This window comes from Salmo salar, chromosome ssa19 (genome assembly GCF_905237065.1).
Source record: "Salmo salar chromosome ssa19, Ssal_v3.1, whole genome shotgun sequence".
In the NCBI taxonomy this organism is placed as follows: Eukaryota; Metazoa; Chordata; class Actinopteri; order Salmoniformes; family Salmonidae; genus Salmo; species Salmo salar.
The window spans coordinates 42,753,298-42,897,476 of record NC_059460.1 but is presented as its reverse complement, the minus strand read 5'-3'; the positions used below and the strand labels follow the sequence as shown (position 1 = coordinate 42,897,476).

Sequence of the window (144,179 nt, the reverse complement as noted above, 5' to 3'; positions counted from 1 at the left end):
TGGAGGTGTTGCTAACATTTACGATAGCAAATTTCAATTTACAAAAAAAGAAACAACGTTTTCGTCTTTTGAGCTTCTCGTCATGAAATCTATGCAGCCTACTCAATCACTTTTTATAGCTACTGTTTACAGGCCTCCTGGGCCATATACAGCGTTCCTCTCTGAGTTCCCTGAATTCCTATCGGACCTTGTATTCATGGCAGATAATATTCAAATTTTTGGTGACTTTAATATTCACATGGAAAAGTCCACAGACTCAATCCAAAAGGCTTTCGGAGCCATCATCGACTCAATGGGTTTTGTCCAACATGTCTCCACCCCTACTCACTGCCACAGTCATACTCTGGACCTAGTTTTGTCCCATGGAATAAATGTTGTGGATCTTAATGTTTTTCCTCATAATCCTCATCTATCGGACCACCATTTTATTACGTTTGCAATCGCAACAAATAATCTGCTCAGACCCCAACTAAGGATCATCAAAACCCGTGCTATAAATTCTCGGACAACCCAAAGATTCCTAGATGCCCTTCTAGACTCCCTCCACCTACCCAAGGACGTCAGAGTACAAAAATCAGTTAACCACCTAACTGAGGAACTCAATTTAACCTTGCATAATACCCTAGATGCAGTCGCACCCCTAAAAACAAAAAATATTTGACATAAGAAACTAGCTCCCTGGTATACAGAAAATACTTGAGCTCTGAAGCTTCCAGAAAATTGGAACGGAAATGATGCTACACCAAACTGGAAGTCTTCTGACTAGCTTGGAAAGACAGTACCGTGCAGTATCGAAGAGCCCTCAATGCTGCTCCATCGTCTTCTTTTTCCAACTTAATTGAGGAAAATAAGAACAATCCAAAATGTATTTTTGATACTGTCGCAAAGCTAACTAAAAAGCAGCATTCCCCAAGAGATTATGGCTTTCACTTCAGCAGTGATACATTTATTAACTTCTTTGATGAAAAGATCATGATCATTAGAAAGCAAATTATGGACTCCTCTTTAAATCTGCGTATTTCTCCAAAGATCAGTTGTCCTGAGTCTGCACAACATTGCCAGGACCTAGGATCAAGGGAGACACTCAAGTTTTTTAATACTATATCTCTTGACACATTGATGAAAATAATCATGGCCTCTAAACCTTCAAGCTGCATACTGAACCCTACTCCAACTAAACTACTGAAAAAGCTGCTTCCTGTGCTTGGCCCTCCTATGTTGAACATAATAAACGGCTCTCTATCCACTGGATGTGTACCAAACTCACTAAAAGTGGCTGTAATAAAGCCTCTCTTGAAAAAGCCAAACCTTGACCCAGAAAATATAAACAATTATCGGCCTATATCGAATCTCCCATTCCTCTCAAAACAAATGTAAAAGCTGTTGCGCAGCAACTCACTGCCAGTTGATACACAGTCAACAGAACAAACAAACGCTATAACACACAGTCAGTAGAACACACAGTCAATAGAACACACAGTCAATAGATAGCACAGTCAATGAAACACACAGTCAATTGGAAACTAGATGGAGCTGGCTACCCTGGTTACCCTCTCATCTCAGTCAGATTTAAACCTAGGTAGGGCTGGTTATCCTCTCGTCTCAGTCAGATTTAAACCTAGGTAGAGCTGGCTATCCTCTTGTCTCAGTCAGATTTAAATCTAGGTTGAGCTGGTTACCCTGGTTGTTCTCTCATCTCAGTCAGATTTAAACCTAGGTGGACCTGGTTACCCTGGTTACACACCTGTCTCAGTCAGATTTAAACCTAGGTTGAGCTGGTTACCCTGGTTACCCTCTCATCTCAGTCAGATTTAAACCTAGGTGGCGCTGGTTACTCTCTCATCTCAGTCAGATTTCAACCTAGTTGGACCTGGTTACCGTGGTTACCCTCTCATCTCAGTCAGATTTAAACCTAGTTGGACCTGGTTACCGTGGTTACCCTCTCATCTCAGTCAGATTTAAACCTAGGTGGCGCTGGTTATCCTCTCTTCCCAGTCATATTTAAAACTAGGTAGACCTGGTTACCCTGGTTACACTCCTGTCTCAGTCTCAGATCAGCAGCCAGCCAGATGTAGCACCATTTCTACAGTGATGTGATTATCATTCACATATCAGACAGGATTCGCTTTGGGTCCAGCCACCTAGCTATCTTTTATCTACAGAGACTTCAGCTGTCCTGAGCTATATTTCATCAGACACTCCATCACACTCTACCCCTCTGTCCCCATCTTTCCATGTCTTTCTCCATGTCTTTCTCAATCCCCATCTTTTTCTCTCCCTATATCTGTCTGTCTGTCTCTCATTCTCTCTCTCTCGCTCTCTCTCTCTCTCTCTCTCTCTCTCTTTCACACTCCATCTCAACTTCTCACTCCTGATTGGGAAAAACAGCCACCACCCATTTTGAAATATTTAGTTATTTTTCTAATCACATCAAAACACGTAAATATACTTTTCTGATAACATAAAATCGGCACTGGCTCATAGATCATAATATCTACTAAGCTAACATATGGACTTCTTTTAAAATGGTCATAAAATGCATAATTTGGCCATCTGATTTTGAATTTTAGGACACCTGTAGGTATTAAAAGATATATAAAACAATTATTTGATGAAACGTTGAATTTGGCCATTACTGCTATAGCTCATAGAAACGCATTGAATAAAACATTTGTACGTGGCAAAACATAAAGTCAAAAAATAAATGATAAGGAATAAGGTTTTGAAGTTGCTGTCCTACAGTGAGGGAAAAAAGTATTTGAAAGTATTTGATCCCCTGACAAAGAAATGATCAGTCTATAATTTTAATGGTAGGTTTATTTGAACAGTGAGAGACAGAATAACAACAACAAAAATCCAGAAAAACGCTTGTCAAAAATGTTATAAAATGATCTGCATTTTAATGAGGGAAATAAGTATTTGACCCCTCTGCAAAACATGACTTAGTACTTGGTGGCAACACCCTTGTTGGCAATCACAGAGGTCCGACGTTTCTTGTAGTTGGCCACCAGGTCCCCCACATCTCAGGAGGGATTTTGTCCCACTCCTCTTTGGAGATCTTCTCCAAGTCATTAAGGTTTCGAGGCTGACGTTTGGCAACTCGAACCTTCAGCTCCCTCCACAGATTTTCTAGGGGATTAAGGTCTGGAGACTGGCTAGGCTACTCCAGGACCTTAATGTGCTTCTTCTTGAGCCACTCCTTTGTTGCCTTGGCCATGTGTTTTGAGTCATCGTCATGCTGGAATACCCATTCACGACCCATTTTCAATGCCCTGGCTGACGGAAGGAGGTTCTCACCCAAGATTTGACGGTACATGGCCCCGTCCATCGTCCCTTTGATGCGGGGAAGTTGTCCTGTCCCCTTAGCAGAAAAACACCCCCAAAGCATAATGTTTCCACCTCCATGTTTGACGGTGGGGATCGTGTCTTGGGGTCATAGGCAGCATTCCTCCACCTCCAAACACGGCGAGTTGAGTTGATGCCAAAGAGCTCCATTTTGGTCTCATCTGACCACAACACTTTCACCCAGTTGTCCTCTGAATCATTCAGATGTTCATTGGCAAACTTCAGACGGGCATGTATATGTGCTTTCTTGTGCAGGGGGACCTTGTGGGCGCTGCAGAATTTCAGTCCTTCACGGCGTAGTGTGTTACCAATTGTTTTCTTGGTGACTATGGTCCCAGCTGCCTTGAGATCATTGACAAGATCCTCCCGTGAATTTCCGGGCTGATTCCTCACCGTTCTCATGATCATTGCAACTCCATGAGGTGAAATCTTGCATGGAGCCCCAGGCCGAGGAAGATTGACAGTTCTTTTGTGTTTCTTCCATTTGCGAATAATCGCACCAACTGTTGTCACCTTCTCACCAAGCTGCTTGGCGATGGTCTTGTAGCCCATTCCAGCCTTGTGTAGGTCTACAATCTTGTCCCTGACATCCTTGGAGAGCTCTTTAGTCTTGGCCATGGTGGAGAGTTTGGAATCTGATTGATTGATTGCTTCTGTGGACAGGTGTCTTTTATACAGGTAACAAACTAAGATTAGGAGCACTCCCTTTAAGAGTGTGCTCCTAATCTCAGCTCGATACCTGTATAAAAGACACCTGGGAGCCAGAAATCTTTCTGATTAAGAGGGGGTCAAATACTTATTTCCATCATTAAAATGCAAATCAATTTATAACATTTTTGACATGAGTTTTTCTGGATTTATTTGTTGTTATTCTGTCTCTCACTGTTCAAATAAACCTACCATTAAAATTATAGACTGATCATTTCTTTGTCAGTGGGCAAACGTACAAAATCAGCAGGGGATCAAATACCTGTGCATTCGAAAAGTATTCAGGCCCTTTGACTTATTCCACATTTTGTTACATTGCAGCCTTATTCTGAAACGGATACAATTGATTTTTCCCTCATCAATCTACACACAAACCCCATAATGACAAAGCAAAACTTGTTTTTTTAACTGTACATTTATGCTAATTTATACGTTTTCAGACCCATTACTCAGTACTTTGTTGAAGGACCTTTGGGAGCGATTACATCCTCAAGTCTTCTTGAGGACACCTGTGTTTGGGGTGTTTCTCCCATTCTTCTCTGCAGATCTTCTCAAGGTTGTCAGGTTGGATGGGGAGCGTCGTTACACAGCTATTTTCAGGATTCTCCAGAGATGTTTGATCGGTTTTAAGTCTGGGCTCTGGCTGGGCCACTCAAGGACATTGAGACTTTTCCCGAAGCCACTACTGCGTTGTCTTGGCTGTATGCTTAGGGTCGTTGTCCTGCTGGAAGATGAACCTTTGCCCCAGTGTAAGGTCCTGAGAGCTCTGGAGCAGGTTTTCATCAAGAATCTCTCTGTACTTTGCTCCATTCATCTTTCCCTCGATCCTGACTAGTCTCCCAGTCTCTGCCGCTGAAAAACATCCCCACAGCATAATGCTGCCACAACCATGCTTCTCCATAGGGATGGTGCCAGGTTTCCTCCATACGTAAGGCTTGGCATTCAGGCCAAAGGGTTCAATCTTGGTTTCATCAGACCAGAGAAACTTGTTTCTCATGGTCAGAGTCCTTTTGGTGCTTTTTGGCAAACTCCAAGCAGGCTGTCATGTGCCTTTTACCGAGGAGTGGCTTCTGTCTGGCCACTCTACCATAAAGGCCTGATTGGTGGAGTGCTGCAGAGATGGTTGTCCTTTTGGATGGTTCTCCCATCTCCACAGAGGAACTCTGGAGCTCTGTCAGAGTGACCATCGGTTCTTGGTCATCTCCCTGATCAGGCCCTTCTCCCCAGATTGCTCAGTTTGGCTGGGCGGCCAGCTCTAGGAAAAGTCTTGGTGATTCCAGACTTCTTCCATTTATGAATGATGGAGGCTACTGTGTTCTTGGGGACCTTCAACGCTGCAGACATTTTTTGGTACCCTTCCCCAGATCTTTGTCTTGACACAATCCTGTAATTCCTGCGACCTCATGGCTTGGTTTTTGCTCTGACATGCACTGTCAACTGTGGGACCTTATATAGACAGGTATTAGCCTTTTCAAATCATCTCCAATCAATTGAATTTACCAGAGGTGGACTCCAATCAAGTTGCTCAATTGAAACAGGATGCACCTGAGCTCAATTTCTAGTCTCATAGCAAAGGTTTTGAATAGTTAGTCAGTTTAAAAAAAAAAAAAAATGTTCTACAATTTCTAAAAACCTGTTTTTCTTTGTCATTATGGGGTATTAAGTGTAGATTGATGAGATGTTTTATTTATTTAATCAATTTTAGAATAAGTGTCACAGTTGTCGTAGTGATGAGACCAAAACGCAGCAGGTATGTGTATGCTCATCTTGACGTTTAATAAATTCAAAATGAACACCAAAATAACAAAAGAACTAACGATCAACAAAACAGTCTGGCAAGGCACAAGGCTAAACACAGAACAATCTCCCACAAATGACAAACACAAACACACCCTAATATAACAGTCTGGCCACTCTGACATCTCCGGGCAGTCTGGCCACTCTGGCAGCTCCGGGCAGTCTGGCCACTCTGGCAGCTCCGGCCAGTCTGGCCACTCTGGCAGCTCCGGGCAGTCTGGCCACTCTGGCAGCTCCGGGCAGTCTGGCCACTCTGGCAGCTCCGGGCAGTCTGGCCACTCTGGCAGCTCCGGGCAGTCTGGCCACTCTGGCAGCTCCGGGCAGTCTGGCCACTCTGACATCTCCGGGCAGTCTGGCCACTCTGGCATCTCCGGGCAGTCTGGCCACTCTGGCGGCTCCTGACTAGTGGGTGGCTCTGGCGGCTCCTGACTGGCGGGCGGCTCTGGCGACTCCTGACTGGCGGGCGGCTCTGGCGACTCCTGACTGACGGGCAGCTCTGGCGACTCTTGACTGACGGGCAGCTCTGGCGACTCTTGACTGACGGGCAGCTCTGGCGACTCTTGACTGACGGGCAGCCCTGGAGACGTCGGACTGGGATGACGCACTTGAAGCCTGGTGCGTGGTGCTGGTACTGGACGTACCAGACTGGGAACACGTACCTCCAGGCTAGTGCGGGGAGCGGGAACAGGACGAGTCGGACTGGGCTGACGCACTTCCGGGTCCGCACGAGAGACAGGAACTGGAAACACCGGGCTATGGAGGCGCACAGGCGGTCTTGATCTTACCTCCTGCACAACCCGTCCTGGCTGGATGGAACTAGTAGCCCTGTACGAGCGGGGTGCTTGTACAGGGCGGACTGGGCTGTGCAGGGGCCTGATGGTAGCCGTGCGTAGAGCGGGAGTTGGGTAGCCTGGTCCTCGGAGGCGTACCGGCGACCAGATGTGCTGCGCAGGCATCCTCCTACCAGGCTGGATGCCCACTCTAGCACGGCACCTGCGAGGGGCTGGAATAACGCGCACCGGACTGTGCGTGCGTATGGGTGAGATAATGCGCTCTTCAGCGAAACATGGCGCCCTCCACCTCATACGCTCCTCCATATAACCACGGGTAGCTGGCTTCTGGCTCTTCCTTGGCCTAGCCAAACTATCCGTGTGCCCCCCCAAAAAAATTATTGGGGGTGCCTCTCGTGCTTCAACGCCAGTCGTGTTCCTCGGTAACGTTCCCGGTCCTTACCAGCCTTTCGCCTTTCCTCCCTCTCTCTTACCACCTGTCCCCATGGAAGGCGATCCTTTCCTGCTTGGATCTCCTCCCAAGTGTAGGAGCCTTCTCCTCCCAAGATCTCCTCCCAAGTCCATCTCTCACCATAGTCCAACTCAAATTCCCTCTGCTCCTTCCTCTGCTGCTTGGTCCTGGTTTGGTGGGAGATTCTGTCACAGTTGTCGTAGTGATGAGACCAAAACGCAGCAGGTATGTGTATGCTCATCTTGACGTTTAATAAATTCAAAATGAACACCAAAATAACAAAAGAACTAACGATCAACAAAACAGTCTGGCAAGGCACAAGGCTAAACACAGGACAATCTCCCACAAATGACAAACACAAACACACCCTAATATATGGGACTCTCAATCAAAGGCAAATAGACAACACCTGCCTTCAACTGAGAGTCCCAACCCCAATTAACCAAACATAGAAACAGACACACTAGACTAAACATAGAATACATGAAAATCAAACAGTGCCCAAAAACCCCGGAATACTTAAATCAAATGCCCCTTCAACAAACACACCACCCCGAACCACATAAAACGAATACCCTCTGCCACGTCCTGACCAAACTACAATGACAATTAACCCTTATACTGGCCAGGACGTGACAATAAGGCTGTAACGTAACAAAATGTGGATAAAGGGAAGGGGTCTGAATACTTTCTGAATGCACTGTATAAGAAAGCTCAGGTGTAAAAAATATATAATTATTAGACCCATGTTTGGTGACGTTATTCGCGGCACATTTTACCCCATGCACTTTTTGCAATTTTTACAGCCAGGAACTGAGTTACCTTCAGACGACTCTGGAGCTTGTGTGTGTGTCGTAGAGCAGAACAACCAACACCTTTGTGTTCATGAGAGTATCCCGCTTCGATACTGGTGACATATGACTTTGTACCTCAAATGTTTCGGTCTGGACCAGTGGCGACCCATCCATAAGCTGTTTTGAGCCCCCTGTTTTGGTAAAAAAATATATATATTTTAAAAAAGCATTTTTTTGTTGTTGCCTGTTTTGCATGTTATTCTGGCATTAATACGTGTCACGTATCAGTTTGCAAACAATGTAAACAAAACGAATTGTTGCGTTAATAAATTCACATACAAACATGGTCTCTTTTTTGTTTTCTTGAGTGAGGCAGCTACAAAATGCAGGTGTTTCAGCCTAGCTTAGTGCTTTCTGTGGTGGTGGGACAGCCAGCGGAAAATACAGAGAGTAGGGGTTGGTAATGTTCTCTAGTTGTGCCGTGATTGGCTCAGTGTTCTGTCACTCATGGGGACAGTACATCACCTCAAAATCTATAGGTAGAGCTAAACAATTCAAGCCCCTTGGTTGCTGCCGTAGAGTTACATTAGAAGTGCCCATCCAAGAAGGCTCAAGGTCATTGGCCACAGATAAATTACGTCAAATCACGTTATATCTACCATAGCTTTGATTGGACTGATCATGTCAACATCATACTTTCAAAATCTTAGCTAGCAAACTAGCAGTCATCATCATGAATCAAGTCGACAATCTACTGGCAAATTCTTTTCAATCCTTGTCATATGAAGATAAATTATAAAGAGAAATGATAGATAAAATGTATTGGTGCTCATCAGCTATTAGACATAAACATTACACAACAAGTTGGAAATCGCAAATTCAACAATGAGTGGTTTGGAAGGAAACTCTGGCCTCTGTCTAGAGCTCTGACCTGAAGATCCCTGATGTCATGTTCAAGCTTGTTTTTTTCTCAGAATTCCCAGTTGTCGTGAAATCACCATAAATCCAGAGAATGCCAGACTTTGATGACAAAGTTTGATGACAAAAATTACCCACGAAGGACCACTGCGCCACCTTCCAGTCCAAGTGAGCACAGCACAACAAGGTGAGTCCAAAAATGTCTTGTATGCTGCTGCATAAATTATGTAATATGCCAGGGAGATATGTATACTAGCTTAGCTAAGAAAGTAATACTAAGTGTATGTTGTGTAGAAAGCAGTTACAGTAGTAGCCCATGTGCCTCACCCCAATAATTTGGTCCCTTTCCACCTCCTAATTCAGATTACTGTTCTGACTTGGTGGTGCACATGTAGCCTATAGCCTTAGAGAAATGTCATCATTGAATATTGTAAGAGATTTTATTGTCTTCTTATATACCCCTTTTATTTATCCTACGGTTCTGATTTGGTGTACAGGGAGAATACTGTACGAATGGCCCATGTTCTGAATTCTGTTGCTGTACATTTCAAAAGTGCTGAACAAATAGTTATATTGACTTCGTCCGTCCTAGCTCGTTCATTAATGTCTTAATCGAATTTATGGATCGCCTCTTATCAGCTCGTCGTCCCCTTATGCCATAGTTTGTACATCTCAATTGTCAGTAGAAACCACATTTGTTTAAGCAAGTCAGCCATTTCAGCTCTTTTTTTTTTTAAAGGCAGCAAATGAGACTGAATGAACTGTTTCACTGCCAGACAAGGCTCTGCTGATAGCCAGGTGAAGCAGTGGTAAGGATTCATCCATGGTGCTGAATAGAAAGCTCTCTTGGGACAGCTTTATGTAGTCCTTAACAGTTTGTGGGCACCTTTTGTCACCATTATCGTGCAATTAATGTATTCTTTAGTGTTGTGTTGTTTTGGGGTTTTGCTGACATGCATCTGACATTTTTGGGGGGAATTTGTCCCACCAAGATTTACATGCTAAAATCTTCACTGATCTGGACATTCACTTTTGTGAGAAGACCTCTACTAAATGAGGACGTCCATGACAGAGACTTCAGAGGACTGCCGTAAAGCTAGTGGATGTTGTAGAGTCAAACGAGTTCGTGAGAGTCTCATTTTTCGATGGTGGTGACTTATTAGTTTGTCGCTCAAACAGTTTGGGTTTTACAGACAATTTCATGATGATTTTCTTGTCCGGATCCTCTCATGTGTAGAGAGCCCCATGACGTCAGTGATCTTCAGGTTGGAAAGTCTGAGCTCTAGAGAGAGGCCAGAGTTCCCGACTAGGAATTCCGAGTCGGATGATCGTTCCAAAAAAAAAAATCCCAGTCAGAGCTCGTTTTTTCAGAGTTCCTAGTTGTCTTGAAAGCACTGAAGTCAGAAGTTGGAGATTTCCGAGTACGAAGTTCACAGTTCTTTTGTTTTGCTGGGGAAGAAAATCAATGTGACATCCAATGTGAAATATTCTAAGCGCTTAAATGGATTTAGTTTTGTTTACTTGCCCTGTCAGGACCCAAAAGCTGTCCATGTCCTATAGCCAGCCATCAAAGACTAAGTTTATCTTCTCTCCCCAGACCAACTTGTCCATCACCCCTCACTCAGATTTCCCCTTCATTCTAGAATTATAGTGAATAGAAGTGACAGTCCTATTCAAACCAATAGAGATAAAGGCTAATTGAGAATGCATTGTCTCAATGAGGTAGATGGATAGATGACGTTATTGACTTGTCTAATCCAGGGTGACTTGGCTCAGTCATTACCTGTCTAAGAGCTGTGTGATGTGATGTCGGTGTCAGGGAAGTGTCTTTCTGAAGGTTGAGACAGTAAGTGAGGAGACACACTCTGTGACCTTGCTGAGGGATGCGAAGACGATGCACTGTGATTGGTGGTAATTAGAATCCCTGCCAAGCGACGAAAGAGACACACACACACACACACACACACACACACACACACACACACACACACACACACACACACACACACACTGTCAGGAATTCAATTTGAGCAACACAATGTGTGCTACTCTTTACCATGGCTTTATCAAAGATAGTAAGCCACACAAAAAAAAATCATAACAAAGAAACCATTTTTATTGACCCTCAAGTTGCATTTTACATTTTAATAATTTTGCAGACACTCTTACCCAGAGCTACTTGCTACTTGTTTAAATGCTTTGCTCAAGGGTACATTGACAGATTTTTCCTTTCGGTTACTGGCTCAATGCTCTTAACCGCTTGCAGATCCCTGCAGCTCCAGTTGCCTTCCAAGATTGTCTGAATGTATTTTGCAGATCCAGTTTCCTTCCTTGTAATAGAAAACCTCTCTGTCATAATGTGCTGACTGGTGCATTTCAGCCCCATTCTGAGTTAGAAACAGCCGGTATAGAGCTGTAGTTGTGCTGACGGATACCAGTCCCAGACACTGGGAACACTCCAATACTGCTGACTGGTAGAGTATGAAAGTCTATAAGATTGGCAAGGCGATATGTCCGTCATCTCAGCTATACAAAGGCGTGAAAGCATTCTTGACTGTCCTGATAGCTCACATCACTCAGTCGACTCGACGGGAAAGTATTTTTGAAGGCCTGGTGATTTGGTTGTTGGATACATCTCAATCTATAATTAAGATTGTATCTTTTATTTTTACACCAAGTGTTTGTCAGCCCAGGACTAAAACTCCCAAAATCCCAAGCCAAGGCAACAGTGGAAAAAAGAAAAACACCAGGAAGGAAGAAACCAAACATAATCATCCACCTATAACATCCTCCCTATCTACCACAGAGGTAAATAGACTGTAGGAATGCCACCCTCCCCATCTACCACAGAGGTAAATAGACTGTAGGAATGCCACCCTCCCCATCTACCACGGAGGAAAATAGACTGTAGGAATGCCACCCTCCCCATCTACCACAGAGGTAAATAGACTGTAGGAATGCCACCCTCCCCATCGACCACAGAGGTAAATAGACTGTAGGAATGCCACCCTCCCCATCTACCACGGAGGAAAATAGACTGTAGGAATGCCACCCTCCCCATCTACCACAGAGGTAAATAGACTGTAGGAATGCCACCCTCCCCATCTACCACGGAGGAAAATAGACTGTAGGAATGCCACCCTCCCCATCTACCACAGAGGTAAATAGACTGTAGGAATGCCACCCTCCCCATCTACCACGGAGGAAAATAGACTGTAGGAATGCCACCCTCCCCATCTACCACAGAGGTAAATAGACTGTAGGAATGCCACCCTCCCCATCTACCACGGAGATAAATAGACTGTAGGAATTCCACCCTCCCCATCTACCACAGAGATAAATAGACTGTAGGAATGCCACCCTCCCCATCGACCACAGAGGTAAATAGACTGTAGGAATGCCACCCTCCCCATCGACCACAGAGGTAAATAGACTGTAGGAATGCCATCCTCCCCATCTACCACGGAGGTAAATAGACTGTAGGAATTCCACCCTCCCCATCTACCACAGAGATAAATAGACTGTAGGAATGCCACCCTCCCCATCTACCACGGAGGTAAATAGACTGTAGGAATGCCACCCTCCCCATCTACCACAGAGGTAAATAGACTGTAGGAATGCCACCCTCCCCATCTACCACGGAGGTAAATAGACTGTAGGAATGCCACCCTCCCCATCTACCACAGAGATAAATAGACTGTAGGAATGCCACCCTCCCCATCTACCACAGAGATAAATAGACTGTAGGAATGCCACCCTCCCCATCTACCACGGAGGTAAATAGACTGTAGGAATGCCACCCTCCCCATCTACCACGGAGGTAAATAGACTGTAGGAATGCCACCCTCCCCATCTACCACGGAGGTAAATAGACTGTAGGAATGCCACCCTCCCCATCTACCACGGAGGTAAATAGACTGTAGGAATGCCACCCTCCCCATCTACCACAGAGGTAAATAGACTGTAGGAATGCCACCCTCCCCATCTACTGGGCAACCAGTCAATATCCTTTGTAAATACTGTGACATTTTATTTTGTCTGTGTCATGGATCAGAGACTGAGGGTTGATTGATGGAGTGCGTCAGAGAGAGAGAGAGAGAGAGAGAGAGAGATGTGGGGGGAGAGAGAGAGAGAGAGAGAGAGAGAGAGAGAGAGAGAGAGAGAGAGAGAGATGCTTTTCAGAAAGAGGAAGAACAGCAGCATACTGTCTGCTCTGTACAGTGACACAGCAGCTTTCTAAATTACTGACTGAGCTCGTCTATTCAGCTGTGAGATAAAAACTTTAACTTTGACATTTATCACCTTCACTTTTACCAAAACTTCAACATCTTTGAGACTGTTTACAATAAATAATAAGCGCTAGATACCCATCAGTAATTCCAAACAAAACAGTCAATAACATATTAATTGTTTGTTTGTTTGTTTACTTTGCACTTTTACCAGCCCTGTCCTAATGGCCTTAACAGCTGATTAAAACCAAATGTTTTTGTGACAACACAAGCTATAAATTCAAGAGGTCCACTCTCAATACAACTATACCTTTAGTTGCAAATCCAATTAGGTTCAAGCCTGGGTTCTTTTCATCAACTCCCAAGATAGGGACCAGCAGGCTGTATTTAATTGAATTAGCTGAACATGGAGAAGTGGTATGGATTGATTCAGTGCTCCCCAGGCTGCTAGGCCATACATCTGCCCGTAGGCCAGGGCCCACAGTGGACCGAGAGTAAGAGCTTATTGATCAGACTCTCTCTGAATGGCACCATGTACGATAATACCTCTGCACCTCCATGATGACAACCAAACGGGACTGTTGTAGATCAAGTTAAATGAATCTATTCAAGTTAACAAGTCAGCCATTGGGTAAAAGACAAGAGTTGCTATCTCTATATTTCTCTGCATTCCTTTAGTAATAGACTGTTAGACAGTACTTGTCATTATATGTGCATAAGATTAACATTAACAAGGATATCTTCAGGCCAACAACAACGGCTTGGTCCAGCGTATGGCCTAGAAGATATTCTTATGTTGTTCCTAGTTAAATCTGATGCATTTACATTTATAGTCCTCATCACATTATCCTTATATACGTTATCCCTGTCACATTCAGCATTATCCACTCAACATTATCCCTGTGTGACATTCAGCAGCTGTAGCCCAGGTATTGACTGTGACACTGGCCCACGGCGGTGCAATCCTAGCATCCGGCACCATATGGCTTGGGCTGATCTTATTTCTACAACACCCAGCTGAGATTTTACCTTCAAACTCTGGGGTTGTCCTGGAATTGTGGTTACAGTCCTGTCTACTGTGTAATTGTGGAGTGTCCTGGCATTGTGGTTACAGTCCTGTCTACTGTGTAACTGTGGAGTGTCCTGGCATTATGGTTACAGTCCTGCCTACTGTGTAATTGTGGAGTGTCCTGGCCTTGTGTTACAGTCCTCTCTACTGTGTAATTGTGCAGTGTCCTGGCATTGTGGTTACAGTCCTCTCTACTGTGTAATTGTGTAGTGTCCTGGCCTTGTGGTTACAGTCCTCTCTACTGTGTAATTGTGTAGTGTCCTGGCCTTGTGGTTACAGTCCTCTCTACTGTGTATTTGTGGAGTGTCCTGGCCTTGTCCTGGCCTGTCTACTGTGTGACATTTCACATGTGAACACGTTATTGGAACACTTCATGTAACAGTTCACATGTGAAATCATGTTATCACATTATCACGTTAACTTCACATAAGCTCAAACCATCCTAAACCTTTATAAGTAATGTAAGGAAATAGTATGGGGCTTTTAAAGTGTCACGTCCTGACCATAGTAAGATATTATTTTCTATGGTAGAGTAGGTCAGGGCGTGACAGGGGGTGTTTTATGTTTTTCTATGTTTTCTATTTCTATGTTTAAGTTCTAAGTTTCTATTTCTATGTTGTTGTTTTTTGGGATGATCTCCAATTAGAGGCAGCTGGTCCTCGTTGTCTCTAATTGGAGATCATATTTAAGTTTTTTTTTTTTCCACCTGTGTTTGTGGGCAGTTGCATTCTGTTTCGTCTCTGTACCTGACAGAACAGTTCGCTGTCGTTTTTGCTCTTTGTTATTTTGCTTCAGTATTTTGAGTTATAATAAATTATCGTCATGAGCACTCAATACGCTGCGCTTTGGTCCCCTCTCTACGACAGCCGTTACAGAACTGCCCACCACAACTGGATCAAGCAGCGTGCTCGGGAGGAGATGGATACCTGGTCTCTGGAGGAGAGGCTAGAGAGGGTAAACTGGACTTGGGGCCAAGTAATAGACAGATATAGAAGCCTGCCGGGGACGCATGAGAGGCTACAGAAACCCCAATATTTTTTTTTGGGGGGGCACATGGAGCAGTCGGCGGAGCCGAGGAGCAAACCAGAGCCATTCCGGGAGAAGAGGGAAAAATTGGAGAAGGGAGAAATGGGAGAGTTATTGAGTTGGTGGAGGATGCACGAGTTTTTCCCAAAGGAACGTGTCGTCAGTTTGGTGCCACCTGAGTCAGCTCCCCGTACTCATCCTGAGAAGTGTGTGGAAGTTCTGGAACAAGTGATACCGGCTATACACACCAGGTCTCCAGTACGTCTCAACAGCCCGGTACGTCCTGTGCCTCCTCTCCGCACTCGCCCTGAGGTGCGTGTTATCAGCCCGGTGCCACCTGTACCGGTCCCACGCATCAGACTTCCAGTGCGCATCCCCAGTCCGGAGCCTCCAGTGCGCATCCCCAGTCCGGAGCCTCCTGAGACGGACTGCAGCCCGGAGCCTCCTGAAGCCCGGAGCCAAGTGAGACGGCCTGCAGCCCCGAACCTTCAGCGGCGGCCTGCAGCCCAGAGTCTTCAGCGATGATCTACAGTTCGGTTCCTCCTCCGACGGTCCGGTGGTACTAAAGCAGAGGGATCAGCAGGTGGAGCGGGGGTTATGCCCCGAACCGGAGCCGCCGCCTCTGCTGGAGGATGAGGTTATGTGGACTGCACTAGAGACACCCAACCCTCCCTTTTGTTTTTTGGTGTGTATGTTTAGTGGCATTCGGAGTCTGCACCTTTGGGGGGGGTACTGTCACGTCCTGACCATAGTAAGATATTATTTTCTATGGTAGAGTAGGTCAGGGCGGGACATGGAGTATTGTGTTTTTCAATTTTTTTTCTTTTCTATGTTTAAGTTCTAGGTTTCTATTTCTGTTTTTTGGGGGGGATGATCTCCAATTAGAGGCCTCGTTGTCTCTAATTGGAGATCATATTTAAGTAGGTTTTTTTTTCCACCTGTGTTTGTGGGCAGTTGCATTCTGTTTAGTCTCTGTACCTGACAGAACTGTTCCTGTCATTTTTTCTCTTTGTTATTTTGCTTCAGTATTTTGAGTTATAATAAATGATCATCATGCGCACTCAACACGCTGCGCTTTGGTCCCCCCTCTACGACAGCCGTTACATAAAGCAAGGAAATGATGTGGGGCTTTTAAAGTAAGGAAATAGTATGAGTTTTTTAAAGTAATTAAATGGTATGGAGCTTTTAATCCTCCTGTTGTATTCGTTTCATGTTAATTAATTCTGTGTTCCCGGTCCAAAATGACCGCCCCATTATAGCTGATTATAAATCCATAATGATACATATAGTATCACTTAATGTTGTGTTAGATCTTTTTATGAACTTAAGTTCTTGTGAACACTACATGTTTTGAAATTCTATTTGCTATTTATGGCCTGTAGGCCTCATTGACCTGAGCTCATACAACTCGTTTATGAGTTAAAAAAGCATAATGTATGGATTATTTTGACTATAACAAATACTCAGATGAAACATATTGTGCTATTTATCACAGACTACTTTGTGTCAAAGTTTAACCAGGACATTTGTTTTGAAACCATTTCTCATTTTTTAATAGTGGCACAAAATAACATCTGTTGTGTACCCTCCAAGTCGGTCATGTTTATCACTATAGTTTTGATTGACTCTGTCAGGAACAGTTCGAAACAGGATTTTATGTCATCAACCCGGGATATGGCCTGTCTCGTTGTTTATTGTTTGGTCATTGTACTGCCACAGAATGAATTGTGAGCAAGGCCTCAAAAAGCTTTGTATACCAGAGCTGTGAGAAAAGTTCTATATATTATTGAAACAATGTTGCGATTGTTTGTGAGAATGCCAGCAGGTGTGGTTCCCGTGGGGGAATGATTCTGTTGGAGAAAGGTCCCCGTGGGGGTTGCCATGGAAGCCAAGAAGGGGAGTGAGGTGTGTGTGTGTGTGTGCTCAAACACACATGCATGTGGGGGTCTGAGAGAGGAAGTGTGTCCATCTGATGAATGCCTGAACTCAATTTCATTCACTAATTGTAGTCTCACCCATTCATTTACCGGGAACACCACAGGTGTACAAAAGTTAAATAAAAATAAAACACTCAAAATGTAATGAAAATCATAAAAATGTATTTTGTGTGTTCAGATGCCCTGTGTGGACAAAGTCATGGAACCTTACGACAATCAGATTAAATGAACTACATTTTTCAGAGAGAAAACTTGTAAATCGGTCCAATTCGACCAGAACACAACAGGAGGGTTAAAGTTAATGGTACTCTGTTCAGCTAAAATAAAATCCCAACTGGGACTTGAATTCCCAACTTCCGAGTTTAAAGGTACACTTATCTTTCTGCTGCGCCACAAAGTCTCTAGCAGTCCTTTACACATTCAATACCTATAATACATCTCCGCACCTAGCAAAAAAACGTAATCTGTACTTCTATTTTAGCTATCAGTTATTCTAACTATTCTCTCATCATTGATTGAATTAACTTATTTCAGTCAATTGAGTGTTTTCTGTATAGTTCTTTAATGTTGGTGGGGCATATTATTCAGTTTTAATGTTATCCCTGAATCACTATGATAAATCAAATTGTTTTTTCTTGAGTGTATTTTTAACAAAGGTGAGATTTACTTTGAAGTCCAAAGTGTAGGAATACAGATGAAATCAGTAACTGACATTGTGGCGGAGCGGAAAGATCGGAACGCCGTGAACCCAGAGGTTGTTTAATTATTCACCTTTATTTTAACAGAGAAGTCATATTGAGACTAAAGTCTATTTTGAGCCCAGCACAACACATAAACAAACACATCAACAGGCAAGTATAGATAAACATGATTTTAGATTTCATTTTAGTCATTTAGCAGACGCTCTTATCCAGAGCGACTTACAGTAGTGAACGCATACATTTCATACATATTATTATTTATTATTTTTCATACTGGCCCCCCGTGGGAATCGAACCCACAACCCTGGCGTTGCAAACACCATGCCCTACCAACTGAGCCATAGGGAAGGCTAAAAAAACTGATCTTCTGAAATGTCATATACATTTACATTTCAGTCATTTAGCAGACGCTCTTATCCAGAGCGACTTACAGTAGTGAACGCATACATTTCATTTACATGCATTTTTTTTTGTACTGGCCCCCGTGGGAATCGAACCCACAACCCTGGCGTTGCACACACCATGCTGGCGTTGCAAACACCATGCTCTACCAACTGAGCCACATTTGTATACATAATATACAAATTAAAAACACATTAAGATACAAAACAAACACATTCTTCATTATAAATATCCTCTGTCAGCTGTCTGAATTGCCCTAGAGACACCAAAGCATCCAATTTAAAAGTATTTTGGTGATTACTCCTAAATCACTATGATAAATATAATCATTTTTTCTTGCGTTTAATTTTTTTAACAAAGCTGAGATTTACGTTAAAGTCCAAATTGTAGGAATACAGGTGAAATAAATTAATAAGAAAGATATAGTGGACTAGCAGTAAGCTCGGCATGTCGTGAAGCAAGAGGTTTTGAGTTGAAATTCCTGGTAAGGGCATGTTGACTAATCAGAATTGTGAAAACAACGTAGTCGAAGTGTGTTGATAAGCACTGTGTATCGTAATGACTCATGTTTGTTTTCACGATGTGAAAATGTTTATTCACATGTGATCATGTGAAAATCCACATGTGAAATATCATCACATATGAAGTGTTGCAAAAACAAAATGGGTTTCAAATGATTTCACCTGCAAAATGTGGAAATGTGAAATTGTGATTTTCCATAAGGGTTAGATTGCATATTGCCTATTTTTTTAATTTTCCAATTCTGATGTTTAATATCATGAACCTAATCTTATGCAGTAAAGACGTGTCTATGGGCTCATTATCTGACGACTGGGTAACCTGTAACTCGGCGGGAATTGCTCTTTGCCTCTTTTTACCCTCAATGTTAATTTATTTACATTTTCAAATTCTTCAACGGGGTGTGTCAGACATTTTGCATCTCTATGCAATTACCCACGGTGCCGTTCTCCCCTTCAGCTCACTATCCTCTGAGGCCGTGGTGGAGAGGTAACTACGGTGTGTTTAGAGGTTGATTAATGATGCAGTCTGGGTAATGGTGTCCTATGAGCTTGGGCTGCGGAGCGAAGCAGTAATGACTTCTCTCAGCTGTGTGTGTGTGTGTGTGTGTGTGTGTGTGTGTGTGTGTGTAATGAGTGTGGTTGGGAGGAAGAGAGCGTAGAACATCTCCATTAATGGTAGAGTTAACGAGTAAATGATACACTCTGTACTTTATTGTCTTTTCTAAATCACATCTCTGGGAGGGGAGGCTGTAACTCAGCACTGATTGTTTTATTAGAGGGAGACAGGAGAGTGGCTGTCTGACATTCAGCTGGGCTTGACGGACGGATGGACGAACGGACGGAATGAATGACTGACTGGCACATCCAAATGGATACTCATAGACAAAGACTGAGACACACACACACAGAAGCAGACACACACAGAAGCAGACAGACACACAGAAGCAGACGGACAGGCAGACAGACAGACATAAAGACACACACAGAGAAGCAGACAGACCGACAGACAGACACACGCACACACACAGAGAGAGAGAAGCAAACAAAGTCAGGCACACAGAGAGAGAGAGAGAAGCAGACAGACACACACACACACACACACAGAGAGAGAAGCAGACAAAGGCAGGCACACACACAGAGAGAGAGAGAAGCAGACAGACAGACAGACAGACAGACAGACAGACAGACAGACAGACAGACAGACAGACAGACAGACAGACAGACAGACAGACAGACAGACAGACAGACAGACAGACAGACAGACAGACAGACAATAAGAGAGAACAGTCCCCTGTAAATGCCCTTTACCAACCTTCTAAATGGCGTAATTTCACCAAACGAGGCGCAGCATGAGGGCTCCACGTCATTAGAGACTTGTGTAATCATCCACCGTGATGGCCATCACCACAGAATGGACAGATGATGAGGATATGAGAGAACGGAGGGAAGATGAGAGGATGGAGTGGAGGAGAGGAGAGAGGTCATTCACGATGTTTTGCTTAGGGGGAGAGCTTCACACTCATGAGGCATGCAGTACGCCCCGAGACAACACACTCAACATTCTAGACAGGGGGAGTGTGCGTGTGCGTGTGCGTGTGTCCAGGGGTCATTAGTGCATCCACAGAATGAAGCCGATGTGTTGATATCACTTACACGCCAACCGGACCAACACAAACAAATCTGACTAGGGTGATATATTGTATTTGAAGGTACAGTATATCAGTATGGTTATGTGTGGGTCATTTGGTAGAGCATGGGTTGTGGGGGACAAGCATGAATATTCTGTTTAAAAAAATTCAGGTGCTTAGTAAATATTAGCCCCCAAAAATAGATGATTTTCACATAAAAATTTAGTTTTCTGTTTTTTCTTCAATATTTGTGTTTTTTGTGTTCAAAAGGTACGACATTCAACAATGTTAGATTTCCATGCCCCTGCATGCATGAGCCGAGAGAGAGAGACAGAGGCAGAGACAGAGGCAGAGAGAGAGGCAGAGACAGGCAGAGAGAGCGAGAGAGCGAGAGAGGCAGAGAGAGGCAGAGAGAGAGAGAGAGGCAGGCAGAGAGAGGCAGAGAGAGTTAGAGAGAGGCAGAGAGAGGCAGAGGGAGACAGAGAGAGAGAGAGAAGCCGAGAGAGAGAGAGAGAGAGAGAGAGAGTGAGGCAGAGAGATGCAGAGAGAGTTGCAGAGAGGCAGAGAGAGGCAGAGAGAGGCAAAGAGGCAGAGAGCGTTAGAGGCAGTGAGAGACAGAGAGAGTTAGAGAGAGGCAGAGAAGCAGAAAATGGTCCTCATGAGAGACAGTTTCATCATAGCGCTTGATGGTTTTTGGGACTTCACTTGAAGAAACTTTCACAGTTCTTGAAATTTTCCAGATTGACTGACATTTATGTCTTAAAATAATGATGGACTGTCGTTTCTCTTTGCTTATTTGAGCTGTTCTTGCCATTATATGGACTTGGTCTTTCACCAAATAGGGCTATCTTCTGTATACCACCCCTACCTTATCACAACACAACTGATTGGCTCAAACGCATTAAGAAGTAGATAAAAGGCAAACCTGTTAATTGAAATGCATTCCCGGTTACTAACTCATAAAGCTGGTTGAGAGAATGCCAAGACTGTGCAAAGCTGTCATCAATGCAAAGGGTGGCTACTTTGAAGAATCTCAAATATAAAATATATTTTGATTTGTTTAACACTTTTTGGGTAACTACGTGATTTCATATGTGTTATATCATAGTTTTGATGTCTTCACTATTATTCTACAATGTAGAAAAGAGTAAAAATATATAAATTCCCTTGAATGAGTAGGTGTGTCCAAACTTTGACTGGTACTGTATATTTCAATCCACCGACAGGAGTTTTTAATCAACAAAAAACATCATGACATATCATTTTTATATATTAATGGTGAACATTTGCTTCACGAATCACAATCCCCCTTCTCAGATAAGTGAATATTGTGTGTACAAAGCAATTAACTTGATGACCATATTGACGTTTTAATACCTAAACATCTGGAAAATAAGCTGTGGGATGCATTTATTCAAATGAGCCTGATACTGTACATAAGCAAATTAAAGTCGACTAGATAATCAGTGTTGGGCTAAAAACACATGTCATTGTCACCTTCGTCCATCTATTTTCAACATCCACCTCATTGAATATAAAAGCATGCGGAGACACTCAATATCACTATTACTGCTGTAGTCTTGTTGCTATATGTTCAGTATAGTAACCAACGGTAATAACCTTTCATACACGCTACAGAATTTGACATTGTCAAATGTGTAGAACACTGCCGAAAGGCACTGAATTCGAAGAGATGACGTGACCAGCAGTTATACATCAAACATATAATAGCCGCCAGTCTATACCAACCACAGAATGTTGTCTTGAATCAGAATGTCCGTTTCTAATTCCAACAGAGTTAAACTCTCCCTAAGGAGGACTGTCCTTCACCATCAGTCACTTTTGTAGGCAAGCTACTAGAAGGACACATAGAACTGATTCATAGGATTTATGTGGACGAGCTCACCTCATACATTTATTCATACATAAATCCAGCCCATTAACAGGAGATCCTTACTCCTTTATCGAACTGCTCCAAGGCCATTGGGTGTTGGGTGGTGTGCTGCTGGGGTTGTACACAGTGTCCTTGTGTCACGGGTGTCGTAGGGTAGAGACCAAGACGCAGCGGGAAAATGTACACTCATCTTTTTTTATTGGTGAAGAAGGAAAACACATATAACGTATACAAAAACACAAACGAACTGGACAGTCTTGTCAGGCAAACAGCTAAACAAGAACAATCTCCCACAAAAACCCATGAAAAACAAACTCCTAATTATAGGACCCTCAATCAGAGGCAACAATAACCAGCTGCCTCCAATTGAAGGTCCAACCCCAATTAACTAAACATAGAAATACAAAAACTAGATAGAACATAGAAAATATACTAACATAGAACATTGACTAACAAACCCCGGACAAATAAATCAAATACCTCTCTACCTAAACACATACACAAAACACACCCTGAACCACATAAAACAAACACCCCCTGCCACGTCCTGACCAAACTACAATAACAAATAACCCCTATACTGGTCAGGACGTGACACCTTGGAAGATGTTTCACCTTGGACAGACAGTGATTCAAACAGCCATCCAGCTCTACCCATCCCTCTGCTGGATATTGAGAATGCCAGTCAAACGGAGCCGAGCGATGTGCTCTTTTTGTGCAATACACCAATGGTTCTATATAGTAACCATAGCGGAACCTTTTTTTGAAGGTTCTATAAAGTACCATGCTTATAAGGTTCTAAATGGAACCTGTATGCTGCTATAAAGGACCCTTTCCTAAGGTTCTATAAAAATCCATTAAAAAGGCTACATGTAGCACCAAAAAAAGGGTTCTGCTATGGTTACAAATCTTTGGGGCTACATAGAAATGTTTTTTTAGGGTTCTTTATAGAACCTCCAAGAAGAACTGTTCTATGAAGAACTGTTCTCAATATCAAAGGTTACTTACAGAACCATGAATAGTTTTTTTCATTCTGGTTTAATAAACATACTATATAATTTAAATTCCATAGTTTAAAAAAAAATCATTTATTAGCAAGTTGAATCAGGTATGCCAGCTCTGGAACATATAGGGATTATAACACAGCACGTTATGCCATAACAACAGATTAGAGAAACTGGAATGACACTCTCTCTCACCGTTGCACAAAAGAGCTATGTATAAACCACTCCCCAAAATATTCAAATGAGCCGTCGGCCCTACATTTTAATTATTACTAAAAGAGGAAATAAACCTTTTTTTGAACTGCAAAGTACCATTGAAGGGCTCTTTGAGTCAGTATGGTTCCACCCACATAGAACCATCACCCTTCCCAAAGAACCATTCAGGAAAAAAAAAAAGGGTTGTGTTATGTCGTTACATATTATATATGACCATGGCCAGTGACGGTGTCTTGTGAAAGACTCATGTATGGCTTTGTGTCAATTGAGAACTTTTCACTAAATCAGTCAGTGGTTTCCAATTTTCTTCTCAGGGTCCCCCAGCTGTTCCAGAGGTAGCTCACTTTTAACACAATAACATCTATGGAATTTTAACAATATGATATGGCTGACCATAATAAGAACCTTATATGGATCTTCGAAATGATCTACAAAGAACCTTTTGTCACACCCTGATCTGTTTCACCTGTCTTTGTGCTTGTCTCCACCCCCCTCCAGGTGTCGCCAATCTTTCCCATTATCCCCAGTGTATTTATACCTGTGTTCTCTGTTTGTCTGTTGCCAGCTCGTTTCGTTTCGTGAAACCTACCAGCGGTTTTTACAACTTAATACTGGCTTTTCTAGTTTTGACCTTTCTTCCTGCCATGACCCTGAGCCTGCCTGCCGTTCTGTAACTTGTCACACCACACTGAATTATTGACCACTGCCTGCTCTGACCCTGAGACTGCCTGCCATTCTGGACCACCACTGGTGTCCCCCAGGGCTCTGTTCTAGGCCTTCTCCTATTCTCGCTATACACCAAGTCACTTGGCTCTGTCATATCCTCACATGGTCTCTCCTACCATTGCTATGCAGACGACACACAATTCATCTTCTCCTTTCCCCCTTCTGATAACCAGGTGCGGAATCGCATCTCTGCATGTCTGGCAGACATATCAGTGTGGATGACGGATCACCACCTCAAGCTGAACCTCAGCAAGACGGAGCTGCTCTTCCTCCCGGGGAAGGACTGCCCATTCCATGATCTCGCCATCACGGTTGACAACTCCATTGTGTCCTCCTCCCAGAGTGCTAAGAACCTTGGAGTGACCCTGGACAACACCCTGTCGTTCTCTACTAACATCAAGGCGGTGACCCGATCCTGTAGGTTCATGCTCTACAACATTCGCAGAGTACGACCCTGCCTCACACAGGAAGCGGCGCAGGTCCTAATCCAGGCACTTGTCATCTCCCGTCTGGATTACTGCAACTCGCTGTTGGCTGGGCTCCCTGCCTGTGCCATTAAACCCCTACAACTCATCCAGAACGCCGCAGCCCGTCTGGTGTTCAACCTTCCCAAGTTCTCTCACGTCACCCCGCTCCTCCGCTCTCTCCACTGGCTTCCTGTTGAAGCTCGCATCCGCTACAAGACCATGGTGCTTGCCTATGGAGCTGTGAAGGGAACGGCACCTCCGTACCTTCAGGCTCTGATCAGGCCCTACACCCAAACAAGGGCACTGCGTTCATCCACCTCTGGCCTGCTCGCCTCCCTACCTCTGAGGAAGCACAGTTCCCGCTCAGCCCAGTCAAAACTGTTCGCTGCTCTGGCACCCCAATGGTGGAACAAGCTCCCTCACGACGCCAGGACAGCGGAGTCAATCACCACCTTCCGGAGACACCTGAAACCCCACCTCTTTAAGGAATACCTAGGATAGGATAAAGTAATCCTTCTAACCCCCCCCAAAGATTTAGATGCACTATTGTAAAGTGGTTGTTCCACTGGATATCATAAGGTGAATCCACCAATTTGTACGTCGCTCTGGATAAGAGCGTCTGCTAAATGACTGAAATGTAAATGGACCATTTTAACCCTATCTGGATTAATGACCTCTGCCTGCCGTTGACCTATTGTTTTTCCTGCCCCTGTAATAGTAATAAACTTTTGTTACTTCGACAGATACTTCTGCATCTGGGTCTTACCTGAAATGTGATACCTTTCAGATTGAAAGTAAAATCTTTATAGAACTATTTTCCATAAAGGTTCTTTCAAGAACCATAACGTTTTCTATAAAGCCCCAATAAGGGTTGTAACCATAGGGGAAAGCTTTTATTAGTTTTCAATTAATATATTCACTTCATATAAAATTTACCCATGTCCAGTCAAATGAAAAACAAAAGTAAGAAATGCATACAGAGTTTAAGTAATAATAAATTCAGTATAACCAGGAAAATAAAATAAAAAAGGCCTCTACCTTCATGGTTTGGATTATGAGATGCCAAAGTCATATTTTTCCATATTCTGTTCCAGTTAAAGAGTTGTTCAGATTGAATTAGATCTGTGGACCATACTTTTTTAATGGCTAGCTCAGAATATGAGCTTTCAAAATCTGTTTATAAACTCAGCAAAAAAAGAAACGTCCCTTTTTCAGGACCCTGTCTTTCAAAGATAATTCGTAAAAATCCAAATAACTTCACATATCTTCATTGTTTTCCATGCTTTTTCAATGAACCATAAACAATGAATGAACATGCACCTGTGGAACGGTCGTTAAGACACTAACAGCTTACAGACAGTTGGCAATTAATGTCTCAGTTATGAAACCTTAGGACACTAAAGAGGCCTTTCCACTGACTCTGAAAAACACCAAAAGATAGATGCCCAGAGTCCCTGCTCATCTGCGTGAACGTGCCTTAGGCATGCTGCAAGGAGGCATGAGGACTGCAGATGTGGCCAGGGCAATAAATTGCAATGCCCGTACTGTGAGACACCTAAGACAGCACTACAGGGAGACAAGATGGACAGCTGATCATCCTCACAGTGGCAGACCATGTGTAACAACACCTACACAGGATCGGTACATCTGAATATCACACCTGGGGGACAGGTACAGGATGGCAACAACAACTGCCCGAGTTACACCAGGAACGCACAATCCCTCCATTAGTGCTCAAACTGTCTGCAATAGTCTGAGAGAAGCTGGACTGAGGGCTTGTAGGCTTGTTGTAAGGCAGGTCCTCACCAGACATCACCGGCAACAACGTTGCCTATGGGCACAAACCCACCGTCGCTGGACCAGACAGGACTGGCAAAAAGTGCTCTTCACTGACAAGTCGCGATTTTGTCTCACCAGGGGTGATAGTTGGATTTGCGTTTATCATCCAAGGAATGAGCGTTACACCGAGCCCTGTACTCCGGAGCGGGATCGATTTGAAGGTGGAGGGTCCGTCATGGTCAGGGGCGGTGTGTCACAGTATCATCGGACTGAGCTTGTTGTCATTGCAGGCAATCTCAACGCTGTGCATTACAGGGAAGACATCCTCCTCCCTCATATGGTAACCTTCCTGCAGGCTCATCCTGACATGACCCTCCAGCTTGACAATGCCACCAGCCATACTGCTTGTTCTGTGCGTGATTTCCTGCAAGACAGGAATGTCAGTGTTCTGCCATGGCCAGCGAAGAGCCCGGATCTCAATCCCATTGAGCACGTCTGGGACCTGTTGGATCGGAGGGCGAGGGCTAGGGTCATTCCCCCCAGAAATGTCCAGGAACTTGCAGGTGCCTTGGTGGAAGAGTGGGGTAACATCTCACATAAAGAACTGGCAAATCTGGTGCAGTCCATGAGGAGGAGATGCACTGCAGTACTTAATGCAGCTGGTGGCCATGCCAGATACTGACTGTTACTTTTTTGACCCCCCTTTGTTCAGGGACATATTATTCAATTTCTGTTAGTCACATGTCTGTGGAACTTGTTCAGTTTATGTCTCAGTTGTTGAATCTTATGTTCATACAAACATTTACATATGTTAAGTTTGCTGAAAATAAATGCAGCTGACAGTGAGAGGACATTTCTTTTTTGCTGAGTTAATATTATAGAGATCATTCCTTTCAGGAGCCCAGCTAATTTATTCATAAATCCCATCTTTGGATGGTTCGGTAGTTGGGTTTCCCAAGCGACTCCATAGGCTAGCATAGCTGACCTAAAAAATTGTTGCCTGGTAATGTGTATGTATCTTGAAATGTTCTCAAACCATTACTGTCCATGATATCGGCAAGGGTATGGATTCCACATTTGGACCATTAGGGAGATGCATAAGGCCGCCCTTCAGAGTATGGGCCACTTTGATTTTCAGTTATTATTTTTTGGCCCCAATTCGAAATTGTGTGCGCAATAATAGGACCAAAGCTTACATTGTTTATGGGATATATCAGTGAACACCTCTTCCATGACAATAGGATACACCATATTTCTCTCTATACTCAGCCAGGCAGCGGAAGAATCATGTCTAAACCAATTAAGGATGGGGCAAAATGCTAGTGATAAGGAAACAAAGTTTCCTGAAGCATTCAGGATGTCCAGCCAATTGTCATGAACATAGGTTCATAGGGCACCTGCTGGTCAAAATAATTTAAAGCAGCCAAATTATTATAGATGACATCCCACACTGTCACGGTCATCGTACGAAGGAGACCAAGGCGCAGCATGTGTATCGTTCCACATTTTATTTAAACTGTGAAACTATGCAAGATATACAAATAAACTAATAAACAAAACAACAAACCATGACAAAGAGGTGCAACATACACTTACTCAAAACCTAGCGGGAAAAACAACAACTTAAATATGATCCCCAATTAGAGATCATCCCAAAAAATAACATAGAAATACAGAAACTAGAACCCCACATAGAAATACATAAACTAGACAAAAAACCCAACATAGAAAAAAGAAACTAGAACCAACATAGACATAAACTAGACAAAACCCCCTGTCACGTCCTGACCTACTCTACCATAGAAAATAAAAGCTCTATGGTCAGGATGTGACACACACGCTGTAGTGTGTCCACAGGGTAGCCTTTTTGTCTTCTACCAAACCATTCTGGTGGTTGTTCGACGAAACAAAGTTTTGGACGTCATTGATCACATGCTTCTGATGAAGTGATACAGGTATTGGCACACTGCTTCAAAGCTAACTGCTTAGCAATTTAGACATGGAGCTCCAGTATCAAACGTCACTACAAAATGCTAGTGCCGGGACATACAATTTAAAGTTTGGTACGGATAATCCTCCTATATCTTTCCCTCTTTCTAAGTTTGTTCATTTTATCCGGGATCGCTTACCTTGCCATATATATTTTGTTCCAATAGCCAGTAGTGTGAGCCATGGGAAGCATGTTTCCCTACAGAAATTCAGCCTTGGCAATATATTATTTTTGACAATAATTCTATTGCTTAAAGCAACTGTCTGCGTATAATGAGATGAAGTGATCAGTAGATTTTAGGGAAATTGGTGTTCTTTCCTTCGATTCACAAATTGCTTGGGCCAGGGGTTCCATGGAGAATAAAAATAGCAAAAGGGAAATTGGATCGCCTTGTCGGCTGCTTTAGTGATTCTGAACGGAGCAGGTTTTGCTTGTTATAACTATGGCTGAGGGATTGGCATGCAGCATTTCAGTCATATTAATGAAATTGGAGCCAATTCCCATATGTTCCAAGACAGACCAGAGATATGACCATTCTAGTCTATCAAAAGCTTTTTCTGCATCAAAAGATAATACAGCCCAAGGACCTGTTGTTTCTGATGAAGCATCTAAGATATGTAATAGTCCACGGAGGTTATCCGAGGATAAACATTGTACCCGCTTTGGTCCGTGTGGACCAATTTGGATAAGTAAGTCTCAAGAAGGGACGACAACATTTTGTTGGAAAAACAGTTCAATATCTGTGTTTATCAAAACTAGTAAGAACACTGGGTGGCATGCTTATGGAAATTAGTGCTGTATTCACATCTCTCCCAAATGAACCTTTGTGAATGGCTGTTTTATTAATTTTGAGCAATAGTGGAGCTAATTGATTCCAGATTTTTTAATAGACCTCTGGGGGAATACCCTCGCATTGAGGCGATTTGCCTTAATTAATGCTATCCAATGTGCTTTTAAGTTAATTGAGAGATATTGGAGCTTCCAGCGAGGTGGCTTCCTCTGTTGAGAGAAGAAGCATTCTTAATTATTTTAGAAAGGACTTAGTCTGGCTTGGTGTGGATTTACAATCAGCGATGTACAGTTCTTTATAGAGTGGGAGAATCTTTGATTGATTAATTTGGGTTCTTATAGTACAGTGCCTTCAGAAAGTATTTACACCCCACATTTTGTTGTGTTACAGCCTGAATAAAAATGTATTAAATTTAGATTTTTTTGAGGCCGAAAGTTTTACAAATTAATTGAAAATTAAAACGGAAATGTCTTGAGTCAATAAGTATTCCACCACTTTGTTATGGCAATTCAGGAATAAAAATGTGACCTAATAAGTCACCCAATAAGTTGCTTGGACTGCAATAATTGTGTTTAACCTGATTTTTGAATGACTACCTTATCTCTGTACCCCACACATTTTTCTTTATTTTTACTATTTTATACATTTGTAGAATAATATTTAAGACATCCAAACTATGGAATATCACATATGGAATCATGTAGAAAACCAATAGTGTCTGTTCGGTCCCTCAGTCAAGGAAGTGAATTTCAAACACAGATACAACACAAAGACCAGGGAGGTTTTCCAATGACTCGCCAAGAAGGGCACCTATTGGTAGAAAATGAATATTTTGAGCATGGTGAAGTTATTAATTATACTTCGGATGGTGTATCAATACACCCAGTCACTACAGACAATACAGGCGTCCTTCCTAACTCAGTTGCTGGAGAGGAAGGAAATCACTCTGGGATTTCACCATGAGGCCAATGGTGACTTTAAAACAGTTAGAGAGTGTATTGGCTATGATAGGAGAAATCGTGGATGGATCAACAATATTGTAGTTACTCCAGAATACTAACCTAATTGACATAGTGAAAATAAGGAAGCCTGTACAGAATATACTCCAAAATATGCATCCTGTTTGCAACAAGGCACTAGAATAATGTGGCAAAGCAACCAACTTTTGGTCGTAACTTAGTACCAGTGGTGGAAAAAGTTCCCCAATGTCATACTTGAGAAAAAGTAAAGATATCTTAGCATAAAATGACTCAAGTGGAAGTCACTGAGTAAAATCCTACTCCTAATTGCTAAAATATACTTAAGTATCATTTCAAATTCCTTATATTAAGCAAACCAGATGGCAACATTTTGACCAGGGATGTTCTCTTGATAAGTGTGTGAATTAGACAATTTTCCTGTCCTGCTAAGCATACAAAATGTAATTAGTACTTTTGGGAGTCAGTGAAAATGTATAGAATAAAATGTATATAATAAATAGTACATAAATAGTACATAATCTTCTTTAGGAATGTAGTGAAGTAAAAGTAAAAGTAAAAATATAAATAGTAAAGTAAAGTACAGATACCCCCAAAAAACAACTGAAGTAGTAATTTTAAGTATTTCTACTTATGTACTTTACACCACTGCTTAGTACCACTCAATATTTTAAAGCATAGTGGCGGCTGCATCATGTTATTGGTATGTTACTGTTAGAAGTACAGAACAGTCATTCTAAAAAGTACTTTTTCTCTCATGGCTAACTACCAGGACGTTTGAAAAGACAGGCTGAGTGTGTGGGGAGCTTATATTCATGAGTTCACGTTGACTGACAGCTCTTTCAAACGTTCAGTATATATTTACATATTAGTCTTATGTCAAGCAACTTGGATGCAGTGAGCAATGTTGCAGTAAAATCATCTCAAGCTAATTTGGTGATAAACAAAGCAACTCAGACAACATTGAAAATACATGAATATGATATATATACATTTTTATTATACATATCCCATTTGGTATGTCTCTTGTGATGCAGCTCACAGCAGCACTGACGGACGTGTTGGCTTGACAGTTTGAATGAACCTTCCCCCCTTTTGTTACATGGTGGCAGAAGACCTACCTAGACGGGTCATGACCTTTAAGGACTTGGGAGTTTTTTCAGAATAAAAAAGAAATGGAATGGAGCTAAGCACAGGCAAAATCCTAAAGGAAAACTTAGTTCAGTCTGTTTTTCACCAGACACTGGAAGATGAATTCACCATTCAGCAGGACAAAAACCTAAAATACAAGACCAAATCTACACTGGAGGTGTTTACCAAGAAGACAGTGATTGTTCCTGAGTGGCCGAGTTACAGTTTTTACATAAATCTGCTTGAAAATCTATGGCTGAAAACGGTTGTCTAGCAATGATCAACAACCAATTTGACAGAGCTTGAAGAATTTAAAAAAGAATAATGGTCAAACGTTGCACAATCCAGGTGTGGAAAGCTCTTAGAGATTTACACTGTACCCAAACTGGCTGCACGCGTGCACCAACGTGCACCATCGTGCGCAAATTCATTTTGTCCCCACACACCAAGCATGATCACGACACGCAGGTTAAAATGTCAAAACAAACTCTGAACCAATTGTATTAATTTGGGGACAGGTCGAAAAGCATTAAACAGTATGGCAATTTAGCTAGCTCATTTCTAGTCATCTAACCTCCTTCCAGGCTGTTTCTTCTTTGGACTTTATATGGCGATTGGCATCTAAACTTTCATAGTATTACCACGACGACCGACGAACTCAGTTGTCTTTCAATCGCCCATGTGGGTATAACCAATGAGGAGATGGCACGTGGGTATCTGCTTCTATAAACCAATGAGGAGATGGGAGAGGCAGGACTTGCACCGCGTTCTGCGTCACAAATAGAACTGACTTCTATTTTAGCGCTTGGCAACGCAGACACTCGTTCGTGCGCGCGAGCAGTGTGGGTGAAATAATTGAATAGCATGTATGTTTAAATTTATTTTGCAACGCGACGCACATGTGTCGCGAGCAATGTAGTCAGCATGTTAGAGCTGTAATCACTGGCAAAGGTGATTCTAACATGTATTGACTCAGGGGGATGAATACTTATCTAATATGTATCTAGTGTTTTATTTTGAATACATTTTATACAGATCTTAGAATTATTTTCCCACTTTGACATTACAGAGTATTTTGTGTAGGTAATTAAAAAAAATAAAAAATACAATTAAATCCATTTTAATCCTACTTTGTAACACAACAAAATGTGGAAAAAGTCAAGAAGTGTGAACACTTTCTAAAGGCACTGTAATTCCCCTGTTTCAGATTAAATAGCCACTCTATCAACTAATTGATCATTACTGCGTAGCTTGTTGGCCAGTAAACGACTGGGAGGATTAACATGGAAATAACTCGTGTGGAATGTAGTTGGTTATATTAGATTTGTCCCGCATGTCCAAAATGGCATTCATGTCTGTCCCAATAACCAGATGGAATTCAGTTAATTCTAACAATATGCTGTTCAGAGAATCAAAAAGAGTAGAATCCACATTACAATTTTTCTCAATTGCTAAAACACTAAAATCCATTGGCCGAACAAAGTTCTCAGTTGCCTGGACTCATTTAGCTAATTATGCAGTCTGTTGTCAATACCTTAAACCATTTCACATGGTAAAACACAATTTGCAGATCTCACTTAGACTTTTCAGCAAAACTCTCAAAACACATTCTGCACTCTAATACACGTCATCCATACTGGTAAACACAAGTGGCAACAATCGAATACAAATAGAGAACACATGTCATTGATAGAACACAACCACTCAAAATTGATTTAACCTGTTTCAAATGATGCGACACCAATATAACCAATATAAGCCACACCAATATAAGCCAGTTCAGAAAGCAAACAGGTTGTTGAAGGTGTGAAGGAGAAAGTCTGAGAATGGATAGAAGAAGCAATGTGAGAGGACGAGGACAAGTGTGTATGCGAGGTGGGCGACGAGGAGGAAGAGGAGGAGGAGGGCAAGAAAGTGGAAGAGGAGGACGAAGAGGAAAAGGAAGACAAAGAGTGGAAATATCTGATGAAAATCGAGCAACAGTTATAGACCATGTTCTTGTCCATGGACTGACAATGAGGGAAGCAGGACTTGGAGTGCAACCCAATTTGAGCCGATTTTCTGTGTCCACCATAGTAAGGACATTCAGAGAAGAGAACAGGTACAGTATACTACTGTATTTTTGTAATTGCAAATTTACTGTACTACACTATATGCAGCTGTTTCAATAGACATTTGTAAAGTTAATCACTGTATGTATTGTACTGCATGAATATGTTTTGTAACTGCACAACTACTTTTTGTAGAATTGCAAGGCTGCCACATGCAGGTGGAAGGACAGCTATATTCACTCGGGAGCAAGAGGCCGTTATAGTTGGCATGGTCCTTCAAGATAATGCAATACGACTCAGAGAAATCCAGGAACGAGTGATACAAGACAACACACACTTCCAGGGAATCGACAGTGTGAGCATTTCCACAATTGACCGTGTCCTCCATCGTAACAGGATGCGAATGAAACAAGTATACAGAGTACCTTTTGAGCGCAACTCACCAAGAGTGAAAGAACTGCGAGCTCAGTATGTGCAAGTAAGTGTACATTCAGAAACATTTACTGTAATCCAGATTGTCTACAGTACTAACACATACTATGTGAATGACATTACTCTTCAGTACATACAATGTATGTGAATCAGAAGTGCATACAGTATGCCTAATTGTACTCTACAGTATAGCACTGTCTCTGTACGACTTACAAAATCCTACATACAGTATATTGTATTTCTACACAGACAATATTTGACTTGGAATCCTTGGACAAACCCCATGAGTTCATCTTTGTTGATGAAGCAGGCTTCAATCTAACAAAGAGGAGAAGGAGAGGCCGAAACATGATTGGACAGCGGGCCATTGTTGAAGTCCCTGGTCAACGAGGTGGCAATGTCACAATCTGTGCTGCTATCAGCAACCATGGTGTTCTACATCACCATGTTACACTCGGGCCATATAACACCCAGCACCTTCTAAGATTTATTGCCAATCTAAGATATATTTTATTTGAGCAGCAGGTTCAGGAGCAGCAGGGTCAAGAGCTAAATGAGAATCCCATTCCCACCTATGTGATAGTGTGGGACAATGTCAGTTTCCACCGAGCTGCTCAGGTAAGGGAATGGTTTAACATCAATGGCCCTGAACATTGTGCTTTCCATTTATTAACAGTACTGACTGTTCAATAGATTTTGACTGGTTGCAGGTTCATATCAACAAAGAACAAGAATCAGAGTATCACAGAGACAAAGGACAAGTTTGTGAGATGCAGGGTACAGTACTGTATAAATAGGGGTACAAGGAGGAGGAAGAACAAAAACAAAATTGCAAAGAGCAAAGCTGAGTAGTAATTTCTGATCAATTTTGAGCTACTATGATAGAACATGTTTTCGTTCATCAAAAGACAATGACGGAAAAATATGAATCTTTTTTTAGATAAAAATGTACTTCTCCCTGAGAATTGTATGTTTTGAACAATGTGTTTTCTATTTTTCGGTGTATTGTTTACTGACTGCTTGAGAGTGTATATCATTTTGATCACTTTGTTTATGATTTGAGAGCAGTGTTGGATTTTGAACACAGGTAAAACTGTTTTGAGGCGAATGTTTCATTTTGCGAGAGGAGTCTGAGGTTATGTAAATAGTGCTTGAAGATGAGGTTTTGTGTTTAATGTTTTCAGGAAATGGAGCAAGGTTTCAGAAATTGTGTTTTAGCAATTGAGAAAAACTGTAATAATGGTTTGCGCTCAGCTCTTTTTGTGCAACCGTGAGTGAGAGTGTCATTCCAGTTTATCTAAAGTGTTGTGTTATATATAACTATCGCTGGTGATGATGTTGTGTGACCGACTCATGTATGACCTTGTGTCACTTGAGAACAGTTGACTTAATCGGTCAGTAGTTCTCAATTCTCTCCTCAGAGGTAGCTCACGTGATTCCTCTTGTTAATTAACACAATAATCACACCTATGGAATTTTAACTATATAATACGGCTGACCAGAATAAAGAACCCTGTATGGATCTTCAAAATGATCTACAATGAACCTTTCAGATTGCGAACCATTCTTCTTAAAGAACCATAAAAAAGGGTTCTATATAGCTCCAAAAAGGGTTGTAACCATAGCAGAACCCTTTTTTGGTACTACAATGTAGGCCGTCATTGTAATTAAGAATTTGTTCTTAACTGACTTGCCTAGTTAAATAAAAGTTCAATTTAAAATAAAAACATAAATGGGTGCATGAGGCAGAAATAACGCAGTGCGACTTAAGTTTCTCCATCAGCTGGAAGACTGTTTCCCTTTTGCTCAGTAGCGGGAGGGAGGGAGAGCAGAGGGACAGTGAGTCCGGTAAGTGGCAGCCTCACCGCTGCTCCCTCCCTGAGCATCAGATGCAGGCCATCAGTCCAATAAAGAAAAGCTAATGATTATGCTCACTCAGCTGTGCCTCACAAATAATACAAAACATGGACTATTACCAGTGTGAACATATACCATTTTTTTTTTATAAATATAATTTCAAAATGGACTGAGAACAACATTGGCATGGCAATTCAAGCATTTTGCACTATTGGTTAGAGCCTGTAAGTAAGCATTTCACTGTAAGGTCTACACCTGTTGTATTCAGCGCACATGACAAATAAACTTTGATTTGATTTGATTTAACGCAGTTATAACGTATTCACGGCCATCATTAGCATATTTCCCAGCATGCTCTATAGCAGGCATGTTTTAAGAATTGTTTATTTGAATATCTATGTTTTTGCATGTACATTGATTGATTAATTAATGTTATGCTTCTCAAATATAAATTACATACATTTTCTAAACTGATCCAATAAATTACTTGGATTTATTGCACCCGTTACTGAAATGGTTGTTCCAGTTTAGATGGTTTGAAGGTGTTAAAAAATACCTCTGTTAGGTCTTCTTTAGGTATTATGTAATGCTTTGAAAGTCAACACAATTCTAGCAGGTTGTGTTGTTCATATTACCTTAACATGGGTTAATTTAACCATCGACTGCATAATGTGACAGGTTGCGTTGTTCAGATTACACTAGTCTCGCATTGCCATATTTACAAAATCACGTTGTTGTCACGTCTCCCTTGGAGTTCTGGAGAATGTTGTATTGCAAAAATGGATTGAGTGGTCCGCAAGATTTTGGTTGGATGTTACATTTCAACAGCCCTCCCCCACACGCCCTCTAGAGGGGATAACTTTGAGGGCAGAGAAATAATAGCAACTTAATATTCAGTGCCGTCTAATTTAATAATGGAGCCTGTTGCTTTGTGTTGTTTTCTTTCCTCAGAAAGTGAAAAACTGTTTGCAGATGAAGAGAGGTCCCAATCAATGTCCCAAGAGACTAAGGGTATATCCTATATGCTATAGGTTATTTTTTGTTCACCTGAAAATGATGCTTTAATATCTAGCAATAATAGCCTACTTGTTACAACTCAATGATCTATTGTAGTTTAGACTAAGATGTTTAATCTTAGATTTTGTGTCGATTCTTTGAATTAAAGTGTTTAAACTTGTTTTAATTGTTAAACTATTATTAAAAATGTAATTCTAATGTCAACATATCACAATCCTGCAATAAAGAGGGGCAAGGGGATCTGTCTCTAATGTGTCTGTGTTTCTGTGTTGTATTCTAAAATGAACATTTGTAAGATCTCCAATCTGTTTTATTTGATTGTCACTCTCTCTCTCTCTCTCTCTCAGTATATCAGCTATGTGAATCCATTGTGCAGCTTATCATATGACATGTATCGCCAATGCAGCCATAGGCCTACAGTACGATGGCATTACTGGCTTTATGGGCATCTGTCATCTGAAGCAGAGAATAGCTCAACTCACACATTGTATACATGTTGAGCTCTGTGTTGTCAAAAACGATACCATGTGCACAATGTATATGAGGTGAACCATATATCAGATTCTGACATATACACTTGTTTAGTGCAAATCCAACCCTTGTAATTTAGGTACAGTATGGAAATAAGGAGATGACAGTTAGGCTACAGAAGATGAGTATTACAGCTAACAGTTAGGCTGAGGTACATTTTTATGTTATTTTGTTCGTTTTAACAATGTTGCTTGCAAAAAGGTTGCAGTTGTTTCCGTAGATAGTACATGGTTTCTTTATGTATCACTGACGCTGGATAAGCTAGCGACTGGGCTAACACAGCTAGTGATGAGGAAATGAAGCTTCCTGAAGCATTGAGCATTTCCAGCTAATTGTGTTGAAAATAGGTTCATAAGTCAAGGCTTGAATAGGATGTTGTACACTAGTGGCACCTGCTGGTCAAAATAATTTAGAACAGCCAAATTATTATAGATGATGTCCCACACCTCGTAGCACGTGCGCAGGGTAGCCTTTTTGTCTTCTACCAAACCAATCAGGTGGTTGTTCAACAGAACAAAGCTTCAGACATCATTGACCACGTGTTTAATGTCGGTCGGCATCTAATATATTGCATTACCGCCCCCAACTGAACTACAGTATGAATCCATTACACTTTGTGATAGAAAAGAGGAAACTGGAAAAATGTAATTAAATGTCTAATTACCTTACCAACTAACCCTATACTCAAGACTTGAGGTCTTCATGAGGTATTGTGTGTAGATTGATGAGGAAAATAAACAATTTAATCAATTCCAGAATAAGGCTGTAAACTAACAATATGTGGAAAAGGTCAAGAGGTCTGAATACTTTCCGAAGGCACTGTATATCACTCATTGGCCTATCCCTCTGTTCTGGCACAGATCTACTATTCACAGAGATCTTCTCAGAATTGCTCATCCTTGATCCAGCCTCCTCTACTTTATACTTGCCTCATCATACAACATCTTCTGCACTACTCTGACCCTGGCTACCTCAACCTGCCTCTCCCGCACCGGATGCTTCCCGATCCCCAGCAACATGGAAACCCCTACAGTTGACACACACAACTTTTCCACCGAAACTACATATTCCTCTGTCTCAAGTCCTCTTGGACACTTCCCACATCTTGGAATCTCCCTTCTACACACTGCTGCGACTTGCCCATAAACGTGACACCTAGAACACTGCAGTGTATTCGGCACAAAGGCTCTAACAGCATAACTAATAATATATCCTAACATTACTTTGTCGGGTAAAGACTATGAATCAAAGTTTAAAAGAACAGACTGTGTGTCACCTCTGTTTCACCACAATCCCACTGGATCTGCGTCGCACCAAATGGCAGGCTTCACAAACACCAGGAAGCTTCAACTTAAATTGTTCCACCTCCACACTTAACACTACCCCAGAAATCACTCCCTTAAATTGTGTCCTGTACCTAAGTGCAAAGCAAGATACAGGTCTTTCCCCAAGTTGCATCATACAGAGCCCCCACTCCCTCTGATCTGAAGACACACACACAAACATCACAAGTCCCCTTTGGGTTAACTTAACCAACTCAACAGCACCCACCATCTTTTCCAGCCAACCTCAAACCACCCATGGATCAGCTAAAAGGTCTGGATCCACCCTTTTCAAAAATCTCAATCCCACTGGACCAAACTCATCTTTATCATAACCATGTCCATCAATGCCATGCTCAGGCTCCGAGCTGCTCACCACACCTTCTACCCTTTCCATTTCACCTCCAGAACTTGAAAAGGTGTCCGGCTCACTCTGTTTGAACTTGACACCAATCTTCCTCGAAATACCCTCTCCCTTGTTATTGCTAGCTTCAACAGATTCAAACCCATCCTCTGCCTCCCTCAGTCTTTTCAACCTCTTCTCTCTTTCCCTCCAATCTTCCTCCCTTAACCAATTACCCGACTCCTTCTGAAAATATTCAACTTTTCCAAGCTCAAATCTCTTTTTAGCCTCCTTGAGAGACATGCTAAGCTCTGTACTCCCTCCACTTCAAAATCGAGCCATCAGCACTTCCCACCTCACCAGGCTAGGTTGACGACGAGGCTAGGTTTACCCAAACATGGGTTAATTTAACGAACAATTGGGTTTTTATTCTGGGTTGACCAAGCGGTGTGGTTTATTAGGGGCAAAGCCATTATATATTTATTTTTGGCCACCTCTTAGAGAATGTAAAGTTTGTAACATTTTCCTTTAATATTATTGCACGTTACATATTCCAATACAAATTAATTTACATACTGCAATAAAGTATTTACTAATTCATTGTAATATGGATAAGTTTCTAAGATTTTCATACACTTCTATTCACGTCATCAAAGTGATAAAGGTGTCAGCGTTTGACTGTGTCATGTGACAACAATTCAACAGAACAGATAAACCAGAATGACATTTACTCTCACAGGTAGCCAAAAATAACGTCCTGAAAGCCATGCCCCTACTAAACCAAGCCTCCAGTCTTCTGATCTGACCCACTGGATCATAGCTCAATAATCCAAATTCAACAAGCCAACCTTACTCTTTTTTTAGAAAACAACTCAAGTCAGTGACCAAATGCCTGCGACCCAGCAGTTGGGTCATCCAAGTATTTGTTTGTGTAAGCCCTTAAAACAAGGCCTTATGAAATACACTGAGTGTTGTGTTAAATAATGACATTTGAATAACCTATTCATGTATAACCTCACTTCACAAAGGAGAGCAATATATGTATATTTGAATGCAACAACTATGTCTCTGTCACTAACAACTTCAGTCATGGGTTGTAACTGTACAATTCACTTGAAGGCAAGGCACTCTGGGAAATATGCAAATAAAGCATTATGCTATGCCATGCTTTAATTCATCACTGTAAAATATCTATACGGGTCCACACTTTCAGTATTAATTTAACACTAGGGAATTTACTGTGTAGGCTACACACAAACACTTGGGTGCGCATGTGCACACACACAAACTCACACCACGCACGCACATACACTCACAGAAATCAGCACCATGGACAGCCACATCATATTTAGTTTACGTTGCTTGGACTAAATCGTTTTGGGTATATTCACACACCCCCGGTGGGGATGATTTAGTTGCATTGAGACTGTAAAGAGAGAAAGAAAGACAGAGAGAGAGAGGAGGAAAGACAGAGAGAGAGAGGAGGAAAGACAGACAGAGAGAGGAGGAAAGACAGAGAGAGAGAGGAGGAAAGACAGAGAGAGAGAGGAGGAAAGACAGAGAGAGAGGAGGAAAGACAGAGAGAGAGGAGGAAAGAGAGAGAGAAGGAAAGACAGAGAGAGAGCGAGAGGAGGAAAGACAGAGAGAGAGAGAAGGAAAGTCGTGAGAGAGAGAGAGAGGCCAGACATATACATTACTGTCATTAATGCTGTAATGAATCTGGTTTCATACATTGCTGTCATTAATGCTCTAATGAATCTGGTTTCATACATTGCTGTCATTAATGCTCTAATAAATCTGGTTTCATACATTGCTGTCATTAATGCTTGTAATGAATCCAGTGGTGTGTATTCGTGGATGCCTTGGGAAGCCAGGCTTACCCCAAAAATGTACCAAGAAAAAAAAATACACAATATTGTATCTTTCGTCTCTCTGTGTCTCGTAAATTTCCTTCAATTCACAAAAGGTTGAATGTATCTCACCGCAGAAAGCATCTGCGCAGACAAAACAGCACCCCTCCACAAGCATTTGGCCTCCCTTGATAAAAAAAATATTTACAGCAATAGCCAATCAGCATTGACCTTAACTGAGTGAGCGCAGCTGTGAAAGGTCCTGGGGCACCAAAAAATAAAGTTTCAAGAGAAGCCAGTTTGGATTTGGCTTCAGACCAATCACATCAAAAGCCAAATTTCAAGATTTTTTTTATTGTTACATCTTGTTGTCTTGTTGTGCTCCGGTGGCTAGCTAGCTAGCTAGCAAGCTAAAATAGTCTCTTTCATAAATTAGCCATGGATGGAGATAGGGATTTGGACTTGTGGTTCTACTTAATTCTCTGTACTGGCCAATGATTATAACTCCGATTCTGTGCCAACCATAAATTCATAGATTGTGGCCCTGGCCTGAGAGGATGGAAGTTCAATATGTAGGTAGATGTAGTAGGTTAATGTTAACCAGCTGGCATGACGTGTTGTTGCCCATGAAAGGAAGTTAGGCTAGAGAGCAAGCATTTTAGCCAGGTAGCCTAGGAAAACAACAACTAAAAGTGTGTACTGTATGACTGAGTCATAGATGTTTAGGCAACATGAAAGAGGAGGATGGCATTGGCGTTTCTCTACAGGTAGGGTGAGTCAACATGTTTTTTTTCTATTTACGCACACACACACACACACAAACACACACACACACACAGAGAGAGAGAGAGAGAAATCAGTACCATGGACAGCCACCTCATTACGTTGATTGGACTAAATAGTTTTTGCTATATTTTAGTTGTTACTGTATTAGACTAAGCATAGGTGATTAGATGATGTTGAAATGTTGAAGTTGAAATGGTGCTGGAATAGTGGAGGCAGCTCCTGTTTTCTTTGCGACTTGCGGTAACTCTCTGTGATTCTAAATCAATTGCTGTTTAGTAGTCTGAAAATGTCAGAAACATTACCTTGCTTGACCATGCTGTAGGTCATGCAACTGTTTGTTTGCTCTTCACTGTCTTTATGGTTGTGTCAGTGTCACTTGTTTGCTTTTGGACAACAATCTCCTTCTCCAGGTTAGATTGAGGTCATATTGTATTTGTGTCTCCCCTTTTCGTAGGCCGATTATATGGAACATACAACGTCGTTTTTATTGATCTGTTTGTCAGTGTGTCAGCAGAGTAGGCTGTCATTTGTGTAGTATAAAAAAAATGTGTGTGTGGACTTGGGTGTCCCATACCGGTAAGAAATGAATTCTACTTTCAACCTGGAGAGCAACATCTGCCCCGTGAAGTCCATAAAACATATTGCGTATAACAAACAGTTACATGACCTACAGCATGGTCAAGCAAGGTAATGTTTATGACATTTTCAGACTACTAAACAACTATTGATTTAGAACTACAGAGAGTTACCGCAAGTCACAAAGAACATTGCGACTGGCCGATGTTCTCCGCTGGTGTCAATAAGATAGGATACTGTTCGCTCAAGTAAGTTAAGAATTTTTATAACTAAAAGACAGATTGGAGTCTTTTCATTGTCAACAGTTTTTCCGCAATTGTATTTTTAAATATTGCGATATGCCTGGCTGGGTCTCTGCTTTTCACTGACAGTCGCAACTCAACAATCATCGATTTGATATTTGCAGCGCACGCTGCCCAAATTGCGGGCCCTCCCGACTGTAGGCTATGCGATTTTAAACAATCCACAGATAAAAAAAATTTAGAAGCTAAGGATCCCCTGTGGCCAAATCATGCTTTCTGTTGTAGTAGCCCGTATTGAATGATTTTATTTATTTATGTATAGACATTAGGCTATACTATCGTTTTGGCAATTTACTTTAGGGGAAGCTTTCCCTAGCTTTATGGACACACCGCCTATGCCTTTAAATGTGGAATAAACACAACCAGTCATGATGTTTTCATCTGATTGTCACACAATGGCCCTCCTGTAGGCTACCTGTCGCACATTCGTTCACTCACAAAATAATTTCAGCATCCAAACCACAACCGTGCACTGTGCACCCGCGATTTAATAAACGGAAAGAGACATCTGTTACAAAACACCTCCGTGTATTGTAGTGACATTCTGAGATTGTCATTAGACCTACACTTGTAGTCTGAATTGACGCATCCACTGTTGTCCACGCGTGCCTCGGTCTCAGCCACTCATCTCCACCTTGAGTGTTCTCCCCAAACCACAATGCAATTTGGAGCAAATACCGCCTGGTTTCCAGTCAATTAGAAACATGTTTATGCGGCTGACATGCAGTAGGGTTAAATACTGGTATAATAGCCTATAGTTTTTTTGGTATGTTGTATTAACTGTGATAAGCTCATGTTTTACCTGTACGGCGTACCCCCACTATTTATTTTTGCCAGGATGCGGTACCATACAGGACCGTACCACCTGACTTTCAACCCTGCTCTCCGGTTTTGTAATGAAACAAATGTGTGGTTGAATTTATTCTGCCCTGTGTCTTCTTATTGTCTCAGCCTTAGGCCTATATATCAGGGTGTCAAGGCATATGAACTAACAGGTTATAGAGCAAACAACCCAATTATCACAACACATAGGTTGTAATATGGATTTATTTCGTGGATTGGCTTCCCCAATGATTTTACCCATGCACCGCAAGTGAATGAATCTGGTTTCATACATTACTGTCATTAATGCTGTAATGAATCTGGTTTCATACATTACTGTCATTAATGCTGTAATGAAGAGACATGCTCTAATGAATCTGGTTTCATACATTACTGTCATTAATGCTGTAATGAAGAGACATGCTCTAATGAATCTGGTTTCATACATTACTGTCATTAATGCTGTAATGAAGAGACATGCTCTAATGAATCTGGTTTCATACATTACTGTCATTAATGCTGTAATGAAGAGACATGCTCTAATGAATCTGGTTTCATACATTACTGTCATTAATGCTTTAATGAATCTGGTTTCATACATTACTGTCATTAATGCTGTAATGAATCTGGTTTCATACATTACTGTCATTACTGCTGTAGTGAATCTTGTTTCATACATGACTGTCATTAATGCTCTAATGAATCTGGTTTCATACATTACTGTCATTAATGCTGTAATGAATCTGGTTTCATACATTGCTGTCATTAATGCTGTAATGAATCTGGTTTCATACATTACTGTCATTACTGCTGTAATGAATCTTGTTTTGATGTGAGCAAGTGTGTATGAGTGTGAGTGTGTGGAAACTAGTGTGTGTTGCCATGGGTGATGACACATCAGTACACTCATAGAATGTCCCCGTGTGTGTCGGTGTGTGGGGAGGTCATGATAGAGGGAGGAGGGTTAGGAAGAAGGACTGCTGACTTTGATGCCAAGGGACTCAACCAATTCCACAACACACACACACACACACGCCATAATTGATATGATGGAGGAGAGAGGGGGGAAAAATACAAAATAAATGGGAGAGGGAATGAGAGAATGAGAGAGGGGGGGAGAAGGGGGAATATGATGATGAGGAGGAGTGGTATCTACAAAGTCTCTGAGTATCAGGCTCAAAAGAGCATATCTGGGGATTAGCTCGACATGCAGGAGTCTCACGCAACTGTAATTACCAGCAGTATAGTAACGGAAAGACCGATTATGCTACAGTAGGAGGATCTAAGGAAAAATCGCCATATACTGTGTTAAACCTTGGGTTTAGCGCGTCTCCCTTTCCCCGTTGCTGTTATGGGGGGGATAGACCGGCGGCGGCGAGTATCTCTGGCTATTACGTTGAACTTCCTCGCGCTGATTCTAGCCGTGGTCGCGTTGACTACAAGCTACTGGTGCGAGGGGACACGGAAAGTGGCGAAACCTTTCTGTACGGGACCGGTCACCACCACGAGACAGTCGTTCTGTATCAGGTTCAACAGCTCGAACATTAATGACAGCAGACTGGTCCAGTACATCTGGGAGACCGGCGAGGACAAGTACCTCATGAGGAAATTCCACACCGGGATCTGGTTTTCGTGCGAGGAGAACGTCAATATGACAGGTAAGAGAGATAAACTCCGGGAACAAAACTTTTTCGCGCACTGCGATGTGACGCAGCTGTACGCATGGAACTAGCTTGTCATTTTAATGGAAAGTTAGAATTGGGTTCTCAGAATTATAGACTATGCTAATTTTTGTAATTGTTCTTGTCTTTTGAGTGAAATGTCCAATGATTTTCTGTGAGCTGCCAGCACATTCACACAATCATTAAAACGATCGTCTGTACTTAATTACGCACTTACGCAAAATTCATAAAAATGTGACTGTGGTTGTTTTTTCTCTGAGATTTTCACAACCATATAGGCGCATTTTACATACAAAAAAAATAAACAAAAACTTTTTTTTTTTTAAACATACGAGAAACTACAACAAGCATATTTCATTTAGCTGTTTACTTTAATGGGGAAATCTACAGTTCAAGCAATAACACATCTGAAACCCCGCCACTATTTTGTTAAACAACCGAGGGATGGGGCTGGAGAAATGTAACCGCTCTCAAAATCATAGACAGAGCTATGGATGCAAGGACTGACCATCCATATCAACATTCTAGGTCAATGTCCTGTAAATAGACTGTTCTCTCTGCTACCGCATGGCAAGCAGTACCAGAGCGCCGAGTCTAGGTTCAAAAGGCACATTAACAGCTTCTACCCCCAAGCTATAAGACTGCTGAACAATTAATCAAATAGCCACCCAGACTAATGACATTGACCATCCCTTTGTTTTTACACTGCTGCTACTCGCTGTTTGTTATTCCAACCTACAAGTACAAACTACCTTGACCAACCTGTACCCCGCACATTGACTCGGTAACGGTACCCCCTGTATATAGCCTCGTTATTGTTATGCCATTTTATTGTGTTACTTTTTATTTTTTACTTTAGTTGATTTATTAAATATTTTCTTAACTCTTTCTTGAACTGCATTGTTGGTTAAGGGCTTGTAGGTAAGCATTTCACGGTACACCTGTTGTATTCGCCGCATGTGACAAATAACATTCGATTTGACTTGATGAGAAGCTGACTAGTAGAATCAGGTGTTTCAACAGGGATGGAGCTAAAGACTGCACTGGCTTAGCCACCCCTTTACCCAGACATGCGCCTTAGAAATCTGATGATTGAGTGTTTGATTGTATTGTGTTTGATTGTGTGGCATATTCTATTTCAGGTGAAAACTGCAGAAGTTTCATTTATGTTGCGCCCTCACACGAAAGAGGTAGGTTTTGCATAATAACATGTTATTACACTTTTTCTATTAATCTGTGAATGGCTATGGGTGTTGTTTTATTATTTAAAGATTCCAGTCATCTCTCATATTAAGAATTGCAAGTGCAGCTCGAAGGGTGCAAATTGAACCCAGTCACTTAATAATCCTGGAGTATGGTCTCATGCTGGGCTCAACTGAGATTTAATTATCCTTAGATTTATTTGGAAGTGTCAATTAAAAAGTGCAAACCTACAGTAGCAGAATTTAAGAGGATTAGAAATGCTGCGTTTTCCTGGGGAGCTACTGCACTATAACAAATTGTTGTACATTCACAGCAGCACTTTTACAGTAACTCTATATTACAGTACAGTGCTGTAAAGGCCAATGCATTTTGGGGGCTCAATTACCATTCCTCTAAACTGCTGTAAAATTACAACAATTGCTGTACTTTTATAATACAATTTTAGAGTAAATTACTGTATGATCTGTTTTGCTGTTTTTACAGCAGCATACTGCGAATTATGGTGCATTGTAGGAAAATGTTGTGGGCGGCGAAATAATCTCTGTCTCATTAACATATTTTGAGGCGAGCCTTGTAAGCGGCTATATTTGTTGCAACCATTAGTGAAAATGCTGTACCCCACTGAATAAACTACAATTTCGTATTTATTTTTGAATTTATCTTGTAAATCTACAGTAATTTACTGTAATTCATTAACACCCCACATAATAGATTATCATACTGTATTTTTGCAGTCTAAAAACCTTCTTCTGTAAATCTAGAGTAATTTATTGTCTACTGTGCTGCCAGTAATTTACGGTAATTCAGTTCCACCCACAGGGCACAGTACCATACTGTACATTTGGAGTGGAAAAAAAACGTTTGTTGCTGCATGGTTTTGTTGTGGCTCATTAACACATTTTGATGTGTTCCTTGTAAGAGGCTATACTTGTTGCTCTGTTAGTAAGAGTGCTATACCAATTTAAGTGATATGTGGTAGTAGTGCCTTAATTAACAATAAACTGCATATCAGAATTAGATCAGAGTGGCAGCAAGTCTCAAACCTTAAATAATGGCTGAGCGTTTAGCCATGTGCTTTTGATCTGTTTTGCCTTGTAGTCACTGTCAGTTTAGAAGAGTTTCTTACATGTCATCAACAGCCAAAATCATGTTTTTCATGAAATTGCATGATATTTGAAGTAAACTTCATAAAATATGAAAAATGACTGTTGCTTCCACATTAATAAAGTTTGATCATAAAGTTACTGGTCCCCTCCCCCATGACAAACACTTGGATTAATTATTAATGGGACAAGGTGACTGTCATTTTAATACACCAATGGTAACATAATATATTCTCTTACCTAATTTAAATAAGTACTGCCTTGTAACCAACATCAGAGAAGGCGTGTTTGCAGAGGGGCATGGTTTATACAACTAGATCATTCAAATCTCTGACGCAGTTGTCAAGTAAGTACATCTGTCAGTGGTGCTGTAAAGCACATCACAAAATACATGCCAAATGGGAGATATCTAAAATATATATATATATATATATATATATATATATATATATATATATATATATATATACATACACACAGTGCTTTTGGAAAGTATTCCGACCCCTTGACTTTTTCCACATTTTGTTACATTACAGGCTTATTCTAAAATGGATTAAATTGTTTTTTTCCCTCTTCAATCTACACACGATACCCAATAATGACAAAGCAAAAACAGATTTCTAGAAATGTTTGCTAATTTATAAAAAATGTAAAATTAAATATTACATTTACATAAGTATTCAGACCCTTTACTCAGTACTTTGTTGAAGCACCTTTGGCAGTGATTACAGCCTCGAGTCTTCTTGGGCATGACGCTACAAGCTTGGCAACCTGTATTTGGGGAGTTTCTACCATTCTTCTCTGCAGATCCTATCAAGCTCTGTCAGGTTGGATGGGGAGCATTGCTGCACAGCTATTTTCAGGTCTGTCCAGAGATGTTCGATCAGGTTTAAGTCCGGGCTCTGGCTAGGCCAATCAAGGACATTCAAAGACTTGTCCCGAAGCCACTCCTGCTTTGTCTTGGCTGTGTGCTTAGGATTGTTGTCCTGTTGGAAGGTGAACCTTCGCCCCAGTCTAAGGTCCTGAGCTCTCTGGAGCAGATTTTCATCAACGATCTCTCTGTACTTTTCTCCGTTCATTTTTGCCTCGATCCTGACTAGTCTCCGTCTGTGCCGCAGAAAAACATCCCCACAGCATGATTCCGCCACCACAATGCTTCATCGTAAGGATGGTGCCAGGTTTCCTCCAGACGTGACACTTGGCATTCAAGAGTTCAATCTGGGTTTCATCAGACCAAAGAATCTTGTTTCTCATTAATTAGGTGCTTTTTGGCAAACTCTAAGCGGCAGTGCTGGAAAGAGTACTCAATTGTCATACTTGAGTAAAAGTAAAGATACCTTAATAGAAAATGACTCAAGTAAAAGTGAAAGTCACCCAGTAAAATTCTACTTGAGTAAAAGTATTTGGTTTAAAATACTTAAGTAGCGAAATTAAATGTAATTGCTCAAGTGTACTGAAATATCAAAAGTAAAAGTAAAAGTATAAGTAATTTCAAATTCCTTATATTAAGCAAGCCGTACGGCACAATTTTTTTAATTTTTTTATTGACGGATAGCCAGGGGCACACTCCAACACTCAGACATAATTTACAAACAAAGCATTTGTGATTAATGAGTCTGCCAGATCAGAGGCAGTAGGGATGACCAGGGATGTTCTCTGTTTAGTGAGTCCTCCAGATCAGAGGCAGTAGGGATGACCAGGGATGTTCTCTTCATAAGTGTGTGAACTGGACCATTTTCCTGTCAAAATGTAACAAGTAATTTTGGGTGTCAGGGGCAATGTATGGAGTAAAAAGTAAATTTTCTTTAGGAATGTAGTGAAGTAAAAGTAAAAGTTGTCAAAAATATAAATAGTAAAGTAGAGTAGAGTGCAGGTACCCCAAAAAACAACTTAAGTAAAGTAGTACTTTAAAGTATGTTTACTTAAGTAACACCACTGCCAAGCGGTCTGTCATGTGCCTTTTACTGAGGAGTGGCTTCCATCTGGCCACTCTACCATAAGGCCTGATTGGTTGAATGCTGCAGAGATGGTTGTCCTTCTGGAAGGTTCTACCATCTCCATAGAGAAACTCTAGAGCTCTGTCAGAGTGACCATCGGGTTCTTACTTATCTCCCTGACCAAGGCCCTTCTCCCCTGATTGCTCAGTTTGGCCGGTCGGTCAGCTCTAGGAAGAGTCTTGGTGGTTCCAAACTTCTTCCGTTTAGGAATTATGGAGGCCACTGTGTTCTTCGGGACCTTCAATGCTGTAGGAATGTTTTGGTACCCTTCCCCAGATCTGTGCCTGGGCACAATCCTGTCTCGGCGCTCTACGGACAATTCCTTCAACCTCATGGCTTGGTTTTTGCTCTGACATGCACTGTCAACTGTGAGACCTTATAGGCAGGTGTGTGCCTTTCCAAATCATAGCCAATCAATTGAATTTACCACAGGTGGACTCCAATCAAGTTGTAGAAACATCTCAAGGATGATCAATGGAAACAGGATGCGCCTGAGCTCAATTTCGAGTCTCATTGCAAAGGGTCTGATTAGTTATGTAAATAAGGTATTTCTGTTTCAAATTTGTAATACATTTGCAAACATTTGTAAAAACCTGTTTTTGCTTTGTCATTGTGGGGTATTGTGTGTAGATTGCTGAGGATTTTTTTGTTATTTAATCCATTTTAGAATAAGGCTGTAACGTAACAAAATGTAGAAAAAGTCAAGGGGTCTGAATCCTTCCCGAATGCACTGTATATATATATATATATATATATATATATATATATATATATATATATATAATCTCATTGATGCAATGTCAATGTTGTTTGAGTTGCTTTGTTTATCACCAAATTAGCTTGAGATGATTTTACTGCAATATTGCTCACTGCATCCAAGTTGCTTAACATAGGCGTTTTCAAAGAGCTGTCAGTCAAGGTGAGCTCATGAAAATTAGCTCCCCGCCCACTCAGCCTGTCTTTTCAAACTTCCTGGTAGTTAGCCATGAGAGAAAAAGTACTTTTTAGAATTACTGTTCAGGACCTTTAAATTGTTTAATGGTTGACTATTTACCCTTTAAGCACTCTACTATATCTGGTAGTGATATAAAATACAAATTATTAATTGGTATACTGTAATATAGAATTACTTAATTGTTAGCAATTGCTGCAGTTTTATTAAAATACTATTTATCAAAGTACTATATTGCTGTTTTGCTGAATATTTACTGCAGCATTCTGTAAATTATAGTGCATTGCGGTAAAATGTTTGGGGAGGGGGAAAGAATCGCTGGCTCATTAGCATCTTTGGAGGCTTGCCATGTAAGTGGCTATATTTGTTGCACCCGTTAATGAGAATGCTGTACCAATTCAAGTGATATGTGATAATCCCCCTATAATAATGTAATACATATAGGGGACAGGTTAGAGTGATAATAATTCCTAAACTGTTTACGTTGAATATTAAGCCATGTATAAATACAGGGTATGTTGAAGACCTATATATTGTGAACTACAGCAATGTTCCTAGTAACGGTTACAGAAATATTTTACTTGCTGTGACTGAGATACACTACATGGCCAAAAGTATGTGGACACGCCTTCAAATTAGTGGATTTGGCAATTTCAGCCACACCGGGTGTATAAAATCAAGCACACAGCCATGCATTCTCCATAGACAAACATTGACAGTAGAACGGCCTTACTGAAGAGCTCAGTGATGTTCAACGTGGCACTGTCATAGGATGCCAACTTTCCAACAAGTCAGTTCGTCAAATTTCTGCCCTGCTAGAGCTGCCCCTTTCAACTGTAAGTGCTGTTGTTGTGAAGTGGAAACATCTAGGAGCAACAACGGCTCAGTCGCGAAGTGGTAGGCCACACAAGCTCACAGAACAGGACCACCAATTGCTGAAGCACGTAGCGCATAAAAATCGTCTGTCCTCGGTTGCAACACTCACCACCGAGTTCCAAACTGCCTCTAGAAGCACCGTGCATGTCTGTCAGACATCCCTCCTTCATCCTGACGAAGAGGATGAGAGGATGGTTAGATAGTGTGTCGCACTCTGCCCTTCATCAGTCAGACATCCCTCCTTCATCCTGACGAAGAGGATGAGAGGATGGTTAGATAGTGTGTCGCACTCCGCCCTTCATCAGTCAGACATCCCTCCTTCATCCTGACGAAGAGGATGAGAGGATGGTTAGATAGTGTGCCGCACTCCGCCCTTCATCAGTCAGACATCCCTCCTTCATCCTGACGAAGAGGATGAGAGGATGGTTAGATAGTGTGTCGCACTCTGCCCTTCATCAGTCAGACATCCCTCCTTCATCCTGACGAAGAGGATGAGAGGATGGTTAGATAGTGTGCCGCACTCCGCCCTTCATCAGTCAGACATCCCTCCTTCATCCTGACGAAGAGGATGAGAGGATGGTTAGATAGTGTGCCGCACTCCGCCCTTCATCAGTCAGACATCCCTCCATCATCCTGACGAAGAGGATGAGAGGATGGTTAGATAGTGTGCCGCACTCCGCCCTTCATCAGTCAGACATCCCTCCTTCATCCTGACGAAGAGGATGAGAGGATGGTTAGATAGTGTGCCGCACTCCGCCCTTCATCAGTCAGACATCCCTCCATCATCCCTCCTTTATTCGTTTTACCTCCTCTGTGTCGGCACATTCTTTCCGTGCCTAATTCACTTCAATACAAAATACTGTTCAACACGCAGACACACACACACACACACACACACACACACACACACACACACACACACACACACACACACACACACACACACACACACACACACACACACACACACACACACACACACACACACACACACACACACACACACGTTTACCACGTCTCCATTGTGTGTGTGAGTCCAATGTCACTGTCTCAGTATCCAAAAGGGGCATTATTATGACACATTTCTAACTGAGTTTTGTTGGTTTTAATGTAATTGATCTCAGTTCTGATTTCATCCAATAAGTCCTTTCTCTGTGCTTTTGTGACGGGGGATATGTTGGCTAGGATTCTTAAGTTATAGTAATAGCTAAAGGAATACTCTCAGGTAGACAAAAAATAGTACAAAACTGCGAAAGAGGCACGTATGTGAGATTCATTTGAATAAATCACACACTACCTTCATCTTTTTAATATGCACCTTAATCCTGCCGTGTAATAAAAATGATCACCTTTGATTAATCATTGAAATCCCATTTAAGAGTTTGGTCAGAACAAGTAAAAAGGATTGTTCTATCGCTAAGAGATATGAATAGATTCAATTATTCATCTAGGCCTACTTTTAACTTTTAAATTCTAACTATTTTTGGCAGCACTTTTTCTACAGGTCTTATAGCACAGTAACTAACAGTGTTATAATCTATGTAATTGCACTGTAATTGCTTAGTAGTAACATGTAGGTATTATTGTCATGCCATGGGGTAAAACGTTACATTAAGTTGCCCCATGTTACTATGTAACTACACAGTAATAACTGTAGTAAAAACCCTAGTAACAACATCACTTATTACACAATTGCAACAAGGACTGTGTAACCACAGATCCCACTTGCTGAAGGTTATTCCACATTTTCTTGTTTCCACTATGTCACTACTGTTTTGTAATTACACGTTTGAAAGTCACCTGTTAATGACCATGTTAATAACGCCAGCCAAATTGTGACCTTCTTACATGTACCCAGGGTTGATACCATCGTGCCCTAACAGCCTAGGAGTTGGCAACAACAATTGTAACAAGGCAGATTGTTTTCTGTTTGGTCATTTCCATGTTCTAACCTGGCTCAAAGGGTATATTTAATCAAAAGTTATGTAATGACAATGTTGTTAAAATGGATACACTTTTATTTATAATGGACACACTCCGGAGTAAACAACTCAATGTAAAGTGAAATAATGTTTTAATTACTATGTAGTTACAATGTAACAACATTTTTGGAGAAACATGGTTAACCACGAGAAATGCGGAGACAGGAGAATATTAGGTACAGTATAACCCTTTTAGTTACATTGTACTTACAATATAACAATCTTTAACCGCATGTTATTACAATGTTACAAATTATATACATGTATTTACAGTGTAATTTAATGTAAAATGAGAACTTGTTAATTGCTATGTAATTACAATGTAACAACCTTTGCAGTCAATAGACTTACTAGGAGCAATAAGGAGACAGGAGATAATGTTCTGTTTGACTTTTCTTTAATAGGTTTAACAAAGATTAATATTCAAAGCATTCAAATTCATTTCCCTGTTTCAGACTCATAACAATAACTACTTTAGTGAGTAAAATGTACAAACACAGGGTCACTAAGCTAGCTAGTATTCCCCCGTGCATTCATTCACATATAACAACAGAAACATGCAATCATTTCAACAATTTTACTGAGTTACAGTTCATATAAGGAAATGATTCAATTGAAATATATTTATTAGACCCTAATCTATGGATTTCACATGACTGGGCACCCACTGGGGAGACAGGCACACCCTCTTGGGAGCCAGGCCCAGCCAATCAAAATTATTTTTTCCCCACAAAAGGGCTTTATTACAGACAGAAATACTCCTCAGTTTCATCAGCTGTCTGGGTGACTGATCTCAGACCATCCCACAGGTGACGAAGCCGGATGTGGAGGTGTTGAGCTCGCGTGGTTACACGTGGTCTGCGGTTGTGAGGCCGGTTGTACATACTGCCAAATTCTCTAAAACGACGTTGGCGGTGGCTTATGGTAGAGAAATTAGCATTCAATTCTCTGGCAACAGCTCTGGTGGACATTCCTGCAGTCAGCATGCCAATTGCATGCATTGTGTTGTGTAACAAAACTACATTTTAGAGTGGTCTTTTATTGTCCCCAGCACAAGGTGCACCTGTGTAATAATCATGTTGTTTAATCAGCTTCTTGATATGCCACACCTGTCAGGTGGATGGATTACCTTGGCAAAGGGAGAAATGTTCACTAACAAGGATGTAAACAAATTTGTGCACAAAATTTGAGAAAAATAATCATTCTTTGCGGATGGAAAATTTCTGGGATCTTTACATGTTGCGTTTATATTTTTGTTCAGTAAAGGTAGCCTACCTGCACTGTATCTGCGAGCTGTTGGCTACAACGCATATGCCAAGACCAGAGTGGGCACATTTGCTATATAACACAACAGTTTTTGTGACAAAACCATCAGTTGTGTTGAAAATGCGATGGAAACCAATTAAACTTGTATTTTTCATTCGGGTACATGGGAATTTAACAGCAAAAGTTATTTTATATATGCTACGTCATCACACACAGCTTTCTGCAAATAGTCAGTTTAATGGAAACACATCTCTGCTGGAATAGGTTTCAGCAGTTGGATGTGTAATTACACAGTCCTTGTTCTTGACGTCTTTATGACTGATCCCACTAAACCCTATTACCATGTAATAGCATAGTAATACTAATTTGCTACTATGGTTTTACTATGTTGTTACTGTGCTGTTACTGTGTTGTTACTATGTTGTTACCATGTTGTTACCATGTTGTTACTACGTTGTTACCATGTTGTTACCATGTTGTTACCACGTCGTTACTACATTGTTACTATGTTGTTACTAAGTTGTTACTATGTTGTTACTGTGTTGTTACTGTGTTGTTACTGTGTTGTTACTGCGTTGTTACTGCGTTGTTACTAAGTTGTTACTAAGTTGTTACTGTGTTGTTACTGTGTTGTTATTACGTTGTTACTGCGTTGTTACTGTGTTGTTACTACGTTGTTACTATGTTGTTACTGTGTTGTTACTACATTGTTACTACGTTGTTACTACATTGTTACTACGTTGTTACTGTGTTGTTATTGCATTGTTACTGTGTTGTTAATATGTTGTTACTGAGTTGTTACTACATTGTTAATATGTTGTTACTGTGTTGTTACTACGTTGTTACTATGTTGTTACTACGTTGTTACCTTGTTGTTACTATAGTGCTACTACGTTGTTACTTCGTTGTTACTACATTGTTACTGTGTTGTTACTACATTGTTACTACGTTGTTACTGTGTTGTTACTACGTTTTTACTGTGTTGTTACTGTGTTACTGATTTGTTACTATGTTATTACCACGGTGTTACCTTGTTGTTACTATGGTGCTACTACGTTGTTACTACGTTGTTACTACATTGTTACTGTGTTGTTACTATGTTGTTACTACATTGTTACTGTGTTGTTACTACGTTGGTACTGTGTTGTTACTACGTTGTTACTGTGTTGTTACTGTGTTGTTACTATGTTGGTACTACGTTGTTACCTTGTTGTTACTATGGTGCTACTACGTTGTTACTACATTGTTACTACATTGTTACTGTGTTGTTACTACGGTGTTACTGTGTTGTTACTATGGTGCTACTACGTTGTTACAACGTTGTTACTACATTGTTACTAAGTTGTTACTACGTTGTTACCTTGTTGTTACTATGGTGCTACTACGTTGTTACTACGTTGTTACTACATTGTTACCTTGTTGTTACTACGTTGTTACTACGTTGTTAATGTGTTGTTACTACGTTGTTACTGTGTTGTTACTGTGTTACTGATTTGTTACTATGTTGTTACTACGTTGTTACCTTGTTGTTACTATGGTGCTACTACGTTGTTACTATGTTGTTACTACATTGTTACTGTGTTGTTACTGCGTTGGTACTGTGTTGTTACTACGTTGTTACTGTGTTGTTACTGCGTTACTGATTTGTTACTATGTTGTTACTACGTTGTTACTGTGTTGTTACTGTGTTGTTATTGCATTTTTACTGTGTTGTTACTATGTTGTTACTACATTGTTACCTTGTTGTTACCTTGTTGTTACTACATTGTTACTGTGTTTTTACTGTGTTGTTACTGTGTTGTTACTACGTTGTTACTGTGTTGTTACTGTGTTGTTATTGCGTTGTTACTGTGTTAATATTTTTTTACTGAGTTGTTACTACATTGTTAATATGTTGTTACTGTGTTGTTACTACGTTGTTACTATGTTGTTACTATGTTGTTACTACGTTGTTAACTTGTTGTTACAATGGTGCTACTACGTTGTTACTACATTGTTACTACATTGTTACTGTGTTGTTACTACGGTGTTACTGTGTTGTTACTATGGTGCTACTACGTTGTTACAACGTTGTTACTACATTGTTACTATGTTGTTACTACGTTGTTACCTTGTTGTTAATATGGTGCTACTAAGTTGTTACTACGTTGTTACTACATTGTTACCTTGTTGTTACTACGTTGTTACTACGTTGTTAATGTGTTGTTACTACGTTGTTACTGTGTTGTTACTGTGTTACTGATTTGTTACTATGTTGTTACTACGTTGTTACCTTGTTGTTACTATGGTGCTACTACGTTGTTACAATGTTGTTACTACATTGTTACTGTGTTGTTACTACGTTGGTACTGTGTTGTTACTACGTTGTTACTGTGTTGATACTGTGTTACTGATTTGTTACTATGTTGTTACTACGTTGTTACTGTGTTGTTACTGTGTTGTTATTGCATTTTTACTGTGTTGTTACTATGTTGTTACTACATTGTTACCTTGTTGTTACCTTGTTGTTACTACATTGTTACTGTGTTTTTACTGTGTTGTTACTGTGTTGTTACTACGTTGTTACTGTGTTGTTACTGTGTTGTTATTGCTTTGTTACTTAGTTGTTAATATTTTTTTACTGAGTTGTTACTACATTGTTAATATGTTGTTACTGTGTTGTTACTACGTTGTTACTATGTTGTTACTACGTTGTTACCTTGTTGTTACTATAGTGCTACTATGTTGTTACTTCGTTGTTACTACATTGTTACTGTGTTGTTACTACGTTGTTACTACGTTGTTACTGTGTTGTTACTTCGTTTTTACTGTGTTGTTACTGTGTTACTGATTTGTTACTATGTTATTACTACGGTGTTACCTTGTTGTTACTATGATGCTACTACGTTGTTACTACGTTGTTACTACATTGTTACTGTGTTGTTACTACGGTGTTACTGTGTTGTTACTATGGTGCTACTACGTTGTTACAACGTTGTTACTACATTGTTACTATGGTGCTACTATGTTGTTACTACGTTGTTACTACGTTGTTACTACATTGTTACCTTGTTGTTACTACGTTGTTACTACGTTGTTAATGTGTTGTTACTACATTGTTACTGTGTTGTTACTGTGTTACTGATTTGTTACTATGTTGTTACTACGTTGTTACCTTGTTGTTACTATGGTGCTACTACGTTGTTACTATGTTGTTACTACATTGTTACTGTGTTGTTACTACGTTGGTACTGTGTTGTTACTACGTTGTTACTGTGTTGTTACTGTGTTACTGATTTGTTACTATGTTGTTACTACGTTGTTACTGTGTTGTTACTGTGTTGTTATTGCATTTTTACTGTGTTGTTACTATGTTGTTACTACATTGTTACCTTGTTGTTACCTTGTTGTTACTACATTGTTACTGTGTTTTTACTGTGTTGTTACTGTGTTGTTACTACGTTGTTACTGTGTTGTTACTGTGTTGTTATTGCGTTGTTACTGTGTTAATATTTTTTTACTGAGTTGTTACTACATTGTTAATATGTTGTTACTGTGTTGTTACTACGTTGTTACTATGTTGTTACTATGTTGTTACTACGTTGTTACCTTGTTGTTACTATGGTGCTACTACGTTGTTACTACATTGTTACTACATTGTTACTGTGTTGTTACTACAGTGTTACTGTGTTGTTACTATGGTGCTACTACGTTGTTACAACGTTGTTACTACATTGTTACTATGTTGTTACTACGTTGTTACCTTGTTGTTACTATGGTGCTACTAAGTTGTTACTACGTTGTTACTACATTGTTACCTTGTTGTTACTACGTTGTTACTACGTTGTTAATGTGTTGTTACTACGTTGTTACTGTGTTGTTACTGTGTTACTGATTTGTTACTATGTTGTTACTACATTGTTACCTTGTTGTTACCTTGTTGTTACTACATTGTTACTGTGTTTTTACTGTGTTGTTACTGTGTTGTTACTACGTTGTTACTGTGTCGTTACTGTGTTGTTATTGCGTTGTTACTTAGTTGTTAATATTTTTTTACTGAGTTGTTACTACATTGTTAATATGTTGTTACTGTGTTGTTACTACGTTGTTACTATGTTGTTACTACGTTGTTACCTTGTTGTTACTATAGTGCTACTATGTTGTTACTTCGTTGTTACTACATTGTTACTGTGTTGTTACTACGTTGTTACTACATTGTTACTGTGTTGTTACTTCGTTTTTACTGTGTTGTTACTGTGTTACTGATTTGTTACTATGTTATTACTACGGTGTTACCTTGTTGTTACTATGGTGCTACTACGTTGTTACTACGTTGTTACTACATTGTTACTGTGTTGTTACTATGTTGTTACTACATTGTTTACTGTGTTGTTACTACATTGGTACTGTGTTGTTACTACGTTGTTACTGTGTTGTTACTATGTTGTTACTATGTTGTTACTACGTTGTTACCTTGTTGTTACTATGGTGCTACTACGTTGTTACTACATTGTTAATATGTTGTTACTGTGTTGTTACTATGGTGCTACTACGTTGTTACAACGTTGTTACTACATTGTTACTGTGTTGTTACTATGTTGTTACTACATTGTTTACTGTGTTGTTACTACATTGGTACTGTGTTGTTACTACGTTGTTACTGTGTTGTTACTATGTTGTTACTATGTTGTTACTACGTTGTTACCTTGTTGTTACTATGGTGCTACTACGTTGTTACTACATTGTTAATATGTTGTTACTGTGTTGTTACTACGTTGTTACTATGTTGTTACTACGTTGTTACCTTGTTGTTACTATAGTGCTACTATGTTGTTACTTCGTTGTTACTACATTGTTACTGTGTTGTTACTACGTTGTTACTACGTTGTTACTGTGTTGTTACTTCGTTTTTACTGTGTTGTTACTGTGTTACTGATTTGTTACTATGTTATTACTACGGTGTTACCTTGTTGTTACTATGATGCTACTACGTTGTTACTACGTTGTTACTACATTGTTACTGTGTTGTTACTACGGTGTTACTGTGTTGTTACTATGGTGCTACTACGTTGTTACAACGTTGTTACTACATTGTTACTATGGTGCTACTATGTTGTTACTACGTTGTTACTACGTTGTTACTACATTGTTACCTTGTTGTTACTACGTTGTTACTACGTTGTTAATGTGTTGTTACTACATTGTTACTGTGTTGTTACTGTGTTACTGATTTGTTACTATGTTGTTACTACGTTGTTACCTTGTTGTTACTATGGTGCTACTACGTTGTTACTATGTTGTTACTACATTGTTACTGTGTTGTTACTACGTTGGTACTGTGTTGTTACTACGTTGTTACTGTGTTGTTACTGTGTTACTGATTTGTTACTATGTTGTTACTACGTTGTTACTGTGTTGTTACTGTGTTGTTATTGCATTTTTACTGTGTTGTTACTATGTTGTTACTACATTGTTACCTTGTTGTTACCTTGTTGTTACTACATTGTTACTGTGTTTTTACTGTGTTGTTACTGTGTTGTTACTACGTTGTTACTGTGTTGTTACTGTGTTGTTATTGCGTTGTTACTGTGTTAATATTTTTTTACTGAGTTGTTACTACATTGTTAATATGTTGTTACTGTGTTGTTACTACGTTGTTACTATGTTGTTACTATGTTGTTACTACGTTGTTACCTTGTTGTTACTATGGTGCTACTACGTTGTTACTACATTGTTACTACATTGTTACTGTGTTGTTACTACAGTGTTACTGTGTTGTTACTATGGTGCTACTACGTTGTTACAACGTTGTTACTACATTGTTACTATGTTGTTACTACGTTGTTACCTTGTTGTTACTATGGTGCTACTAAGTTGTTACTACGTTGTTACTACATTGTTACCTTGTTGTTACTACGTTGTTACTACGTTGTTAATGTGTTGTTACTACGTTGTTACTGTGTTGTTACTGTGTTACTGATTTGTTACTATGTTATTACTACGGTGTTACCTTGTTGTTACTATGGTGCTACTACGTTGTTACTACGTTGTTACTACATTGTTACTGTGTTGTTACTATGTTGTTACTACATTGTTTACTGTGTTGTTACTACATTGGTACTGTGTTGTTACTACGTTGTTACTGTGTTGTTACTATGTTGTTACTATGTTGTTACTACGTTGTTACCTTGTTGTTACTATGGTGCTACTACGTTGTTACTACATTGTTACTACATTGTTACTGTGTTGTTACTACGGTGTTACTGTGTTGTTACTATGGTGCTACTACGTTGTTACAACGTTGTTACTACATTGTTACAATGTTGTTACTACGTTGTTACCTTGTTGTTACTATGGTGCTACTACGTTGTTACTACGTTGTTACTACATTGTTACCTTGTTGTTACTACGTTGTTACTACATTGTTAATGTGTTGTTACTACGTTGTTACTGTGTTGTTACTGTGTTACTGATTTGTTACTATGTTGTTACTACGTTGTTGCCTTGTTGTTACTATGGTGCTACTACGTTGTTACTATGTTGTTACTACATTGTTACTGTGTTGTTACTACGTTGGTACTGTGTTGTTACTACGTTGTTACTGTGTTGTTACTGTGTTACTGATTTGTTACTATGTTGTTACTACGTTGTTACTGTGTTGTTACTGTGTTGTTATTGCATTTTTACTGTGTTGTTACTATGTTGTTACTACATTGTTACCTTGTTGTTACCGTGTTGTTACTACATTGTTACGACGTTGTTATTGCGTTGTTACCTTGTTGTTACCTTGTTGTTACAACATTGTTACTGTGTTGTTACTGTTACTACTGTCGTGTCTTTGGCTATGCTGGATTAAGTGATATGACATGCTAACCTATAAAATTCTTTCTCTAATTAATATTACCTGATTAAGCTAATCATGTAAATGTAATTAACTAGAAAGTCGGGGCACCACGGAAGAACGTTTATAGAGCCGTTATCTTCCGAATAAACTCTTAAAATACTTAGTAATATTTTACATCGGTAGCAGTCAATATTAACCCTTATCTTATTTTCAATCTGATAATGAAAGTTGTAAATTCTTGGCTATCTTCACGAACCCTAGCTAACAAGTTGAATCAAGCAATACCAAATTGGGTTTAATTATTTATTTACTAAATACCTAAACTAATCACACAGAATTACATATACACAGAATACAAATGATGTCATACAGAAAACATCCTGGTGGACGGAACCTGTATCATGGCTGGTTACACAAAGGAAAGGGGGTTGGGCTTGAATGAAAGAGCGGGAAGATTTAGGAACGAAGAAACAGCAGCTATGCTATCGTAAATACATTATCTTATGCATTACTAAATTACCGCCCATTGGGAAAAGGAAAATGCAATAAATATTTACTCTGAGCTGCGCTTCGGTATATTGGTCGTAGATGCTGGCCGGGTTGGCCAACAGATCTTCCTGTCCTCGGAAGAATGTCTCTGGTGGTAAATTGGATACGTGGTGGTATCTTCGTCCGTCTGTTAGACTGGATCCGTCGTCCGTCCTTTCCTAGCCCCCGTCTACAGCGGCCGCTGCTAACTCAACGGCTAGGAAGTATCACTTCTGTAGTGAATAAGCTCAAAGTTCATACCATTCGCCACCAAAGCTCACGCCGAGGTTGGCTTAGTTCTGTACTTGACGTGTGTCCTTCTAACGTAGAGGCGGCAGACCTCACGTACTGGAACAACGTGGTTATCTTTTCGTCAAAGGCTTATATAGTGGAGAGGGGGAAGGATGTGTTTCATCGTTTATATCCCCTGTCTCTTCACAGGGGTGGGCCACTGATCAAGCAGGGCACTTTCCTTATGAAAACCCAATTCTCTCATTTGGAAGCTAAAATTACATTTAATCTCCTAACAAACAATTTCAATATCAAACATTTCAATTGCATAACAATTCCATGTGACTCTGATAAATAGAGGGTGTATACTTTCTCAGGTACAGTTTATGTCGTCCTGTCATCAGTCATAATGTCTCAGATCACAACTGAACTGACATACATACTCATTACGTTCCCAAGCATATTTCCAACTGGTTTTATGTCCAAAATATGGTTCCTTTTCCCCATTATTTTGACGTTCCCAGACTCTCTATATTTAACACAGGCTATTCAAGTCCATCAGTAGGGTCAGAGAGGGGAAGGGAGAAAGGTATTTATGGGGGGGTCATAAACCTTACCCACAGGCCAACGTCATGACAGTCCCCCCATGTTAGGTTCAATCTTGCGATTAACCTCTCTAGGCTAGGCGGGACGAATTCGTCCCACCTACGTAACAGCCACTGCTATCCTGTGGCGCGATTTTCAAAACCTTAAAAATCCTATTACTTCAATTTCTCAAACATATGACTATTTTACAGCCATTTAAAGACAAGACTCTCGTTAATCTAACCACACTGTCCGATTTCAAAAAGGCTTTACAACGAAAGCAAAACATTAGATTATGTCAGCAGAGTACCAAGCCAGAAATAATCAGACACCCATTTTTCAAGCCAGCATATAATGTCACCAAAACCCAGAAGACAGCTAAATGCAGCACTCACCTTTGATGATCTTCATCAGATGACAACCCTAGGACATTATGTTATACAATACATGCATGTTTTGTTCAATCAAGTTCATATTTATATCAAAAACCAGCTTTTTACATTAGCATGTGACGTTCAGAACTAGCATACCCCCGTAAACTTCCGGGGAATTCGCTAACATTTTACTAAATTACTCACGATAAACGTTCACAAAAAGCATAACAATTATTTTAAGAATTATAGATACAGACCTCCTCTATGCACTCGATATGTCCGATTTTAAAATAGCTTTTTGGTGAAAGCACATTTTGCAATATTCTAAGTACATAGCCCAGGCATCACGGGCTCGCTATTTAGACACCCGGCAAGTTTAGCACTCACCATAATCATATTTACTATTATAAAAGTTTCATTACCTTTTGTTGTCTTCATCAGAATACACACCCAGGACTGCTACTTCAATAACAAATGTTGGTTTGGTCCAAAATAATCCATCGTTATATCCGAATAGCGGCGTTTTGTTCGTGCGTTCCAGACACTATCCGAAATAGTAAAGAAGTGTCACGCGCATGGTGCAATTCGTGACAATAAAATTCTAAGTATTCCATTACCGTACTTCGAAGCATGTCAACCGCTGTTTAAAATCAATTTTTACGACATTTTTCTCGTAGAAAAGCGATAATATTCCGACAGGGAATCTCCTTTTCGGCAAACAGAGGAAAAAATCCCAAAGGCGGGGGCGGTCGGGGTCACGCGCATAAGCCAGTGTCTCTTGATCGGCCACTTGAGAAAGGCGATAATGTGTTTCAGCCTGGGGCTGGAATGACGACATTCTGTTTTTTCCCGGGCTCTGAGCGCCTATGGACGACGTGGGAAGTGTCACGTTAGAGCAGAGATCCTTAGTAAATGATAGAGATGGAAAAGAAGTTCAACAAATGGTCAGACAGGCCAGTTCCTGTAAAGGAATCTCTCAGGTTTTGACCTGCCATTTGAGTTCTGTTATACTCACAGACACCATTCAAACAGTTTTAGAAAATTTAGGGTGTTTTCTATCCATATGTAATAAGTATATGCATATTCTAGTTACTGGGTAGGAGTGGTAACCAGATTAAATCGGGTATGTTTTTTATCCAGCCGTGTCAATGCTGCCCCCTAGCCCTAACAGGTTAAACTTTATGTTGTAAACCAACATAAAAATTAACGTGGGTTGTCCTGGTTGTGGATCATCGTTGTGGTCCCCATCTGGCGGTCGACCCGGCTAGGGTGTCTGCAAATGAAGAAGTCCGCTCCAAGGCTGGGCAGCAGATGTCCAGTTGGAGGTTGCTATTGCAGTCCCCCCTCTGGTGGTCGACCCGGGTAGGGTCTCTGCAAATGAAGAAGTCCTTTCCATGGCTCGGCAGCGGATGTCCGGATTGGGATCGCCGTTCCGGACCCGTCGTCTGGTCGTCCAGACTGGAATATCTGGGCAGTAACTTAGGCAGATGTTAACAACGCACACACACTCATGAAATATATCATTACATTTCCTCCCAAATGAGCGGCGTTGTGGCACTAACTGATGGTTGTATGGGGGAGTTGTTTATGGCTCTATCACTTTCTATGTGCTGAAGAAAATGAAACAAAATGAATGAAAGCATAAACAAAACAAAATATAGTTATGCCACCTTAATCATCTAATTGGACTGTATTCTATCTACGTCCATGGTCTTGGCAAAATGACCCTATAATGGCATTGTCTAATGTCATATCTAGGGCTTTCCTAATTTGCGGGGTGGCGCTTAGGGTACTATCCTAAGTTGACAACTATATGATAAGTCTACCGCTGTAAGGCACTAGTTTTGGGCAGTCTACAGGGATGACCTATGGACTTCTGGTTAGAAAACTGGTGAGTGCTGTAGAGTCAAAGGCCTGGAAGTAAATGTTCAACTTTACTAAGGCTGGTATTTTGCTTGGACCCTTAAGTGATCCTAGCATAAATCCTAATTGGATGTTCCATTGTGCATGTGCGTTTATGCTTACACAATCGCGCATGTCAAGGGAAGAAAACCAAGTATCCTGGCAGATTACAACTTGTTCAGAATGAGTCTGACATAGTCAGGTAATTTTCAGGTCAATGCCTGGAGGTCAGTCAGAATTGGTGTCAAGGGAGTCTGTAGTAGTTTTCTACAAGTCACGGTGTCTTCCACTATTGTAGTGGCGGTAGGTATGAAGTCTATTTCATAGCTATGTTATCCACGGAGGAGCTAACTTCACGACGGAAGTACTCTAAGTATTAGACCAGTCGTACGTGGTGTGATCATGGTTCGTGACTTCTAATAACTTTTCTCCTGAACGGAGTGTTCTATTTATTAGTGGCATGTGTTAACCATTGGAAGAGTGCAATGGAGATTCCCTTCCCCGTGTTGCACTCTGAGTGACTCCTATGTCGCTATTATCAATAGCAATTTAACTTGTGAGGTTACTAATCCTCTTACTGAGTGTTGCTGGACTGACTGTGGTATTGGTACTGGTATTCAAGGGGTCCAGTTCTCCTACCGATTTATTCTGAAATATTATCTACCGGAACACATGATTGGAGCATATTACTAGTTGTATTGTAGTTGAACCTACACATGGCAAGGAATGATTATTGTTGCCATTTGTTTTGGAGGTGGACAAGTCCATTGGACTTCCTTTACGACCAGTGTGGTACACTGGTCGGTACTATCTTAGATGTGTTCTAAGATAATCCCTGTCTAGGGGCCTGTCTGCTCCTCACTGTTCTCATAGGGGAGTTTACAACTAGATTTGATTTATGCTCTGGCGGCCTCGTACGGTGTTGTCCGTAGGCTCGACCCCCCCCCACCGGCCTCGATGAGGCTCATCATGGGTCTGGGCTACTATTCCCCCCCTTTGTGTCTCGGGACCCCCCCACCAGCGGGTGGTGTTGGTGTCCGAGGCGCAAACGATAAGGTCGGACCCTATGTATGAGTTGTCAGTGGCTGCGTTATTATGAGAATGGCTGTAACCTTTCAACCAAATCTCCTGGTGTTTATGCTTCAACACCCTCAGTGGCTGCTGAGGTCTGTCAGTCACCACCGCGTCCGCGTGTGGCAACCTCTTCAGTACCTGCAAACTGAGACGAGGATATCGGTCTGTGATATCGCAAAGTGTTTCACCAGTGGGAGTCATCGGGTCAGTTGCTGGACTGACGCCATTAGTGTCATTGTAAGGGGTGACAGTCCCCAACAAAGCAGAAGGTGTATCATCGGAAGCAGAGTGTACTCTGCGCATCAATATTTTTCTTGCTGAGACGGCCGCAGTGCTTGCGGAAGTGTCCGAAGGGCAAGAGAAGTTCATCTCAACTACCGTATTGCACGACTGCAAGGAGGAGGGAAGTTGCTCCTTCACAGAGACAGCTGGCTCAAAATCATGAAAAGAATGGTCAATCAGATTGGCTGATGGAATGTGTCGAGATATCGTAATATCTCCTTGGATCGGATTCTGCACCAAGAGGTTTCTAAACGTCTTTTTCCCAAGCGGTGCTTTCGACAGATACCCCTCGTGAATGACTGCATTGCAGCTAGCGTTAGGGGAAGACAGTGTGGTCAGTGGAGAAGGCACTGTGGCCTGTGACCATACCTGGTTGGTTTTCCAATCCATCAATGGGAGTAACCGATCCATCAAGTCTGCTCCAAGTAGCAGGGGTACAGTTTCGAAGCTGGTAACATACACAGGGTGAACGAGCGATACGTCCTTGAAGTGTAATTTCAGCATGACTCTCAACGTGAGAGGCGAGGTAGTCTGAGTGACCCCTCGAAGTGTAGTTTCGCATCGCTCCACTTTTAACCAACGTTTAGTTGGCTTCAAAGCCCTTTTGAGATCATCAAACAATGTTAGAGAGATGAGTGATATTGTCGCACCCGAATCAATTAGCGCATGACAAGTTAAGCAATCCTCCAGGACTGTTTCCAGGTATGGCCGTTTAGATTCGTGGTTAGTGGACATATTCCCCACAAAGTGGTCGTTCGCAACGATGTGATGTGCCCTTTCTGTTCAAGGTGGAAGCAGATTGACTTTTCCGATTTTGAGTGGGCTTGGCTTTAACGAAGCGTTTGACCTTTTTCTTCGCAACTTTTGTATCAGAGTCTACAGACAAAGCCCGGGGGCTTGTTTCTTGATCAAGCGGGCCCTGGATAGGGTCTTGAATGAGAGCGGGAGAAATTTGAACTTTAACGTCCTTGTTATGGGTGTTAATTTCTGCGGACCTGGTGTCCGGTAATTCCCCGTCTAGTCCTTGTGACTTATCTTTTACCCTTTTCTCAAATTGTTCTCGCTTTAGTTCTTCCCGTAGTGGGACTTCTGGAGAACATTGGTCTACGTTTTGATCGTCCTTCAACCCTTTGTTACCCTTGTGCTCTGACACTTTGTGTGGGTTAGGTGCAGGAACGTAGCGAACAGGTCGATTGTAGCGGTAGTCGTTTTGAAAGCGACGTACTTTACAGTTATTTCGACCGCGGCGGTTATTGGAATCATGGTTTCGTGGTAGAAACTGTTGTTGTGCGTCATCTCTCGACGCTCCAATACCAGATAATGTACCCTCTAACTGGAGTGAGTGCTCCTGGTCAAACTTCAAAACCGAGTGGTCAGGGCTCTTAGCGTTGCGAGCTTTTGATGCCTCAAAAGCTGTGCTTGCAAGCTCTCTGAGTTGTAAGATAGGCAAGCCAACGTGGGCTGCAGGGCCCAAGTAGGTAATGAAGGTGGGATACATGTTCGACAGAAACATTTGTTTGAATGGTAACAGCTCTTCCATTCCTGTTTCTGTGAGTAGGCCAAAGTAAGCTGAACGAAGCCTATGATAGAAAGCTTGTGGGTGTTCGTTCCGAGCTTGTTTGACCGTGTTAGCCAGTGAGCTATCGTGTTTGCGAGTCGCGGAACACTGAATTCTAATTTCAAAGCTGTGGCAAGTTTAGCGTAGTCATTTAGCACGTGTTGCTGTTGTAGGCGAATGAACCTCGTCACGTGTCTATTCGACGTTCGCTTCAACAGGTAAACCCTGTCAGAACCCGTACCATTCGGGTAGCCACCCAACGCGTCCTCTATGTCAGCTAGGAACGTCTCAGTATCATTTGGCTGACCTGGAACGGGGTCAAAGGTGGGGAAATTCTTGACGAGTTTGTCAAGGTATTCCGCGCTAAGCGGGCGGAGAGGGTTGGCTTCATCCTGTGGAGAAATTGGGGCCGACAGGCCAAGAGGAGAAGCCAAGATTTGGCTTTGTTGGCCAAGAGGCTCCATATTACTCAGTGCCGAATGGCCAAGAGGAGAAGACTGAGGGACACATGATGGTGGCAATGTCTGAAACCTATCGTCTTCACTCCTTTGAGTACCGGACTCCGGTTGCTTGGATGGGTAGTCATGCTGTAGAGCGTGACCATTCTGGACTTCCTCCAGATGGTACCTAAGGGTGGTCTTCTGCTGCATTGCAGAGTCCACTTGAGCGCTTAGAGTACAAATTTTGGACACGTGAGTGTCACACCTGCTCCTTTCGGTCTCAAACTTATCTGTCATGGTTTGCAGATAGAGGTCTCGAGTACGGAGCGAGAGATTCAGTGATGAGATTTCCTCTGCTTGCTTAGAAATCAATATTTCCATCCTCATCACCTGAGTTCTCTCATCATTCATTTGGTCAGCAACTTCAATAAGTTCTGCTGATTTGTAATCCAACTTAGTCATTGTGTTCATCAACTGATCGTCTTTGGTCTGCAGAATTTGGAGTAGAACGTTGTTACCTTGAGTAACGTTCAACAAAACTGCCTGCATGTTATCAAATTGCGCGTTCCTGTTTGTAGATAACTTGACAGATTTATCTAGTTTGGCGTGGACTACATCGCATTTAGTTTTGGCTAAATCGAGTTGTTCCTGCAGACGATGATTTTGTTGGAGAGTTTGTGCTCGTTCATCGTCATAAGTATTTGCAATTACTTTTAATTCTTCCGATTTCAAACGCAGTTCCTCGACTAGCAGAATGTTTTCATTTCCTGCTTTTGTCAATAGTTGCTCAGTTCTCTCCACCTTTTCCCTCATGTTAGCCATGTCTTGCACGTGCTTCAGCTGTGCACTGTGGTATTGGATCGATGCCAACCTTTGATGGCGATACATAAGTACATAAGCTAAAGTGGAGAGAACCGTCACAAAGCCTGTGTTTGATGGTTGATTTTGGAGAGCGTTCGCAATTTCGGCTGTGTTTTTGCTAATGTCATAATTAGGGTTGGTATCCCTGCTGAGGTCAGAGATCGATCCTTTTATGGGCTGAGGTTCACTAATTAGCGGAGGAGTGGTGCCCACCTCCTTTGGTAGCTTGCACATTATTAGAAAAATTTAGAGGAAAAACGTTCCTATTTTTTTTTCAATGTTTGGGTTTGGAATTCATTGGAAGCTGCAAAGACAAGTTTAATCTATTCATAGATGTTGACGAACCATCAGTACTGTACCAGTAATGTGGAAGTTGGACGTGAATGAATTTGCAAAAGCAAATTGAATTAATTAATCAATGCCAATGATTAATCCTACCTGGGTAGGCTATCTGGGTATTAAACTTGAATTAACCTGAGAGGTTGCTTCATCCAGGTTAATATGGGAAGTTTAAAAGTGTCTCATTTGATTGCAAGAACATTAAGGTATGTTCAACAATTTAACTTATTAAATTGAATGAGATGATAATCCATACAATCTCCATTGATTGGATATCATAAGTGTAAACAGTAGTTCAAATGTTGGGAACACTCCCCACTATGGTACACTTCTTCCTTGGGCCGAAGCCACATGGGATTCCGGCGGGGGCGGGACTTCTGTCAGTACTGGATTACTGAATGGGTTTTGCAAAAACCAAATTTTACTGATTGATCAATTTGAATGATAAATCAAACCTGTATAGGCTATTTGGGATTTAAACTTTAATTAACCTGAGAGGTTTATTCATCTAGGTTAATGTGGAAAAAAGATTACAATGTCTCATTTAGAAAACTCATCAATTTGGATATTATTTAAAAGATCCACTTGAGAATGTAAATCTGGCAATTTCACTTATTAGTTCAATTCGATAAGACAGCGATATCCGTCTGGATATCATGAGTAACGACTTGAGTGTCACCTGACTAATTCTTCTTGAAGGAAAGTACTGGTGACTCTTCAGAGCTCCCTGCTGGCACACGCTGAAATCAAGCGGAAGTACCCAGGGCGGGACTTCCGTTCAGCGAGGCGGAGGATTTACAATGTGGCACAAAAGAAAATGGCTGTTTTCCCTTTTGTTAGCTTAGCATCTCGAGCAAGCTAATGCTACTTTATGCCTGAAAATGCACAACATAGGATTCCCTTGGCAAGGGAAAGGTTTTACTTATAACGTATTATGTTCAAACCCTTTTCGGCGATATTTGACGATGTTTTAACCGGAACTCGCGGCAAACAACGAAATGCACCGTGGTCTACTCGCATCGAAACGCGAGAGAGACAGAGAGATACTTATCGCTGGTCAAGCTAATCTCTCCTAAATTTCAATCGGCTGGCTCTTTGTCCTCGCTCGAGAAATTAATAATGACCTAGCCAACACGCGTCTGAAACGCGAGAGGCAGAAATAGCCCAGCGTTTGACCAAACGCGCTATTTCTCAGATAGCTTTATCAGCCATCATACATAAATGTATAGTTTATGCTACCCACTGACTACGTCAGAGCACAACACGGAGGCGATTCTCCAGAGCACACACGCACCAATAATTCCGGTCTACAGTTCCCATAATGTATATAATAAACTTGGTATATTATGTAATCTGCTTTTCAATTTTATACAGGCTGAATCAAAATGAAAGCGTCATCCTATTTTAGATTCCTCACAGGGGGCACCAAATGTCGTGTCTTTGGCTATGCCGGATTAAGTGATATGACATGCTAACCTATAAAATTATTTCTCTAATTAATATTACCTGATTAAGCTAATCATGTAAATGTAATTAACTAGAAAGTCGGGGCACCACGGAAGAACGTTTATTGAGCCGTTATCTTCCGAATAAACTCTTAAAATACTTAGTAAAATTTTACATCGGTAGCAGTCAATATTAACCCTTATCTTATTTTCAGTCTCATAATGAAAGTTGTAAATTCTTGGCTATCTTCACGAACCCTGGCTAACAAGTTGAATCAGCAATACCAAATTGGGTTTAATTATTTATTTACTAAATACCTAAACTAATCACACATAATTACATATACACAGAATACAAATGATGTCATACAGAAAACGTCCTAGTGGACGGAACCTGTATCATGGCTGGTTACACAAAGGAAAGGGGGTTGGGCTTGAATGAAAGAGCGGGAAGATTTAGGAACGAAGAAACAGCAGCTATGCTATCGTAAATACATTATATTATGCATTACTAAATTACCGCCCATTGGGAAAAGGAAAATGCAATAAATATTTACTCTGAGCTGCGCTTCGGTATATTGGTCGTAGATGCTGGCCGGGTTGGCCAACAGATCTTCCTGTCCTCGGAAGAATGTCTCTGGTGGTAAATTGGATACGTGGTGGTATCTTCGTCCGTCTGTTAGACTGGATCCGTCGTCCGTCCTTTCCTAGCCCCCGTCTACAGCGGCCGCTGCTAACTTAACGGCTAGGAAGTATCACTTCTGTAGTGAATAAGCTCAAAGTTCATACCATTTGCCACCAAAGCTCACGCCGAGGTTGGCTTAGTTCTGTACTTGACGTGTGTCCTTCTAACGTAGAGGCGGCAGACCTCACGTACTGGAACAACGTGGTTATCTTTTTGTCAAAGGCTTATATAGTGGAGAGGGGGAAGGATGTGTTTCATCGTTTATAACCCCTGTCTCTTCACAGGGGTGGGCCACTGATCAAGCAGGGCACTTTCCTTATGAAAACCCAATTCTCTCATTTGGAAGCTAAAATTACATTTAATCTCCTAACAAACAATTTCAATATCAAACATTTCAATTGCATAACAATTCCATGTGACTCTGATAACTAGAGGGTGTATACTTTCTCAGGTACAGTTTATGTCGTCCTGTCATCAGTCATAATGTCTCAGATGACAACCGAACTGACATACATACTCATTACGTTCCCAAGCATATTTCCAACTGGTTTTATTACCAAAATATGGTTCCTTTTCCCCATTTGTTTGACGTTCCCAGACTCTCTATATTTAACACAGGCTATTCAAGTCCTTCAGTAGGGTCAGAGAGGGGAAGGGAGAAAGGTATTTATGGGGGGGGGGGGTCATAAACCTTACCCACAGGCCAACGTCATGACACTACGTTGTTACTACGTTGTTACTGTGTTGTTACCTTGTTGTTACCTTGTTGTTACAACATTGTTACTGTGTTGTTACTACATTGTTACTACATTGTTAATATGTTGTTACTACGTTGTTACTACGTTGTTACTGTGTTGTTACTGTGTTACTGATTTGTTACTATGTTGTTGCTACGTTGTTACCTTGTTGTTACTATGGTGCTACTACGTTGTTACTACGTTGTTACTACATTGTTACTACGTTGTTACTACGTTGTTACTACGTTGTTACTGAGTTGTTACTACGTTGTTACTGTGTTGTTACTGTGTTACTGATTTGTTACTATGTTGTTACTATGTTGTTACTACATTGTTACCTTGTTGTTACTATGGTGCTACTACATTGTTACTGTGTTGTTACTACGTTGGTACTGTGTTGTTACTACGTTGTTACTGTGTTGTTACTACGTTGTTACTATGTTGTTACTACGTTGTTACGTTGTTACTATAGTGCTACTACGTTGTTACTACATTGTTACTAAATTGTTACTGTGTTGTTATTACGGTGTTAGTTTTTTGTTACTACGTTGTTACTGTGTTGTTACTGTGTTACTGATTTGTTACTATTTTGTTACTTCGTTGTTACCTTGTTGTTACTCTGGTGCTACTACGTTGTTACTATGTTGTTACTACATTGTTACTGTGTTGTTACTACATTGTTACTACGTTGTTACTGTGTTGTTACTACGTTGTTACTGTGTTGTTACTGTGTTACTGATTTGTTACTGTGTTACTGATTTGTTACTATGTTGTTACTACGTTGTTACCTTGTTGTTACTATGGTGCTACTACGTTGTTACTATGTTGTTACTACATTGTTACTGTGTTGTTACTACGTTGGTACTGTGTTGTTACTACGTTGTTACCTTGTTGTTACTATGGTGCTACTACGTTGTTACTACATTGTTACTGTGTTGTTACTACGTTGTTACTGTGTTGTTACTGTGTTACTGATTTGTTACTATGTTGTTACTACATTGTTACCTTGTTGTTACTATGGTGCTACTACGTTGTTACTATGTTGTACCTACATTGTTACTGTGTTGTTACTACGTTGGTACTGTGTTGTTACTACGTTGTTACTGTGTTGTTACTGTGTTGTTACTACGTTGTTACTATGTTGTTACTATGTTGTTACTACGTTGTTACGTTGTTACTATAGTGCTACTACGTTGTTACTACATTGTTACTAAATTGTTACTGTGTTGTTACTACGGTGTTACTTTTTTGTTACTACGTTGTTACTGTGTTGTTACTGTGTTACTGATTTGTTACTATTTTGTTACTTCGTTGTTACCTTGTTGTTACTCTGGTGCTACTACGTTGTTACTATGTTGTTACTACATTGTTACTGTGTTGTTACTACATTGTTACTACGTTGTTACTGTGTTGTTACTACGTTGTTACTGTGTTGTTACTGTGTTACTGATTTGTTACTATGTTGTTACTACGTTGTTACCTTGTTCTTACTATGGTGCTACTACGTTGTTACTATGTTGTTACTACATTGTTACTGTGTTGTTACTACGTTGGTACTGTGTTGTTACTACGTTGTTACCTTGTTGTTACTATGGTGCTACTACGTTGTTACTACATTGTTACTGTGTTGTTACTACGGTATTACTGTGTTGTTACTACATTGTTACTGTGTTGTTACTGTGTTACTGATTTGTTACTATGTTGTTACTATGTTGTTACCTTGATGTTACTATGGTGCTACTACGTTGTTACTACGTTGTTACTACATTGTTACTGTGTTGTTACTACGTTGTTACTGTGTTGTTACTGTGGTACTGATTTGTTACTATGTTGTTACTACGTTGTTACTGTGTTGTTACTATGTTACTGATTTGTTACTGTGTTGTTACTGTGTTGTTACTGTGTTGTTATTGCATTTTTACTGTGTTGTTACTATGTTGTTACTACATTGTTACCTTGTTGTTACCGTGTTGTTACTACATTGTTACGATGTTGTTATTGCGTTGTTACCTTGTTGTTACCTTGTTGTTACCTTGTTGTTACAACATTGTTACTGTGTTGTTACTGTGTTACTACGTTGTTACTGTGTTGTTACTATGTTGTTACTACGTTGCTATTATATTGTTACGACGTTGTGTTGTTACTGTGTTGTTACTATGTTGTTACTGTGTTATTACTATGTTGTTACTACGTTGTTACTACATTGTTACTACATTGTTACCTTGTTGTTACTACTTTGTTATTATATTGTTACGACGTTACGACATTGTTACTATGTTGTTACTACAGCTATTACTGTGTAGTTGCACAGTAATAGGGGGCAACTTAATGTAGTGTTACAAGCCGCAATCATATCAAGGACCATTCATCCCATCATCCATAACCCAGGCAGCAAGTGTAGGTCAAGTGGTGTGTCTGTCTGTCTCTTAGAGACAGATGAATCTTCACCGTTACAGTGGAGGTTAATGATATGGTGAATGGGTCACTGGTCCAACTCCCTTACCTAACCTCCCCCTCAATTTATGTGTCTCTCTATTCCCATCTCCCTCTCTCCCTCCCCCCTCCCCCTCCCTCCCTCCCTCATTGCTCTCTTTTGCTCACCTTCCTCCCTCTCCTCTCTCTCATCTCCCTCCCATTTGTCCCTCTTTTCCATCCCTTTGCCTCTCTCTCTCTCTCTCTCGCTCTTTTTCTCTCTCTCTTTCTCTCTCTCTCTCTCCCTCCCTCTCTCCTTCTGTAGGAGTGCTGTGGCTGTGTATCGTGGCAGAGTGTCTTTATATTCTCCTCCTGGCCACCGGAGGCATCCTCATGTCCATAGAGGCATGTCACTTAGGAAATGTCATCAACGGACTCAAACTCAACGCCTTCGCTGCCATGTCCACTGTCCTGTCAGGTAACAACACTTTACATGCGCTCTTTTGCGTGCCTCTTGCTATTGAGTCAGTCACTTTTCTCCTCTCCTCATTTTTCCTCTCAGGTAGAAAAGTGTTTAGTTTGTTTGTTTGTTGCTGATTTGGACTACAGAAACCCTGCAGATCAACACGATCTTCACACTGGCAGCTTTAGGCAGCTTTACTCAGTGAGGGGCCCTAAAACAGGCACTTACTTATACCCATGGAACACTGCTCACTGCTATCTGTGGGTCTGCAGACTGGGCTGGACTTGAAATCTACTCTTCCATTTATACTATGAGGCATTGTCTTTTTCAGACAGCTTGTCTAGTTTTATCTGGATTAGTATTCATCTGGTCCTGTCATCTGAGTTCTTCTGCAGATACAATACTTCAGTGTTCTGTTGGCTACGTGATGGTATAGGTGTTCTGTTGGCTACGTGATGGTCTAGGTGTTCTGTTGGCTACGTGATGGTCTAGGTGTTCTGTTGGCTAAGTGATGGTCTAGGTGTTCTGTTGGCTACATGATAGTCTAGGTGTTCTGTTGGCTACGTGATGGTCTATATGTACTGTTGGCTACGTGATGGTCTATATGTTCTGTTGGCTACGTGATGGTCTATATGTTCTGTTGGCTACGTGATGGTCTATATGTTCTGTCGGCTACGTGATGGTATAGGTGTTCTGTTGGCTACGTGATGGTCTATATGTTCTGTTGGCTATGTGATGGTCTATATGTTCTGTTGGCTACGTGATGGTATAGGTGTTCTGTTGGCTATGTGATGGTCTAGGTGTTCTGTTGGCTACGTGATGGTATAGGTGTTCTGTTGGCTACGTGATGGTCTATATGTTCTGTTGGCTACGTGATGGTCTATATGTTCTGTCGGCTACGTGATGGTCTAGGTGTTCTGTTGGCTAAGTGATGGTCTATATGTTCTGTTGGCTACGTAATGGTCTATATGTTCTGTCGGCTACGTGATGGTCTATATGTTCTGTTGGCTAAGTAATGGTCTAGGTGTTCTGTTGGCTAAGTGATGGTCTAGGTGTTCTGTTGGCTAAGTGATGGTCTAGGTGTTCTGTTGGTTACGTGTTACCGCTAATTTCCTTCAATTCTACACATTCTGCCATAGGGTGGAGAGACCTTTTTGCAGTTTTTAATATGATATCTGAGTGAGAGTGACTAACAAAATCAATGTCTGCCCCCCGATCGGTAATTCAACCAGGATTACTACAAGTTCGGCTAGACTAAATTATCAATCTAAAACATGTTAGCTGACATGTTTTAATTGAGTGACTGTAAGTAAATAAAACTGAGAAAAACTCTTGATCCACAAACAAATTTCTAAATTTGCACCTTGTCTATTCTATTATTCTAACTCTCAACAGTAAATTGATACCCCGACTGAGTTCCTAAAAAAAATATATATATATATACACTGCTCAAAAAAATAAAGGGAACACTTAAACAACACAATGTAACTCCAAGTCAATCACACTTCTGTGAAATCAAACTGTCCACTTAGGAAGCAACACTGATTGACAATAAATGTCACATGCTGTTGTGCAAATGGAATAGACAACAAGTGGAAATTATAGGCAATTAGCAAGACACCCCCAATAAAGGAGTGGTTCTGCAGGTGGGGACCACAGACCACTTCTCAGTTCCTATGCTTCCTGGCTGATGTTTTGGTCACTTTTGAATGCTGGCAGTGCTTTCACTCTAGTGGTAGCATGAGACGGAGTCTACAACCCACACAAGTGGCTCAGGTAGTGCAGCTCATCCAGGATGGCACATCAATGCGAGCTGTGGCAAGAAGGTTTGCTGTGTCTGTCAGCGTAGTGTCCAGAGCATGGAGGCGCTACCAGGAGACAGGCCAGTACATCAGGAGACGTGGAGGAGGCCGTAGGAGGGCAACAACCCAGCAGCAGGACCGCTACCTCCGCCTTTGTGCAAGGAGGAGCAGGAGAAGCACTGCCAGAGCCCTGCAAAATGACCTCCAGCAAGCCACAAATGTGCATGTGTCTGCTCAAACAGTCAGAAACAGACTCCATGAGGGTGGTATGAGGGCCCGACGTCCACAGGTTGGGGTTGTGCTTACAGCCCAACACCGTGCAGGACGTTTGGCATTTGCCAGAGAACACCAAGATTGCCAAATTCGCCACTGGCGCCCTGTGCTCTTCACAGATGAAAGCAGGTTCACACTGAGCACGTGACAGACGTGACAGAGTCTGGAGACACCGTGGAGAACGTTCTGCTGCCTGCAACATCCTCCAGCATGACCGGTTTGGCGGTGGATCAGTCATGGTGTGGGGTGGCATTTCTTTGGGGGGGCCGCACAGCCCTCCATGTGCTCGCCAGAGGTAGCCTGACTGCTATTAGGTACCGAGATGAGATCCTCAGACCCCTTGTGAGACCATATGCTGGTGCGGTTGGCCCTGGGTTCCTCCTAATGCAAGACAATGCTAGACCTCATGTGGCTGGAGTGTGTCAGCAGTTCCTGCAAGAGGAAGGCATTGATGCTATGGACTGGCCCGCCCGTTCCCCAGACCTGAATCCAATTGAGCACATCTGGGACATCATGTCTCGCTCCATCCACCAACGCCACGTTGCACCACAGACTGTCCAGGAGTTGGCGGATGCTTTAGTCCAGGTCTGGGAGGAGATCCCTCAGGAGACCATCCCCCACCTCATCAGGAGCATGCCCAGGCATTGTAGGGAGGTCATACAGGTACGTGGAGGCCACACACACTACTGAGCCTCATTTTGACTGTTTTTAAGGACATTACATCAAAGTTGGATCAGCCTGTAGTGTGGTTTTCCACTTTAATTTTGAGTGTGACTCCAAATTCAGACCTCCATGGGTTGATAAATTGGATTTCCATTGATTATTTTTGTGTGATTTTGTTGTCAGCACATTCAACTATGTAAAGAAAATAGTATTTAATAAGATTATTTCTTTCATTCAGATCTAGGATGTGTTGTTTAAGTGTTCCCTTTATTTTTTTGAGCAGTATATATATAAAAAACGGGGCCGCCAGTTGCCAATCCCTGATCCAAATAAATCAGTAAAAGGGGGGGGGCCTGTGACAACAATTTTGGACCCCCTTGTGTCCCCCTAAATGTGGAGTATGAAATTAATTTTACATAACACATTTTTGCTATCGTTCTTTTTTTACATCCGTTATTAGACAGTGGCAACGATGATGATTATGAACATGGTCTTTTGCCTGCTAATGCCTGTTAGAGGGGCCAGTCTAATGTAACTGTCTCCTCTAACAGTACAACTGGCCCCAGCTTGCCCCCCCCCCCAGTTGAAATGGTCTGGAATCGCCACTGGTAAAAGGGTTTTCCTTTGTGACTGTTTTTATTGTGTTAATCTAGGTTATAGAGAAGCTTAAACAGTTTATGTAGCTCAGCATCTTGTTGTAATGGTTTCTACAGGAATGCTAGAGGCCAGAGACCAGAGAAACCCTTATTAAACTAATTGATCGTGGGGTGTATGGAGAGAGGGAGGGAGAGAGAGAGAGGGAATGTAGAGAGACAAAAAGGGTGAGAGGGGAGAGAGAGGGGAATATGAAGGGAGAGAGATGGTGGTATGAAGGGAGAGAGAGGGGGGTATGGAGGGAGAGGAGAGAGAGATGGAGGCATGAAGTGAGAGGGGGGGAATAGAGAGAGAGAGAGAGAGAGAGAGAGAGAGAGAGAGAGAGAGAGAGAGAGAAAATAGAATTTCACTATCTCAGGTCTTTGTTTTAGCACAAACAGCCCATATGGGTGATTCATTTCATGCTTTACCATTACCAAGAAGAGAACAGCTTCAGCTTTGGTCACACACCAGTCTGGAAAATAAGCCTGGCTAAGTTTTAGAGAGGAAAGATAAGGTGTTGTGCAAGTAGAGGTGCCGCCTGAAGGAAGTTATGAATGTAATTGACGGGGTAGGCACAATGTCTCTTCTCTATGGTTAATGCTGTACCTTCTCTTTGCATTCCTTACCTTAGTCTTACTGTAACGTCATAGGGGGCTTCACCTGGCTCTCCATACACATACAGGCAGATAGAAACTATAGGGGAGCAGAATTATCTCATGTCTAAAATCCAAATCATACACTAAAGTTTTGGAACAATGGGAAAGTAATTCTGCTTTGAAAGCTGATAAACTTGTAACCTCACTTTTGAGAAAGCTCTTCTTTGTCTACACCCATTCAGCATCGTTCACACCCTCTTAGGCCTCAGCCCCACCCATCTCTTTAAGGATTCACATGTACTAAACAACCAAAGATTTCAAGACTAAAGGCTGGTTTATACTACGGGTGTGTTCGTACATTTTATGTGGAGTGCCAGAGTGTGCTCAGAGTGTGCTCTCGGCGGTCGTAAACTGAGAGCGTTGTCAGATTGTCCATTCGTAAATTCAGAGCATTTCGCTCTTGGAGCGTTCAGAGGACGCTCTGGCCGAGGAGTAGGGTTCTTCCAAATGTTTTGACCTAACAACAGGAGTCAAGCACCCAAGCTAACAGGCTAATGTTGGCTAGCTTGCTACTGTAGCTACTTCCAGACACAAATGAAAGAACACCTCACTCTGACCATTTTACTCACCCTAGCAGAGCTGGTTAGGCAATTCACATGTTATCTAGAGTGTTGGTGACTGCAACTGTGCTGCTGGCAACAATTTAATTAAGCTGTTTTGTCAACGTTTACTAACACCGGCCATATTCAATAAATGTGTCAGTTACTCTGCGTTTTGGCACACTCAGACGAGAGTGCTTTGAAATCAGAGTAGATAGCCAGAGCGAATTTACCATCTACGTCTATCGACAGTTGTCGCAGTGACATCATGAACATTCTATTGAAATGGTTACCTGCATAGTAGCTAGCTAAACAATGAACCATAATCCCAACTAATGACATTAGTACCCTGCATGAATCTGCAGGTAGCTAACCAACCAGGTTCAATGTTAGCCAGCTAACAGTAGGTAATGACTAGCAATACAAATGGCTCTCTGAGATAATAATAATATTACTACACAGATCATACACATAACGTTAGCTAGCTAGCTAACAGTACACTTTAACTTGAAATGAAAATGACTTTCTGACAAAATAAGAAACGTAATATCTGAAAATGTAGCTAGCTACAAAAAAAAATGCACTTTGATAAAATAAACAAAAAAAGTTTATGTTCAAATGTCTCTCCTATGACGCGCAAAATACTCCTAGTTTCCTGAAACGAGTCACATATGACCAACATCAGCAGAATTCCATTGCTGACTCTGTCAAGGAAAGCTAGGTACACCATACAAGGCTCTTCATGCTAAGTGTGTGGATTTGTACTGAAGCTCCGGTAGTTTGTAAAGAGGATGTCTGACATGATTGATTAACAAGATATGTAGAAATATGCTGAGAATTAACTTGAGAGTGAATGGGAGGAGGGGGATGTTGAGAGCTAACACGTTCTTTGCTGCTATCAGCTCCGCTCTTGTTCAGTCTGAGATTTGGGGGACTTAACCACTAATCGGATTGGCACAGAGTCGGTTTGTTATTCCTCATGTTTTTTTCTGTTCCCTCACTTTTTTGGGAGTGATGAAAGTCTGAGGAGATCCCTCGCTTCTGCTGTCATGTTAGTAGCCCAGCCGGAAATAGAGAGGGAGAGAGGGAGAGAGAGAGAGAGAGAGAGGTGTGAAAAGGACAGAGAAAGATGTGTGAGAGAGAGGGGAAAGGACAGAGAGAGATGTGTGTGAGAGAAAGAGAGAGAGAGAGGGGAAAGGACAGAGATGTGTGAGAGAGAGAGGGGAAAGGTCAGAGAGAGAGCGAGAGAGAGAGAGAGAAGTAGGAGAATTAGAAAGAAAGAGAGAGAAAGATGTGTGAGAGAGAGAGCGAGAGAGAGCAAGAGAGAGAGAGAAGTAGGAGAATTAGAAAGAAAGAGAGAGAAAGATGTGAGAGAGAGAGAGCGAAAGAGAGAGATGTAGGAGAAACAGAGAGAGAGAAAGAATGATGTAGGAGAAAGAGAGAGATAAAGATTTCATGAGCTGAAATAAAAGATCACAGAAATGTCTCTCAAATTTTGTGCAAAAATGTATTTACATCCTTGTTAATGATCATTTCTCCTTTGACAATTTAATCCATCCACCTGACAGGTGTGGAATAACAAGAAGATGATAATTGCATGATAATTACAATAAAAGGCAACTCTAAAATGTGCGGTTTTGTCACACGACACAATGCCAGAGATGTCTCAAATTATGAGGGAATGTGCAATTGGCATGCTGACTGCAAGAATGTCCACCAGAGCTGTTGCCAGAGAATGTAATGTTCATTTCTCTAACATATGCCGCCTCCAACGTCATTTTAGAGAATTTGGCAGTACGTTCAACCGGCCTCACAACCGTAGACCACGCCAGCCCAGGAACTAGCCTTCCCTGTAGCTCAGTTGGTAGAGCAACAGTATTGTAGTGCAACACCAGGGTTGTGGGTTCGATTCCCACGGGGGGCCAGCACAGAAAAAAATGGATGAAATGTATGCATTCACTACTGTAAGTCGCTCTGGATAAGAGCGTCTGCTAAATGACTAAAATGTAAATGTAACTCCACTCCGCTTCTTCACCTGCGTGATCGTCAGAGTCCAGCCTCCTAGACAGTTGATGAAACTGAGGAGTATTTCTGTCTGTCATAAAGCCCTTTTGTGGGGAAAAAACTAATTCTGATTGGCTGGGCCTGGCTCCCCAGTAGGTGGACTTGGATCTCAAGTGGGTGGGCCTATGCCTTCCAAGGGCCAGCCATGGCTGTGCCCCTGCCCAGTCATGTAAAAACCATAGATTTGGGACAAATGTATTTATTTCAATTGACTGATTTTCTGACATTGACTGATCAACTGTAACTCAGTAAAATCTTTGAAACTGTCGCATGTTGCATTTATATTTTTATTCAGTATATGTCTCACAAGTTGTGACAGCACAGGACAGCACAGTACCATATATTACAGTACACAGTACAGTAAAGAACAGTACAGTAAAGAAAAGTAGAGTACAGTACAACACAGTACAGTAAAACACTGTAGAGTACAGTACAATACAGTAGAGTACAGTACAGTACAATAAAGAAAAGTAAAATATAGTGTACTGTATTGTACCCTACTTTACTCTAATTTACTCTACTTAACTATACTGTACTGTACTGAACTAAACTGTACTGCACTCTAATGAATTAAACTGTACTGTAATCTACTGTACTCTACTGAACTAAACTGTACTGTAGTGTACTCTACGGAATTAAACTGTACTGTAATCTACTGTACTCTACTGAACTAAACTGTACTGAAGTGTACTCTACTGAATTAAACTATACCGTACTGTAATGTACTCTACTGAACTAAACTCTACTGTAGTGTACTCTACTGAATTAAACTGTACAGTAGTGTACTGTAAGGGGTGCGTACTGGCGGTAGAGAAGTCAGGCGCAGGAGAGCAAAAACTGATTTACAACAGCGCAGTTTAATAATAAAAACCACTGTTAACAGAACAATAAATCAAATGGGTACAAAACCCGTCAACCACCAGCATAACGTGCACAAGCACTTACAACAAACAATTTTGGACAAGGACATGGGGGGAACAGAGGGTTAAATACACAACATGTAATGATGGAATTGAAACCAGGTGTGTGGGAAGACAAAACAAATGGAAAATGAAAGGTGGATCGGCGATGGCTAGAAGACCGGTGACGTCGACCGCCGACCCTCGCCCGAACAAGGAGAGGGACCGACTTTGGAGGAAGTCGTGACAGTACCCCCCTTTGACGCCTGGCTCCAGCAGCGCGTCGACACCGGCCTCGGGGACGACCCAGAGGACGAGGTGCAGGGCGATCCGGACGAAGACGGTGGAACTCCTGCAGCATTAAAGAGTCCAACACGTCCTCGACCGGAACCCAGCACCTTTCCTCCGGACCGTACCCCTCCCACTCCACGACATACTGAAGGCCCCTCGCTCGACGCCTCGAATCCAGTATGGAGCGAACGGAGTACGCCGGGGCCCCCTCGATATCCAGAGGGGGCGGAGGAACCTCCCGCACCTCAGACTCCTGGAGCGGGCCAGCCACCACCGGCCTGAGGAGAGACACATGGAACGAGGGGTTAATACGGTAATCGGGGGGAAGCTGTAACCTATAAAAACCTCGTTCACTCTCCTCAGGACTTTAAATGGCCCAACAAACCGCGGACCTAGCTTCCCGCAGGGCAGGCGGAGGGGCAGGTTTCGGATCGAGAGCCAGACCCGGTCCCCCGGTGCAAACACCGGGGCCTCACTGTGGTGGCGGTCTGCGTTCTCTTTTTGGCGCAGCATGGCCCGCTGAAGGTGAACATGGACAGCTTCCCATGTCTCCTCCGCACGCCTGAACCAGTCATCCACAGCAGGAGCCTCAGTCTGACTCTGATGCCAAGGCGCCAGAACCGGCTGGTACCCCAGTACGCACTGGAAGGGAGAGAGGTTAGTGGAGGAGTGGCGAAGCGAGTTCTGTGCCATCTCGGCCCAGGTCACGAATGCCGCCCACTCCCCTGGCCGGTCCTGGCAATAGGACCGCAGAAACCTGCCCACATCCTGGTTTACTCTCTCCACCTGCCCATTACTCTCGGGGTGAAACCCTGAAGTAAGGCTGATCGAGACCCCCAGATGTCCCATGAACGCCTTCCAGACCCTAGACGTGAATTGGGGACCTCGATCAGACACTATATCCTCAGGCACCCTGTAGTGCCGGAAGACGTGCGTAAACAAGGCCTCCGCAGTCTGTAGGGCCGTAGGGAGACCAGGCAGAGGAAGGAGATGACAGGACTTCGAGAACCGATCCACAACGACCAGGATCGCGGTGTTACCCTGTGAGGGGGGAGATCAGTTAGAAAATCAGGTGAGACCAAGGCCGTTGGAGTTGAAACCAGGTGTGTGGGAAGACAAGACAAAACAAATGGAAAATGAAAGGTGGCTAGAAGACCGGTGACGTCGACCCGAACAAGGAGAGGGACCGACTTCGGAGGAAGTCGTGACATGTACCCTACTTTACTCTAATGTACTCTACTGAACTAAACTGTACTGTACTGAACTAAACTGAACTGCACTCTACTGAATTAAACTATACCGTACTCTACTGTACTCTACTGAACTAAACTGTACTGTAGTGTACTCTACTGAATTAAACTATACCGTACTCTAATCTACTCTACTGAATAAAACTCTACTGTCCTGTACCATACCATACCGTGCTGTACTGTACTGTACTCTACTGTGATGTTAACCTCTATGGGCTAGCGTCCCACCTACTCAACAGCCAGTGTAATCCCGTGGCGCGTTATTCAAATATCTCAAAAATGCAAAAACTTCAATTTTGCAAACATATGACTATTTTACACCATTTTAAAGACAAGACTCTCGTTAATCTAACCACACTGTCCGATTTCAAAAAGGCTTTACAACGAAAGCAAAACATTAGATTATGTCAGCAGAGTACCCAGCCAGAAATAATCAGACACCCATTTTTCAAGCTAGCATATAATGTCACATAAACCCAAACCACAGCTAAATGCAGCACTAACCTTTGATGATCTTCATCAGATGACAACCCTAGGACATTATGTTATACAATACATGCATGTTTTGTTCAATCAAGTTCATATTTATATCAAAAAACAGCTTTTTACATTAGCATGTGACTAGCATGTGACTAGCATTCCCACCGAACACTGCCGGTGAATTTACTAAATTACTCACGATAAACGTTCACAAAAAACATAACAATTATTTTAAGAATTATAGATACAGAACTCCTCTATGCACTCGCTATGTCCGATTTTAAAATAGCTTTTCGGTGAAAGCACATTTTGCAATATTCTCAGTAGATAGCCCGGCATCACAGGGCTAGCTATTTAGACACCCAGCAAGTTTAGCATTCACCAAAGTCAGATTTACTATAATAAAAATGTTATTACCTTTGCTGTTCTTCGTCAGAATGCACTCCCGGGACTTCTACTTCAATAACAAATGTTGGTTTGGTCCCAAATAATCCATTGTTATATCCAAATAGCGGCGTTTTGTTCGTGCGTTCAAGACACTATCCGAAAGGGTAAAGAAGGGTTACGATCACGGCGCATTTCGGGACAAAAAAATTCTAAGTATTCCATTACCGTACTTCGAAGCATGTCCACCGCTGTTTAAAATCAATTTTTATGCCATTTTTCTCGTAAAAAAGCGATAATATTCCGACCGGGAAATCGTTTTTTATTACAAAGAGAGTGAAAGTAAAAGCATGCTATCCCCTCATGCACGAGCCTCAGTCTAATGGCCCTCTGATAGAGCACTTGCCAAACGCGCTAATGTGTTTCAGCCTGGGGATGGAATTACATCATTCAGCTTTTTCCCGCCTTCTGAGAGCCCATGGGAGCCGTAGGAAGTGTCACGTCATGCCAGAGATCCCCTGTATTTGTTAGAGATGATCAAGGAGGGCAAGAAATGGTCAGACAGGCCACTTCCTGTAAGGAATCTTCTCAGGTTTTGGCCTGCCAAATGAGTTCTGTTATACTCACAGACACCATTCAAACAGTTTTAGAAACTTTAGGGTGTTTTCTATCCAAAGCCAATAATTATATGCATATTCTAGTTACTGGGCAGGAGTAGTAACCAGATTAAATCGGGTACGTTTTTTATCCGGCCGTGCAAATACTGCCCCCTAGCCCCAACAGGTTAAAACTTCTGAAACAACCTACAGGACGGTAGCTCTCAAGGAGAGCCCTTGCCTAGACATTTATGATTAGTTCAAATTTGGATCTGTTCCGAACAAATCTGTACTTGTTTTTTGAGACGGAGCTCAATAGAATAATACCCAGCATGCGTTGCAAGTGTTTGTTTTTCCATAGGTATTTTCGACATCTGGAAAATACTTATTTTCACCTTTCATTCAGCACCTAAAATGCACCTGATTTCAATGTCTGGAAAATACATATAAATAAACTCAGCAAAAAAAGAAGCGTCCCTTTTTCAGGACCGTGTCTTTCAAAGATAATTCATAAAAATCTAAGTAACTTCACTGATCTTCATTGTAAAGGGTTTAATCTTGGGGAAAGGCGTGCCACTAGTGGGACACCTCGACAACATCCGGTGAAATTGCAGGGCGCAAAATTCAAACTACAGAATTATAAATATTTAACTTTCAGAAAATCACAAGTGTAATACATCAAAACAAAGCTTAACTTCTTGTTAATCCAGCCGCTGTGTCAGATTTCAAAAAGGCTTTACGGCGAAAGCACACCATGCGATTATCTGAGGAAAGCGCCCCGCATACAAAACCATGTAAAACATATTTCAGGCAGGTGCGACACGAAAGTCAGAAATAGCGATATAATAAATGCCTTACCTTTGATGATATTCTTCTGTTGGCACTCCAAAAGGTCCCAGTTACATCACAAATTGTCATTTTGTTCGATAATGTCCTTCTTTATAGCCATAAAAACTCAGTTTAGCTGGCGTGCTTCAGTCAATATTCCACCCAGTTTCCCTCCATCAAAATGCATACAAAATGAATCCCAAACGTTACTAATAAACTTATCCAAACGAGTCAAACAACTTTTATAATCAAACCTTAGGTAGCCTAATATGTAAATAAATGATACAATTTAAGACGGAGAATCGTTATTGTCTTTACCGGACAAAAATACCAAAGAACGCGCTCTCTTCCACGCGCTTGGAAACACTACAGCTAAAATGGGAGCCACCTAGAAAAACTACAATTTCTGGCTCATTTTTCCAAAAACCAGCCTGAAACTCTTTCTAAAGACTGTTGACATCTAGTGGAAGCCCTAGGAGCTGCAATCTGGGAGGACTTCGCCTTATAATAAAAGTGACAGCCATTGAAAATAGTGGTAGGATATTTTTGGGGGGGATGGTTTGTCCTCGGAGTTTCACCTGCCATATCAGTTCTGTTATACTCACAGACATTATTTTAACAGTTTTAGAAACTTTAGAATGTTCTATCCAAATCTACCAATTATATGCATATCCTAGCTTCTGGGCCTGAGTAACAGGCAGTTTACTTTGGGCACGCTTTTCATCCGGACGTCAAAATACTGCCCCCATCCCAAACAAGTTAAACACTGTTTTCCATGATTGTTCAATGATCCATAAAAAAATTATTAACATGCACCTGTGGAACGATCGTTAAGACACTAACAGCTTACAGACTGTAGGCAATTAAGGTCACAGTTATGAAAAATTAGGACACTAATGAGGCCTTTTTACTGACTCTGAAAAACACCAAAAGAAAGATGCCCAGGGTCCCTGCTCATCTGTGTGAACGTGCCTTAGGCATGCTGCAAGGAGGCATGAGGACTGCAGATGTGGCTAGGGCAATAAATTGCAATGTTCGTGCTGTGAGACGCCTAAGACAGCACTACAGGGAGACAGGATGGACAGCTGATCGTCCTCGCAGTTGCAGACCACGTGTAACAACACCTGCACAGGATCGATACATCCGAACATCATACCTGGGGGACAGGTACAGGATGGCAACAACAACTGCCCGAGTTACACCAGGAACGCACAATCCCTCCATCAGTGCTCAGATTGTCCACAGTAGGCTGCGGGAGGCTGGACTGAGGGCTTGTAGGCCTGTTGTAAGGCACGTCCTCACCAAACATCACTGGCAACAACGTCACCTATGGGCACAAGCCCACCATCGCTGGACCAGACAGGACTGGAAAAAAGTGCTCTTCACTGACGAGTCGCAGTTTTGTCTCACCAGGGGTGATGGTCGGATTCGCGTTTATCGTCGAAGGAATGAGCGTTACACCGAGGCCTGTACTCGGGAGCGGGATCGATTTGGAGGTGGATGGTCATGGTCAGGGGCGGTGTGTCACAGCATCATCGGACTGAGCTTGTTGCCATTGCAGGCAATCTCAACGCTGTGCATTACAGGGAAGACATCATCCTCCCTCATATGGTACCCTTCCTGCAGGCTTATCCTGACATGACCCTCCAGCATGACAATGCCACCAGCCATACTGCTCGTTCTGTGTGTGATTTCCTGCAAGACAGGAATGTCAGTGTTCTGCCATGGCCAGCGAAGAGCCCGGATCTCAATCCCATTGAGCAAGTCTGGGACCTGTTGGATCGGAGGGTGAGGGCTAGGGCCATTCCTTCCAGAAATGTCCAGGAAGTTGCAGGTGCCTTGGTGGAAGAGTGGGGTAACATCTCACAGCAAGAACTGGCAAATCTGGTGCAGTCCATGAGGAGGAGATGCACTGCAGTACTTAATGCAGCTGTTGGTCACACCAGATACTGACTGTTACTTTTGATTTTGACCCCCCCCCTCCCTTTGTTTAGGGACACATTATTCCATTTCTGTTAGTCACATGTCTGTGGAACTTGTTTAGTTTATGTCTCAGTTGTTCAATCTTGTTACACATGTTAAGTTTGCTGAAAATATATGGAGTTGACAGTGAGAGGACGTTTCTTTTTTTGCTGAGTTTATGTATTTTCAACTTCATGTTAATTACTGGGATGATTGTCAGAGAGGGGGGAGAATGAGAGAATTTGGCAGAGAGGGAGAGATTTGAGGTTTTGGCAGAGAGACGGAAAGAGTGCAGAAAAACAGCTGCAAGTTAGCCAATTGTCCAGTTGAGTGGTCATTCTGCCAGTCCCCTATACTGACATAACTCTTCTTCTCAGTTTAGCTCAGTGCTGTTTTTCAGTGGTTTCCAGGTCTAGGAGAGCTGCTACGGAGGGAGCAGACTTTTGTTCCAGCCCAGCACTAACACAGATGATTCAACAAATCAACTCATCATCAAGAAGTTTAGGATTAAATGAGTGATTAGATTAAAGATTAGTGTAACTGAATGTGGGATGGAAGAAATGGCAGCACACACTGTGGTGCTCAAGGACTACAGTAGTTATCATGACATTATAGCTCAATACTGTCACCCTGTGGTGGAAAGTAGAACTCTCCCACTTGTCTATAATGCTCTTTTCTACAGCACTAGACTCGTTTAACTTCTCTTGACTTTCCAGGTCTGCTTGGCATGGTGGCCCACATGATGTTCACCACAGCCTTTCAGCTGACAGTCAGTCTGGGGCCAGAGGACTGGAAGCCTCAGTCATGGGACTACAGCTGGTCATACATGTAAGCACACACACACACACACACACACACACACACACACACACACACACACACACACACACACACGGTCTTGTACAACTAAACTTGTGGGGATACAAAATTCACAAAACCTTAACCCTAACATTAACCCCAAAACCTAACCCTAACCTTAATCTCAAAACCTAACCTTAACCCTAAACCTAACCCTAGCTCCTAACCCTAACCATAAACCTAATACTAGCTCCTAACCTTAAAAATAACCCTAGCTCCTAGCTCCTAACCCTAAACACTAATTCTAACCTTAGCCCTAAACCCTAAACCCCCTAGAAACAGCATTTGACCTCCTGGGGACTAACAAAATGTCCTCAGTTGGTCACATTTTTATTTGTTTACTATTCTTGTTGGGACTTCTGGTACCCACAAATATACAGTAGTTAAACATGTACACACACACACACACACACACACACACACACACACACAGAGATTCTATGCTCTATACGCTGTATGGGGGGGGGGATTCCGTCACCTCAGATTGGAAGACCATACTTCTCATAGATCTTTTTTTTGTCAGAATTTGTTACACATTTTCTTTATTCACTCTGTGTCTACCATTTCCTTCCTCCTTCTTCTCTAGCCTGGCGTGGAGCTCGTTCACAGCCTGCATGGCCTCCTCGGTCACCATCATCAATCGGTACACCAAGACCATTCTGGAGTTCAAACACAAGCGCAGGAACGTCCAGAAGAACCTGAAGATCAAGCAGAAGCTACTTGAGCTGGACTCTGGACCAGGGGTTGGGGTGGGACACGTCGGACATGGGGGTCATGTGGAGCAAGTGTGGGACATGTACATCAGCTCAGTGCCCAACACGGCAGAGGAACTGCTGGATCTCTCCAGTAATGGCAGGAAGTTGTCCAACGCATCAGTGTTCCTGGACCTGAACGATCTGCCAGATCCGATAAGAGAGGAGTACTTCTGAGAGAGGACTAGGGGACTGACCAAGGAACACACATACACATATACAAATGCAAACACATATATAACACACACACACACACACACACACACACACACACACACACACACACACACACACACGCACAGTTCTTTCCAAACCAGGACAGTATCCCACCAGAGACAATATATTCCACCTCTTGTTTGGGGTACCTCCTGCACTCCCCTCCACTGCCGCTTGGCTCAGTGATGTGCTCTTACTGTTCAGGGTGCTCCTGTCCTGACAAAACTTCAATATGGGCTTCAGTCACTGTTTTCCTTTATTAAATATCTAGTAACTATGTTTAAGGGTTTATTTGTTGCAGTATTATCTTTATGCATTGGTTTGCTGAAGCTGTGCTTTTGTGTGTCTGTGTGTGTGTATGTGTGTGAGCGTGAATTTTATGTGAAAACTCCTCATTTGCCTTTTCTACTGAGGATATAACACTAAGAGAAACATATTTTTCCTACAGCATACCTCTGTGGAAACACTGTTGAGCTGATGCCACATTGAGACACAGCTTTGATATACTTCAATAGAATAACACAGAGACATTTCCTCTCTTCTGGAATGATTTCCGACATGCACCCAGTGTACTAACCAAATTGCATTAGCAACAGTGACTTCATGTTAGAGGAGATCCAACTCCAGGTTTCCCTGATGTTCCAAGCTGAAGTAGAGATGTGTAGAGGATGAGAGAGAGAGAGAGAGAGAGAGAGACAGACAGACAGACAGACAGACAGACAGACAGACAGACAGACAGACAGACAGACAGACAGACAGACAGACAGACAGACAGACAGACAGACAGACAGACAGACAGACAGACAGACAGACAGACAGACAGACAGACAGACAGACGATACAGTAATAAAGCATAGAAATGGACAAAGTAAATAATTTAATGTATTTTCAGGGGTTGCTGCAGCAACCTCAGCACCCCTATTTCCCACGGCTTTGGAAATGGAAAGGCAGAGAGGAGAGATGGATAGAGGAGGGATGGATAGAGGAGGGATAGATAGAGGAGGGATAGATAGAGGAGAGATGGATAGAGGAGGGATGGATAGAGGAGAGACGGATAGAGGAGGGATGGATAGAGGAGGGATGGATAGAGGGATGGATAAAGGAGAGATGGATAGAGGGATGGATAGAGGAGAGATGGATAGAGGAGAGATGGATAGAGGAGGGATGGATAGAGGAGAGATGAATAGAGGAGGGATGGATAGAGGAGGGATGGATAGAGGAGGGATGGATAGAGGAGAGACGGATAGAGGAGGGATGGATAGAGGAGGGATGGATAGAGGAGAGATGGATAGAGGAGGGATGGATAGAGGAGAGATGGATAGAGGAGAGATGGATAGAGGAGGGATGGATAGAGGAGGGATGGATAGAGGAGAGATGAATAGAGGAGAGATGGATAGAGAAGAGATGGATAGAGGAGGGATGGATAGAGGAGAGATGGATAGAGAGATGGATAGAGGAGGGATGGATAGAGAAGAGACGGATAGAGGAGGGATGGATAGAGGAGAGATGGATATAGGAGAGATGGAAATAGGAGGGATGAATAGAGGAGAGACGGATAGAGGAGGAATGGATAGAGGAGAGATGGATAGAGGAGGGACGGATAGAGGAGAGACGGCTAGAGGAGGGATGGATAGAGGAGAGATGGATAGAGGAGGGATGGATAGAGGAGAGATGGATGGAGGAGAGATGGATAGAGGAAGGATGGATAGAGGAGGGTAGAGGAGAGATGGATAGAGGAGGGATGGATAGAGGAGGGATGGATAGAGAAGAGATGAATAGAGGAGAGATGGATAGAGGAGAGATGGATAGAGGAGGGACGGATAGAGGAGAGACGGCTAGAGGAGGGATGGATAGAGGAGGGATGGATAGAGGAGAGATGGATAGAGGAGGGATGGATAGAGGAGGGATGGATAGAGGAGAGATGGATAGAGGAGGGATGGATAGAGGAGAGACGGCTAGAGGAGGGATGGATAGAGGAGGGATGGACAGAGGCGAGATGGATAGAGGAGGGATGGATAGAGGAGGGATGGATAGAAAAGAGATGGATATAGGATGATTAAGGGTCAAAATTGATCAATTCGGAAAGTGTATATACACGGGCCTTTAGAAAGTATTCACACCCCTTGACTTGTTCCACATTTTAGTGTGTTACAGCCTGAATTCAACATGGATTACATATATTTTTCCCTCACCCATCTACACACAATATACCCTATAATGACAAAGTGAAAACATGTTTTTAAAAATGTTGGCAACTTTATTGAAAATGAAATACAGTATTCACACCCCTGAGTCAATACTTTGTAGAAGCACCTTCTTGCTAAGCAACTCCAGTGTAGATCTGGCCTTGTGTTTTAAGTTATTGTCCTGTTGAAGGTTGAATTAATTTCCCAGTGTCTGGTGGAAAGCAGACAACCAGGTTTTCCTCTAAGATTTTGCCTGTGCTTAGCTCCATTCTGTTTATGTTTTATCCTGAAAAACTCCCCAGGCCTTAACGATTAGAACCATTTCCATAACATGATGCAGTCACCACTATGCTAGAAAATATGGAGAGTGGTACTCAGTAATGTGTTGTATTGGATTTGCCCCAAACATAACACTTTGTATTCAGGACCAAAAGTTAATTGACTTGCACATTTTATTGTGGTATTACTTTAGTGGCTTGTTGCAAACTGGCTTCCTCTTTTTCACTATGTCAGTTAGGTTAGTATTGTGGAGTAACTACAATATTGTTTATTCATCCTCAGTTTTCTCCTATCAGCCATTCAACTCTGTAACTTTTTTAAAGTCACCATTGGCCTCAAGGTGAAATCCCTGAGCGGTTTCCTTCCTCTCTGGCAACTGAGTTAGCAAGGATGCCTGTATCTTTGTAGTGATTGGGTGTATTGATACACTATCCAAGGTGTAACTAATAACTTCACCATGCTCAAAGGGGTATTCAATGACAGTTTTTTTTATTTTTACACATCTACCAGTGGGTGCCCTTCTTTACAAGGCATTAGAAAAAAAAACCTGGTCTTTGTGGTTGAATCTGTGTTTCAAATTCTCTGCTCGACCTTACAGATAATTGTATGTGTGGGGTACAGAGATGAGGTAGTCATTCAAAAATCATGTTAAACACTATTATTGCATACAGAGTCCATGCAACTTATGTGACTTGTTAAACTTGTTAGGCAAATGTTTACTCCTGACCTTATTTAGGCTTGCCATAACAAATGGGTTGAATACTTATTGACAAAAGACATTTCAGCTTTTCATTTTGTATTAATTTCTAAACATTTCAAAAACCATAATTCCACTTTGACATTATGGAGTATTGTGTGTAGGCCAGTGACACAAAAATCTCTATTTAATCCATTCTAAATTCAGGCTGTAACAACAAAATGTGGAAAAAGTCAAGGGGTGTGAATATTTTCTGAAGGCACTGTAGATAAAGGATGAGGGTGGAGATAATTGCCAGGCTGAGTGCCTTTGATTCCAGCTCCTGTATTGTGATCAACTTCAAACAGCCTGCAGATCTGCTGAGAGGGAGACTCGCTGTAACAAAGTTACAAAGGCCATGTTCTATTCCTATTGTCGTGTCTCTTATGAGACACAGGAGATTCCGTTATGTGGCTCGTATCTGTGCAAACGGCCAAAACCGTTACGATTTCCTGCTCTTTCTTTCTATGTGCACTTAGATGTATTGCTTTTATGAGGATTTCTAGGAAATTAAAAGGTTTACTTGACAATTGTAGTGAAATACGGAAGGCTACAACTATAAATGTCCTAGAATTGTATACATTATAGACTTCAAGTTGAATGAACCAGCATCAGAGAAATGTATTTCAAAACAGTATTTAAGATACGTAGGATTTATACTTTCATAGTTAGTATAACTACCTGGCTTAAAGTTCATTTGATTATGTATTTGTGTATATAATGTATATTGCGTTTTTTAATGTATTTATTAACACTCAAATTCATTTATTTAATTTAACTGTTGAATTAAGTGATTCTTTAAAAAATATTGAACATTTTCCAGCCAAGTTGAATTTCTTCTTCTTCGTGTGTTTCCAATAAGTTTCACGGTACATATGGTTATGCTCCTTTGTGTGTATTGGTGCCAGATATTTATTTTCATGTCTTAAGTGCTATTTTGGTAACTTTCTGTGTGTGATTAATTGCAATGATTAACTTAAATGATAGGAGTTATATGTTAAGTTGTACAGAATATTAATAATTTTATATCAAAGATACTCGGGCAAATGATGAAACATAAAGTGAGTTGTTTAGTAACTTGTTTATTGCCAAATATAATTGTTTCTATTGTTATGTACTAATAAGGTTCAGTGTTGATAACAGAAATAAAATTTGACATTTTTATACAAAGTCTAAATGCCTATATAACTCATAACAAACAATTTCATTAGATTATGATTGAGTATGTTTCAAATCTGGGTATGCAGTAAAACACATGATGGAGACACAATAGTGTTGGGGATTTGATGATTGTGCAGTTCCTCTAATGGCCATTGGAGGGCAATGTTAACACATTTCTGTCAGCATGGTGGTCTGCCTTATTGCTCACAGATCAACCAACTCAATAAGCTCTGTGCCCTTCTTCCTCTCACAGGTTCCTTCATTTCATAAACACAACAACCTCATTTACATTTCAATCTGAGCAATGAGTGAATACATTTTCATACTGGTCCCCCATGGGAATTCAACCCACAACCTTGGTTGGTGTTGCAAGTGCCATGCTATACTAATTGAGCCACACGGGAGTCAGAATAGTTTTGACAGTACAATGATGCAATGTGACATTTGCTTCAAAATCAGTTTTATTGTTGTTTTACGTTTTTCAAACTAGTGCAAATACATCCAAAGAGGAGACGGGTTCTACAGCAGCCCGTTGGAACCAAAAAGCTTCTGTTCCCATTGATACCAATATATTGGTTTAAGATGTCAGATTCTTCCATTGTAATATTTTGGTTGTCCTCCTATGGTGGGCTACCCAGGTTAGGATGAAGATGCCCATAGCCAGTGACCTAAGGTTAGTTTAGTGTTTCCTTGCCTAAACTTATGCTAGATCTGTGCCTATGGACGACCTCTACCCAGAAAGGGCAGATACAGTTAATCCACTTATGCACATTCATTATTCAACAACGATACCAAACCACTCAGTCAAATCTGAGCGCTTATAAAGATGCTACTCACTGCTACTCACATACTTCCTCTCACTGCTTTCTACATTATTCATCCTCCTGTATACTATGTATTGATTGCCTACAACTATTTTATTCAAAGCCTAAGCACGGACTGAAATAGCTAAGTCGTATAAAAAGGAAGGGCAAAAGGAATATCTAACTGCATGAAACATGGTAAGACAACTATCTTGTTTCTGTTTTGTTTAGTATTTCATCTGCAGGGCGTTGCTAATACAGCACACATCACCCTACACTGCAGACTACACATCCTGTAGCCGTGTTCTTCACTCCTGGTGGGTCACCGTGTATCTAAGACAAGAACGCCAGGTGTTTTCAAACAATGCCACTTTCTTTTTTTCGTTGAACATCTGTTAGATACTGAAAGGTAACTAGCATAGAGCTGGTCTTTCTGCATTATCTCCCTCACTACCCAGAGGTCTATAAACATTGGATTTAGTTCCCAGCACAGAGCCACTTCCGTATCAACAGTATGAGGCTATGTCATTACATTGTATCAACAGTATGTGGCTATGTCATTACTCTGTATGAAGATCAAAGATAGGGGGCGATAATGAGAACAATGGGTGGCAGCCTTACCTTTTTTTAATAAAAGTGAAATTAGTGCTGTGTTCACATCTCGTCCAAATGAACCTTTGTGAATGGCTGTTTAATAATTTCGAGCAATAGTGGACCTAATTGATTCCAAAATGTTAAATAGACCTCAGGAGGAGTAACCACCCATCCAAGTGATTTACCTTTATTCATGATATCCAACTCCCCTTTGAGTTCATTGAGAGAGATTTGGTATCCCAGCAAGGTGTCTTTCTCTGTTGAGAGAAGAGGTCTTAATTCTTTTCTAAAGGACTTGGTGTGGATTTACAATCAGAGGTGTACCGTTATTTATAAAAGCGGGAGAATCTTTGATTGATTAATTTGGGATCTGATAGTAATTTCACTGTTTGAGATTCAATAGCCGTTTTATCAGCTAATTGTTTATTACTCCGTAGCTTGTCAGCCAGTAAACGAACGGGACCATGGAAGTAATGGGTGAATCTAACTCGATGGATGGCAAGTTCTGCACTCTGTCTTATCAGTAAATGAAGTTCTGTCATGACTTTGGAAAGAGTAATAGTTACCTGGTCTGAAAATAGTGTTTGTTCAGAATGCTCTAAAAGTTAACAACATTTCCAATTCTGATATCTTCTTTGATTGTGATTTATTCAACCCAGAAACAAATCCATTATCTTTAGCAAAAACCTATGGTGGCATCCCATAGAATCCTGGGGTCATTGAAACATTTTTTTTTATTGATCGTTATGAATTAATTTATCTCAATTTCAAATTGTTTACAGAAGGTAGGATTTTGTGTCAATGAAACGTTGAAACACCATCTTGTGGGTATTTTAGGAGATTCTGATATTTGAAATTGGCAGTAGTAAGCACGGTGGTCAGGCAAGCTCATATGTCGAATTTCAATTTTCTTGATTATAGAAAATAGAGGTGCAGATAATAGTATGAAATCGATTCGTGAGAATGATTTATGCCTGTTTGAGTAGAAAGTGTACTCTTTTGTTTTAGGCATCAATGAGGTTGTAATCAGAGAGCGCATGCTGTGGATTGTAGTTGGTCTGATTAGATTTGTCCTGCATGTCCAAAATAGTATTCATGTCTGTCCCTGTCCCTGTGAACCATGCCTGAGTGTCTTTGTTACTCTGGATTCATGTTTTACCTTGGTATCCCTACTGAGTCCTCATTGCCATCCAAAGTTCTGGCCAGTCATCTGGTAGAACCGCTGGTTGTGTGGCCTATAGAACTCCCTCAGTCTCCGGATCACTTCCGGATCAATGGAGGCGTGTGTCCGGCCTTTAGTCTTTCCCAGGCAGTGGGGCTTGCTGCTGCCCTCCGGTTTCTTCAGGCAGGGGAAACCTTTAGTCTTATTGAAGTAGAAGTGCTTGTCCGTCACAATTCTCTGAAGGCCCAGAAAGTCCTGGACCTTTCCTAGTTCTCCGGCTGGGTCGGAGATGAGGCCCTCCCCACTGACCAGATGGATCTGGGCCCGGGGGAACCAGGCCAGCCAACGCTCCAGGTGCTGGGCGTACAGTCCGATCCATAGAGGGCTCCACAGAGAGTCGATCTCACCTGAGACCAAGACAAGATACTGGTTTAAGACCCTGAAGACAGGACTGAAGACAGGACTGAAGACAGGATTGAAGAATAGAGTATTTGTGTGGGTACTGCATTTGATTAGGGGAAAACTATGTTTTTGTGTCATTCATTCATCAATTAATTAATTAATTCATGCATTCATCCATCCGTTCATTCCTTTATTCATAGGTCTAAACAAATAAAAATGTATCACTATAATTCTGACCATTGGTGCGGTTCTTGAAGGCGAGGGTCTCGAAGGTGGGGATGTGGGGGGTCTTGGAGATGATCTGGGTGTAGTCAGAGATGGCCCGGGTCACAGGGTCTCGCACCACCACAATCAGCTTCACGTCATGCGACATGGAGTGTACACGCCCCCGGGGTCTCCACGGTAACAAAATAACGCGGTGTCTTCTCCATGACAACCTGGCCATCCAAGGCCTTGGGCATCATACTCCTGGGGGAGGGAGGGAGGGAGGGAGAGAAAGGAAAAAAAGAAAGAGAGAGTTAGATACAGTATGTTTAAATGGTGTAACTTTTGAGTATTAAATCCATCTGTACATTTCAGTAATGGAGGCTGTCATTAACATGCCTGACAGCTAAATATCTATGTGCTGGCCATGGGTATGTTTGGCTACGCCAACAACAACGATTATTATTCCTAGATCTATATATGCTATAGGTTGTACAGTGGTTGTACAGTGCCTTCAAGAGTATTCACACCCCTTGACTTTTTCCACATTTTGTTGTGTTACCGCCTGAATTTAAAATGGATTAAATTGAGATTTTGTGTCACTGGCCTACACACAATACCCCGTAAATGGAATTATGTTTTTCAAAATTATAACCCCTTTGTTATAGCAAGTCTAAATAAGTTCATGAGTAAAAATGTGCTTAGCAAGTCACATAATAAGTTGGACTCACTCTGTATGCAATAATACTTTTTTAATGACTACCTCATCTCTATACCCCACACAGTGGAGGCTCCTCAAGGGGGAAGGGGAGGACGATCTTTCATAGTGAATTTCATAAAAATAAAAATATTGAAACATTTCAAAAGTTAACATTTTTAACTATACTATATATATTCACGTCACCAAATAATTAATTAAAACACACTGTTTTGTAATGAAGGTCTACATTAGCCTCAACAGCACTCTGTAGAGTAGCAACATGGTGTAGCTGAAGGACAGCTAGCTTCTGTTCCCCTCTGGGTACATTGACTTAAATACAAAACCAAGTAGACTCTTTGTTCTCACCCCCTTCCATAGACTTACACAGTAATTATGACAATTTACAGAGGATGTTCTCCAACCTATCAGAGCTCTTGTTGCATGAACTGGCATGTTGTCCACCCAATCAAAGTATCAGAGAATAAATCTAGTAATGAAAGCATAATCTACAGCTAGCTAGCACTGCAGCGCATAAAATGTGGTGAGTAGTTGACTCAAAGAGAAAGAAAGACAACAGTTGAACAGTTTTAAAAAAGGAATTTCTTCAAAAAGTAAGGAGAAGCAAGAGAGAGAGAGAGGAGAGAGAGAGCTATTTGGTTGTATTTAAAAAAATTTACTTTCACTTTGCTAGCTGAATGCAGCTAGCTAGTTTAGCCTACTCAAACAACAGACTCAAACAGAGAGGGGTGCTATGTTAGGTAGCTGGCTATGGCTATGCAACACTGAAACTCTTCCAAGTCAAGGTAAGCATTTATTAATTTATTGCCACCGGGGCCCGCCGGTGTAAATGCTAAACTGCGTTCTGACTGTACACTGTACTGCATGATTGTAGCGGGTTTACTAACAAGTTAGTTATAGTAGCTTTGTTGATTATGACGTTACTTTAGTCAATATTATTGACTTGACATTAGATAATAAGGTGACTAGGGATGAAACGGTTACCGGTTTCACGATAATCTATGGTAAAATTCCAGACGGTTAGTATTACCGTTTCAAATTTGAATTATCATTTAAACCGTATTTGATTACCACGGTTTGAAAAACTCACGGTAAATACTGTCCAGCATCAACCACAGTTAGCAACAGTGTGATGCAGGCGTAGCTGCAACGTGGGTTGTGTTTTGTGTGAAAACTTGGCGGAAGGCAGTGACAGCGCTCGGGAGATTTTTCAGCCTTCTAAGTGGACCAAATCTGAAGTGTGGTCGTGTTTTGGGTTTTGCAATAGTGCTGAGGGAAACTTAATCAAAGATGGTCACCCTGTCTGCAGAACATGCAACCACAATAAAATTGCTGCGAAAGGGGCAACACTTCAAATCTCTTGAGTCATCTTCGTGACCACTTTATAGCGAATGCAAGGTAAGTTAACTTTTAGCTCAATGCGTGATGTGGGGACTTCGGAATGGGGGAAAATGTCATGGTTTGTCTGTCTAACTTGCTAATAGCTTGTCAATAATGTAAACTGAAGCTTTCAGTGTTACCTACTCTTGTAAAAACACTACACGTTGTTCTGCTGTGTGTCTGCAGACTATATTCGCCCATTGCACACGATAACACGTGATGGAGTTTAGTCACTCAACCAACACATTTTGTTCATTTAAAATCCGTCAGTCATCGACTTGGTTGTAAAAGTGTTCCAACAGGAGAAACACTATAGACTCCTATACAAGACTCCTGTACAAGACTCGTGTATTTATGTCAATTGTTGGGCTCATTGCAATTACTATCACTGTCTTCTTAAGACTCATTTGTATTTATTTAAATTGTACATGGGGTCATTGCATATACTAAAATGCAACACAGAAGATAGACTGTGTTTGTTTGTTTGTTTGTTTGTTTATGAGTGAATAATTATAATGTAACAACACCTATAATAATAATACATTTACTATTCCCTTGTTTACAGAGTGGGCGTACAGCAGGCAAACCCAGTGATGCTACTGGTCCATCCTCATCTACAGTTGTGACACAGACACTCGAGCAAGCATTTAAAAAGGCAGGCTGCTTATGCACCCACATCAAAAAATACTCAAGACCTCACTGTAGCCCTTTCATATTACATTGTAAAGGACATGATGCCATTTCAATTTGTTGAGAGGCCTGGCTTTCTGAGGCTGATGAAGGTTGCCGTGCCTCACTACAAAGTGACGTCACGAACGTTCTTTTCCGAAGCCTGAAATCCCAAACCTGTACAACCAGGTTAAAACTGATGTTGGAAAAAGTTTGGCAGGTATTATCCAGGCTAAAAGCGGCTGGTGTCTGAGCTAAAGGTAAAGGCCGCTAGCAGTGGCTAACAATGATTAAATAGCTAGTAGCTAATTAGCTGGTTAGCTTCTGATGGCTAGCTTCTGATGGCGGATTTATTTTATAATGGAAATGGAGCTAAACAAAGGCAAAACATGGTTCAGTCTGCTTTCCACCAGACACTGGCAGACAAATTCACCTTTCAGCAGGAAATTAACCAAATATACACTGGAGTTGCTTACCAAGAAGACAGTGAATGTTCCTGAGTAGCCTAGTTACAGTTTTAACTTAAATCAGCTTGAATATCTATGGCAAGACTTGAAAATGGCTGTCTAGCAATGATCAACAACCAACTTGACAGAGCTTGAAGAATTTTAAAGAGAATAATGTGCAAATATTGTACAATCCAGGTGTGCAAAGCTCTTAGAGACTTACCCAGAAAGACTCATAGCTGTTATCACTGCCAAAAGTGATTCTAACATGTATTGACTCAGGGGTGTGAATATTTACTGTATGTAAATAAGACATTTCTGTATTTCATTTTCAATAAATGTGCAAATATTTCTAAAAAGCATGTTTTCCCTTTGTCATTATGGGGTATTGTTTGTAGATGGGTGTGAGAAAAAAAATCTATTTTAATCTATTTTGAAGTCAAAGGGGTATGAATACTGTACTTTCTGAAGGCATTGTACAGGCTACAGCAGACATAGGGGGATACTGAAATGAACGCGCACAAGCACACACACACACACTCACACACGCACACACACACCAGGGGCGAAAATCTGATATCAAGTTTGGAGGGGACAATTACATGAAATGTTCTCAAGAGCAATTCCTGAGGGGGACATCAAAAGTAGTGCTGTAACACATAGCCTACATTGTAATATGGTAAATGTATATTGAGGAACCAAAGAAATAAGGTGTTTGCCATACTCCTAACTACCGGTACCCAAAACTACACAACTAATCACAACAGCAATACCCTTGCCTTTAACAAATCTTAGTTCAGTCACCAGTTTAAGTTGAGAGTGGGGGTATCCATGGCATTTTCCAATTATGTTCCTATTTTACAAGTAAAAAAAATTGAGAACCTTTCATAATGTTGCCAAACAAAGACTCAACAAACTTACCTGAGACTCCCTGTCTCTGCCAGTCTGTCCCTGCATATCTGTCCCCAACTCTGCTGTCTGTGTGCCATCTGTTGCCTGCTCTGCCTAATGACATCATTGTGAAACATTTCCATTAGAATTTCATTTCTTTCTTATGAACATTTTATCAACTAGTCTTTGAGATATTAGGCTACTAGGGTTCTTACTTTGCGTTTTGGTGTACTGAAAAATACTCTGATGTCCGTCTTTTATTTTTCTGCCATTTTTCTACCTGGCTGGCTACACACACACAGTGTGTAGGTTATTTACAGTAGGAGATGGGCTTCTATCATTTTATCTTTTATCATTCTATTTGGGCTTCGATCTAAAAGGTAGCTAGCAAATGTGAAATGGATTAAAATGACAAGAGTTGACAGCTGTATGAGTTCACCATTTACACAACATATGCTGCAACCTTTTGTAATTTTAATAGTTTGTTTCATATTGGCTGGCTTCCAACAATAGCTGAATTTGCAAAGCTAGCGAGCACCAATTCCGTTTCAGTGGTGTTTGCTATAATCTTTGCTACCCGGGTTAAATAAAGGTGAAATAAAATAAATAAATAAATAAATAAATAAAAGTTCCCTTGCGTCAATTTAGCTTTTGTACCGAGACCATTAAATATATTTAAGACAATGGTAGAAGAGAGTGTAGTTCTGTTCAGTTTGGACTTCAGTTTATCGCTAACCTTATCACAGGGACTTTGAAGCACTAATTTACATCATCTGCATGGTGATCTTGGAATAAATTGACGATAGCAAAGATTCCATCTTTGACGAGGCCACATAAATGGAATAGGTACTAGCTAGCTTAATAGTTAATATTTGCACGCTAGCTCTGCATATTCAGCTAGTGTGTGTATTGACTGGATTAACCTCACGTCAGTTACGTTCATTGAGTGCCTTTCAGACAGTAGACACGACCCCTCTGTTACCTTGCCAACTAAGGAACTGGCAGTGGATCAAACCATTGTGAGGCAAAGGGTGGGGGAGTCGCAATCTTTTGAAACTTAAGAACGCGCTATTAAGTGTCTATAATCAGCACAATTGCTTTCATTGCGTATTATTAATATTATTTAAATTACATAGTTATGTTTCAGTGATATATTGGGGGGGGACAAATTATATTTTTCCCAGGATGGGGGGGGGGGGGGGGGGTCGTGTCCCCTCCGGGATTTCCGCCCCTGGCACACACACTCACACACACCACACACACATACACACTCACACACACACCCAAACTCCTTAGAAAGGCAGGAACCTAGGAAGAAACTTAGAGAGGAACCAGGCTCTGATGGGTGGCCAGTCCTCTTCTTGCTGTGCCGGGTGGAGATTATAGGAGTACATGGCCATTTAAGGTCAGATTGTAAACTCACACACACAATCACACACACACACAAACGCACACACAGGGCTATATAAACATCACACCACATCCTATCACCTCGACAGATGGACCTCATTTAGCAGCAAAGACACCTGGGCCCCACCAGACCTCATGGAGACCCAGGTACAGCTGCCACACACCTCGCTGACCATACCCGTTTATTTTCTCCCGGCTGCTGCGTTATATTTCACTAAGAATTATGGGATCTCTTTTGAGGAGACGGTTGAGGGACAGAGACAGGACAGGATGATGATGAAGAGATGGAGGGATGAGAGATGGAGGGAACATACAGAGGACAGGATGCTTGTGGATCAGGTTTCAGCTCTGAAAAGTCTACCACCCCCCTCTGCCTCCCTTGCAATACGACCTTCTATCAATAGATCCATTCCCCCAACCTGGCCCCATCACACGCACACATACACACCACACACACACCACACACACACACACACACACACACACCACACACACACATACACACCACACACACACATACACACCACACACACACACTTTAGTCTACCTACAAACACAAGCATTACACAATAACATCTGCTAAATATTTGAATGCGACCAATAAAATGTGATTTTATTTTTATTTTATACCCTCCCCCCCACACGCACACACACACACACACACACACACACACACACAGCTTTATTTTTGTATAATGCCAAGACCTTTTGGGTAGTAAACATGTTTGACCATTAAAAATCCTATTTTCTCTAACTCCTAACCCTAACACACACACCCCTTAAGGAGAAAAACACATGTGATTTAATGTGAAGTTAACGTGCTAGTGTGACAACATGTGAGCACATGTGAAAACATGATCTCATGTGAAATTAATGTGACAACATGAGGATAAAAATGTTCAAAGTGATACCATGACACTACACATGTGACAACTTTTGAGCACGTTTGAAAACACAATCTCTTGTGATTATTATTTTACAACATAGGGATGCAACATTTCCACATGTTAACATGAAATTACATGTGACAACATTTGAGCACATGTGAAAGCCGAGATGTCAAATGCTATTTAGAATACTTTACTTTAAAAGGCATTATTGATATTAATTGAATTTAAACAGTCAAGGACCCCTGCAGGTTTTGTCTAGTTCCCGCTTTGTTCCAGGGACGTCCCTAGAACGTTGTGTCATTGTCCAATGGAGGTTTTTGTCTAGTTGCGGTGAAAATACGGTAAATCTACAACATTCCTGTATTTTTACAGCTAAATTAAGGTGTTAATTAACAGCATAATGATTACTTGGTACTCAATTTCCCTTGGGATTTGAACTCACAATCTCTTGAGTGCAAACTATCCAAAAGTCATGCTCAGCCACCAGGTCTAAGGGAAAGTTCGTGGATATATTTATTGCCAAGAATAGATTTCTGCACTTTGCCTAAAGTTTTTGTAAAAATACATGAAATATATACAACAACTTGAAGGTGTATTTTCTATAAAATGACTGTATGCTGCTCTAGTCTGATATAAATTACTGTAAAATCTTGTATACTTTTGTACCGTGAACAAAATTGGGACTAAGCCTTAAATGGGATTTGAACTCATAACCTCATGGTCACTAGCAACTTAAAACATCCAACTACAGTGCAGCTACACCACCAGATCTGTGAGCTAGAATGAGATACGGCCACAGACTTATTGTCAACAATCCATTTCTTCACTTCGCTAAAAGCTGCCCGGAATCAAGGAAATAATTGTACAATTATCATCACCAATGTAACATCAACGTAAAACTAGCAGTGCTAAAGGACACTTGACGTAGAGTATACAATAAATATTTGAAAACGGCTACAGTGGCGAGTGACGGGAACCCTGCTTCCATTAGGCTGCTCTCATAGAGGACCATTGAGTGAGAATGGAACAGAACTCCATCACCTTAGCATTACGATACCTTAATATTATCACAGAGCATATCCTCTGTATTCTCTCTATTGTTGTCATAGAGACCCAGTTCCCCATGTCTATTGATGTTACAGTAATCGTGGCATCCATTTGTAGATGCTCTGGATGAAAAGAGAGATTAGCATGTTTACAACCTCTCGCTTGTTTTTGTCTTTGAAGAGCTATCTTTAATCATCCCTCTCTCCATCTCTCTGTGGAGCTCCATACCCCCCACTCCTAGGCCACGGGGACAAGCCCAAGCAGCCATAGGTATTGATCCTGGCGGAGTGGAGGGTAAAGTGTGTGGGAGTTGGGGGAACGATGAGCCTGGGTCTCAGCTGGGCCGAGGGTAGCAGGTGGGGTTTGGGGGAAGCCTCTGGAGTCCCATCACCCCCGTGCTGTGTATGTGTGTGTGTGTGTGTGTGTGTGTGTGTGTGTGTGTGTGTGTGTGTTAGAACAGATGTAAGATGGTGGAGTAAAACTACATAAAGATATTTTTAATGTGACAGAATAAACTGGCATCAACTACCAAATCTGTTTAGTCTGTATACAGTACATTAAGAAGCAATGTGTCAATGACAAAACATTGAAATTGTTCTCTTATTGATACCCACACAGTGTGGATGAGTGAATGAGTGAATGAGGTGTGTGTCTGTGTATATATATGTGTGTGTGTCGGACTGAGCGCCCACTCATCCATTTCGCTGCACTGGGGACCATTAAGGCTCCAATCCATTGTAGCGTTGCCCTGTCCACTTCCAGCAGACATCCATCATAGCTGGGCCCAGACCGCCCTGCCTCCCCTCCTTAACCCCCCCGAGAGAGCCTTAATGAGGGCTAGATCACCCCGGTCGTCTGGGCCTTATGGAGATCAGATCAAACTGTACAGTACTGGGATGGGATGGCTGGATGGGCCACATCTGATTTAATATAGATATATACATGTGTGGGAGCACAAACAGACACACACACACACACACACACACTCATGTATTTCCCCTTTATGACATTATTAATATGTCATAACATAATTCAGACTCTGCTACTCTTAGCCCAGTTTTCACTCTCCCATTCAAAAAGCCATGCTTTCAAAGAATCCACTAGACTCCCTTTCCTGTCAGACGTGATCTCACCTAACACACCCCTTCAGAAGATCACATGTTTCGGCAGCCGTTCTTCAGCCATTTGCACGGCAATTATATTCCTGTGTAAAAACACAGACGCACATGTGCAATGTCAAGCCCGGGATCCATTGGTATAAATTGATACGCTGCTTTTAGCGAGTTAATCTGAATTGCAAATGAACCACAGCCATGTGAGAACATCTGATTCTGTAAAGACCACTAAACTGGAATCTGTCATCGGGGATGCCTTCTTCTCCAGATCTAAACAGAACTACCTATCTAAACCTCTGACTGGCTGCCATGTTGAATTATTAGTAAACAACAAATTGATTGCAACACTGTCATCTATACTTGTGATACTGACCACAGGATTTGTAAAGACAGATTCATATACAGTGAGAGAAACACAATTCCTATATCAAAAGACAAATACAGCAAAATATTTGATGACTGGTTAAGAAAATGAGAGAAAACTATACAATCCATTATCTCTAGTGGTAGCTCTGAACAAAAAAATATATCTAAACGCAACATGTAAAGTGTTGGTCCCATGTTTCATGAGCTGAAATAAAAGATCCCAGAAATGTTCCATACGTACAAAAGCTTATTTCTCTCATTTTGTGCACAAATTTGTTTACATCCCTGTTAGTGAGCACTTCACCTTTGTCAAGATAATCCATCCAACTGACAGGTCTGGCATATCAAGAAGCTGATTAAACAGCATGATCATTACACAGGTGCACCTTGTGCTGGGGGACAATAAAAGGCCACTCTAAAATGTGCAGTTTTGTCACACAACACAATGCCACAGATGCCTCAGCTTTTGAGGGAGCGTGCAATTGGCATGCTGACTGCAGGAATGTCCCCCAGAGCTGTTGCCAGGGAACTGAATGTTCATTTCTCTACCATAATCTGCCTCCAATGTTGTTTTAAAGAATTTGGCAGTACGTCCAACCGCCCTCACATCCGCAGACCACGTGTAACCACGCCAGCCCAGGACCTCCACTATTGTCTCTTATGACCGAAAAGAGCTTCTGGACATCAGAACAGCAATTACTCACCTCGAACTAGACAAAGATGTTTTCTTTAATGAGTCCAACGCAAAGGATATACTGCTTTGTCAAGACAAGGCCCAAATCCCAATCATCAGCGTGAAGAAAAGACGGAGGAAAAGATGGGAGGAGGGCGGGGTGCTTCGTAAGAATTTGCAGGCGATTATGTAAACCACCACTTCTCTCCATATTATTTGCCAACGTGCAATCATTGGAAAACAAACTGGACGATTTACGATTAAGGCTATCCTACCAACCGGATATTAAAAAACTGTAATATCTTATGTTTCCCCGAAACGTGGCTGAACGACGACACAGGTTATATAGAGCTGGCTGGCTTCTCCGTGCATTGGCAGGACAGAGCAGCTACATCTGGAATGACGAGGGGCGGGGTTGTGTGTCTATTTGTCAATAACTGCTGGTGCGCGATGTCTAATATTAAAGAAGTCTCAAAGTATTGCTCGCCTGAGGTAGAATACCTCATGAAAAGCTGTAGACCACACTATCTACCAAGAGAGTTCTCACCTATATTTTTTGTAGCTGTCTATTTACCACCACAAACCGATTCTGGCACTAAGACCGCACTCAACGAGCTGGCCATAAGCAAACAAGAAAAGGCCATAAGCAAACAAGAAAATGCTCATCCAGAAGCGGTGCTCCTAGAGGCCGGGTGACTTTAATGCAGGCAAACTTAAATCCGTTTTAACTCATTTCTACCAGCATCTCACATGTGCAACCAGAGGAAAAATAACTCTAGACCACCTTTACTCCACACATAGAGACACAAACAAAGCTCTCCCTCGCCCTCCATTTGGCAAATCTGACCATAATTCTATACTCCTGATTCCTACTTACAAGATAAAACTAAAGCAGGAAGTACCAGTGACTCGATCAATACGGAAGTGGTCAGATGACACGGATGCTACGCTATAGGACTGTTTAGCTAGCACAGACTTGAATAGGTTCCGGGATTCATCCAATGGCATTGAGGAGTATACCACCTCAGTCACTGGCTTCATCAATAAGTGTGTCGACGACGACGACGTCCCAACAGTGACCGTATGAACATTTCCCAACCAGAAGCCAAGGATTACATGCAAAATCCCCACCGAGCTAAAGGCTAGAGCTGCCGCTTTCAAGGAGCAGGACACTAATCCGGACACTTATAAGACATGCCACAACGCCCTCAGACGAACCATCAAACAGGAAAAGTGTCAATACTGGACTAAGATTGAATCCTACTACACCGGCTCTGACGCTTGTCGGATGGGGCAGGGCTTGAAAAATAAGACCGACTACAAAGGGAAATCCAGCTGGTGCTGCCCAGTGACGCCAGCTTACCAGACAAGCTAAATGCCTTTTATGCTCGCTTCGAGGCAAGAAACACTGAAGCATGCATGAGAGCAGCAGCTGTTCCGGACGGCTGTGTGATCACACTCTCCGTAGCCGATGTGAGCAAGACCTTTAAACAGGTCAACATTCACAAAGCCGCGGGGCCAGACGGATTACCAGGACGTGTACTCAAAGCATGCGTGGAACAACTGGAAAGTGTCTTCCCTGACATTTTCAACCTCTCGCTAACCAAGTCTGTAATACCTACATGTTTCAAACAGACCACCATAGTCCCTGTGCCCAAGAAAGCGAATATAACCAGCCTAAATGACTACCGCCCCATAGCACTCACGTCAGTAGCCATGTAGTGCTGGTCATGGCTCACATTTTATTTTTTATTTTTTATTTCACCTTTATTTAACCAGGTAGGCCAGTTGAGAACAAGTTCTCATTTACAACTGCGACCTGGCCAAGATAAAGCAAAGCAGTGCGACACAAACAACAACACAGAGCTACACATGGAATAAACATACGTACAGTCAATAACACAATAGAAAAGTCTATATACGGTGTGTGCAAATGAGGTAAGATTAGGGAGGTAAAGCAATAAATAGGCCGTGGTGGCGAAGTAATTAGAATTTAGCAATTAAACACTGGAGTGATAGATGTGCAGAAGATGAATGTGCAAGTAGAGATACTGGGGTGCAAAGGAGCAAAAAAAAAATTAAATAACAATATGGGGATGAGGTAGTTGGATGGGCTATTTACAGCTGGGCTGTGTACAGGTGCAATGATCTGTAAGCTGCTCTGACAGCTGATGGTTACATCAACACCTTCATGCCGGAAACTCTAGACCCACTCCAATTCGCATACCGCCCCAACAGATACACAGATGATGCAATCTCAATCATACTACACACTGCCCTTTCCCACGTGGACAAAAGGAACACCTATGTGAGAATGCTGTTCATTGACTTCAGCTCAGCGTTCAACACCATAGTGCCCACAAAACTCATCACTAAGCTAAGGACCCTGGGAATAAACACCTCTCTCTGCAACTGGATCCTGGACTTCCTGACGGACCACACCCAGGTGGTAAAGGTAGGCAACAACACATCTGCCGCGCTGATCCTCAGCCTATAGGGAGGAGGTCAGAGACCTGGCTGTGCGGTGCCAGGACAACAACCTCTCTCTCAATGTGAGCAAGACAAAGGAGCTGACCGTGGACTACAGGAAAAGGAGGGCCGAACAGGCCCCCATTAACATCCCCATGAACATTGACGGGGCTGAAGTGGAGCGGGTCGAGAGTTTCAAGTTCCTTGGTGTCCACATCACCAATTAACTATCATGGTCCAAACATACCAAGACAGTTGTGAAGAGTCCACGACAACACCTTTTCCCCCTCAGGAGACTGAAAAGATTATTGTCATGTAATTTTGTTGTGCTCACTTTAGATTCATATTTTTTTTCACTTTAGTTTATTTAGTAAATATTTTCTTAACTCTATTTCTCCAACTGCATTGTTGAGTAAGGTCTTGTAAATAAGCATGTGACATATAACATTTGATTTGATTTAATCATCATCCTCTACAGAACACACAAAAAACGATACATACCTAGACCTAAACATCAGCGCCACAGGTAACTTCCACAAAGCTGTGAACGAGCAGAGAGACAGGGCAAGAAGGGCCTTCTTTGGCATCAAAAGGAACATCAAACTCAACATACCAATTAGGATCTGGCTAAAAATACTTGAATCAGTTATAGAACACATTGCCCTTTATGGTTGTGAGGTCTGGGGTCCCCTCGCCAACCAAGATTTCACAAAATGGAACAAAAACCAAATTGAGACTCTGCATGCAGAATTCTGCAAAAATATCCTATGTGTACAATGTAAAACACCAAGTAATGCATGCAGAGCAGAATTAGGCCGATACCCGCTAATTATCAAAATCCAGAAAAGAGGGGTTCAATTCTCCAACCACCTAAAAGGAAGCGATTCCCAAACCTTCCATAACAAAGCCATCACCTACAGAGAGATGAACCTGGAGTAGAGTCCCCTAAGCAAGCTGGTCCTGGGGCTCTGTTCACAAACACAAACAGACCCCACAGAACCCCAGGACAGCAACACAATTAGACCCAACCAAATCATGAGAAAACAAAAAAAGAATTACTCAACACATTGGAAAGAATTACCAAAAAAACAGAGCAAACTAGAATGCTATTTGGCCCTAAACAGAGAGTACACAGTGGCAGAATACTTGACCACTGTGACTGACCAAAACTTAAGGAAAGCTTTGACTATGTACAGATGTAACAGTGTAGGTTCCGTCCCTCTCTTCGCCCCAACCTGGGCTCGAACCAGGGACCCTTGCACACATCAACAACTGACACCCACAAAGAATCTTTACCCATCGCGCCACAAAAGCCACGGCTCTTGCAACGCAAGGGGAAAACCTACTTCAAGTCTCAGAGCGAGTGACGTCACTGATTGAAACACTATTAGCGCGCACCACCGCCGCCGCCAACTAACTAGCCATTTCACATCGGTTACACTCACCCCCCTTTGACCTCCTCCTTTTCCGCAGCAACCAATGATCCAGGTCAACAGCATCAATGTAACAGTGTAGGTTCCGTCCCTCTCTTCGCCCCAACCTGGGCTCGAACCAGGGACCCTTGCACACATCAACAACTGACACCCCACGAAGCATCGTTACCCATCGCGCCACAAAAGCCACAGCCCTTGCAACGCAAGGGGAAACCCTACTTCAAGTCTCAGAGCAAGTGACACGTCACCGATTGAAATGCTATTAGCTCGCACCACCGCTAACTACTTAGCCATTTCACATCGGTTACACAGACTCCGTGAGCATAGCCTTGCAATTGGAAAGGCCTCACATTAAGCCAAGGTCAGTAAAACTAGGAATCTGAGACAGTGTCAGGATAAAACCTCAGCCCAGTCCTCTTCCAGAGACTAGCTCTTCCCTGCCTGGTTAAGGGTGGTTCCTCTCAGGCTAGAGACTAGCTCTTCCCTGCCTGGTTGAGTGTGGTTCCTCTCAGGCTAGAGACTAGCTCTTCCCTGCCTGGTTGAGGGTGGTTCCACTCAGGCTAGAGACTAGCTCTTCCCTGCCTGGTTGAGGGTGGTTCCTCTCAGGCTAGAGACTAGCTCTTCCCTGCCTGGTTAAGGGTGGTTCCTCTCAGGCTAGAGACTAGCTCTTCCCTGCCTGGTTGAGGGTGGTTCCTCTCAGGCTAGAGACTAGCTCTTCCCTGCCTGGTTGAGGGTGGTTCCTCTCAGTCTAGAGATTTGAATTGTCCTTAAATCAGATAGGGCCTCCTGAGTGGCACAGAGATCTAAGGCACTGCATCGCAGTGCTAGAGGTGTCACTACAGATCTGGGTTCGATCCCGGGCTGTCGCAGCTGGCCAAGACGGGGAGACACATGAGGCGGCGCACAATTGGCCCAGCATCGTCCGGGTTAGGGGAGGGCTTGGCCGGCCGGGATGTCCTTGTCCCATCGCGCTCTAGCGACTCCTTGTGGCGGCCGGGTGGGTGCACGCTGTCTTCAGGTCGCCAGTACGGTGTTTCCTCTGACACATTGGTGCGGCTGGCTTCCAGGTTAAGCGAGCAGTGTGACAAGAAGCTTGGCGGGTCGTGTTTTGGAGAACACAGTTGCAGCGATGGGACAAGACTGTAACTACCAACTGGGGGAAAAAAATTAAATAAGCAGATTTTAAAAAATCTTTTTTTCCCCTTTCTATCCAGTAAATACCTATTTAAAAGCAAAATATATATATATATATGTGTGTTTTGTGCACCTGACCCTGCTCTTATCAACTGTACTTGCAATGTCTTTATGCTGTACCGCTTCCTACAGTGTAGCCAATGATAGATATGGTGATGTAATGATATATGGTTAATTATGTAGTGTAATTGGGAGCTCATCATTATCTGTGGGCGTAAACTGACCTGGTGTCAGGGGTCAACCTGCCAGGCCTGGCAGCGATGTCAAGTGGCCTGACACTTTCAGTGCCCCATCTGGTCCTGGGGATGGGACAATCTGTTGTGACTCTGGGACGTCACTGAGACACACACACACTCACACACACAATGGAGACGTGGTAAACGTGTGTGTGTGTGTGTGTGTGTGTGTGTGTGTGTGTGTGTGTGTGTGGAGGAAGGAAGGTAGGGAGAGAAAGAGCGTCCATGCGTGTTTGTGACCAATATCATGTTGGTAAAACACAGAAAACACACCTCTAACTTTCAATCAATCTCACCTACTGACCCTGTAACCATTAAATCACACTGTCAGAGGTTACAGAATACCAATACTGCATCACCAGTGGTAGAAATGTACAAAATTGTTATACTTTAGTAAAAGTAAAGATATCTTAATAGAAAATGACTCAAGTAAAACTGAAAGTCACCCAGTAAAATACTACTTGAGTAAAATTATAAAAGTATCAGGTTTTAAATGTACTTTAGTACAGTGGTGGAAAAAATACTCATTTGTCGTTCTTCAGTAAAAACAGAAGTAAATGCTATACACCACATTCCTTATATTAAAGCAAACCAGACGGCACAGTTTTTTACAATTGCTAGGACCCATTTCTCAATACTTTCACTTTTTCAAAACCCTTCTCATAGTGAGCACAACAGCAGTCTATGTGGGCTAAACTGTGGATCATTTTTCATTGCTTTGGCACAAAATGCATTCAATGACTACATCTTTCAAATTTCATGAATTCTTTTCTCACTCAGACACAACCACGACCAAAACTCTATGTGCCTACAGGCCAATTTGGACATGTTTACATGTCTGTTCAACTTAAGTTCAAAACCTAACATAACACAAAATTGAATAAGACAGCAATTTGCTGAGGCTCTCCGCACTGCTAAAGCTAACTCTCTCTCCTCTGCTCTCATCCTTCTAGACCTATCTGCTGCCTTTGATACTGTGAACCATCAGATCCTCCTCTCCACCCTCTCCGAGTTGGGCATCTCCGGCGCGGCCCACGCTTGGATTGCGTCCTACCTGACAGGTCGCTCCTACCAGGTGGTGTGGCGAGAATCTGTCTCCGCACCATGCGCTCTCACCACTGGTGTCCCCCAGGGCTCTGTTCTAGGCCCTCTCCTATTCTCACTATACACCAAGTCACTTGGCTCTGTCATATCCTCACATGGTCTCTCCTATCATTGCTATGCAGACGACACACAATTAATCTTCTCCTTTCCCCCTTCTGATAACCAGGCGGCGAATCGCATCTCTGCATGTCTGTCAGACATATCAGTGTGGATGACGGATCACCACCTCAAGCTGAACCTCGGCAAGACGGAGCTGCTCTTCCTCCCAGGGAAGGACTGCCCGTTCCATGATCTCGCCATCACGGTTGACAACTCCCTTGTGTCCTCCTCCCAGAGTGCTAAGAACCTTGGCGTGATCCTGGACAACACCCTGTCGTTCTCCACTAACATCAAGGCGGTGACCCGATCCTGTAGGTTCATGCTCTACAACATTCGCAGAGTACGACCCTGCCTCACACAGGAAGCGGCGCAGGTCCTAATCCAGGCACTTGTCATCTCCCGTCTGGATTACTGCAACTCGCTGTTGGCTGGGCTCCCTGCTTGTGCCATTAAACCCCTACAACTCATCCAGAACACCGCAGCCCGTCTGGTGTTCAACCTTCCCAAGTTCTCTCACGTCACCCCGCTCCTCCGCTCTCTCCACTGGCTTCCAGTTGAAGCTCGCATCCGCTACAAGACCATGGTGATTGCCTACGGAGCTGTGAAGGGAACGGCACCTCCATACCTTCAGGCTCTGATCAGGCCCTACACCCAAACAAGGGCACTGCGTTCATCCACCTCTGGCCTGCTGGCCCCCCTACCTCTGAGGAAGCACAGTTCCCGCTCAGCCCAGTCAAAACTGTTCGCTGCTCTGGCACCCCAATGGTGGAACAAGCTCCCTCACGACGCCAGGACAGCGGAGTCAATCACCACCTTCCGGAGACACCTGAAACCCCACCTCTTTAAAACCTGTTGGGGCTACAGGTTAGCAATGAACCCCGAGCCGGGATTGCTAACAAGGCTGGAAATTCAAAACATCAAAAATCTAATAATTTCAATTTCTCAAACAATCAACTATTTTACACAATTTAAATGATAAACATCTCCTTAATCTAACCACATTGTTCGATTTTCAAAGAGGCTTTACGGCAAAAGCATAAAGTTAGATTATGTTAGGACAGTACATAGCCACAAAAGTACAAACATCCATTTTCAATTCAAGGTCAGGCGTCACCAAAAGCAGAAACCAGCTTGAATTATGCACTAACTTTTGTCAATCTCCATCAGATGACACTCCTAGGACATTATGTTATACAATACATGCATTTTTTGTTCCATCAAGTTCATATTTATATCCAAAAACAGCATTTTACAGTAGCGTGAAATTCAGATTTTTTTCTTCTCTGAAATGCTTCCGGTGAACATAACAAAATTACTATTCGAAAACATTGGTAAATTATAATATTGTCATTCAAAGAATAATATATTATCATCTCGTAATTGCTACCGAATGGCCAGATCTCAAAATAACTTTACTGGGAAATCACATTTTGCAATAAACGGGGTGCTATGCTAAGAACAACAGGCTATGCTATACAGTTAGCATCATCTAAAATCGATAATAACATTGTAAATATCCCCTTACCTTTGATTATCTCCATCAGAAGTCAGGCATCCCAGGTCCGGAAGGCATCCCAGGTCCGGAACAAATGTGGTTTCTTTTGACAAAGTTCATAATTTATGTCCAAATAACACCAAGTACTTAGCGTTCATTATGCTCCCACAAAACGTGGTGGGGGGCTGGTAAAATCACGCCGAAAAGCTAAAAAAACCTAGTAAATAATCTATTTATGTTTGTTCAAACATGTCAAATGTTGTTTAGCATTAATCTTTTGGTCCATTTTTAACGTTAAACATCAGTAATATTTTCACACAACCTATCCTATGTCTAGATAAAAAATGATGACAAACTCACGTTTCTCAGATTTATGCGCAGGCGCAAAAAATGAAGTGATGACATGTCAACTTCCTTGGATTCTAATTTGCTCTCTGTTTATCATAGACGCTTCAAACAACTTTATAAAGATCGTTGACATCTAGTGGAAGCCGTAGGTGTTGCGAAATGAATCCTTTCTCACTATGGTATCTATAAATCAATGACACTAAATAGTACAGTCACAAAAAAAAAAATTTGATCTATTTTTCACAGGTTTTTGCCTGCAATATGAGTTTTGTTATACTTACAGACACCATTCAAACTGTTTTAGAAAATTCAGAGTGTTTTCTATCCGAATGTGTTAAAGTATGCATATCCTAGCTTCTGAGTTGGTGTAGGAGGCAGTTAAAAATGGGCACATATTTTTTTCAAAATGTCTCAATACTGCCCCCGAGCCCCAACAGGTTACCTAGGATAGGATAAAGTAATCCTTCTAACCCCCCCCCCCCCCTTAAAAGATTTAGATGCACTATTGTAAAGTGGTTGTTCCACTGGATATCATAAGGTGAATGCACCAATTTGTAAGTCGCTCTGGATAAGAGCGTCTGCTAAATGACTTAAATGTAAAAATGTAAATGTAAATGCTACATTTCTACACTAATACCGTATTGAAATACATTCCAAATCTAAAAAATTCAATATTATCAAAACAATTAGACCAACCACAGCTGATTCCCATTGTAGCTGAACTCCTACCCAAGTGTTAGTCTTTCAATCACATTACCATCTATACAAAAGGGGACATCTTAGAAATAATGCAGTGATAGAGAAGTGGCTGACAGAGGAAGAAGAGTGGCTGGGAGAGGGAGAGTGGTGGAAGAAGACTGAGAGGAAGATCAAGAGCTGTAGTCTCAGATGAGATTAGGGCTACTATAATTGATCATGTAATAAATCATGGTCTATCAATGAGAGAGGCTAGTCTGAGAGTGGTGCAGCCAAATCTGCAACGCCCACCAGTGGCATCTATTGTGAGAAATTTCTGGCAAACAACCGGTAAGATGCGCATTCTACCAGAGCATCTGACTGAACTGCACACTATAGAAGTAAATTGAGCAAAGCCTCCAAACCCACTTGTGTGTAATTGTTTTTGTATTTCTGCTTAGGACCCAGCGGTTACCTCCCACAGGCGGGAGAGGTAGGATTTTCACTGCTGTGCAGGAAACTGCAATCGTTGATATTGTCATCAGAAACAATGGCATAAAACACAGAGATTCGGTACAGAGTGTTGGCAGACAACATTACATTTGTAAATATGCACAATGTAAGCATAACAACTATTTCTAGTGTTCTGAAACAACATCAAGTCAGGACGAAGCAGTTGTACACTGTCCCCTTTGAGAGGAACTCTGAACGAGTCAAGCAACTCTGGAACCAATATGTTCAGGTAAGATGACTATAAAATACAGAATTGGTTTTGAACTAAACCAAACAGGGCAGAGGCACACAATGGCATGTTTTTAGGTATAATGTAAACTACCGTAATAGCCTAACTCTTATATTGCCTTGTGGATTTATTCTAGAGAGTCATGGAGATTGAAGCCATGCAAACACACCACATATTCATCTTTGTGTATGAAGCTGGTTTCAACTTGGCCAAGACACGGCGGTGAGGAAGGAATGTGATTGGGAAAAGAGCCACAGTGGATGTCCCGGGCCAGAGGGGTGCCAACATCACAATGTGTGCAGCAATATCCTCTGATGGATTGCTGTTACACAAACCGCGAATTGGGCCATACAACACCGAGCGTCTCATTTCATTCCTGGGTGACCTCTATGGAAGGGTTGTGCCAGGTGAGGAAAGGGTTGAAGTGAGGCGAAATCGGCCAACGTTTGTAATTGTATGGACAATGTGGCATTTCTCCACTCCAGTGCAGTCACAGGGTGGTGTGCAGCCCATCCCAGGATGATGTCACTTTTCCTCCCACCTTACTCACCATTCCTCAACCCCATAGAGGAATTATGTTGTTATGTTATGAATTACATAATGAAATGTCCCTCCTGGACGCAAGGAATGCTGGATGCCTGGACATATCTGCAGAAGATTTCAGGGATGGACCAGGCATGCCAAAATATTCTTTCCTAGGTGTATTGCCCAAGATGAGATGTAATGTGGATGTGAACCTGTGGCCAAATGCAGAAGTCAGGGTTGACTAGCATTGCTACTGTATCTGTAGATGGTGTATATACAAATTCTTGTATTTTGGAATCACTGAATGCCAAAAAAATGACATAAAACATATTGAAGCATATTGCATCATGCCTGATTCATTCCTGTAACATATACTGCAGTGAATTCTAAACAGTAGAGAGGTGTCATTCTTGTTTTGTGAAGACATTTGACAAAAGAAAACATTGTGTAACACTACCTGTTGTTAGTGTTATTTAGGTTGTTGTTTTATGAGTGACAACGTGTGCTTGTTGGATGACAACCTTTGCTAGTGTTATGGAAGAATGAGTTGATTTGAGACATGTATGAAGTGTTTTGGCAGTTTTAGTGCATTTTGGATGTGAAATGAACTGCTGTGCCAAGCTGAAAGTTGGTTATGAGAACTGTGTGAAGAGTTTTGAAAAAGTGACCTAAGTATTGAGAAATGGGTCCTAGCGATTGTGTAAAAAACTGTAACGGACAGACGGGCACACTCCAACACCCAGACATAATTTAAGAACACGGTATTTGTATTTAATGAGTCTGCTAATTTAGAGGCAGTAGGGATGACAATGCATTGATAGGTGTGTGAATTGGACCATCATTCTGCCTGAGCATTCAAAATGGAACAAATACTTTTGCGTGTCAGGGAAAACGTATGCAGTAAAAAGCACATTATTTTCTATAGGAATGTAGAGGACTGAAACTAAACGTTGTCAAAAAAATAAATAGTAAAGTACAGATACCCCCAAAAACGACTTAAGTAGTACTTTTACTTAAGTACTTTACACCAATGTGCATCACTGAATCCTAAACCAACCGTTCAGTTCCACGCAACCTCTCTAACCTAGATGATAAGATTTTAATCCAATGTTTAATCTGTTATGTAGTTACAGTTTATGCTACATGCACACACACTATAACCCTGTGTTGGGGAATGTAAATACTGTGTGTGTGTGTGTGTGTGTGTGTGTGTGTGTGTGTGTGTGTGTGTGTGTGTGTGTGTGTGTGTGTGTGTGTGTGTGTGTGTGTGTGTGTGTGTGTGTGTGTGTGTGACTCTAGGATCAGTAGGAGCCGACTATGGTAACATCTGGCCTCAGCTGGAGAGATGATTGCTCTGTGATAACTCATCCAGACCCTCCCTGCAAATAAACACACACACACACACACACACACACACACACACACACACACACACACACACACACACACACACACACACACACACACACACACACACACACACACATACACCCACATATACACACACACACACACACACACACACATTCAGATTAGCATGGCCAGCTGGCAGTCTCCCTCTGCCTGTCACCTAGACCAGTTTGCAATGGGTATGTTTGAATACGGCAACAACAACAAACATTATTCCCGCGATCTTTCCATGTTGCAGGCTGCACAGTGGCTGCACAGTGGCTGCACAGTGGTTGACAATGGCTGCACAGTGTTTGTACAGTGGTTGCACAGTAGTTGTACAGTGGTTGCACAGTGGCTGCACAGTGGTTGACAATGGCTGCACAGTGGGGTTACAGTGGTTGCACAGTGGTTGTACAGTGGTTGTACAGTGGCTGTACAGTGGTTGCACAGTGGTTGTACAGTGGTTGCACAGTGGTTGTACAGTGGTTGTACAGTGGTTGCACAGTGGTTATACAATGGTTGTACAGTGGTTGCACAGTGGTTATACAATGGTTGTACAGTGGTTGCACAGTGGTTGTAGTACAGGTGTAGTACAGGTGTAATACAGGTGTAGTACAGTGTCTTCAGAGAGTATTTATTACCCTTGACTTATTCCACATCCTGTTGTGTTACAGCAATACCCCAAAATGACAAAGGGAAAATATGTTTTTAGAAATGTTTGCAAACGTATTGAAAATGAAATACAGAAATATTTAATTTACATAAGTATTGACACCCCTGAGTCACTATATTGTGGAAGCACCTTCGGCAGGGATTATAGATGCAAGTCTTTTGGGTAAGTCTCTAAGAGCTTTCCACAACTGGATTGTGCAACATTTGCCCATCATTATTTTCTAAATTCTTAAAGCTCTGTCAAATTGGTTGTTGATCATTGCTAGACAACCGTTTTCAGCATACCCATAAGATGATGCTGGCACCACTATGCTTGAAAATATGGAGAGTTGTACTCAGTAATGTGTTGTGTTGGATTTGCCCCAAACATAACACTTAATTACTTTGCCACATTTGTTGCAGTATTACATTAGTGCCTTGTTGCAATGTTGTTGATCCATCCTCAAGTTTTCTCCTATCACAGCCATTCAACTCTGTAACTGTTTTAATGGCACCATTGGTCTCATGGTGAAATCCCTGAGCGATTTCCTTCCTCTCCGACAACTGAGTTAGGAAGGACGCCTTTATCTATGTAATGACTGGGTGTATTGATACACCATCCAAAGTGTAATTAAAAACTTCACCATGCTCAAAGGGATATTCAATGTCTGCTTTTTTATTTGTACCTATCTACCAATAGGTGTCCTTTTTTACAAGGCATTGGAAAACCTCTCTGGTCTTTGTGGTTGAATCTGTGTTTAAAATTCACTGCTCGACTGAAGGACCTTACAGATAATTGTATGTCTGGGGTACAGAGATGAGGTAGTCATTCAGAAAACTTGTTAAACACTATTATTGCACACAGAGTGAGTCCATGCATTTGATTTGATTTATTAGGATCCCCATTAGCCAACTCCAATGGTGACAGCTAGTCTTACTGGAGTCTGACACATAACGAAAAAGACATTACAGACAAAAGTTCCACATACATGTCAGTACATACACACAACAAGTAGGTCACATGGGGGTGAGGAGTTGCTTTATTTGTTTTTTGAAACCAGGTTTGCTGTTCACTTCCGATATATAAGATGGAAGGGAGTTCCATGCACTCATGGCTCTGTATAATACTGTACGTTTCCTTGAATTTGTTCTGGACCTGAGGACTGTGAAAAGACCCCTGGTGGCATGTCTGGTGGGGTAAGTGTGTGTGTCAGTGCTGTGTGTAAGTTGACTATGCAAACCATTTGGAATTTCCAACACATTAATGTTTCTTCTAAAAACAAGCAATGCAGTCAGTCTTTCCTCAACTCTTAGCCAAAAGAGACTGGCATGAATAGTATTAATATTAGCCCTCTGATTACAATGATGAGCAAGATGTGCCGCTCTGTTCTGGGCCAGCTACAGCTTACCTAGGCCTTTCTTTGCAGCGCTTGACCAAATGATTGGACAATAATGAAGACAAGATAAAACTAGAGCCAAGGACATCCTGGCCGGCCAAACCCTCCCCTGGGCCAATTGTGCACCGCCTCATGGGTCTCCCGGTCACGGCCGGAGACAACACAGCCAGGGATCGAACTCAGACCTGTATTGACACCGCCTTAGACTGCTGCGCCACTCGAGAGGCTTGAGGTCTAGAACTTAGGGAATGATTTGTACTAAATGCAATGCTCTTTGTTTTAAAGATGTTAAGGACCAGTTTATTACTGGCCAAACATTCCAAAACAAACTGCAACTCTTTGTTAACCTGTTGGGGCTAGGGGGCAGTATATGCACGGCCAGATAAAAAAACTTACCCGATTTAAACTGGTTACTACTCTTGCCCAGAAATGAGAATATGCATATAATTAGTAGATTTGGATAGAAAACACTCTAAAGTTTCTAAAACTGTTTGAATGGTGTCTGTGAGTATAACAGAACTCATATGGCAGGCCAAAACCTGAGAAGATTCCATACAGGAAGTGCCCTGTCTGACAATTTGTTGTCCTTCTGTTGCATCTCTATCAAAAATACAGCATCTCTGCTGTAACGTGACATTTTCTAAGGCTTCCATTGGCTCTCAGAAGGCGCCAGAAAGTGGAATGACGTATCTGCAGTCTCTGGGCGAAAAACAGCAGGAGTTTTTGTGAGTGGTCAGGCAGGGAACAATGACACTGGAGATGCGTGTCCACGAGATGACTCCATGTTTTTCTTTCAGTCTTTGAATGAATACAACGTCGCCCGGTTGGAATATTATCGCTATTTTACGAGAAAATTCGCATAAAAATTGATTTTAAACAGCGTTTGACATGCTTCGAAGTACGGTAATGGAATATTTTGAATTTTTTTGTCACGAAATGTGCTCACGCGTCACCCTTCGGATACTGACCTCAACGCACGAACAAAACAGAGGTATTTGAATATAAGTATGGATTATTTGGAACCAAAACAACATTTGTTGTTGAAGTACAAGTCCTGGGAGTGCATTCTGACGAAGAACAGCAAAGGTAATTGTCACGAGCGGAATGAACAGTTTAAGGAGTGAGTCAAGCGCAGGAGACTGAGGTCCGTGAGAACAAACTTAATTTAATAAATCCACGGGCAAGATTTGTTTACAGCTGGGAGCATAACAGTCAGAAAAAATGACTAAAAGAAGCTCCGCTCAAAAGGCAGACGGGGCGCAGCCCGGCAACCCTAATGCCTATATCATAGAAGTAACACCACACGTAACAACGAACAATCCCGCACAAATCCTAGCTAAACACAGACAGACTAAATACCCCCCCACTAATGACAAACACAAAACAGGTGCAATCAACAAACAGACATAACTAATAGACACTGAAACACAGATCGGTGGCAGCTAGTAGGCCGGCGACGACGACCGCCGAGCGCCGCTCGACCGAGGAGAGGCGCCACCTTCTGTGGATGTTGTGACAGTAATCCAAGTTTTCTTATAGTAAATCTGAGTTTGGTGAGGGCCAAACTTGGTGGGTGTCAAATTAGCTAGCCGTGATGGCCGGGCTATCTACTCAGAATATTGCAAAATGTGCTTTCGCCGAAAAGCTATTTTAAAATCTGACACCGCGATTGCATAAAGGAGTTCTGTATCTATAATTCTTAAAATAATTGTTATGTATTTTGTGAACGTTAATCGTGAGTAATTTAGTAAATTCACCGGAAGTTTGCGGTGGGTATGCTCGTTCTGAACATCACATGCTAATGTAAAAATCTGTTTTTTGATATAAATATGAACTTGATTGAACAAAACATGCATGTATTGTATAACATAATGTCCTAGGAGTGTCATCTGATAAAGATCATCAAAGGTTAGTGCTGCATTTAGCTGTGGTTTTGGTTTTTGTGACATATATGCTTGCTTTGAAAATGGCTGTGTGATTATTTTTGGCAGGGTACTCACTTGACATAATCTAATGTTTTGCTTTCGCTGTAAAGCCTTTTTGAAATCGGACAATGTGGTTAGATTAACGAGAGTCTTGTCTTTAAAATGGTGTAAAATAGTGATATGTTTGAGAAATTGAAGTTATAGCATTTATGAGGTATTTGTATTTCGTGCCACGCGATTCCACTGGCTGTTGACTAGGTGGGACGCAAGCGTCCCACCTTGCCCAGGGAGGTTAAGGGTTTCAGAGACTTCATTAGCAGTGGTTGCTGATGCGTATATGATTGAATCATCAGCATACATGGACACACATGCTTTGTTTAATGTCAGTGGCAGGTCATTGGTAAAAATAGAAAATAGTAGAGGGCCTAGAGAGCTGCCCTGCGGTACACCACACTTTACATGTTTGACATTAGAGGCTTCCATTAAAGAAAACCCTCTGAGTTCTATTAGATGGATAGCTCTGAATCCACGATATGGCAGAGGTTGAAAAGCCATAACACATAGGTTTTCGCCACAACAGGTTATGGTCAATAATATCAAAGGTCGCACTGAAATCTAACAGTACAGCTCCCACAATCTTCTTATTATCAATTTCTTTCAATTTGTGTCAGTGCAGCACATGTTGAGTGCCCTTCTCTATAAGCATGCTGAAAGTCTGTTGTTACTTTGTTTACAGAGAAATAACATTGTATTTGGTCGAACACAATTTTTTTCCAACAGTCTGCTAAGAGCTGGCAGGAAGCTGAAAGGTCTACTGTTCGAACCACTAATGGCCACTTAACTATTCTTGGGTAGGTAGATTACAGGCATTGGTTTCAGTGAGAAGCTTCCTCTTGATTGGACAGCTTGATGAAAACCAGTCAATATTCAGGTCCCCAAGAAAGTAGACCTCTCTGTTTATATCCCATACACTATCAAGCATTTCACACATATTATTTAGATACTGACTGTTAGTACTTGGTGGCCTATAGCAACACCCCAAAAGAATAGGATTTAGATGAGTCAGGTAAACCTGCAACCACAACACTTCAATAACACTTGATATAAGATCTTCTCTAAGCATTACAGGGATATGGCTCTGAATATATACAGCAACACCTCCCCATAAGTATTTCTGTCTCTTCTATAGATGTTATATCCTTGTATTGCTACTGCTGTATTATCAAATTAATTATCTAAATGAGTCTCTGAAATGGCTAATATATGAATGTTATCTGATGTTAGAAAGTTATATATTTCAAAAACCTTATTTCTAAGGCTACATATATTCATATGGGCTATTTTCAGCCCTTTCCTGGGTAGCAGCAGTGATAGATATAATATGGAAAATAGAAAACAAAGCAAGAGAAAAAAATATCCATTAATCAGTTGGTGTGTGTAAGTGTGTGTGTGTGCTGAGGGGTTGAAGCTAAAAACCCATAGGCTTGGCTCTCTCATCCTTCTAGGCTTTTGGGAGGGAGGGTGGAGCCTTCTGGCAGCAGCTTTAGTGTCATGCCTGCTCCCGCTCTCCCTCACTGGTGCTCGAGGGCGCCAGACTGCCTATCATTACACACACCTGTCACCTTCATTACACGCACCTGCACCTCATTGGACCCACCTGAACTCCATCATTACTTGATTTCCTCCCCTTTATCTGTCTGTTTCCTCTGTTTCATCCCTGTGTCAGCATTGATGTCGTTATTTTGTCCCCTGTCCAGATGCTGGTCCTATCCTGTTTCATGTCCGTTGTCTATTAAATGGTCTCCCTGTACCTGCTCCCTGTCTCTAGCGTCGATCCTCACACTTAGGATAGTCCTCGTTGAGGAAGATATATGTTCCTCTCAAGTTCTTGGCTCTTTCCAGAACAGCTACCTTGTCCTTGAACCTCAGGAACTTGACCACTATCGGCCTGGGCCTGTCACCTGTGCTGGTGGTGGGTTTTCCAGTCCTGTCGACACACTCCACCTCAATTTTTCCTTTGGTCCATCTTCACTTTCTCCAAGATCATTTCCCTCACTTTGTCCTCAGACTCCATCCTGGTCTCATGTGGAGATTCTGCAATTCCGTCCACAACCATGTTGTCACGCCTTGATTTCTCTGTCATTGTTATCATAGATTCACACACAGAACTGATGTCCTCTCTCAATGACTTACAGCTTGCTGTCATCTTGCCACTCTCCTGTTTAAACTCATCGAGTTGATGCTGGGAGAACTGCAAACTGTTCTTCAGGTCGTCTATTCTTTTATTAGTTGAATCCACCAGTATTTGGACAAAACACTTCAAGCTATTTTCTTGTTGTTGTAACAACTGCTTGCAGAACTATTTTTGTTCATTTAAAAGATCCTTCACCTTCACTGTCCTCAACGGGTACTCCCGCCAGCTTTGGTCTTTGTCATGGTAGCAACATAGGTTATGCTGTTACTCCTCATAGTTCCAGACAGGGCAGGTCACAGGGAAGATTGAAAACAACAACAACAAACAGCAGGGATCTAGACAGCCACAAGCCCGGAACAATCTGCAGTTCCAGCCACAATGGCTTGATATCTTGATAGGCAGCTAGTTAGCAGCTAGGCTAGCTGCCACGCCAAACAGCTCCTCAGATCTGGCCTTGGTCGGCAGAATCACTGGACAGATAGTAGTGGTTCCAGCAACTGATGCCAACAGACAATAGACTTTCAAAACTTTCCAAAACAACAAACCAAGCTCTCCCTTATTCCGTGTTCAACAGGAAGTGATGCAACTTATTATGTGACTTAAGCACATTTTTACTCCTAAACTGATTTAGGCTTGCCATAACAAAGGGGTTGAACACTTATTGACAAAAAAAAAACATAATTCCACTTTGACATTATGGGGTATTATGTGTAGGCTATCGACAAAACATCTACATTTAATAATAAATGTAAGACAAGAACATGTCGAAAAACTCAAGAGGTGTGAATACTTTCTGAATACTTTTTTCTATGCAAATCGTTCTGTAAAAATGAATGACCGACTAATTCCACCATGCATGCATTATGAAGCAATAAACAATAACCATCTGATTTACAGCTGTAGGTGCACTGAGGCGAAAACATGTCTTTGGAGTTAAATGTACTGAAATGCACTCAAACAAAATTCATTGGACATCAACTCCCATTCTATAAAAAACAGACACGTCCATGCTATATGTGGTTTCCACTAGATAGCACAGCCACAAAGTCAAACTGGGCTACATCTTAAAAATTGATGAAAACAAACATTTTCGTTTTGTTCTTAATTTAAGGTTAAGGTTAGGATTTAAAAAAATCTAATTTTAAGAAACTGAATTATATAAATGGGCGGGGTTTATGCCTTTGTGGCTGTGGTAACTAGTGACAACCATGATATGTACCTGTACCAGTCAAAACCTCGTGCGTAATGCCGGTCAAAGAAGTGCGGTTCAGAGCCCAGCGCGCGGATGTCCGGGTGCAGCCTGAGAAACTCCAAAAGAGCCCTCGTGCCACCCTTCTTTACCCCTATAATGAGGGCTTGGGGTAACCGCCGTGTCGCCATCCAATCTTTAACCGAGTTATTCGTCTCCAACCCCGACGTTATTGTGCTCCCCTCTCCGGCTACTGGGTATCCATCTTCATTCTGTACCATTACAACGTCCTTATACAACGTCCCGTTTCTGTCATGATACCATCCTGATAAAAGAAACTCACTGGCAGGTCTGTGGGAAATGGAGTTTTCCCTTATGTTCGACTCGCAGCATCCCGCGAGGAAGTAGAAAAGAGAGACACAGATTATTCCCAGAGAGAGCATGATTAGAAGTTTTTGGAGGACCCTCCTGATGTCCCTGTCCGTTGGGTTGCTGTGGTGAAAAGCTGCCATCGCCTTCCCTCAGAGTCCCATCCGAGGAGGACCATTCTACTGCAAGCGCAGCTCACTTAACTTCCTTCACCTCTGTGAAGACACGAAAGCTTTCTGAGCAGCTCAGAGAAAATAAAGGCTCCATAGTGACGCTACGTGGATTCCACAAAATTGCCAACAAAGTCGCCGGTCTGCCCGCGTCCCATCTTTCCCTTTCGCGGTTCATTGTGCGCGTCAAGGGATCAATTCCTGTGTTATGTCCAAATATTCACCCACTTAGTCGATCCCACCGACATGTAGTATAGTCTACAGCTTTTAATATCCGCGGCGCATGGCTGGAGTGATCCTTCTCCCTGGGATTACCCGCCGTCTCCCTCCATGGGTCTCCAGGGACTGCGCGTCATGGGGTACGTCTATCGCCCCCTCTCTCCTCTCCCCCTCTCTCTCTCCCCCTTTTTCTCTCCCTTTCTCTCTCTCCCTCTCTCCCCCCTCTCTCTCTCTCTCTCTCTCTCCCTCCCTCTCTCCCTCCCTCTCTCTCACTCTCTCCCTCCCTCTCTCTCTCCCTTTCTCTCCCTCTCTCCCTCTCTCCCTCCCTCGTCAGTCATTCAGGAAAGTGTGCGCTGCGCTCCGCATTTAACTGTCTTTGATTGTTTAATTCCAACGGATTTTATTGGAAAACGGAGATGAATTCAAAGCGCGTGCACGCGGAGGAGAGGAGCTATATCCGACCGATTATGACCCTTTTAAATGTAATAAGTCATAATTTATCCACTTTGAGTTTTATGTACGCCTATTGTCCAGTTTATTCACAGCCAGTTGTGCAATACATGTCATGGCCTATACAGTTAACTTGGTTGTCACTTTAGAGGGCCACTTCATGATTTCAACTTGCAGCAAACTATACACTGTAAACCCCAAGGCATTTTTAACTAAAATAAGTAAGTTGAACTCAAAGTCAAGGATAACTCACTATTACTTAAAATGTTTATGTGGTACTGACTCAGAACTAAATGAGAATTCAAAGCAACTACATTTTTTAAAGTTATAACAAATTATTCAAATTATATATATATATATATATGTCACGAATTCCGCCGAAGTCGGTCCCTCTCCTTGTTCGGACGGCGTTCGGCGGTCGACGTCACCGGCTTTGTAGCCATCGCCGATCCACTTTTCATTTTCCATTTGTTTTGTCTTTGTTTTACACACCTGGTTTCAATCCCCCAATTACTTCTTCATTATTTAACCCTCTGTTCTCCCATGGTTGTTTGTGAGTGATTGTTTGTCTTGTATACGGTCCATTATTGTGGGCTCGGTATATTGTGTTGTATTCGTGAATACTTGAGTAAATACGTTGATTACTCATATCTGCTGTCCTGCGGCTGACTCTCTACATCAGCTACACAGAGGCCGATTACAATATATCTGTGTTTTTGCATGTACATTGAGTAAATTAATTTCCAAAATACAGAGTTCCCAGTTGTCTTGAAAGCACCATAAAACTCATGGTACCCTTCACCAGCTCATATCTTTGTGAAGCTGGATTCATTGCTCTCGTCTGCATTAAAACCAAATATCCATCCAGGTTGAATGTGACAGCAGAGATGAGGTGCTCACTGTCGACCACATCCCCTGACTTTGAGAAGTTCTGATGCGACATGCATCAAACACACCCATCTCATTAGTGGTGGTGAGATAAGATACATTATGTCAGACTGATTTGAATTTGACTGTCATAGCCCCACATTAAAAGTATGTGATGGTGATGTGAGAAAACAATCGTAAATACTGTTAGAATGTTTTTCAATTGACTACCAAAGCCCCAAATAAAAAAGTAAACATGGCTGTTAATTACATAATTTTGTTCACATGGTTGTGGTCACGAGAACTTTCAGATATCCAAATGGGGTCGTGGGCCAAAAAGGTTTGGGAATCCCTTACGTAGTCACTGTTCCTAACCCTGGCAGTCATTCTGAATGCAAGTTGCAGGTGAATAAAACGTTCAACTGTTGTATATTTGTAAGTCGCTCTGGATAAGAGCGTCTGCTAAATGACTTAAATGTAAATGTAAATATGCTAACTCTGGCTGGATTACAATAGGAACAACACATCACTTTGCAAGCCTGCAGAATGGGGACTTGTAGGTAAGTTTGCCAAATTCTGGTAAATTTCCCAGGTTTTCCTGAAATCTAGGTTAGAAGATTCCTGGAATTGCTTCAACCAGGATTTGTTGAAAATCTGTGAATTTTTGGAAAGTTACTGGAGATTTGCAACCCTACTTGCAGGCCTGATGTGGTCTATAAACCATGTGTTTCAGGCCAATGTATTTGGGTAAAACTAGGCCTCAAAATATGGCCTTAGATTAGAGCGTTTGATATATGAGATATTTAAGGTATTGTCATAAAGAGTTTAATTATAATGTTAACATTCACTTAGGAACTCACTAATGAATTTAACAACCATGTCTCTGTCACAAACAAATACAGTCATGAGTGGTAACTCTACCAATCACTGGAAAAGGCAAGGCACACTGTAACTTATGTTGGAGGCGTGGCTTAGTAGGGGCGTTACTCAAATCTGGACCCCCTACAGCAGGGATATCAAACTCAATCCACGGAAGGCAGAGTGTCTGCGGGTTGTTGGATTTTCCTTTAAATTAAGACCTAGACAACCAGATGAGGGGAGTTCTTTACTAATTAGTGACCTTAATTAATCAATCAAGTACAAGGGAGGAGCAAAAACCCGCAGACACTAGGCCCTCTGTGAAATGAGTTTGACAGGTGCCCTACAGGGTCACAGTGACTATCAGTTTGATTGATGACTACAACATAACTTTAAGTAACTACTCAAATATAGTAAGTGCAGCGGATTTCATAAAAATCAAATTTACCTAATGATATAGTAGCACATTGGGATTTACGGTGTACATGTTTTACTCACAAAAACACACAAAACCTCATTAGTCTACAAAATGGGATATAAGGCAAATTTGACAGAGTTTATCACGTCCGGATGGTGGTGAGTCCCTTTTATAAATTAGGACATGGCTGAGAACATCATTGGTTTATTGGTTAGTATTAGTCCAGTTGCTGTGACTGGCATTGGCCAAAGCTTTCTGATTCTGACCCTCTGATGTCATGGACACTCCCAAGTCCTATTGACCAAATCTCCGATCTCATGAGACTAACCCGAAAGAATAAAGGTTCAATTTAAAAACCTTAGATTAATCAGTCAACAAGGAAACAGGAGTGTACCGGTAAATTAACACAGACATTCTCTCATATCACATTTTAACAATTATTATTTTTTAATTTAACTAGGCAAGTAAGTTAAGAAAAAATTCTTATTTACAATGATGGCCTAGGAACCAGTGGGTTAACTGCCTTGTTCAGGGGCAGAATGACAGATTTATACCTTGTCAGCTCAGGGATTCAATCTAGCAACCTTTCGGTTACTTGCCCAATGCTCTAACCACTAGGCTGCCTGCCGCCCCTACACTCTAACCACTAGGCTGCCTGCCGCCCCTACACTCTAACCACTAGGCTGCCTGCCGCCACTACACTCTAACCACTAGGTTACCTGCCATCCATACACTCTAACCACTAGGCTACCTGCCATCCCTATACTCTAACCACTAGGCTACCTGCCGTCCCCCCACTCTAACCACTAGGCTACCTGCCGCCCCTACAATCTAACCACTAGGCTACCTGCCGCCCCTACACTCTAACCACTAGGCTACCTGCCGTCCCTACACTCTAACCACTAGGCTACCTGCCGTTCCTACGCTCTAACCACTAGGCTACCTGCCGTCCCTACACTCTAACCACTAGGCTACCTGCCGTCCCTACACTCTAACCACTAGGCTACCTGCCTCCTCTACACTCTAACCACTAGGCTGCCTGCCGCCCCTACACTCTAACCACTAGGCTACCTGCCGTTCCTACACTCTAACCACTAGGCTACCTGCCTCCTCTACACTCTAACCACTAGGCTACCTGCCGCCCCCTACACTCTAACCACTAGGCTGCCTACCGCCCCTACACTCTAACCACTAGGCTGCCTGCCACCCCTACACTCTAACCACTAGGCTGCCTACCGCCCCTATACTCTAACCACTAGGCTACCTGCCGCCCCCTACACTCTAACCACTAGGCTGCCTGCCGCCCCGTGACGACAACAAGGTCTTGGGTTTTTATTGAAAGAACAGAAATCACAGTGCAGAGTCATAAATCAAAAGCTTATTGTGATATAACAATAGATGTTGATATGAAGCCATATGTGTGTTCTTTATATCCTGTTTAAGCAGGTCTCTGTAACAGTGCTGATGTAACAGGAGGTTAGGGAGCTACGTACGGGCCATTAAGTTTTATTGTTGTAAAATAAAGACGGCTGGACTGAAGGTATGGTTAAGAGCTCATTGGAGAGTCGTTAGGGTTGTAACACAGACACACACGCACACACACTTTATTTTACACATGGTTTATCCCAGTCATCAGCCGACAGCAGATGTGACCTAAGTCATTAGGTTGTACGTTGTCTTGGACTGTAAAAGTGCAAAACCAATAACCGATGCAATATTCATTGTTATATATTAAAAGATTTGTGCAGGATAAAAATCGCTTGGTTTGCATCTCTTTTGCAAGACAACAACACAGATAAGCAAACATTAATGCAAATAATAGATCAAATATTCAGATCGGGGGAGTATTTGATTACTTATTCCATAACTGGATCATTAAGGGTTATGATGAGATTTGATTAGATCATGATGGAGTGACAGAGTGTCTTACTAAGGCTTTATTGAAAAGTCGACTCTCGTCCCGACGCACTAACACTTTCATTTCCAGAGAGAGACACGTAGGCAGAGATTTTTTCCTGTTATTTACTGTAGGGAATAAAACGTGTTTTTAGAACCTTACACTTTACTGTACCTTTTGTGTTCCACCTTTTTGTTCTTCCTTTAATGTGTTCATATTTCTGTGAATAACAGGTACAATCTCTGCTCATCTCTGGCTATGAACGTTTGGAGAAGAGGGAGACACTGATGTTGACTGTTCTGATCATTTATGATAATGATGTCACACACGGATGCAGGTTGTCATCTATCAAGCCAATAAAAGCTCTTACCCAACACTCAACTGGCCCTGACACACCATCATATCCCTCATCACTGCCACTTTTCCTTTGATTAACACAACATTGCTGAATCCCAAAAGAAGTGAAGACAGGTTATAAATTTAGATTAAAGTTACAGATCAAATTGATTCAGAGATATTTTATGCTCAGTTTCCTTGTTGATGTGATGTTTTGACCTGCCTCCATGGATGAGAGACCAAGGTCAGAGCAGAGAGGAGAGGAGAGAGGAGAGGAGAGTAGAGCGGAGAGGAGAGGAGAGGAGAGCCGAAAGCAGAGCCGAAAGCAGAGCGGAGCCGAAAGCAGAGCAGAGTGGAGGAGAGGAGAGAAGAGAAGAGCAGAGCCGAAAGCAGAGGAGAGGAGAGGAGAGGAGAGGAGAGGAGAGGAGAGGAGAGGAGAGGAGAGGAGAGGAGAGGAGAGGAGAGGAGGGAAGGGAAGGGGAGGACAGCATCCAGGTTATTTGTCTTTTGTCTGCAGCCGTTATGTGGAGCAGATTGTTCCGTGATGAAGGGGTCGTCTATAAAAGAATGACCCTGAGGTCAGGGCTGGAGTATGACCCTACTGATCCTACAGACAGAGGATGGAGACATTATGGAACGCAGACATGGAGCCATCGGTAGTTCTGACTTCCAAGTTCCAGTCACTGTATTTATCTCACTCTCTGAGAGCCACACTGAGGCTCTGAGGTCATTCTAATGGGATTCGAGATTAACTAGGTGGGTCGTTCCACCAATTCGGTGCCTTTTGAGAAGTGAATTGAGGTAAAAAAAATAACAAATAAAAAAATTATTGATTTGTACTTTCTGTCAAAAAGATCACATGTTCAAAATCATAAAAAAACATGTTTTCCCATCTCAAGAGGTTAAATACAAATAGAAAATACTATAGTAAGTTTCTGTTAAAGTAATAGGGTTGACCATTTCATGTTAAATCAGCCATAAATCGCCTGTCCTGGCCATTCTGACACAATAAGCAAGACAAAAAAAAAACATTTCCACCCTTGCAAAACTAGAATAGTCAAAGTAAGCAAAATGATGTTGAAAATACGTCTAAAATACGTATTTTCCAGATGTTGAAGTTAGGTTCATTTTCCAAACGTTTAAAATACATCTTTATCCTGACGTTGAAAATATATATTTTCTGGATGTTGAAAATATGTATTTTCTCTTTGTTGAAAATAGGTATTTTCGGACATTGAAATCAGGTTCATTTTCTGTTCTGAATGAAAGGTGAAAATATGTAATTTATAGACGTCTATGATTGGTTCAGATTTGGTCCGGACCGGACCTGCCTGCAATGGGATTTTATGAATGCCCATACATGTGGTCGGCCTACCATTCGTAAAACAGGCAGTTGCATTGGCTTTATTAGTCCTGATTCCGTGGACTAATCAATTTGGCTATTTAAGCTCTGAATATCAGCTACCCAACTCTATCAGGAGTTATCCTGTGCCTATTTGCAGTGAGAATCAATGTGTTTACACAGCCGGAAATGCAGAAGTCTTTTCTTTTTCGCTATGATCAGCTCTTCAAACATTTACAGATACAAACTTGAAACCACTGATCATGATTAATTTAACCCACGGGAGGAAACTCCTGGAAAGCAGTTGTGCGTAGCCTGATTGTCCATCCATATTGTCCATTTTACTTTGACCTGTCCTGTTTTTAGGATAATGTGTTTGTTAACATGTCAGCACATGTTTTATTTGATTGGGCACCATTTAGGTTAAGCTATTTGATCGGAGAAACTTGCATGATGTAAAAAGTGACTGTCTCATTATATTGTCATCCATTTTATCTCCAGGATAAGCTAGATAAAATACAACATACTCTTTCTACCATGGGCTGTTTCTGCTACATGATTTATGCTCGCTGATTTTTTTGTTTGTTGGCAGAACGTTGGTGGAGCGCCACAGCGATGGGTCTCTCCGACAGCACCAAGCAAGACGCTGGTTGGAATGGGCAAGCAAAATATTTTGAGGCCCTGCCTTTGACAAAGTGGGCACTGCTTATCACAGGGCGGCATCGGCATTCAGACTGGTAACTAATTATAGTCTCTATAATAATATGGACCTGGAGTTCATCAGAGTGGATAACTAATTATCTATAATAATATTCGGAGGCTGTTCCAATCAGAAAGACACACCCTGGAGCAGCCAGTGGGGAGGCTGCACCTAACCTGAATTAGTTTCAGAGATTCACAGAGGGTTCAGAGTAGAGTGTGCCAAACACAGTGTGTGTGTGTGTGCTCGTGCGTGCGTTTGTGTGTGCATGTGTGTGTGTGTGCACCAGATGAAACTGGTGTGAAGTGGAGAGGTAAGAGATGCAAACCAGATAAGACCAGACACTTAAGGAAAGGATAAGCTCTTCTTATGCCACCGTGGGGGGAAGGGTGTGTGTGCTTTTAGCTATAAACGTGTCCATGGTTACCCTGTAGACCCTGTCATCTGTCATCCACATCTTGTGTGTTTATGGGTGGGGTTTATAATGAGGGAGGTGTATTCCTCTCCAAACCAATCATATCCGCTGTAGTGGTCTCATTGTGTTGTAGGGAAATACAGGTCACGGTCCAACAATCAACTGGGATGTTTCTGTTTGAACAAAGCCAAGGGCCATTCCTAATTTGCTGGCTTTATTCAATCATATTTTTTGTGAATGAATGAATGACAATCATAAGTCGTTCGTTACTATGGGCCGAACCGTAACTTGAGTTTGCATTCAGCCCTTATAGTATGTGGACACCCATTCAAATGAGTGGATTCAGTTATTTCAGCCACACCCATTTGACAGGTGTATAAAATTGAGCACACCGCCATGCAATCTCCATAGACAAACATTGGCAGTAGAATGGCCCGTACTGAAGAGCTCAGTAACTTTCAAAGTGGCACCGCCATAGAATACCACCTTTCCAACATGTCAGTTCGTCAAATTTCTGACCTGCTAGAGTGGCCCCGGTCAACTCTTAAGTGTCTAGGAGCAACAACGGCTCAACCGCGAAGTGGTAGGCTACACAAGCTCACAGAACAGGGCCGCTGAGAGCTAAAGGGAGTAGCGTGTAAAAATCGTCTGTCCTCGATTGCAACACTCACGAGTTCCACTACCGTGCACAAGAACTGTTCGTCGGGAGCTTCATGAAATGGGTTTCCATGACCGAGCAGCCGCACACAAACCTAAGATCACCATGAGCAATGCCAAGCGTCGGCTGGAGTGGTGGAGGAGGAATAATAGTCTGCGGCTGTTTTTCATGGTTCGGGCTAGGCCCCTTAGTTCCAGTGAAGGGAAATCGTAATGCTACAGCATACAATGACATTCTAGATGATTCTGTGCTTCCAACTTTGTGGCAACAGTTTGGTGAAGGCCCTTTTCTGTTTCAGCATGACAATGCCTCTGTGCACAAAGCGAGGTCCATAAAGAAATGGTTTGTTGAAATTGGGGTGAAAGAACTTGACTGGCCTAAACAGAGCCCTGACCTCAACCCCATCGAACACCTTTGGGATGAATTGGAACGCCGACTGCGAGTCAGGCCTAATCGCCCAACGTAGGTGCCCGATCTCACTAATGCTCTTGTGGCTGAATGGAAGCAAGTCCCTGCAGCAATGTTCCAACATCTAGTGGAAAAACTTCCCAGAAGAATGGAGGCTGTTATAGCAGCAAAGGGGGGACCAACTCCATATTAATGCCCATGATTTTGGAATGAGATGTTCGACTAGGAAGTGTCCACATACTTTTGGCCATGTAGTGTAGAACGAGTGTAGTTCCTCACATCCTTTCCTTATATCCTTCCTTACATCCCTCCTTCCTCACATCTTTCCTTCTTTCCATCTTTCCTTACATCCCTCCAACTTTCCTTAAATCCCTCCTTCCTCACATCCTTCCTTATATCCTTCCTTACCTACAGCCTTGCTCAGTATATACCTTTCTCCCTGACCTTATAAAGCCATCGTCACTTCCAGTAGATGGCCATCCTTCCTATCAGCCCAGTGGACCCATGTCTCTCCACGTCATCTCCTTCAGCTCTCAGAGACAGACCGGAGGCTAATTGGCTAGGCTGACCCTAATCGGCCATAAGGCCCTTTGCCAGGTTATCATGGCTGAGTCTCCAGGCTGCAGTAGGGCAGAGCTCTACTAATCACCTTATCTGATCTGCACTTCTGTGAAGAGATCCAGAGACCCAGAGAATCTAGAGTCCAACCTCTTTAGGTTAGTGATAGTGGATGGATTAGACTAGTTTAACCAACACATGAGAGCAGTATCGGTTAGGACTAGCACTTTTCTTTAGGCACACGAATAGAATTGAATCATTTTCAATCCAACATACACATTACCTACCTCACCACATGCAGTGGGACCCCATGCAGCCTCAGTAGAAAGCAGGTTAATGTCTGTTCCAAGCTCAGGGCTCAGAGCTCACTAATCTCCATTAGAGGAGGATTACTACCTGCTGAAATGTCTGCCCTCATTTCCTGGGACTCCTAACACATCTGCTAGCCTTGTTTAATGTTACTCTCCTGGTGAAAGAGAGGATTACAAGGAGCTCAGGGAGGGGGAGACGAGGTCACGACACGTCTGTTATCCCAGATAAATCTGTTATCTTGCCTGTGTTTGTTCAGGAAACTCCACTGAGGTGGATTAGGTTAGATTAGGGAATGTGGCGATATGGGTGGTAATCCCTGCGTGTCCTCTTCTGGATTCACCTTTAATATGACCTGGTGTCACGTTATAATGTGTCCCCGGTCCTGGCTAAATACACACACTCTCTCTAACTTATATATATATATATATATATATATATATATATATATATATATATATATATATATATACACACACACACAGACACACACACACACACACACACACACACTCTAACCTAAGACCTTTCCTCCCCCTTATCTCTGTTTGAGCTCAGTGTTCGTGGGCGTATCATCGGGACAGAATATTGAGTTTATACTGTAAGTACTCATCTCTTTGGATTTAAAATGTTAAAAATAAATTTGTCTATCTCTCTCAGAATATCCTCATACTATCGTCTCGTGATTTTTTATTCCAGCTTTGTCATGAATATGGTGAAGTTGATCCTCTGCATACCTTCACCTAGGCACAGTGACTAAACATAATTTAGACTTCATCATAATTCAGTTATTTTCTAATTTTAAATGCATCCTCCTCAACCGTTTCCTGTCAGCTGACATTGTTTTTCCTCTTCATTCAAATCAGGGAATAATAGAACGACCAGAGTTTAAAATGACATTATAGTAGTTTAATGTCTCGTCTCTGGTGATTCCTCTAAAAACATTATGTATGATCTCAAACAGGGATTAAAAATACCGTTCTCCTTCTACTTCCAGATCAACACACCCTCTGTCCTGTAATCTTGGGATTAGACTCATCATTTTTTTCTGTCACTCATAGCATTTATATGCCTATAAAAAGGTGGTGAAGGTAGGAAACAACACTATGCTGATCCTCAACACATCATCAACCACACAACAGCAGTAGGCCTGATTACTAACAACGACGAGACAGCCTACAGGGAGCAGATGAGGGTCCTGGCGGAGTGGTGCCAGGAAAATAACCTCTCCCTCAACACAACAAAGGAAGGAGCTGATCGTGGACTTCAGGAGACAGCAGAGGGAGCACGCCCCTATCCACATCGACAGGACCACAGTGGAGAAGGTGGAAAGCTTCAAGTTCCTCTGTGACAATCTGAAACGGTCCACCTACACAGACAGTGTGGTGAGGATTTCTTCAGGAAATTCAGCTTGGCCCCTAAGACAAACTTTTACAGATGCACCATTGACAGCATCCTGTCAGGCTGTATCATCGCCTGGTATGGCAACTGCACCACCCGCAACCCGTGGAACTCTCCAGAGGGTGGTACGGTCTGCCCAACGCATCACCAGGGGCAAACTGCCTGCCCTCCAGGACACCTACAGCACCCGATGTCACAGGAAGGCCGAAAAGATCATCAAAGACATCAACCAACTGAGCCACGGCCTGCTATAATCCAGAAGGCGAGGTCAGTACAGGTGCATCAAAGCTGGGACCGAGCTTCTATCTCAAGGTCATCAGACTGTTAAATAGCCATCGCTAGCCAGCCTCCGCCGAGTAACCTACCCTGAACTTAGTCACTTTTACTAGCCGGCTACCACCCGGTTGCTCACCCCTGCTGCCCTATGTACATAGACATGGAACACTGGTCACTTTAATGTTAACATACTGTTTCACCCATTTCATATGCAGAATACTGTATTCTAGTCAAGGCCATCCTATTGAACTATATACTATCCTACAGATATACTACATATTCTATCCACATACTGTCCAGAACATCTGTACATCCCATCACATCACATATTTAATTTTTATTACCTTCATTTAACTTGGCAAGTCAGTTAAGAACAAATTCTTATTTACAATGACAGCCTAGGAACAGTGGGTTAACTGCCTTGTTCAGGGGCAGAACAACAGATTTTTACCTTGACAGCTCGGGGATTCGATCCTTTACGGTTACTGGCCCAATGCTCTAACCACTAGGCTACCTGCCACCCCTCCAGGACACCTACAGCACCCGATGTCACAGCCTTTTAAAATGATAAACTTGGATTAGCTAACACAACGTGTCATTGGAACACAGGAGTGATGGTTGCTGATAATGGGCCTCTGTAAACCTATGTAGATATTCCATAAAAAATCTGCCGTTTCCTGCTATAACGGTCATTTACAACATTAACAATGTCTACACTGTATTTCTCATCAATGGACAAAAAATGTGATTTTCTTTCAAAAACAAGGACATTTCTAAGTGACCCCAAACTTTTGAACGGTAGTGTGCGTGTGTGTGTGTATACACACACACACACACACACACACACACACACACACACACACACACACACTACCGGTCAGAAGTTTTAGAACACTCATTCAGGGGTATTCTTTATGTTTACTATTCTCTACATCCTACACATATGGAATCATGTAGTAACCAAAAAAAGTGTTAAACAAATCTAAATATATTTTTATATTTGAGTTTTTTCAAATAGCCACCCTTTGCCTTTATGACAGTTTTGCGCACTCTTGGCATCATTTCATAGTTTTGATGTCTTCACTATTATTCTACAATGTAGAAAACAGTAAAAAATTAAGAAAAACCCTTCAATGAGTAGGTGTTCTAAAACTTTTGACAGGTAGTGTGTACACACACACACACACACACACACACACACACACACACACACACACACACACACACACACACACACACACACACACACACACACACACACACACACACACACACACACACACACACACTCCAGACTCCGACATTGCTCGTCCTAATATAATATATGTCTTAATTCCATTCTTTTACTTTTAGATTTGTGTATATTGTTGTGAATTGTTAGATACTACTGCACTGTTGGAGCTAGGAACACAAGCACTTCACTACACCTGCGATAACATCTGCTATATACAGTACCAGTCAAAAGTTTGGACACACCTTCTCATTCAAGGGTTTTTCTTTATTTTGACTATTTTCAACATTGTATAATTGCCAATGGGCACAGATCTAGGACCAGCTTACCCACAGCCAGTGTTAAGTCTGAACAAATGGCCCATTGAGTGTACAGTCAGAGTAGCAGCCAGGTAGGTAGGCAGGAGTTAGGGACTGGATGTGGTAAAAGCAGGCCACATTGTTGGTGTGGAGTTCTGTGTTCTTGCTACATGGCCTGTTAGTGGTTGTCTTTATACAAGTGCTAACAGGTCCTGTGTGTGTGTGTCTCTGTGTGAGTGTGTGTCGGTCTCTCTTTATGCAGCCACTAACAGGTCTCGGATCACTGGTTATGAAAAGAGCACGGGTTAACGGCCATGTTTCCACTGTCGGAAACCCTAGCGTGTGATTGGCCGGGCAGCCCCTGATGATGCTGTAGGCAGGAATGGTTATTCTGAATAGAAGGGACGCTGTGATTGGACTGCAAATCTGTCAGTAGGCTAAGAGATGCAGCCTTCGTGTTGTACATGTGTTGATACTCAGCAAACACACATCATCAAGACCTCATTTTGTAAGCTGGGTACTAGAGCTCAGTAAAAGGCACATGACAGCCTGCTTGGAGTTTGCAAAAAGGCACCTTAAGGACTCTCAGACCATGAGAAACAAGATACTCTGGTTTGATGAAACCGTCACGTCTGGAGGAAACCTGGCACCATCCCTATGGTGACACATGGTGGTGGCAGCATCATGCTGTAAATATGTTTTTCAGAGGCAGAGATTGGGAGAATAGTCAGGAGAGGGAAAGATGAACGGCGCAAAGTACAGAGAGATCCTTGATGAAAACCTGCTCCAGAGCGCTCAGGACCTCAGACTGGGGCGAAGGTTCACCTTACAACAAGACAAGCACACAGCCAAGAAAATGCAGGAGTGGCTTCGGGACAAGTCTCTAAATGTCCTTGAGCGGCCCAGCCAGAGCCCGGACTTGAACCCGACCTAATATCTTTGGAGAGACCTGAAAATAGCTGTGCAGCGAAGCTCCCCATCCAACCTGACAGAGCTTGAGTGGATCTGCAGAGAAGAATGGGAGAAACTCCCTAAATACAGGTGTGCCAAGCTTCTAGCGTCATACCCAAGAAGACTCCAGGCTGTAATCGCTGCCCAAGGTGCTTCAACAAAGTACTGAGTAAAGGGTCTGAATACTAATGTAAATATGATATTTCAGTTTTAGATTTTTAATACATTTTCAAAAATGTCTAAAAACCTGTTTTTGCTTTGTTATTATGGGGTATTGTGTGTAGATTGATGAGACAAAAAACAATGGAATCCATTTTAGAATAAGGCTGTAACATAAATGTGGAAAAAGTCAAGGGGTCTGAATACTTTCCGAATGCACTGTATCCGTTATGACAGGCCGTCAGTCAACTGTCAACTGTACTGCTGAATCAAAACACAGCCTTGAAGACTACAACAGAGCAGACCTCAGTAGGTCAGTAGGTTACTGCAGACCTAAGTAGGTTACTGACAACAAAAATACTTTAGTTTGTTGTAGCTATTACAGATTTGACATGGTGATGTCTGTATATGATCATATTTGTTCCTATTAAGGATGACCTTCTGGTTCGACAAATCAGATCATACAACTCATTATGCAGCCAGACAGGCTGTAAGGCTTTCTATACCCCAGGCTGCCCAGCTCAGTGGCCCTTCTATTCAATAATATAAAAGCAATGTGCCACAATTTCAAAGATTTTTACTGAGTTGCAGTTGATATAAGGAAATCAGTCAATTGAAATACATTCATTAGGCCCTAACCTCTGTCCCTAATCACATGACTGGGAATACAGCACAGGAGGTTGGTGCCATCTTAATTGGGGAGGACGGGCTTGTGGTAATAGCTAAAGCGGAATGGTATCAAATACATCAAATACATGGTTTACATTTGCTCCGTTTCAGCCATTAATATGAGCAGTCCTCACCTCAGCAGCCTCCACTGGAATACAGATACGCATCTGTTGGTTACAGATACTGTATCTTAAAAAAAAAAAGTAGGGGCGTAAATCAGAAAACCAGTCAGTATCTGGTGTGACCACCATTTGCATCATGCAGCGCAACACTTCTTCGCATAGAGCTAATCAGGCTGTTGATTGTGGCCTGTGGAATGTTGTCCCACCTCCTCTTCAATGGCTGTTGAAAGTTTCTGGATATTGGTGGGAACTGGAACACGCTGTGGTAGACGTCGATCCAGAGCATCCCACACGTGCTCAAATGGGTGAGATGTCTGCTGAGTATGGAGGTCATGGAAGAACTGGGACATTTTCAGCTTCCACGAATTGTGTACAGATCATTGCAACATAAAATGCAATTGTGTTCATTGTCCGTAGCTTATGCCTGCCCATACCATAACCCCACCATGCGGTGCTCTGTTCACAAAGTTGACATCAGCAATCTACTCGCCCACATGACGCCACCTGCCCAGTACAGTTGAAACCGGGATTCATCCGTGAAGAGCACACTTCTCCAGCGTGTCAGTGACCATCGAATGTGAGCATTTTCCCACTGAAGTCGGTCATGACGCCGAACTGCAGGCAGGTCAAGACCCTGGTGAGGACGACGAGCACGCAGATGAGCTTCCCTGAGACGGTTTCTGACAGTTTGTGCAGAAATTGTTCAGGTTGTGCAAACCCACATTTTCATCAGCTGTCCGGGTGGCTGATCTCAGATGATCCCGCAGGTGAAGAAGCCGGATGTGGAGGTCCTGGGATGGCGAGTTTACACGTGGTCTGCGGTTGTGAGGCCAGCTGGCCAAATTCTCTAAAATGACATTTGGAGGCGGCTTCTGGTAGAGAAATTAACATTAAATTCTCTGGTAACATCTCTGGTGGACATTCTTGCAGTCAGCATGTCAGTTGCACACTCCCTCAAAACTTGAAATATCTGTGGCATTGTGTTGTGTGTCAAAACTGCACATTTTAGAGTGGCCTTTTATTGTCCCCAGCACAAGGTGCACCTGTGTAACCATTGTTTAATCAGCTTCTTGATATGCCACACCTGTCAGGTGGATGGATTATCTTGGGAAAGGAAAAATGCTCACTAACAGGGATGTAAACAAATTTGTGCACAAAATTGGAGAGAAATAAACTTTTGTACGTATGGAACATTTCTGGGATCTTTTATTTCAGCTCATGAAACATGGGACCAACACTTTACATGTTGCGTTTATATTTTTGTTCAGCATAATATGTTGCCAGAGATCTTATAGAATCCCATTGTACTCATAACATGCTGAGAGAGATAGCGCAATACAGTGTGACTTGGAGGATAAATGAATACGGAGTCATTGGTTTATGCATTATTTATACAGAATACTTTAATCTAAAGCCTAACCAATGATGCTGGGGTAAAAATCACTATTGCTGTCATCTGATTTCTCTGTTGATTGTCCCAAAAAAGTATATTTAAGCAGGAAAAAATTGATATCATCTAGATATCAAAGCAAACAGACATTATCCTAAGAGAGTTACATTCATAACAACCTCAGTAAACAAAACACACGCCGACCAGATGACATTGGAAATTGAGCTGAAATATTGATTGATAATGAATACACAAACACAAAAACAAAAATCAATAAGAGACTCCAACAATATGAAGGTCTCTTATTGGAATCAGCAGGATCAATACATTCAGTGACCCACAGTGACATTGTGATAAAGAGCAAGCTACTGCACCGTCTGTCTGGTGCTAGGACACAGAATGGAGCACAGTCATAACAACAGGAACAACAAATACATTTTCCTTAGAGTGACCCTTTGTATTTTCACTTCACATGGAGGAACATGAATGAATGAGTCCATTCAAAAATAAAACTTAATTAGCTGTGGCGCTAAAGAACTACAATTTTGCAGAAGCGCTGCACTTGTGGAGTTTCAGATTCTGTCTATTTGCATAGGCCTTCCCACAGATGCCGCACACGAACGCTTTGACACCGGTGTGCACACGCTCGTGATATTTTAGATGACTTTTCTGGCTGAACCTCTTCCCACATTGATCACACTCAAATGGTTTTTCCCCTGTGTGAATGTGAATGTGAACTTTAAGAAGATGATTGCTAAAGAAACCTTTCCCACAAACGCTACAATGATATGGTTTCTTCCCTGTGTGAGTGACCATATGATTCTTTAGAGTATAATGACTTGAACAAACATCCCCGCAAATCTCACACTTGAAAGAAGGCTTTTCTTCACCGTCAGTGTGCGCGTTTAGTTTATGAGTCTTCAGGGTTCCGGACTGGGTGAAGCTTTTATCACAAAGGTCACAGCAATACAATTTCTGGCCTGTGTGAGTTCTCTTGTGTCTGCTGAGATTACCGGAAGAATTACATTTCTTGCCACAAACATCGCAAGAAAAAGGTCTCTCTTCCTTGTGTGTCCTCATATGTTTATACAGATGGTTCCTTTTGGCGAAACATCTACCACACACACTGCAAATGCAATGTTTTTCAGGCATTTCTCCAGGATGGGCAACCAACATATGCTTTCTGAGAGCAGGTGCATGGCTGAAACATTGGCTACATACAGTACAACTATGATCCTTCTCTTTATGAGACATCATATGGGTTTTTAAGGACACAGTGGTTAAGAACGTTTTGCTGCATGTTTCACAGCTATATTTCCTCTCCTCTGAATGCGTCTCCTCATGATAAGACAACCCTTCTCTGGTCTTTAAGATCTCT

The 144,179-nt window shown here is 41.9% G+C and overlaps 2 protein-coding genes and 1 pseudogene across 3 annotated transcripts in view; 1 reads left to right on the top strand and 2 right to left on the bottom strand.

Moving 5' to 3' along the window:
* The first annotated feature begins 44,342 nt into the window (after window positions 1-44,342).
* On the top strand, window positions 44,343-90,410 carry LOC106578856 (germ cell-specific gene 1-like protein). Its single transcript, XM_014158082.2, has 5 exons — window positions 44,343-44,838; window positions 46,005-46,052; window positions 74,843-74,995; window positions 89,020-89,131; window positions 89,748-90,410. The coding sequence occupies exons 1-5, from the start codon at window positions 44,532-44,534 to the stop codon at window positions 90,088-90,090; spliced, it is 963 nt and encodes a 320-aa protein (XP_014013557.1). The 5' UTR covers window positions 44,343-44,531; the 3' UTR covers window positions 90,091-90,410.
* Window positions 90,411-93,941: 3,531 nt separating this feature from the next.
* On the bottom strand, window positions 93,942-127,244 carry LOC106578851 (heparan sulfate glucosamine 3-O-sulfotransferase 6-like; annotated as a pseudogene).
* A 15,347-nt stretch (window positions 127,245-142,591) lies between these two features.
* Window positions 142,592-144,179, bottom strand: part of LOC106578850 (zinc finger protein OZF) — a 3,119-nt gene continuing 1,531 nt past the window's right edge. For both annotated transcript variants that reach the window (XM_045702355.1, XM_014158059.2), the window contains exon 3: window positions 142,592-144,179. This exon is cut by the window's right edge and continues 586 nt beyond it. In XM_045702355.1, coding sequence (XP_045558311.1) covers window positions 143,339-144,179 — 841 coding nt within the window. In that variant the 3' untranslated portion in view covers window positions 142,592-143,338.

What these genes read in the sequence shown, in the direction of transcription:
- LOC106578856 (XM_014158082.2), top strand. Translation starts at nt 44,532, where the DNA reads ATGGGGGGGATAGACCGGCGGCGGCGAGTATCTCTGGCTATTACGTTG. An exon ending in GGAGAACGTCAATATGACAG is followed by an intron (nt 44,839 to 46,004) that starts GTAAGAGAGATA and finishes ATTCTATTTCAG; the next exon opens with GTGAAAACTGCAGAAGTTTC. An exon ending in GACTACAGCTGGTCATACAT is followed by an intron (nt 89,132 to 89,747) that starts GTAAGCACACAC and finishes CTTCTTCTCTAG; the next exon opens with CCTGGCGTGGAGCTCGTTCA.